The 119848-nt window shown below is 46.7% G+C and overlaps 1 protein-coding gene and 1 pseudogene across 1 annotated transcript; both read right to left on the bottom strand.

The window, feature by feature from the left end:
* Window positions 1-14449: 14449 nt before the first annotated feature.
* On the bottom strand, window positions 14450-101584 carry ANKRD33B (ankyrin repeat domain 33B). The gene is made up of 4 exons (XM_065875329.1): window positions 101219-101584; window positions 55123-55252; window positions 30982-31122; window positions 14450-15282 (listed from the first exon to the last, which is right to left on the bottom strand). Exons 1-4 carry the CDS (start codon window positions 101582-101584, stop codon window positions 14450-14452), a joined length of 1470 nt encoding a protein of 489 aa, XP_065731401.1.
* LOC136121084 (son of sevenless homolog 2-like) lies at window positions 25877-30087 on the bottom strand (annotated as a pseudogene).
* Window positions 101585-119848: the final 18264 nt, after the last annotated feature.

Genomic DNA, 119848 nt, shown 5'->3' with positions numbered 1-119848 from the left:
TATAGAAACTCCACTCCAAACAATTGCAACCTATTTTCCAAAATGGACCGAGTGTGTCTCAAGCTGATTAACCTCAGAGCTATCAGTAAGCGCGGCAGAGCAGGAAGCAGAAGAGGAAAATGAGTCTCTGCAGAGCCAGCGGCTAAGCCTGACTCGGGGGAGGGGAACCTTGCGTGGGTGAAGCTTGCCTTCAGCCCGGGTCTGTGTCCTCATCCTGTATCCCTGTCTCCTAGCATAGCTCCCACTCCCACCCCTCCGCTGCCCCTCCTCAAATCCTTGTTTCTATCTCAGAAGGACTGATGCTAGCTGTGAACTCTTGGGAATGTGGCCATTTCTTTCCCCTGGAACTTACCCATAAGCCCACACTACCTAAATTGTAGACCTGGGAGGCTGACATCCCTCGGTACTGAAAATGTTCAATGACTTGGTTCTACTTTTAGCTTGCACCATGTAGATTACATCACAAGGCATATAAAAAACAAATTTCATGGAACAAAAGTTTGCAAAAGTCACATGCTTTGTCACAAAATTCTCTACCTTGGGTGCCAAGGATGCTGACGCCTCTGTACGTCAGTTGGCTAGCAACTGACAGGTTCAGTCACCTCCCAAAAGCATGATTTGTCAGGGTGCCATTACTAATGGGGGAAGCCGTGTGGGACTACCCAAGTCATTTAGTGTAAATGAGCAGTACTTTCAGCTGGGGGAAGACTCATCTCAATCCCCGTCACCAGTTAACAAGCACCAGATGTATCATATCAGAACCAGAAAGGCTATTAAAGTGTTTGTGGTTCCCGGACCTTCTCAGTCTATCTGAAAACTGGAAACCAGAGTGCTGTGGGTGAACATCCATCCTCACCTAATGGGACCAGTGTGAGAAACCCACATCCTGACAAGTGCCACCTCTCAGCCAAATACACACTAGACCTAAGAAGGGAGATTTTAAGAGTAGAAAGGATCTCTGAACAAAAACAACAATAACCAAAAAAAAAACCCAACCATAAACAAAACCTAAGAAACAGTGTTTGGGGTAACCATAGTGAGCTTTCCATACAGCATAATAAGGGAACCCCCTCAAATTACATATAATGTCACGTCATGTATACTTAACATCTCTTGGCCCACCTTGCCAGTTAAAATAAGTAATAAAGTCCCTCATATATTTATTGTTTGGGTTTCACAGCTAAAGCTTTTTCTGACTTAATACTAATTTTTTTCAACTTAATAGGATAAGTCATTTAACTATCCTCATAAAGGCTCTTAACATATCAAAAGGATCTCCCAGAAAAAGTTTTCCTATGAAACAAAACCAAAGATTATAAATTTGCAGGCACAAAACTGCAACATCTAAGAATGAGAACTGGCGTTAGTTTGATAAACAAGTAGTTTTCAAGGACAATTAGATAACCTGCACATGAGAAGACATGATAAATGGGCATTTACTAATTAACACTTTGTTTAAACTATATAAACTTAACCAGAGTGACTATTTTCATGAATCACAAAAGCATCCAAGTAGACAGATTACCCACAGGAAGAGATTCTGAGCCTAAATCACCATCATCACCACCACCATCACCATCGTCCTCCTCACCTTCACTGCCCCCACCACCACCATCATCATGACCACCACCATCATCATCACCGTTATCATCATAATTCTCACCACTTTCACCACCTCCACCATCACCAACACCACCATCACCATCATCATTACCACCAACATCTTCATATCACCACCGTCATCATCACCATCATCACCACCACTGCCATCCTTCTCACCTGATTGAGCATTTACTATGTACCAGGAACTCATAGCAACTCTACTTTGTAGACATTGTTATTATTGCTATTATACAGATGAGGAAACTAAGGCCTAGCGTGGTAAAAATAATTTATGTAAGTAGTAGATGGCAAAGCTAAGATCCATCTGACACCAACTCCTATGCTTTCCACCACCAATCTTTAAAGACCAGAACACTCCACTGTCATTTCCACACTTAATCCATCCCCCACCCACCTGATTTCCATCGCCACCCTCTGACCACCAGGCCATCTCTGGTGTCCTCTGTCTCCTTACAGAAGAGTTCAGAGGTCCCTCTGCTTACACAGTTCCCATCAACCAGCAAATGTCACCCCAGGTGACAGTAGGGCCCCCAGAGTTGGAGGAACAGTAAGGTGCTCTGGTTGTCAAACCCTGATGGGCACCTCAGAGACGTCTAGGTGCTGTTCTCGGGATGGGTAACCCTAGGAGAAATTTGAAACCCATTCCTCTTGAAGGTCTTCATTGGGCCAGATTAGGAAAGGGTAAATATCTTGAAAGACTAGATTTCATTTTCACTGCATGGAAATCCAGCTCTAAGTTCTCCTCCTGAGGATGGACCTCTTAGCCAGGCTTCACTTATGCTCTGGGGAGAAATCCATTATATATCCTTGGGGCTACCCTTCTTCCTTCTCACCGTGGTTGGAAAGATCTTGACCCAGACAGTCTGGGACACTGTTCTGGGCACTGAGGACACCACAGCAACTAAGTCAAGCACAAGTCATAGAGTCCACTAGACCATGATTGCAGTGTGAGCTGAGATCACCTCTCCACCTGCTCAGAGACCATGTGTGGTCTGAGGCACCTCACCAGAACTGGGGCTCACACAGGGTCTGGGGCTGAAGGGCTCTGGCCTGATTCTCCCTGGGGAGGATACTAGCACTCAGAAGGCCTTTCAAACACACATCTTGCCTCATCCCCACTGCAGGCCATATTATGCTGATCTACCTTCCATAGGGAGTCACTGAGGTTCTTGAGAGACATTCCTGATCACCGGCTGGGCATGGAGGCAGAGAAGAGATGGAGAACCCTTGAGGACTGTCAATCAAGGTCATGAGCACGGAGTCTGTGCTCAGAGTGGCCCCCAGCATCCCTCTGCCCAGGACGGGCACCAAGCAGGGTGTGTAGCATTCACACAGAGACCCATTCTTCTGTAAGGAAATGACTACCCTGCCAGGATCACGAAGAAAACATGTAGCAAAGCCAGGACCAGACCTTTGTCTGTCTGTCTCCAGAGACCCTTCCCCACACAGCTTTGAATATGCCTACTGTCATTTGGTTTAATTAAGCAAGCCGAGCATCTTCTTCCCCGTATGCTTTTCTGGGAGGAGAGACAGGCTGAGTCTGATAAAGCAGAGTATTTTCCACACTGCTGCTTCTACCGAGCCGATTTAGCTCGTTTCCGCTGTCATTTAACGTTCTCCTAAACACCAGTGCCCTCATCAACAGGATCTAATCAGCAGTGTCCCAAGAGGCATCTGGTAGCAGGACAGCTACCATCACCCCCCGCAGCCAGTGGGAAGCAGCTGATGGCCAGTCAGTCCCATGACTCCCGGGCAGATGAAGTGAGGGCCGCACTGCTGCCCCAGGTGTGTTTCAAGCTTCCTCCAGCCCCTGCTCATCTCCCAGGAACAGAGCTCGGGCCCCAGGAACGACCTCCAGAGACGCACAGAGAGCAGCTCAGAAGGCAGCACAGCCCAAACGGGGAGGCCCTCGATACCCTGGATGACCCGTGGATGGAGGCTCAGCCTCAGTCCGCAAGGCTGTCCCGGGGCAGAAACGGAGAGCGAAGTGAGGCTCTTCTCTCTCTGGTCCCGCCTCCGTGGAGTGTAGGGGCTTTGGTGTGGAGGACACTAAGTACATTTGGTGCAGGAACCAGCTGTAACCATACTTTCAGTCTCAGGATGAAAAGGTTTAGCAGGTCATGGGTGTGGCCTCTATAAAGTCAAGGAGATTTCAGAGCCGACAGGAAGCGACTGGGTGGGTGCGGAGATGGGGCGGGGGAAGGGGCAGTGTTCAGAGCTCCACTCACTTACCTGGGAGTCCCACCCATTACGCTAAATGAAGTAAGTCAGAGAAAACCCAATACTGTATAATCTCACTTGTATGAGGAATCTAAGAAAACAAATGAAGAGCAAAAAACCCAGCTCACAGGTACAGAGAACAGACTGGCGGTTGCCAGAGGCAAGACGTGGAGCAGGGTGTGAAACAGGTGAAGGGATCCAAAGCCACAAACTTCCCGTTATAAAATAATAAGTCATGGGATGTAACCGATAGCATGGGGACTATAGTTAATAACCGTGCGCTACGTATTTGAAAGTTGCTAAGGAGAGTAGATCTTAAAAATTCTCATCACAAGGAAAAACATTATAACTATGTGTAGTGATGGATGTGAACTAGACATTGTGGCCATTGTTCTGCGATACCTACAAACAGCAAATCATTCGGTTGTATACCTGAAACCAATATAATGTTTTACGTCCATTATATCTCAATTATTAAAAAAAAAAAAAAAAAAGAGCTGCCTGGGCACATTAGGTCTTCAGTGCCTATTCCACACCAGATGGAAACATCCACCACCTGTGGGATTGGTGCCCAGGCAGATGTCAGCAAGCTTTCTCTGTAAAGGTTCAGACAGTCAGCACTTTAGGCTTTGCGAGCATACGGCCTCTGTTACAGCTCTGTGCCCTGGAGAGTGAAAACCACCATAGACAATATGTCATTGAGTGAACAGGGCTGTGTTTCAATGCAATTGCATTGACAGAAACAGGCAGTGGCTGGATTTGAACCGTGGGCTGTGGGCCCCTGGCCTAGAGGTGGTGGTCAAGGGCACAGCTGAAGGTCGGCAGCCTCTAGCTGGCATTTAAAGCCATGAGCTGTAGAGATGGCCCAGGCAGGGAGGCAGAGAAGGGTCCCCAGGATGGAACCAGCTTCTAGCCCTCAGGGGTAGGGTGGGGCCTGGGTGGGGGGGGGGTGATGGTAATGGCATGACCCCCGTGGTCAGCAAGGTGGGAGCGAGCGTGAGTGTTGGGTGGGAGCCCAGCGGGCGTGCAGAGTTAGGGAGGGTGCACGCCCAGACTCGCAGCGTCTCTGGCTCAGTAGCTTGGCGTGGTGGTGTAGGTGGAATTGTGTCCCCCAAAAGGTTTTACTCTAAGTCCCTGTGAATGTGACCTTATTTGGAAACAGCGTCTTTGCATATGTAATTAAGTTAAAACAAGGCCATACTTGGTTAGGGTGGGCGGGTGCCAATCCAGTGACGGGTGGGCGCTAATCCAATGACTGGTGGCCTTATAAAAAGTGGGAAGTGTGTTGGGCTTCCCTGGTGGCGCAGTGGTTGAGAGTCCGCCTGCCGATGCAGTGGACATGGGTTCGTGCCCCGGTCCGGGAAGATCCCACATGCCGCGGAGCGGCTGGGCCCGTGAGCCATGGCCGCTGAGCCTGCGCGTCCGGAGCCGGTGCTCTGCAACGGGAGAGGCCACAACAGTGAGAGGCCCGTGTACGGTTAAAAAAAAAAAAAAAAAAAAAAAAGTGGGAAGTGTGGACACAGACACACAGAAGGAAGCCGACCATGTGGTGACAGAGGCAGACGGAGGCTGCCACAAGCCAAGGAATGCCAAGGATTGCGGGCAACCACCAGGAGCTGGAAGAGGTGAGGAAACACCCTCCCCTGGAGGCTTCAGAGGGGGCGTGGCTCTGCTGACACAGCGATTTCAAACGTCTGGCCGCCCGAACTGCGAGGGAATACACGTCAGTTGCTTGAAGCCATCCAGGTAATTTGTTACAGCAATCACACGAAACTAATACAGGTTCAGCCTGAGAAGGTGTACTTCTGAAAATTGTCCAAGTGGTGCTGATGCTGCCTGTCCCGGGAACCCCGGCCCTTCAAGCACCATTACTTTATGCAACCGCAGAGGGCCATCTGCCAGCTCAGGGAGAGCACGAGGGTTGCCCAAATCTCTCTAGGGTCACCTGGCCAGAGTCCGGAATTAGGAATGTGTAGAGTTAGAGAACCACAGGCTGGGGCTCAGGACGGGCCCAGCGCCTGCACAGCAGTGGGAGGGAAGGCAGGCAGGGGTGGCTTTTTCGACCCCCAACCTATGACCTTTCACCCTACAGAGGGCATCAGGCACTTCAACCAAGGGAGGCCCATTCCAATGGAGTTTGGTCAGGAAGGACATCGAGTCTGCACCTTTCAATGATCACTCAGGTTAGAAGGTAAAAGCTGGTCCCCCAACCCCCAGGGGCAGGGCGTGAAGGGGCCATGGGATGGCTAAGGGACTCCTTTGCCGGGGAGCAGGGACATTCTGCAACCTTTCTCACTGTAGGGTGACAGCTTCCCCATCACAACCCATGTGCCCAAACCCTCTTGTCTCTGATGGCCCAGAGAGGGGCTTTCCTGGTCCAGCTTCTCCACTCAGCTCTCGGCCCTAATAAAGCTTCTAAGAGCTCGTGAAAAATTGGTGTCATATCCTTGCAGCTACCTGACTTCTTGATTTTGTGTCACGCTTTTGAAATAGCAAGGTGGATTTGAGTGTCATTTATATACTTATCCAGGAAAATGTATTAACATCTTGTTAGGTTTGGGGGTTGAGTGAGAGCAGTAATGAGCTTGGGCGGGATGACCAGGCAGGTGGTGTCGAGTGGGCAGGGTGGCTGCCCCATGCTTGTGATCGCCTGTCCCTGCTGCAGGGGCAGTGGCCCCCTGGCACTGGGAGCTACGGTTGAGCTAACAATTCACCTGAGCAATCTGCACATCGAAGTTGGTTTTGTAGGCAGACTGGGGGTTTTCGGACCACCTTTCACTTCCCTGGCTGGAAACCAGCTAGGTTATCATCAAGGGAGACAGCCGGAGTGACCTGTTGGGAGCCAGTGACCACGTGAAGGGCTGCTTGCAGAAGCCCTCGAGGTCCTCAGGGGGGCAACGCTCTTGAGTGCACGACTGCCCAGCGCAGACGCACTGCTCTTGGGGCCGGGCCGCGGGACGGGAAGAGCATCCGTCCATCTGTGCTCCTCAGAGCTCGACGCAGGTCCAGTCGGGGGAATAAAGACCACCTCCCTCACTTTTCATGTCAGTTCTCAGATTTTCTTTCTTTTTTTGGCCGTGCCTCTTGGACTGCAGGATCTTAGCTCCCCGACCAGGGATCGAACCTGGGCCCCCTGCTGTGGAAGCGCGGAGTCCTAACCACTGGACCAACAGGGACGTCCCTAGTTCTCAGATTTTCTAATAAGGACAGTTCCTTGTATATTACCTTCACATCATTTGTCTTTCACAACAATAAATACAAATAATCTCCAATAACAATCTTGGCCTAGAACAAAACCTTATTTAAAATTTGACATCCTATGTAGGTCCTTAATAATTATGATTCTGGATGAGTAGAATTTAATGACTAAAATTATGGTTTTTAACGTGTCAGACTTCTCAAATGCTGAATAGAACTTCCCAAATAAATAGCCGTTTGTCTTCAGTCCCATCAAAAATTACTGAAAAGATGAATTGTGTATGAATGTCTTTTTAAAAAGTAGCTACAAATCATTAGATAAAACTATAGAAGAAAAATGTTGATTTGGTGTAGGAAAGGCCTTCTTAAATAAGAAATGCAAATATAAACTAAAAAGTTTGGCAAGTTTGACTAAATCAAAATTTAAGACTTACACACGATACCTTAAAGATAAGTGATAAAATGGGAGAAAAAAATGCAGGATGTGTCAAAGAACTGACTCAAAATTTACAGAAAACTCCTATAAATCAGCAAAAATGACACCAAAGGGTAGTTTTTTAAAAATGAGAAACAGATATATATAACAAAATTTTTAAACAGGAAATAAAAATGGTCAAAAGACACATGAAAAGATGCTCTACTTCACCAGTAACTCAGGCAATTAAAACGAGATACAATTTCTTAACCATCGGACTGGCAAACAGCAAGTGTGCTGCAGGGGGAAAGGGGCCTCTTTTGTCCATTGTCGACAGGTGAATATTCAGCAGGGTTTGAAAAGGGCAACACAGCAGTGACTACTGAAAGAAAATTCGTCTTCCCTTCTACCGGCAAGTCCCACTTCTACACGCTTGTCTTAGAGAAACATTCACTTGTGTATACAAATAGGTAAGTCAGATGAAGGCTCTTCATGACTTACAAGCGGTAAGAACTGAAAAGACTGTAACGGTCCATCATGAGGTCATGGTTAAATGTACCACAGTGCAGCTCTCCAGAGGAACACTACACAGCTATCAACAAGAACACTGGGTGAAAACGTATATACCACACTGTACATCACACGAAGGGGAGAAAACAAAAATATATTTCTATGTCAAACAGAGAAAAGACAAATATCATGATATCACTTATATGTGGAACCTAAAAAATATGATACAAATGAACTTATTTACAGAACAGAAATGGACCCACAGACATGGAAGACAAACACGGTTACTAAAGGGGAAGGGGCAAAGGGAGAAATTAGGAGCTTGGGATTAACGGATACACACTACTACATATAAAACAGATGAACAACAAGGACCTACTGTCTAGCACAGGGAACTGTACTCAGTTATCTTGTAATAACCTATAATGGAAAAGAATCTGAAAAAGTATATATATATACTTTATACTGAAAAAGTATATCTGTATCTGAATCACTTTGCTGTACACCTGAAACTAATACAACATTGTAAATCAACTAATAAAAAATAAACTAAATGAAAAAAATTATATTATAAATGTATATATTATATAACATATTATATAATATATATAATAATAATAAATAAATAACAAAACTAAACTTGTTTCTATATACACAGGTAAATAAATCCACAGAAACACAGCTGAAGGATGCCTCCCTACCAGTGGGTACTTCTGAGAAGAGGCAGAATGTAAAGAGATTATTTTAACACGTGCAGAGAGGTATTCACAGATAGCTCATGAATTTAAAAGTCTTACTTTTGAAATGTGAAAAATAAAAGTGTGTCAGATGAAGGAAGTACACATCTATTTCTATCAAAATAAGTAACATTAAAAACACTGGTATCATTGTGTCATTTTCTAATTTACACACACTTAGGTTTATCCAAGTATCACACCGTTGTACCATAAGACTTTATTTCACAAGTGATTTTAAATTCCGTAGCCACAACTTCATGACTCACATCCTTTTTGCTATGTTTTAAACTTTAGATACAGAGTTTGTTAAAAGAGAAGCTAAGAGGGAAAGACACATTCCTTCTGCTGAACAACATATCCTATGCAACTTAAAGATGATTATTAACCTTTTGGGTATCAAGAATTGAAACTGCTGGGGCCACATTTATTTGTAGGTCCCCAAATAGCCCTGAGGTCTAAATAGAAAAATATCTTTTATAAACTGTAACAAAACTCTCACCTCAAAATAAAACACTATGAAATTTACACAACTATATCCTTATTCAACATTTTTACAATATCCGGAAACCTACGGGATTTTTAGAAACGACAATGAAAATAGTTTTACATTCAGAAAACAGAGCTTATACCAACATGACATAACCTGAAACCAGGCACCTGTGCAGAGTCCATACAGTTCTTAAGTCACCCTGGTTAAAAACACACATTCTCAGACACCCGGTACATGTGAGTCAGAACAAGGATTTGAATGAAGAGAATTCCAATGAGATTAGCTTTGCCTGTTTGTTTGAATGGGGTCTGTTATTCAAATTCCTTAGGATGGCCGAGAGGCTCACAGGGCTGCTGGTAACATGGCCAGGTTTATAGCATCCTTTTCTGGTTTTCATCCTGTTTGACAGAGCTGTGAGGTTCCAAACCAGCTTCTAGAACTTCTGCTCAAAAACTGGTGTTAAAGTGCTTCAATGCGACCTCCCAAAATCTCATAAAGCATCAAACCAACACAGGCCACTGCCGTGCCTGCAGCCGCTGGTTTCATTTTGTTTCTCGTCTTCATTTTCTTCAAAAACAATATAAAGGTGTCCCATTATGATGAAATGATTCTCTCAAAAACCAAACTGTTAGTGTTGATTAATTAGAGTACTGATACTTGGGCAGACTTGGGAACATCTCAGTGCCTCCGCAGGGTAAGATGCTGACTCTGTGGCTAGCCTGGTGCCATGGGGTGAATGCCTGGTGGAGCTCCCCAAGCATCCCCTCTGGATTCTGCCCCTCCATGCCAAGGACGCAGCCAAAAGCAGAGCGATGGCCCAGGCCCGGCTACACAACCTCGCCCAGGAGCTCCTACCATCAGAGCACTGCAGGGCTGTGCCTTTCACATGAGCCTTATTTCAGGCTGGGTCAGGGTAAGGAGAGATTTTGCACGCAGCCCTGGCATTCAACTGAGTCCCTCAAAAATGAGCTAAATCAAACCAGGCAGTGGTGGTTTTTTGTTTTTTTCCATTTCTTTAAAATAAAGCAAAAAACCTCCAGAGGAATTGTTTTAGCCTCTTATTTTAAATGTTAATGAAGAAACATGTGAATTCAAGGGCACAGCCGTGAGTAGCTGATTCAAGAGTTACAAGGACGTTTGAAACAAAGTCTAAATGCATGGAGAGGAGAGCAACCAGCGTTTTCAGGAAGAGCTGTTTTGTTGTAAGTTCTTCATGGCAACAGCCCTCCCTCCCGCTGCCATGATTATGTACCCAATGCCAGCTGTTGTCGCAAAGGGGACTTTGTTTTATAAGGATCAGTCGTGATGGGTCTTCTGCCATTCCTTCCCTAGAAGACCACTGTCCAGCAGGCCCAGCTGAAAGGGGCCCAGCATGAGCCTGCCGCCGAGGAAACCGAGGACCAGACGCAGACCAGGGCCCCGAGGGATCCTGTGAGCCGGGCACCCACAGCCAAATGCAGAATCCAAACAGTTACCCACGTGGGACGAAAAGGCTCGCAAGGGAATACTTGGGTAGCGCGTTTGGATTTCCCCAAATACTGTTAAAAAGAAAAAGTGTGTCAGCACTTCATCCTATAAAAGATAGATTGCGACTAGCAGCTTACAATAGTTCCTGATAAATCTTAGCACTGCAGGGAACACCTGCATTGTATCAGGATGGGAACTGAGCGAGCACATGTCTCCAAGTGAACCTGGGGGTAAGCACTGCACCTGACATCCGTCAGGGCTAGAACTCCTTTAGCGGAGCTCAAGTGAATGATGAAAAGACAGTCTTCCGTCTTAATGCAGCGTGGATAAGGGGGGAAATACTGTGATCCTGCCAGAGGCCGCAAGAGTCAAATCGTCCCTACTTCTTAGTCTTAGCTCATTTATTGGCCCCTCAGGGGTGCTTTACTTCATAATAACTCGGTACCCATGGTTCTTCCCTGGAGACAGCAGGCTTTGCATCCACTTCAGGATTGGGGTGTGGCCCACCTCACGGGATTGTTTCACAGCCTCATCTCCACTCAGCAGACTTCCAGAGACCCGGTCGTCCACAGCACGGAAGGAAGCAGACAGAGGCAGCCTGGACTGGCCACGCTGCATCCACAAATCCCACTTTCCAACTGACATCACGAACTCTATCCTCCACTGCAGAATGAGTGAGTAGCAGGGGTGCCCGAAGTTGAGATGACGAACTACTGCAATTTCCGATCCTATTTCTGAGGCATCTAGTGCCACCAGGAGCTCGTGGGGAGGTGCTGCAGAAAAAGTCACGAAGGTCCGTAATGTCACGTGTTGCATTTCTCAAAGGTAGCCAAAGACATGCAAGGTCTCTGAACGACGCAGTCATTCCAGCTTTTCCCTCCCCACTCCCAGCGGTGAGCTTGGCGCTCGACTGGCTGTAGAACACGATTCACATAAGCAGATAGAAAACAGTCACTGTCACACCACACACCCCTGGATCAGATGGGGAGGAAACAGTTGTAGAGGTAAAAGCGATGAATGGTCCATCTGTGTTGTCACAGCCATCTCTACGTACATGAAGGCTGCAATTTTTTTTTTTTAATACAAGGCTTCACATCCACAAGAGGCAACTGAGAGGCACTGAAGTGACTTCACATCCACTCCAAAGCCATTTCAGCTGCCAGAGTCCCGAGTTTCTAATAATCAAGAAATCTCAACACGAGGGGTGATTCCCAGGCATCTCCCCAGAAAACAGCAAAACTGACATTGTCTTAGAAATACTTCTTCTATCTAGTTTAATCATAACTCACTCAGATATTAAAAAGTATTAAAATATACTTCAACTTTTCCCCTAACTGTATTTATATATAAATCCCTGAGAGGGTACCTGTCAAGTTGAAATTCACTATTTACAGTTAACAGACATCAGGAGTGCAAGCAGACACTGGATCTACAGCAGGGCGGTGCTGTCACCTGCCAGGAGAGCAAACCAAGTCTCCCTCCCTAAAGAAAAAAAAGGGGGAAAGTGCGCGGTGGAGGTGGGGGGATTGTGCCAACACTGCACAGAAGCAGCGGGCGGAATCTGCCATTCATTCACTCTTGGGTGTTCGGAGGGCACGACATGATAATTCCACGGGGCACCGTTGATCCCTCAGCATTGCCTTGCTTTTCCGCCCTTTTTAGATCTCAGAGTAGTGGTGCCAGGGATGATCAAGGCATTTAGCTAAATCTGGAGCAGAAAACAGGCAAAACAAAGCAAAAGCAAATAAGGAAAAAAGGAGGCAAAGGGGTCAGCAGGAAATGTATGTGGTGACGGAGCTGGGGGGGGACACTGCTCATCAGTGCCGCATCTGGAGGGGAGGGAGGAGGGCTGAACCCTTGGTGAGAAAAATGCAGCTAACCATTCAAAGCAACGAAAATACATAAACACGAAAATGATCTCAAAGGATATGGATTGGACTGTCAGGGAAACGGGTGTTTCTCTCCACGTCGGGGACCAGCTTTCATCTCATCCAAGGGGACTTGGCCAACCTCAACTCTTAGACACGAAAGTGACCCAACAGCCAACTACATCAGTGATGCTCAAAGTGGGTCCAGACCTCTGTGCCTTTCTTCTTGTGCCCTTCTGGGATGAGAGAGGAACTCACTAAAATCTGACTTTAAGAGCTGTATTATCGTCACACCTGTCTCCCACCAGTCTGGGTGCAGCCTGATGGTCTGTTTATTGAGATTTGGGGGAAGGTGAGTGTGAGATGCTCAACTCTGAAGGATGGGGCAGAAGAGGGAGAGTGGCGCTACCCCGCCCACATAATGAGACAGACACGTGCTCATTACCGCATAGCCAGGGAGCACGATTTCCCCTGCGAATCTAGAGTTATAATAAAGAGCTTCCAAACTGGTCTGTAATATTTTAAATCTATGGCTTCTGAGCAGAATAATATTTAAATAAAGTGCTGTTGGTAGTGCATATGTGAGAGAGACTCTGCAACCCAGATGGCCAGAGATTCATTAGAATTTCTCAGTGCTTTGGAGATAACTCCCTCGGAGAGCTCAGGGCCCGGGGCAAATCACATACATGCTCTGCCGAAGTCCCAACATCTTGGAAATTCTACAAAGTCGTTATAAGGGTAAACTGAAGATCAGGGGCAGTCATCAAAGGAAAAATGAAAGTAATTCCACACCAGGGATTCCTTGGAATTGAGTCAGGAGGCGGAAGCAACCCAGCTCACTCCAGGCAAATTTGCCTAAAACATGTTTGCTTAAGTATTCAATTGTAATCCCTGTTTCTCTAAAAAATTTACGCCTGCCCCCATTTCAGCAGTCTGCAGGACACTGGGTTCCTTATGCTTTTTGCATCTTCTTTACATTTTAAGGATATCTGAATTCAATTTATCCAAGAGCACATAACTTACTTTTGTATTTCTAGTAATAATTTATTAGATTTGACCCTACTTTCTTAAATACTTTTTTCTTAAGTCAATATCTATTTTTGAATATGTTCAAGACTTTGTATACAGTTTATCTAAAATCCCTTGCTTAAAATGAGTTTAGTCCTAGCAATAAATACATGCTTCTCTACGTAGTCTCATACTTTGACAACTGGGTTTTTTCATCATTTTTTAGCACTGGATGGACAAGAGAGCTTAAAAAGTAAGACACAAGGAAATCTGATTCCTCTATCTTACTTGATCCTTTTGCTGTAAAGTAAATGCCTCCATCAGATGGAAAGAAATATTCTGCATCACTTAATCCAGTTAAGAACATGCAGTGCTCACGGGCACCCACGTGAGATGGAAAGGCAAAGACCCAAACAAACAGCAGAAGGGGGGAGAATGCCACAAATTCTGTGTGAAATCATAGAGATATCACAAGTAGTCATTGCTAGAAACGGTACTTTAAACAAAGGGTCTTCAGACAAATGCATTAAAACCATCCTACGTACGAAGAGCCCCATCTTTGTATGGGGCTGGTAAAGTGCTGCACGTTTGACTGTGATTAAAAATACAGAATTATACAGAAAATGCCCTTCTGACAAACTGGTCTTAAAAATTTCTTAACGGAGGTTCTAAAGATCAACTTTTAGGTAAAACGCCCACTAAGTGTACTGACTGCTGGGGGAACTGGTTTTAGGCAAATCGATTAGTGCTATGCCCAATTCACTCTTGGGTGCAGGCTGAACAAACACAAACGTTTTCTCTGGCCGAAGGAGCCTGCGGGCACGGGGACGTGTGGTGCGTAAAAGGCAAGGGCCGGGCGGAGGTTCTGCGTCCTTCCTCCCGCCCACCCCCAGACACCCCCCGTGCCCCCCCGTCACGTCCTTTTCCTCCAGGACGGTGCCCGCTTCTCCTTGTGCGCCGTGGCCAGCCGCTGCTTCTCTGCCTCTTCCGCCTTCCTTCTTTCCTCCTTCGCCTCCTTGTACCGCCACTTGGGGAGCTGCAGGTGGGTGCTGTCCTTGGTGCTGCCCTTCGCCGCGCGCTCGGGCTGGAAGGCGGGCGCGGGCGCCTTGCTGATGCGCACCTTGGGGATGACCACGCCCGGCCGCACGCTGCTCCGCCGCAGCAGCTGCAGGGACAGGAGGCTGGCCTTCCGCGGGGCAGCTGGCAGCTGGGAAGAAGACGTGGAGCTGGCTCTGGGGGCCCCCTCTCTGGAGACCCCCGCGGTCTGGGAGGTCCGGAATCGCTGCTCGGCGCCCTCCGCTTTGTCCCTCTCTTGGGCTCGCGTGTCCGGGTGCCCCCGTGCCGCCAGGATTTCCTGCACCGCCAGCCGCCTTTTCCCCACACAGGGGGGGTTCTCGGGGCACATGGTCTGGCAGACGACGGCCACGGCGGGGCTGTAGAGGCTCGTGGTCATCCTGACCATGTGGTCCAGGGCGCCCCCATCCTCCAGGCGTTGGCGCAAGCGGGAGGTCAGCATGGACCGCACAAACTCGGTGAGCCTCTGCAAGCAGTTCTTGGAGCCCGCAGGCTTCGGACCCGCCTCGGGGGCCAGCGGCAGCTCTGGCTTGTACTTTTCCCCAAACTGCTCTGGGCAGGGTCGCTCCAGCAGCCTCTGGATGACGTGGACCGCTTCGAACCTTCCCGTGTAAGTAGCCCACTCCTGGGACGACATTCCACGGTGAGGGTCCCTGGCGTGGACATCTGCCCCTGAAAACCGCAAAGAAGAAACAGGAATGGGTGGATGCAATAAGACCTCCCTTCCACAGGCAGAAAACGAAAAGACAGTGAAATGGATCAAAGGCGAAACTTCCAAAACCTTCTAACAGACCCTACCCTGGAGCTGGGCCACCTGGATGAACCCACACCTGACCGTCACCTCTTGCGTTTACTATTGTAACACAACCGACCTTTTGTTTTTGCGGTACGCGGGCCTCTCACTGTTGTGGTCTCTCCCGTTGCGGAGCACAGGCTCTGGACACGCAGGCTCAGCGGCCATGGCTCACGGGCCCAGCCACTCCACGGCGTGTGGGATCTTCCCGGACCAGGGCATGAACCCGTGTCCCCTGCATCGGCAGGTGGACTCTCAACCACTGCGCCACCAGGGAAGCCCCACAACCGACCTTTAAGTGTTCCACTTAATGGTTTGTCTTTCCTAAATAAAACCCCCTAAACTCAGCACCTAAATCGTGGAATTTTTTTATAGAAATAAGATTTCATGGCTTTCCAGCAATGGAGACACAATCAGACCACAAAGGTGCTTTGTAACACTTGGCAGATGATACTAGAATGTTCTAAAAATACTAACAGTAACTCACAGGCAAAGCATTCAGTGTCCTATTTATTTATCATCTCCCTTTTTCCTCCAAGATCTCTTGTGGGGACGATTATGGTTCTTATCTTACAGGAAACGTGTGGTCCTTCACTTTTCGTGCTGGTGGTTAGTTGGTCGTGGGTCGTGGGCTTCTCCAGGACAGACGCAGTTTAAGCAAACACTTGAGTCATTTTTGCTTCCTTAACACACATAGTTCTGGCTGGTGGGAGGCATGCATTTAATAAATGTTTGCTACAGAATGGATGGTGGTCCCAGTGGCTGAGGGCACTGCTGGAGACCTCGAAGCTGGTAAGAGAGAAGTGCTCAGACCTGGGTCCTGACCCTCAGCTGCCTGCACTTCCCACCACCCTGCTGGGGGGCTCTTCCTCTGTGACACTTTCCTGTGCCAACAGGGCCAGGGCCTAGTACTCAGGGACTTAATCCAATACTAATCTAGGTGCGCTGTGAAGCTGTTCTGTAGGCGCGGTTAGCATCCACAACTGGTTGACTTTTAAGTCCAGATTACCACCCAAAATGTGGGTGAGCCTCGTCCAAGGTCTTAGGAGCAAAAGTTGAAGTTTCCTGGAGAAGAAAGAATTCAGCCTGAAGACGGCAGCATCCACTCCTGCCCAGGTCTCCAGCCCACTGGCCTGTCCTACAGATTCCAGGCTTACCAAGCCCCTAAATCACGTGAGCCAATTCCCTAAAATAAATCTCTTAATATATATCTCCCATCGGTTCTGTCTTTCTGCAGGACAGAGGCTGCATCTCCTACATCCTCACGGTCTCCCTTACACTGGTCACTTCCTTAATAAATCTCCTCCGTACCAGCCACTGCCCCCTCTTAATACTGCAAAGTTAAACTTCAGCTCAACTTGATAAAATGTTCATAAGTTTCAGCTCGGTAGTAAAACAGAAATTAACCAGGGATTGCTGTTCAATTAATCTTGGGCCAATCTCAGCCAAATGTACAGTTAAAAATCATTCAGCATTTCAAGTCCCATTAGTCATATTTCCACTGGCAAAGCAATGTGGGAAGTAGGGCAGTTATCTAGTCTACCCAGGGACCAGGCCCAGCAGAAGCTTCTGCATTTACATCCCACACAGACCGGGGTGTCCGGCATGCGACGGCTGGTGAATATGAACGAGAGCAGCAGGGGGTCTCAGCGACTTCCCTGCCCCATAGCCCTCAGCGGCCCCATGGCTGAGGCAGACGCAGCTCACCTGAGCTCGCCCGGTAATGCTCTTAATTCTGTGACACGTTAAAGAACATATCAGAAGAGTGGTAATTATTGGGAACTGGAGATCACGATGGAACTCATTAGCTACAGTACAATTTATAAACGGACTCAGATGAAAAGGGGGCAGTATAAATGTCATTGCAAAAAATAGATTGACACATTAAACCTTAATTCGTTGCACGTCACTTAAAAAAGGAGCAAACTGAAAAATTAAAATCTTAATGAACGCTGCTTGAAAGAGACATTTTTCAAATGCTAATGGAAAACTAAAGGAACAGCTGTCAAAAGTTGAGTGCACCTCTTCCTTTTCAAAATCACCTTGGAAAATACAAACACTGTAAAGAACGGAGGCCATTCTGACTGTAATGCAGCTCAAGAATCTGAGCTATGCTATAAATTAGAGATTCACTTCCTTAAGAAAGTACTATTAAGGGTAATATTAAAGGCCTGGGCATAGTCATTAAATCATGAAAGGCAAGTACTGACGATTAGCACGTTATACTTATATCTTTTTAGAAAATACGGAGCACCTCTGACAGGCCAAAGTACCCATCGCCTGCCCCAGAGACGCCCGGCATCCTCATCCTCCCACCCCATGTTGTTTCGCCCAGGGGTCCAGCCGTGCAAAGGCTGGGCTCCTGCCAATGAGTCCATCTGCTGCCACATTAAGTGCTGTGAGCTGTCTATACAGAATCCTCTATTTTATTCAAGGCAGCAACTACTCAGTTCTAGGCAATGCATCATGACTGGTCTATCCCTGAGTTTCAAAACTTGGCCATACTGACATTTGGGGCCAGATGACTATTTGTTCTGGGGATTGTAGGGCTTTTAACAGCATCCCTGTTCTCTGTGCACTAGATGCCAGTAGCATTCCACCAGTTGTGACAACCAAAAATGTCCCCTGGGGGATCACACACATCCCCACCCCATTGAGGATTATGGTTCTGACCTCGATGACCTGCCACGTTGTTCCCCGTTCTCCCAGTCTCCCTTACAGCTGGTCAGTGAGCCCCAAAGAGAAGGCTGCGGCACCCTGATCGAAGGGACCGATGAATCTGAGGCCTGGAGCTCTGGTGACCATCGTGCAATCATGAGGTGACCAGTCAACACACTGGCAGGTGGTTGGGGGGCCGGGTGGAGCTGAGCGGACAAGAGGAAGAAACCTGGCTCTGTGATGTCCTCATGGAGTCCAGGGCCAAGCTCTGCATGGTGACTTCCAGTGAGGTGAGACAGACAGACACTTGCTTTCTTTAAGCCACCGTCAAGTCAGGATTTCTGTTACTGGAAGCAGAAAGCATTCTAAAAGGGACTAAAGGAAAACAATCTACCTTCCGTTGCTCATTCTTAGGACGCTTTCCTCCAACAGTCAAGGCCAGGTATGTGGGACCAGCAGGAGGCAGGCAGAGCCCAGGGTGCGTCACTTCCTTTCCTATTTATCTATAAGCCCCCATCCCCATGTTATCTTATCTATAAGCCCCCATCCCCATGTTATCTACCCTTCAGAGCCCCAATCTGGTCCCCCTCCTGCCGAGAGACCCTGCTGGTCATGTCAGATAGTTAGACATGAGCAGGTCCCTGCCCCATCCTGGACGGGGTCATCTCTCCCTCTCCCATCTGGACACTGGTGATTAGAACATGCCCAGAGAGCCTCCCTTTTGTGGTCAAGGACTGTTAAGTTTCCAGCCTTATCAAGACCAAACAAGATAAAACCACCAGCACAGGTTGGTGCAGGCATACCAAGACCTAAAAGGTGACTCAGTAACCCGGGGTTCATCACGCCGTGTTTGTAATAAATTAGCATTGTGGTTTCTGCATCCATCACCCTTCTGTGGGTTTTGCCCGGGTGCCTGTGGGTAAGCGCCTGCGCAGAAGGAAGAAGTTATATAACCTAAAGCTGTCGATCAGCTTGGCAGTCAAATGATGCAGGACCTGAGGGGCTTTCCACCACTCTGAAAAACCAACCCCAGCCCTACCGCGGGGCTGCTTCCAGTTTCCAAACAACCCCGCGCCCCTTCTCTCTCTCCGGAGTGTACTTTTGCTTTGCTTAATAAAAAGCTCTTGCTACTTAAAACTGCTCTATGTCTCTGGACTGAATTCTTTCTCTTCGAGAGGACGAGAACCGAGGGAAGAGCCTTTTTCCGCCGGTGACAGTCACCACAAGACCACTGTGGACCGGTCCTTACAGGCCTCCTCCTGTGCTGTCTGTGGCCTGTATCTTGGGCACTTGGGGTATATGCAGGACGCAGGGTCACAGGGAAGAGCCCTTGAAGGGGGTGGGGCAGGTGATCCCACCCTACCCTCAGGCATTTCAGTCTCTCAGAGGGTCTCAGCAGGGCTCAAGCCCACAGCCCGCAGGGTAGCCAGCTAATGAGCTCACACTGGTTCATTTTCCAGTCTTCCCAATCTGGCTTCCTTATCCCTGACCAGCTTCCAAGGGTGACTTTCCAGAACAACCACTTGTCCCACGGTTGGCTCTCGTGGGTGCCCAGGCTAAGACAGTGCCCTTGGTGATATGAAATGCCTTATTTTTAGCCCTTTCTCTGCCTAATTACTTGACACTATTCCAACTTAGTCACAGAAAATTCATGTTTTCCTCTATAAACAGAAAGAAACCTCTCTGGTGATATCACATCCTTCGGCTTTCCAGAAACACATAGTCAGGGCTTGCCTAAGACAAAGATGAGCACACGATGTACAGCGGGAGTGCCTCTGCTCTCTGTTCGGTAAACGGGCCTCCTACACCTTCCTTTCCATCTGCTTTGCTGCCCGGAATCCCAGGGAGATTCAAGGCTTCTGTTTGCTTGTTTTTGCTCCGCAAGTGCCGCAGGAGTGACACCAACACCTCAGGTATGAAAGCCAGCTCTCTTAAGCCAGTCTGGAACCTGCCAACCTCCACCGGGTTCTGCTTCTCTTCAGAGATGATCACGGCTTCCCTCATACGGCTTCTAAGAGCATTTATTAAATACACCTGTCACTTGGGGGCATTAATATTCCACTGAATTAACAAGGCTCCGCAACCCTATCCCCAACCCCTGGGATCTCAACAGCAGAGCTGATGTTACTCCTTGGGATGCCAAAAACCAAGGAGCCAATATATCAGCTGTTCAGAACTTGGTTATATATATATATATATATTTTTAATTTATTTATTTAATTTATTTATTCTTGGCTGCGCTGGGTCTTCGTTGCTGTGCGCGGGCTTTCTCTAGTTGCGGCGAGCGGGGGCTACTCTTCGTTGCGGTGCGCGGGCTGCTCCTTGCGATGGCTTCTCTTGTTGGGGAGCACGGGCTCTAGGCGCACGGGCTTCAGTAGTTGTGGTGCGTGGGCTCAGTAGTTGTGACTCGCAGGCTCTAGAGCACAGGCTCAGTAGCTGTGGCCCACGGGCTTAGTTGCTCCGCGGCATGTGGGATCCTCCAGGACCAGGGCTCGAACCCGTGTCCCCTGCATTGGCAGGTGGATTCTTAACCACTGCACCACCAGGGAAGCCCGAGAACTTGGTTATATTTCTATTAAAAGCCTGAGTTCTGGTAATTCTGACACTATTTCGTTCTGCCCAACAAGGTAAGATAAGAGCTGATATGCACCAACAGGTTATGAACTATTGGAAAATCTAAAGTCTAGGGGGACATTCAATTCAATGATTCATTATTTCCAAAAGGAAATAGTTCTTATTGAATATTATGAAACTGCAACTCGGCAATTCAACCCAGGTGCAGAAAGACACTCAGGTTCAGAAGAACACGGCACTTGAAAGAATGAGAATGAGATACACAGTTTTATCCTAACTATTAATATGTAGTAATGCTCGTGCCTTTTGCTTTTAAAATGATCACAGGATGACCTGATTCTGTAAACATCAATCCAAAAGAAATACCCAGATTTTAGGATCTTTACAGGCTTAGTTTTTCTTAATATTGATAAATTCAAACGGAAATAAGAAGACTTTAAAATACTGTTGCAAATTGTTTAAACATTTCAACAAGTGTCCTATTGCTATGTACCAAACCCAGGAAAGGCATTCAATCACGTATTGTTTTTTCTTTTAAAACATACACACTCATCTGTAAGAAGAAAATGTGACCCACTTTCCTGGGAAAAAGTATAAGGTAACTTAGCGGCAATAGTAAAAAAGGAAAATATTCTGTAAGTTAAACAATAAAAGCCTTAGAGGGCAGCTCAAAAGCTCCCTGAAAAAGGTGTCAGATTTTCTTTTCACTTTTCCCTTCATTTCCCATTTACATTAGTTATATCAGTGGTTTTCAACAAGAGGCCACTTTCCCACTAGGGGACGTTTGGCAACGTCTGGAGATATTTTTGATCGTCACAGCTGGGGGGTGCTACAGTCACCTAGTGTGCAGAGGCCAGGGACGCTGCTAAACACCCTACAACCCACAGGACAGCCCGACCACGAAGAATTATCTGGCCCCAAACATCAACAGTGCCAAGATTAAGAAACCTGAGTTACCCTCCATAGAAAGTTTAAGTATCTGATCACAAGGATATTTTCAAAGGGAAAAATATACCATAGTTTTCCATTCATTTAACACATAATAGTGAACACATAAAGTCACCAGTAACAATGACAACCAACAATGACTGATGGCTTCCTCCATGCCAGGCGAGCCCCTGAGAGCTGTGAAGTGTGAACTCAATACACGTCATGACCTCCTGCAGTAACTACTGACATTCACCGAATTTTACAGAAGAAACAGGCCCACAGCAGGAGGTGACTGGCCCTGGGTATAGAGAGGCTGAATGGTGGGGCTGGAATTTGAAACCAGGGGTCCTGATTTCCAGGTTGGTTCTATTGGCCATTCTGCTCTGACCAGGTACAGTTCAGGAACAGAGGCACTAGAGGTCTGCACTCACGTGGATTATTCTAGACTTTGATGGGGTTGTGCTCACGTTGACAGGAACAGGAAAGGTAGGGTATATAAAACCTAAGGCCAAATTTGTTATCCAAATAACTAAGGGAAAAGAAAAAGAAACACATTAGCATTGAACACACTGCCCTCAAGCAGGCCCATCTCTCGCGAGATCTGAAAGGTTCTGTGATCTGTAAATGCCTGAAACCTCTACCAGACTCAGGGAAAAAATGACAGCAAATCCCATGCACGGTCCAGACTGATGAGAAGGCAATTAATCCGAAAACAAGAGGGTTTGTAATTCAAATTAATTCATTGGGGAAAATGCCTCGACTGACATCGAAAGTTTTTGGTTGTAAAAGGGAATTGCTAATTTACACTCAATTATAACTAGATCCAGAAGCAGTAAAAGCAGATGAAGCTCCCCCCAAAAAAAAGCATCCTAATCACCATTAAATCAGGAGGAACCATCCCTCCCTGATGTCACTGATAAACCCTGTGGAAACGGCTATCTCACTTTAAAAAAATGAAACTGTCACTGAGTCAAAAGCACAACCAATGAGATTAATTTTAATTAGGATCTTTTTTAATTCCAAGAAGGTTTTCATCTTCGAAGCCTCTGTCTTCGTTTAGTGAGTTTATTTTTCTTACAGCATCCCCTAAAACACTTCAGCTAAAGCAGGAGAAAAAAACAATCCAAAGTAGGTTTGTAACAAATCCTGTAACCCCAATCTAATCACAAGGAAAAAGACAGATGGGCTCAGGTTGGGGGACCAGTGATCATTGGCCAGTGTCAAGACCAAGTCATGGACAAGGCATGAAGACTGAGCAACCTCTGGGGACCAGAACAGACTGGGGACGTGTGACAACTCAGTGTGGGAGCCTGGCTGGGATGCTGGAACAGAAGGGGCCATCTGTGGAAGAACTGGTGACATCTGGATAAAGTCTGGACTTTAGTGACTTGTACTGTGCAGTTTCTGCCTCTCGGTAAGATGCTAACATGGTCGGGGGAGGGAGGGCGGTGCTGAGTCGGGGCTCTGTGGGTGCTCTCTCTACTACCTCTGTCGCTTTTCCATACACCTAAGATTATCCCCAAATGAAGGTTTATTTACAAAAAGAAGCAAGTTGTCTAAACAGAGCTACTAGCCCAGGCTGATGCCTGGAAGAATTTTAACGTGGTCCTCGAGATACTGAGACTGGAGGGGATGCCGCCTCTCTGGGAGCTCGTAGGGCCAAGCAAGACCGGCTGAACCCAGTGCCAAGAACAAAACCAAAATAAACTAAGATCATGAAATTAAATAATGGCGACAGCAGCATCTCCCCGTGTGAGATGCTCCCTCTGCGCCTGGCCCTGGGTGTGTGCTTCACATACATTTTCTCATTTTATTGCCAGAATAACCCAATGAGGTTGTGCCCTAACAATGATCATTAATTCCATTTTAGAGTGAGGGGGAAAACAACTAGAGATTAGTCACAAGGAATTCAGCTCAGTAATTCCTTAAGTATGTATAGCCCCAGAGTTTACAAAGTGATGTATTTCATCCTCAGGGAGGTGGGGAAGAAGTCATTACTCCCATTTCACAGATGAGGACAGAGAGGCTCAGAGGAGGGGCTTCCCTCAAGATGATGAGGCCAAAAGGGCCAAGGGGAGCCTGCCGTGCTGGCCCAGCCTGAGAACATTCCACTGTGATGCCAGGCAGAAAGAAACTGCCCCACACAGAAACCAAGACCCCTAAAACCGAGTCCCACTCCCGCAATTTATGATGAACCTCTCTACCCAAAACTTTAATCCCTTTCTTGTCCCACTCCTGCTCTCCTCAGGATTGATGCAAATCAAAGAAAAGGGGGGATTGAAACTGAGCAGGACCCTGTGAGGCCTTCCCGGGTGCGAAAGCCCATCTGTGTCCCGTTTCTTGTTTGTAGAAAAAAGGCTTTAGTCTCCTAGGCCTTCCTCGAGTTCCAAAGAGCAGACTCGAGCAGTTAATGACCAGGACAACAGAGTCACAGGACTCCTAGTTCCTCCTGAAGGGATACAGGTGACAATCTGGTGCATATCTTTGAGCTATTCTGCAGAAACTAAGACCCCCTCCCAGTGGCGGATGGTGACTACACTGACCACAAGCACTAGATCCCAGACCGGCTGGAACCCAAAGGTTGATGGTTGAGACTCCTGAAGCATCACCCTGTTACCTCACCACCAGCTGATCAGAAGGTCAACAAGCTGGTCAGGCAACCTTTGACCCTCTCCCCTAACACCATCTTTAAAAACCGTTGCCTAAAAGCCATCGGGAGGTTCGGGTCTTCTGAGCCTAAGCCGCCGGTACTCCTTGCTTGGTGCCCTGCAAATAAACCCTTACTTTGCTGTGAACAACCACCGTCAGAGTATGGCTTTCTGCACTGCAGGCACACGAGCCCTCGCTCAGTTACAACATCATATGACCACGTGACTCCACCCACCAGCAAGCAGACACCTGGGAGGGCTCCTGGGTAGACCCTGCCATCCCTTTGCCCACCTTCAATAGGACCATCTTGCCAGCGTCAAGACCAGAGCACACGTTTGTGAAGAAAAATGCAGGCAGGATGAGGCTAGGGGGTGAGGAAACAGGAGGGCTGGCCTATGGGGTGACCAGTGCTGTGACCTCCCAACCCACCCTGAAAGCAGGAGCTTTTTTTTTTTTTTTCTTTTAAAAATTAAGACTGGGGTGATTTATTAATCTTGTTAGGAACTCTGATACAAAGCACAGTAAAAGGCCACAGACCAGTAAATAAACAATGTGGGTTTTGGCTACTTTACAACTGCTGCTACGGACCTAAGAGGAAAACACGCTTTTTCATCACTTAGAGTGAAGGAGTACAGATGGCAAATAAAAGTTTTTATCACGTCTCTGATTAAAAAGTTTAATAAAGCTTTAAGTGTCTGCTGGTTTAAATATTACCAACCTAAAAAAATACTTTAAAAATTTTTAGTTAACACAAGATTTATAGAGAAAGTTACTTGGTTTTGAAGGCAATGCAGTTGGTTCCTATGCCATAAGAAACTTATCCTCCAGCTTTATGAATTAGTAAAGTAGCAGACCGTACTATAGGCCTTGAGTCACATAAATTTATATAGGTTATTAGCATTATCTTTAAATGTACAATATAAACAAAACTGTACATGTATGGCATATTAACTTTGTTTTCCAAAACAACAGGCAACTCGTTAGCTAAAGACACCACAGTCTGCAAAAAGGCACATCTGTATAAGATATATGCCCTTTTCTCCTCTATGATTGGGTTAGGTAGTCTGTTTACATTTCGACAAAACAATAAACACAGTGCATTCTATTATTTTCGTTCTATTTTTCACTTTTGTCTTCAGCAGCAAATTCTGGCTTTTAAGACATGGCATTAAAGAGTTTAAGAGCAGTGGGTGTTATTCACGATCTTCCGAAATGTAAAAACTGGACGTAAAAACTAGAAGATGGTCCAAGAGGCTTAAAAATCAGTATCACCACACACCCCCTATATGTGTATAAATTCACTGCCTTAAAAAGTCATCTGTTACTCAAATTTGAAAAATTCCACAAATGCACTATCCGCTTTCAGTGCCATCACTGTCACTTTAAACCATATTTTAGCAGAGTCTACAGTGCAAATATAAATTCTTTATACTGGCCTTTGGGCAGCACTGAGGATCCAAGACAAGGCAATGCTACTGAGGATAATGGTAAAGGACTTCTGTACTTTTATTTTTCCAATCTTTAAAAGCTTATTTGATCAGTAGCATTTTTGTAAGAACATTATTTTTTTTTAAGTACTAAAATACTAGGGCTTTTTGGAATAAATTTAAAAAAAAACTGTACAAATACCATTCCAGTGTCAATGACTACACATGGCTAGGGTCATTGAGGAGTTTCTGCATTTTCTAGCAAAGGCAGTCTATACAATGGGGGGTGCAAAAGCTCCCATTTGTAAGTCTTTGGTGGCAGTTTTGGTAGGTGAGGGCTTGAATTCTGCCTTGGTGGAACAGGGGGCGCTTGAGGATGAGCAAGATTATTCTGACTAGAACTGAGCACATAGCGTCGACGCGGTACCCTTGGAGAGGGTGCGCTAGGAGGAGTGTTTGGAGAATTGGGACATGTACTATCGTCTCTGAACCGGTCTGGATCTCTGTGAAGATGTCCCAGTGCAGGTGGCTGAAGAGTAAACAGACAGTTTATAAAGTGTTCTGGAGGCCGAAGGGGAACTGGTGGAGGGGTATCGGGAAGAGGATCTCTCGGCGGCGGCGGTGGTGGACTATGCAGAGGCCCGTCAAATGCACCAGAAGGAGCAGGAACTCTGGGTTTTACCTTTGGAGGAGGAGGCTGTCTTGGCAGAATAGCAGGGGGGTCATCATCAGATTTCATAGTCCCCTTGGAATCTGAAGCATCCTGATCAAATTTTTTTCGAGGAGGAAGTGGAGGGGGAATCAGTGGCCCTTCACTTAGTTTATGTAAACTACCACACGAACTAAAGAAAGACTTTGAATGAGGCAAGAGGACTGGAGCGAAGATGCTATTGCTTCCACAGGAACTGTTGAGATCCACATCTAAAAACACACTAAGGTCTGAAGAAGCAGATACTGGTGGAGGAGATGGTGTATTCGGAGAGGTTGGTGCTGACACCGTTGATTCAAGCTCTGTTTCAGCAATCCGACTAAAGCTTATTTTACGTGGTTCTCTTTCTAATGGTGTTGGATGACCTCGTAAAGTACCTGAGGTAGAGCCATGTCGGCCTGTATTAGGCCTTATTCCAGGAGATTTTAAAGAGAAAGTTGATTTCCTAGGAAATCGAGGTGGCTGTTTGCGGTTTCGGGGTTCAATTTCTAGTGACTTGTTGAACAAATAATGTGTAAACTCGTTTTCAGAAGCATTTCCCATGGGGTTAAGGTTTTCAAAGAACCTCCTCATTTCTGGTTCTATCAGTAAACAGTAAGGCTGATTCTGATATTGACAAATTTCTCCAGTAATTTCAGCTACTTTTTTCCTCTTACTGAAATTGATTAAATCTTTCCCTTTCTTTTTTAAAAAATCATTATTCCCTTCTTCAGTCTTCAGAATATTTGTTAAATATATTCCAAAAAAAGACACACAAGGTGGACTGATTGACTTAAGTTTCATTAGATATTTTTTAAAATGATCTTGACTTAATTCCACAGCTTCATCCAAAATTTTCCTTTTTCTCTCCTCAAGGTATGATCTAGTCTACAGACTCATACTGAATTTACTGCACTGACGATCTCTAATACACCACTGAAATTATTCAAATCTTGAAAAACTTGCAGAATTTCTATAATTCTACTTAGTACTGCCACCCATTCCTCAAAATTTTCTGCTTCCACAATGCACTTTTCAAACCAGAGAGTGAGATTTGTGATGTGGCGAATCATTTTTAATAAATTTGGAGAATTTATTTATCTTCTTTGGTCCATACACTCCCTACAAGTTCAGAAGGTTGAACTTTCCTGTAGAGATCAGATTCCGAAAGTGTCAGCTGATATGCAATTTCTATTGGATGAAGTGTCATGAGATCAAATGTTTCAAACTGTCCTGGTCTGCTGATATGCCATTCAGTTGGTGGAGGTGGACTTTCAAAGGTAATATTATGGCTTATTCCATTTGCCTGAGCTTGTTTCTTCCTCTTGATGATCTTAGCAATTGACTCTACCCATTTCTTCAGAGCTTTCCCTCTTACACTTGAAATGAAGGATTCTAGTCTTTCAAGCAACTCCAAGTCTCTTTCAAAGTCATAAAAATGGTGTTCAACCCTGTGCCGAAACACATTTAAGATCCTAAGTTGTACTGGCTGGACATATTCCTTGCAAAACCTTTTAAGGTCTGCACTGATTGGCTGCTCGCCTTTCTCTACTGCCAATTTATCTGCTTCACTAGGTTCTGGCTCTGGAATTTCAAATCGTGTGATCAGTAAGCTTAGCAATTCCTGTGGTTTACAAAATGAACGATACGTAGCAAGAAAAGTGCGAACAAAATTGGGATCTGCATACATGTGATGTGTTAACCTTTCAATTAATTTCACCACAGTTCCTCCTTTAATAATGGGGATTCCACTTCTACTTTGCAAGTCGTCTTCAAAAACAATGTTTTCCTCAGAGTCTTTTACCACAAAACGATACACTTCAGGACTCGGTAATCGAAGTGGTTGCTCATTTTCTTCCTTCAATAATACTGAATCTAGCATTCGATGTAGAGTACTATGGTAATGAAGAGAAATAAGTGCTGCCATCCGATTATTTTTCTCTTCAGCAAACTTAGCAAATATTATGCTGTTTTCATCTTTGGATACTAATTCAAAAGCATGTTTGCACTCACAAGTATCTTCTTTACCACATATTTGTATTTTCCTCATGACAAATTTTTCTTTTAATAATCTGTATTCTGTACTACTGTATCCTGGAAGGTGTGACTGGCTGTGACTGGGTTTGTGGCTAATCATTAAGCCATCAAAGAGAAAAATATGCCGTTTGTGTTTAGCACGAATTCTCGTCAATGGGCCTTCCATAATAAATTGATTACAACACTGTCCAATATCTTTGCCTTCCCATCCATCTATGTTTTTCTGAATTTCATTCATTTTTTTAATAGCCAGGTGCTTGCTTCTTAATTGATGATTATAAAAAGGCAAACAGGATCCCCAGGTCAGCATCTAGGTGAATACTGCTTGTAAATTCGGTCCATACTACCTTGGAGATTCATGAGAGCAGTAACAGCTTGGTTCAAACATTCTCTGTCTTCATGCTCTTCACTACATGCTTTCAATTGCTTTAACAATTCAAAATAGTGCCAACAATGATACACTGGCACCAGCATAAGGCGTGGAAGGACATAACGAACTGCCTCTTTAAAACCATCAGCAGTGGACTGAAAGTGTAGAGCCACTGCGGGTCTGGCCATTAACTTACTGAAATGCTCATTAAATTTTGGTGAAAGAATATCCTGTGATAATGTTTCATAAGGATCAAATGCTTGTTCCTCTGCCAAATCTTCAAATCAGCTTCCAGCTAAGGGACGAGGGCTGCTTTCATCAGTCATTTCAACTGTGTCTTCAATTAAACCTAGAAGTTTCACGGTCAATTCATGTATTATCTAAAATGTTACTGAAAATCTTTTCAATATCAGAAAGTTTAGACAGCTTTCTGTCAGAAATAAAAGCTTCTCAAAACACTTTTATGATCATATTTAGTTCCCGTAGATACTGTCTTTCTTCTGCAATTTCAGTTCTGACAAGGTCATAGTAGTTTAATTCACCTGAAGAACCAGGTTCATCTTCACAAAGAGAAACCAAGCCTATGTCATCCTGATCCAACATGTCCATCAAAACCTTATCTGCAGGGCTTCCCTGGTGGCGCAGTGGTTGAGAGTCCGCCTGCAGATGCAGGGGACACGGGTTCGTGCCCCGGTCCGGGAAGATCCCACGTGCCGCGGAGCAGCTGGGCCCGTGAGCCACGGCCGCTGGGCCTGCGCGTCCGGAGCCTGTGCTCCGCAACGGGAGACGCCACAACAGTGAGAGGCCCGCGTACCGCAAAAAATAAAAAAAATAAAAAACAACCTTATCTGCACACATTGACACTTTAATGTCCTGTTGGGATATTTCATAATGTCGGATATTAAATACATAATTACCAGCCAATTTCAAAATATGAGCTGAGATATACTCTAGTACAGCCACAATATACAGGGACACATGGTAGTCCACTTTGTACCCTAAAACATCCTTCAGTGAAGGATGGATTTTGTCCACAGGCAGTAAGAGGATTTCTTCGCTTTCGTCTCTCTATGGCAGACTATGCATCAGCAGTAGCCCACTTATCCATTGGGTGAGGAAAGGTCTTTTGAACTCGCTCCTCCACATCTTGAACAGTCCTTGGTTGGGCCATGCATAATTTATTAAGCAGCTGAAAAATCAGCTCTTCAATATAATAGAGAGACTCTTCATTAGCTGAGAGATTGGGATGTACTTGCTCCTGAACCTTCCGCAGGGCCGAGACCAACAGTCCCCGCCATTTCGGACTGTTCTCTTCGCTGACAAACTCGTACGTATGCGGCGCCTGCGGCATGGCCCCGGCGGCAGCGCCTCCGTAGCGGGGGCGGCCCGCGGGCCGAAACAGGCCGGGCCGGTGGCCTGACAGGCAAGGGCGTGGGCCGCCTAGCCTCGCCGGCCGCCTCCTGCCCGGGCCGCGGCTACGGCCGAGTTGGCTCGGAGACGGAGACGGCGCCGGCGGGCGGGCGGGGGCTCCGGGGGCAGCTTCCTCGGCTCCGCGGCGTCGCCTAGTGCAGCGTCCGCAGAGGAAGCGCTGCGTCCCATGAACCCGTGCGGCCTCTTTTCCCCGCGGCGCTGGCCCGCTTCTCAGGCGGCTCCTCCTCCTCTGTCTGGGTTCGCAACCCGGCGGGGGTACAGCTGGCCTCTCCCCTGCTCGGACTCCCGCTACGGACGCGGCAGGCAGAGAGCGGCGGCGGCTTGTCTCCTCATCTCCGCCCTCCCAACCGGCAACACCGCCCTGCCCCGCCCACCCGAGTCACCTCCAGAGGGCCCTGGGGACAGACCGGGCGCGCGCGTCGGGCGAGAGAGCCACACTGGCGCGCACAGTGCTGGCCACCACCACCTTCGCCGCCGCCCCTTCAGCAGCCGCGCACAGGGCCCCAGGGCCGCCGCCAAGCCCCGGGCCCCGGCAAGCGCGGCTCGGCCAGCCCCCTCCGCCCCGCGCTCATTACCCCGTGTAGCTGGAGCAGCCCCGCACGGAGCATGCGCGCCGCGGAGCAGGCCGGAGCTTTTGTTTTTGTTTCAACTCGGATGATGACAGCCATACATCTCAACAAAGAAACGTTTCTTTGATGCATCCACTAGGCTTGGTTTCTATGGGGGGGATTCATCCCTTCAACACATATCTTTAAAGGAGCCAACTCAGCATTTCCCGGGACCCTGGGACTGCATGGGACAGGTGGGGACGTACCTGCTAGCATCAGGGCTCGGATGCACTCCGTTCGGCCCTGCATGGCGGCTTTCATCAGGGCCGTGAACCCAAACACGTTCCTCCTTTCAAGGTCAAGACCAGGGAAATAGTTCAACAAGTAGTTGGTGATGGTGACGTGCCCTGCAAAGAGAAATGCACACATGTATGGACCACACTCCACAAAGAGCGGGCATTCCAGCGGCCTTCCTACACAGACAGAGGGAAACATGGCATGGTCCACCGCTCTGGGGGGTGTGTGTGTGTGTGTGCGTGTGTGTGTGTGTGTGTGTGTGTTTGCCTCTCAGGCCGCAAAAAAATAATTCTCAGGAGTCCAGGAAACGAGAAGACAGAGGGCCCTGCCCCGGCCATGCCGTTGCTGCCTCTGGTTCATTATTCCCTCCTGCCAAGCCACTTGGAAGTTCAGCTGTCCCATCAACCTGTTGAGGAAGGAATGTGGGGAGCAGAGACACTGTGGGGGTGGCGTGGGCACACCCGAGCTGGCCTGACGCAGACGCTGGCTGGTCAGTGGGGAGGCCCCGCATGCTGTCGGCGCCCAGCAGGAGACGCCGATGCAAAACAGAAGATGAACCTCAGAGCCATTTCCCAGAACTCCAGAGCCTCAGGGAGGAGAAAGTCTTCATCTCATCATCATAACAACAGGATATGCCAGTGCACACTGCCACCCTATCACCGCTCAGAAGGCTCTCTCTCTCTCTCTCTCTCTCACACACACACACACTCACACACACACACACACACACACACACACACACACAGAGTCAGGGAACCCAGGGAGTATTGCTACCCAGACCCTTATCCATAAACCCAACCAGGTAAGAATATTCATTTCAGAATATAGATTTCTCCCCTTTATCGTCTCGCACTTCCAAAAAAGGGCCTGATTTTCTGCTCACTCCCAGAGGGTTTTCAAAAAGCCCACGCACTCTTGGATAGCGGTGAATAAGGAGAACATCACGTAACAAGCAGTGTTCCCAGGATACTCCTGGCTCACCCAGAGAAAGATCCTCAAACGACTCTTGTGCCACATAAAGAGCTCTGGGGTCAAATGCCCATGCTGCCCGAAGCCCACTGGCCACATCTATTAAGTCCTCGAGTGAAATGACATGCCACCCTCCCCCCCGACTCTTTAGTTCCTTAGAGCAGGGTGTCAACCTTGGCACTACTGACACCTGGGGCCAGATTATTCTTTGTTGTAGGGCTGTTCTGTGCAGTGTGGGACGGTTAGCACTGGGCTCTACCCACTAGATGCCAGTAGCTACCATAACCCTCCTCCCTCCCAGGTATGACAACCAAAAATGTGTCCAGACGTTGCCAAATATCCCCTATGGGGGCAAAATCACCCCTGTTGAGAGCCACTTCCTAGAGGCTCAGATTTCAGGACCAAGGTGGGAGATGGCGTCCTCTCCTGCTTACCTTCTCCCTGACCCCTGACCCGCCAGCCTGCCTCTTGGTTGCCATTTCCATCCTGGCCCTAATCGTGACGGCTAACACACCTCGGGAGGGTGGGCAGTCTGCAGAAGCTCTCACCTGAGCCTGGATGGAGGGCCTGGGGGCCCAGCCTCCATCCTTACACGCCGAGGACTGGCTCGGAAATCCCGCCGTCATCCCCACCCCATACATGTCCCCCGGAAGCCCCACTGTCAGGGCTGCAGGTGTGACGCCTGGTGGACACTGCACTGCGACTTCTGCTGCTAACTGGGCACCACTAGCTCCTCGCAGGGAGGCCTCTGCACCACGGAGAAGCCAGGACCCCTGAGGCTCCGTCCCCGGCTGCTATCAGGAAGCACAATGGGTGAGACTGGACACATGGCAGAGGAGGTGAGGCCTCCTCCGGAGGGCGGGCAGCCATGGGACACAAGGTGCTCCCGAGATGCAGCCCCCCTTGCCCTGCAGACTGGGAGGCCGAGGGAGCGGAGGCCCCCAGCACAGCAGCGGGGAGACCCGACCCCTCTCCTGCCGCAGCAACGTCTCCTGGGCCTCCTTCCGGGTCCTGCCAGTGCTGTGCACGCCCACCAGTAACTCCTCCCACGGCGGGAGCTCCGTACCCCCCATCACACGCCGACCGAGACAGAGTGCAGGCGGGGACCCAGTTACCCTCCTTGAATGGCACCCAGACACTGCAGGCTGCTGGCCAAGCAACAGTGCATCCTTCTCCTCAACTTCCAAGTTAAAAATGAAACAAGCAACAGAAACTAGAGTGTGGGCTCCTCCAGAAGCAGTGTTTTCCCCTCACCATGGACCTCAGCCCACCTCCTGAGCTCATCGCAAAGATCATGTAGCTATCTGACTTTCTGAGATAAGCACTGACTAATATGATCGTGTCCGGGGGTTAACAAGCCAGAAGCAAATGGGTGGGACCTTCCCGCTCTGTGACTCACAGGTTCCAACCGGCAGCTGACACTTTTTGAGTCATTCACACCACTTTGCTTTCTGCTCTCCTTTACAGAGCACACCCCCCCCCCGCCAGGGGACGATGCTGGCTGTCAGGTGCCCAAAGCAGCTTAACTGCTCTAAACTGTTGGAGCAGGGGCGGGGGAGGAGAGTCCTTTGATCTCAGTTGGGTTTGTCGTCCAGCTAAACACTTCACAGCACCTGTCAGTTAGATTTAACCAGGGTCATAGTGAAACGAATTGCAATTCGTTTGGAGCCGTTTCTTTAAAAACGTGAAAGAGCGTGGCCGCCGTACTTTCAGCACGATGTCCTTTGCACTGACATATCCTAAACACTCTGAACAGGCGGGGAGAGAAAAAACTGACAATCCACAAAACAAACGGCCCATTATACAGACCCGTTCTGCATGTTACGTAGAGATCAGAAAAACCAACGTGCAGTCCACTCGTTCTGACTACTGACTACAGGCTCGAGCTGTCAGTGACCCGTGAAATCACTCTCAGCTCCCCACTGGCTCTCCCAAAATGACAGCACAATACCTGTTATCACGAAACAACCTGGCTCAACTGAAATCAAGGATGGACCCAGTGCTGCTAAGAATGAATAGATATTAACCTTTCTTCTTTATTTATTTATTTTTATTTTATTATTATTATTTGTTTTTTTTGCGGTACGCGGGCCTCTCACTGTTGTGGCCTCTCCCGTTGCGGAGCACAGGCTCTGGACACGCAGGCTCAGCGGCCATGGCTCACGGGCCCAGCCTCTCCGCGGCATGTGGGATCTTCCCAGACTGGGGCACGAACCCGTGTCCCCTGCATCGGCAGGCGGACTCTCAACCACTGCGCCACCAGGGAAGCCCAACCTTTCTTCTTTAAATCATGCCAATTAACCAAAAAGGAGCTTTTTTCTTTTTCTTCAGTAAGATAGATAGATAGATGATAGGAAGAACACAGCCTTCCTTGCATAACAGAATGTGCCCCACATGGAAATCTAGTTTGAGCCTAGTCCAACTTTGACTGTATGGTATAGGATTTGGTTCCTGAAGTCCTCAGAGTGGACTTAACGAGTGGGCTGACCACACAGAGCTAAAGAACGTCCTCCGCTGACCCCATGAGCCTTACCCTGCCTAAGAGAAGGGCTTAAGCGGCCCAGGGAATAAGTTAATTCTTGATGACATAGCTTCAGTGGAGTAACTAAATGGCCATGCAGACAGAGAACTGAGTACTTAAGAGCGCTGGCTCTGAGAACACTCAAATTCAAGCTCCCAGCCTGCCACTTAAAATCTGGGTGAGCCTGGGGAGGTAGGTCAACTTCACTGAGTCTCTGTTTCCACATCTGGAAAATGGGAGATAATATCAACCTCACAACTGTGAACATGACAGGAGATAAGGTGTTGTATAAAAAGGGCCTAACAGACAAATTTCTGGGCAGAAAAACTCCAAAAAACGTATGCACTTGCTCCACTCCCAAGGAGGTGACACATAAGCACCCACTCGTTCTCTTGTGGGCTGTGCACAGAGACTCCCCTCCAAAGAGTAGACTGTGTTGGGGATGGCGGTGGAGCGGTAATCTCACAAGAGAGAAGTGTGGCCGACATGACCTCAGCCTGGTGATCAGGGTCAACGGTCATGTCCAGAGCCTCTGCCGACAGATTCTCTGCCTGGTCAAACTTCACTCAGGCCCCTGAATCTTCTCCCCAGGCCCATCTGTGCCCTTCCTTGTAAAATCTCATTTTAGCAATAACCCTGCTAATAAGTCAGTTTAACGAGAACCACCCTCATCCCCACCATGCTATCTGGTCATTCTTCATCCTCCACCAGCCCCCAGGTGACATCCGATCACCCTGGCCTGTCTTTAGCAAGAATCTTGTTAGGTCGGTTTGGCCGGAATCTCCCTGATGTTCCCTCTTAGTCATTTCCCACCCCAGACCCCCCACCCTGCTCCTTGTCTATAAACACCCACATATCCATGCTGCAGTCGGAGTTGAGCCTACCCTCTCCCCTGGTGCAAAATCCCATTGTGATGGCCCTCATACCTATCGAGATGATTTTTGAATAAAGTCTGTCTGACCATCTCTAACAGGTGTCATTGAATTTTTCTTTAACAAATCCCTTCATATGATGTCACGCAAACGGCACTTTCCTCTGTAGTCCTCCTTTGAAAAACCCGCAACTCCACTCTAATCATGCAAAAAACACCAGACACACACAAACTGAGGGACACTCTACCTGACGAGTGCCTAACAAGCACTCCCCAGACTGTGAAAGTCATAAAGTCTGAGAAACTGTCACAACCAAAAGGAGCATGAGGGGACATGACAACAGAATGTCACATGGGATCCTAGCTGGGATCTTGGAACAGAAAAAGGACATTAGGGAAAAACTGAGGAAGTCTGAATTTAAAAAATGGACTTTAGTTAATAAAAAAAAAATGCATTGAGGAGATTGGTTCAAGATAGCAGAGTACAAGGACATGTGCTCACTCCCTCTGCGGGGGCACCACAGAGGCTCAACAACGGCTCAACAATCATTGACAGGAAGCCACTGGAACTCACCAAAAAAGATCCCCCACATCCAAAGACAAAGGAGAAGCCACAGTGAGATGGTAGGAGGGGCGCAATCACAATAAAATCAAATCCCGTAACCGCTGGGTGGGTGACTCACAGACTGGAGAACACTTATACCACAGAAGTCCTCCCACTGGAGTGAAGGTTCTGAGCCCCACGTCAGGCTTCCCAACCTGGGGGTCTGGAAACGGGAGGAGGAATTTCCAGAGCATCAGACTTTGAAGGCTAGCAGGATTTGACTGCAGGACTTCGACAGGACTGGGGGAAACAGAGGCCCCACTCTTGGAGGGCCCACATAAAATAGTGTGCGCGTCGGGACCCAGGGGAAGGAGAAGTAACCCCAGGGGAGACTGAACCAGACCTACCTGCTAGTGTTGGAGGGTCTCCTGCAGAGGCGAGGGGTGGCTGTGGCTCACCATGGGGACAAGGACACTGGCAGCAGAAGTTCTGGGAAGTACTCCTTGGCGTGAGCCCTCCCAGAGTCCACCATTAGCCCCAACAAAGAGCCGGGTAGGCTCCAGTGCTGAGTCACCTCAGGCCAAACAACCAACAGGGAGGGAACTCAGCCCCACGAATCAGCAGACAAGCAGATTAAAGTTTTACTGAGCTCTGCCCACCAGAGCAACACCCAGCTCTACCCACCACCAGTCCCTCCCATCAGGAAGCTTGCACAAGCCTCTTAGACAGCCTCATCCACCACAGGGCAAATAGCAGAAGCAAGAACAACTACAGTCCTGCAGCCTGTGGAATGAAAACCACATTCACAGAAAGAGAGACAAAATGAAAAGGCAGAGGGCTATGTACAAGATGAAGGAACAAGATATAACCCCAGAAAAACAACTAAATGAAATGGAGATAGGCAACCTTCCAGAAAAAGAAGTCAGAATAATGATAGTGAAAATGATCCAGGACCTCAGAAAAAAAATGGAGGCAAAGATTGAGAAGATGCAAGAAATGTTGAACAAAGACCCACAAGAATTAAAGAACAAACACCTAGAAGAATTAAAGGACAAACAAACACAGATGAATAATACAGTAACTGAAATCAAAAATACACTAGAAGGAATCAATAGCAGAATAACTGAGGCAGAAGAATGGATAACTGACCTGGAAGACAGAATGGTAGAATTCACTGTCACAGAACAGAATAAAGAAAAAAGAAAGAGAAGAAATGAAGACAGCCTAAGAGACCTCTAGGATAACATTAAACACAGTGACATCCGCATTATAGGGGTCCCAGAGGAGAAGACAGAGAGAAAGGACCCGAGAAAACATTTAGAGATTATAGTAGAAAATTTCCCTAACATGGGAAAAGAAACAGCCACTCAAGTACAGGAAGCACAGAGTCCCAGGCAGGATAAACCCAAGGAGAAACATGCTGAGACACATAGCAATCAAACTGACAAAAATTAAAGACAAAGAAAAATTATTAAAAGCAACAAGGGAAAAACAACAAATAACATGCAAGGGAACTCCCATAAGGTTAACAGCTGACTGATTTCTCAACAGAAACTCTACAAGCCAGAAGGGACTGGCACAATATATTTAAAGTGATGAAAGGGAAGAAACTACAACCAAGATCACTCTACCCAGCAAGGATCTCATTCAGATTTGACAGAGAAATCAAAAGCTTTACAGACAAGCAAAAGCTAAGAGAATTCAGCACCACCAAACTAGCTCTACAACAAATGCTAAAGGAACTTCTCTAGGCAGGAAACACAAGAGAAGAAAAAGACCTACAAAAACAAACCCAAAACAATTAAGAAAATGGTAATAGGAACATACATATCGATAATTACCTTAAACGTAAACGGATTAAATGCTTCAACCAAAAGACACAGGCTTGCTGAATGGATATAAAAACAAAACCCATATATATGCTGTCTACAAGACACCCACTTCAAACCTAAGGACACATACAGACTGAAAGTGAGGGGATGGAAAAACACATTCCATGCAAATGGAAATCAAAAGAAAGCTGGAGTAGCAATTCGCATATCAGATAAAATAGACATTAAAATAAAGAATGTTACAAGACACAAGGAAGGACACTACGTAATGATCAAGGGATCAATCCAAGAAGAAGATATAACAATTATAAATACATATGCACCCAACATAGGAGCACCTCAGTACATAAGGCAAATGCTAACAGCTATGAAGGAGGAAATGGACAGTAACACAATAGTGGGGAACTTTAACACCTCACTTGCACCAATGGACAGATCATCCAGACAGAAAATTAATAAGGAAACACAAGCTTTAAATGACACAATAGACCAGATAGATTTAATTGACATTTATAGGACATTCCATCTGAAAACAACAGATTACATTTTCTTCTCAAGTGCACATGGAACATTCTCCAGAATAGATCACATCTTGGGTCACAAATCAAGCCTCAGTAAATTTAAGAAAACTGAAATCATATCAAGCATCTTTTCCCACCACAACTCTATGAGATTAGAAATCAATTACAGGGGGAAAAGAGTAAAAAAAACACAAACACATGGAGGCTAAACAATACGTTACTAAATAACCAAGAGATCACTGAAGAAATCAAAGAGGAAATCAAAAAATACCTAGAGACAAATGACAATGAAAACACGACAATCCAAAACCTCTGGGATGCAGCAAAAGCTGTTCTAAGAAGGAAGTTTATAGCAATACAATCCTATCTCAAGAAACAAGAAAAATTTCAAATAAACAATCTAACCTTACACCTAATGGAACTAGAGAAGGTAGAACAAACAAAACCCAAAGTTAGTAAGAGGAAAGAAACCATAAAGATCAAAGCAGAAATAAATGAAATAGAAACAAAGAAAATAGCAAAGATCATAAAACTAAAACCTGGTTCCTTGAGAAGATAAACAAAATTGATAAACCATTAGCCAGACTCATCAAGAAAAAGAGGGAAAGGACTCAAATCAATAAAATTAGAAATGAAACAGGAGAAGTTACAACAGACACCACACAAATACAAAGCATCCTAAGAGACTACTACAAGCAACTCTATGCCAATAAAATGAACAACCTGGAAGAAATGGACAAATTCTTAGAAAGCTATAACCTGCCAAGACTGAACCAGGATGAAACAGAAAACATGAACAGACCAATCACAAGTAATGAAATTGAACCTGTGGTTAAAAACCTTCCTGCAAACAGAAGTCCAGGACCAGATGGCTTCACAGGTGAATTCTATGAAACATTTAGAGAAGAGCTAACACCCATCCTTCTCAAACTCTTCCAAAAACTTGCAGAGGAAGGAACACTCCCAAACTCATTCTACAAGGCCACCATCACCCTGATACCTAAACCAGACAAAGATACTACAAAAGAAGAAAATTACAGACCAATATCACTGATGAATATAGACTCAAAAATCCTCAACAAAATACTAGCAAGCAGAATCTGACAACACACTAAAAGGATCATACACCATGATCAAGTGGGATTTATCCCAGGGATGCAAGGATTCTTCAATATATGCAAATCAATCAATGTAATATACCATATTAACAAACTGAAGAAGAAAAACCATATGATCATCTCGGTAGATGGAGAAAAAGCTTTTCACAAAATTCAACACTGATTTATGATAAAAACTCTCCAGAAAGTGGGCACAGAGGGAACCTAACTCAGCATAATAAAGGCTATATATGACAAACCCACAGCAAACATCATTCTCAAGGGTGAAAAACTGAAAGCATTTCCTCTAAGATCAGGAACAAGACAAGGATGTCCACTCTCACCACTATTATTCAACATAGTTTTGGAAGTCCTAGCCATGGCAACCAGAGAAGAAAAAGAAATAAAAGGAATACAAATTGGAAAAGAAGAATTAAAGCTGTCACTGTTTGACATGGTACTATACATAGAGAATCCTAATGATGCCACCAGAAAACTACTAGAGCTAATCAATGAATTTGGTAAAGTTGCAGGATACAAAATAATGCACAGAAATCTCTTGCATTCCTATACACTAACAACGAAAGATCAGAAAGAGAAATTAGGGAAAGAAACCCATTCATTATTGCAACAAAAAGAATAAGATACCTAGGAATAAACCTACCTAAGGAGGTAAAAGACCTGTTCTCAGAAAACTTTAAGACACTGATGAAAGAAATCAGAGATGACACAGATGGAGAGATATACCACGTTCTTGGATTGGAAGAATCAATATTGTGAAAATGACTATACTACCCAAAGCAATCTACAGATTCAATACAATCCCTATCAAATTACCAATGGCATTTTTCACAGGACTAGAACAAAGAATTTTACAATTTGTGTAGAAACACAAAAGACCCTGAATAGTCAAAGCAATCTTGAGAAAGAGAAACGGAGCTTGAGAAATCAGGCTCCCAGACTTCAGACTATACTACAAAGCTACAGTCCTCAAAACAGTATGGTACTGGCACAAAAACAGAAATATAGATCAATGGAACAGGATAGAAAGCCCAGAGATAAACCCACGCACCTATGGTCAACTAATCTAACAAAGGAGGCAAGAATATACAATGGAGAAAAGACAGCCTCTTCAATAAGTGGTGCTGGGAAAACTGGACAGCTACATGTAAAAGAATGAAATTAGAACACTCCCTAACACTATACACAAAAAAAACCCCCCTCAAAATGGATTAGAGACCTAAATTTAAGACCAGACACTATAAAACTCTTAGAGGAAAACATAGGAAGAACACACTTTGACATAAATCACAGCAAGATCTTTTTTGACCCACCTCCTAGAATAATGGAAATAAAAACAAAAATAAACAAATGGGACCTAATGAAACTTAAAAGCTTTTGCACAGCAAAGGAAACTATAAACAAGATGAAAAGACAACCCTCAGAATGGGAGAAAATATTTGCAAACCAAGCAATGGACAAAGGATTAATCTCCAAAAAATATAAACAGCTCATGCAGCTCAATATTAAAAAAACAAACAACCCAATCCAAAAATGGGCAGAAGACCTAAATAGACATTTCTCCAAAGAAGACCTACAGATGGCCATGAGGCACATGAAAAGCTGCTCAACATCACTAATTATTAGGAAAATGCAAATCAAAACTACAATGAAGTATCACCTCACACCAGTTAGAATGGGCATCATCAGAAAATCTACAAACAACAGATGCCGGAGAAGGTGTGGAGAAAAGGGAACTGTCTTGCACTGTTGGCAGGAATGTAAATTGATACAGCCACTGTGGAGAACAGTATGGAGGTTCCTCAAAACACTAAAAACAGAACTACCATATGACCCAGCAATCCCACTACTAGGCATATACCCAGAGAAAACCATAATTCCAAATGATACATGCACCCCAATGTTTGTTGCAGCACTATTTACAATAGCCAGGTCATGGAAGCCACCTAAATGCCCATTGACAGATGAATGGGTAAAGGAGATGTGGTACATATATACAATGGAATATTACTCAGCCATAAAAAGGAACGAAATTGGGTCATTTGTAGAGACGTGGATGGACCTAGAGACTGTCATACAGAATGAAGTCAGTCAGAAAGAGAAAAACAAATATCGTATATTAACACATATATGTGGAATCTAGAAGAAAGGTACAGATGAACCGGTTTGCAAGGCAGAAATAGAGACATAGATGTACAGAACAAATGTATGGATACCAAGGGGGGAAGCAGGGGTGGTGGTGGTGGTGTGACGAATTGGGAGATTGGGATTGACATGTATATGCTAATATGTATAAAATAGTTAACTAATTAGAACCTGCTGTATAAAAAAAGTAAAATAAAATTCAAAAAAATGCATCGATATGGGTTTATTTGTTTTGTGCAAGGTATCATCCTAGTGTAAGAGCCTAACGAAAGGGGAAACCAGGTGTGGGGTATACGGAAATTCTCTGCACAATCTTTACAGTTTTTCTGTAATCAAAAGTTCATCTTCTGAAAGGGAGATCTAGGCTAGGGCCACTCGATAAGACTGCAAGGTAGGGACGATGGTTCTTGACTGGCTGCCGGGTGTGGATCCCGTCCACACAGTCCACAAGCCTCACCAGCGGTGGGGGGGGCGGGGTGCTTACCAAGTGGGTGTGCAATGGACAGAGGAGATGGTGGCCAGCCCCCGGGGAGGGCCGGAGGGTAGAGAGGAGTTGTTGACTCAGAGCGAAGTGAATGGACAGGTCTTGGTGATTATTGGGCTGAGCCAAGTAACAGAAAGAGAAAAGTCAAAGATGACTCCTGGTACCACCCCAGCCCCAGGGTTCTGGCTTCGCTTTGGATGGCCAATGGCATTTTCTCTGTAAGTGTACGGGGGATAGAAGTCCATGGTAGCCAAGCTGGACTATCTTTCAAGCTATCTGTGTTACCAAAGAAAAGGAAAGCTCCCTTCAGTTCATTGTCATGGTTTTAAAGAAAAAAGGTTAATATCTATATGTTCTTAGAAGCATCATATCCACTCTTGATTTCCACTGAGCAACAATCCCCCAAACCCCAAGGGGGGAATTTTAAACTTTCCAACTCTTAAGTCACCTACCTCACAGCAAACCCCTCTCCCAGGAGATGACACACCTCCTACTTCATAGAGGGAACTGAAACCACAAGGGAACCCCCTCAAGTTTCCCCCATCACTCCCAAAACTTCCCCACATCCCTCTTAGTGAAAAGGAGGGTGTTTCTTCTCCTATTTAAAGATGCCAATCTCTCCTCCCCTTGCAGTGCTTTAAAGCCATTCCCCATCTACTTCTGGGGAATATATCTGTGCTACAAACTACTTCCTCTTTCTCTTCAACCTCTCCCGCCTTGCATATTCATTCCCACCAGATTGTATTAACAGCCTAAATTCCTCACCTTGCCTTCTGCCACATGGCTTCTAAGTTCTTCTGTCAAGAAGAACATTGGCTCACAGGACATCTACAGGCATGATGCCAACAGAAGCTTGAAACACACTCACTGATGGGACTCCTTCTACACTTGTGCCTCAGCTATCTCCCTAAGAAGAACGTGCCAGGCTGATACAATGGTCCCAGGTAGAGGATGAGAAATGCACGGAGCAGAGCAGACCCGGCTAAATGGTCCGGCTCACCCACAGACACACGAGCAAAGGCAGTCTAGATCAGCCGATCCCCAGCCCATCCGCAGATGCATCAACTATAAACATATTTTAAACTAGAGTTTGGGGGTGGTCATGCAGCAGTAAGCTGGTATATATGCTCAAGGGTCTCCCATCTTAAAATATATATGACTGTCTTAGTCCATTCAAGCTGCTGTAAGAAACTGCCATTGACTGAGTGGGTTAAACAACAAACATTTATTTCTCACAGTTCTGGAGGCTGGGAAGTTCAAGATCAAGATGCCAGCAGATTCAGTGTCTGGTGAGAGCCCGCTTCCTGGTTCATATGGTATCTTCTTGCTGTGTCCTCACATGGAAAAAAGGGTGAGGGAGCTCTCTGGAGTCTCTTGTATTAAAGCACTAACTCTATTCATGAGGGCTACACCCTCATGACCTAATTACCTCCCCAAAGCCCCACCTCCTATTACCATCACTTGGGGATTAGGATTCAACATATTAATTTGGAGGGAAGACATAAACATCCAGTTCATTGCAGTGACCAACAATAATCCCCAGGACCTGTCTTTGTATTCCCGCCACCCACCACCAATCATCTGACTCCTTTTCAGGCCAACTTCCAGAGTCTTCTACTCTCACTCTTGCTACTTATACCCCCCACCAATTCTCCTGAAACCGTCTTCCATCATTCCCCAATGACTGTCTTGTAGCAATATCCAAAGGTTACTAGTCAGTTCCCATCTTACTAGACATCTCTGTAGCATTTACCACTTGCTTGTTCCATCCTTTTGAAACTCTTTCTGCAAATGTCCTGATAGCTCACCCTTCTGCTTTTTCTTCCTCTCTCTCCAGCCACTCAATTTTCTTTGTGAATTCTTCTGTTCTCTGCTTTCTGAAATGCCACTGTTCCTCAGACGTATGACTAAGCCCTCTTCTCATCCCCTACACGCCCCCTTGGTGATCCTATCCCCTCTCATCCTAAAACTTCCAGATCACTTATTGCTAGCTAATCTCTTTTTCTGAGTTTCTTACCTAAATATCTGTCTACTGGATATTTCATCTTGGGCATCCCACCAACAAAGCAAACTCAACACATCAAACCCAAAACATGTTTCTTCCAAACCTGCTCCTCTCACCCACATTCCTTATTCAATGATGAATACCACCAATAACTAACAGAGGTGCCCAAGACAGAAATCTGGGCTTTCTCTTCAGCCCTCCCCTAACCCCTTCCCCATCCAAGTATCATGGAATTCTGCCAAAGCCACCTCTTAAACATCTTCCAAACCTGTCCGTGTTTCTCCATTCCCACTTCTAACCTAGATGAGGGCCACCACATCCTTCCTGGGGTCCACCCCTCTCCCACCTGGACTTCCTGGTCTGATTTCTGCCCCATTCTCCACACTATCAGCAAGAAACTCTTCTGACCAGCACAACTGCTACTTAAAACCCTTCATGGTTTCTACTCTTTAGATGAAGTCTCAACTCTTTAACCAGCTAGCTCCTTTTTTATCTGACCCTGCTCTCTGAAGGCCAGCAGAATATGCCACCTCAAAACATGCAACCTTGACATTTATTTTGAGCTGAAGGCAACTGAGAAGAAGCAATTACAAGAAAAGTTCCCTGTCCTCCCCCATTTGCCTAAAAGCAGGACATACATTTTCTTATTTTATTGCTTTATGTTTCCCCAGTTTTACTGAGATATAATTAACATATATCACTGTGTTAAATTAAGGTGTACAGCATAATGATTTGACTTACATATATTGTGACACATTACCATAGTAAGTTTAGTTAACATCCATCATCTCATATAGGTACCAAAAGGGGGGGGGATGGTTTTTCTTCTTTGTGATGAGAACTCTTCAAAAACTGCTTTCCCTTGTCCTGTCATTTCTCCACAAATGTATTGCTCTTTATGGAAGATGACGTATAAGCCAGAGTTCTAAGCCACTTCCTTGAGTTATTCACTTTTCCCTGGGTGTCCCCCATTTACACATGCATGTTTATAGATGTCTGGTCCTCTCTTGTTAGTCTTTTATTACAGGGGTCTCAGTTGGGAACCCAGAAGGGTAGAGAGAAGGTTATTTTTCCTCCCCTATATCCCCGCTTCATCCTTAGCTCTTGCACCAATGCCCTTCTCCTCGACTCTTTAATCATAACTCTCTTTTTAATTCAGCCGTGTACCACACTTTCTCTAATCTGGTGGCCTTCCCACCAGGCTAGTTCCCCACCTGGTATACTCTTTCTTTGCCTTCTACCCAATTACCTGATGAGCCTTCCCTTCCACTGGAAGCTCTGCCCTGGTCCCCCAAGCCTGGATTAGGCACCTGAACCATCATGCCTCATCTCATGGTCCACATTTCCATGTGGCTGTGGATTCCCACAGCCACCACGCTTGCTCAGAAGTTCAAAACTTCCAACTGACTGCAAGCTCAATAAATATTTAGTAAGTAAAAGGGCAGAAGGATTCCTACTTCTCCCTTGAAAAAATTCACTTATCAAAAAGGTTGCTAATTTTCAAGCCATAACCCACATTAACTAAGATTACATGGCCATCACAATTATTAATTCAACATGTAATTGGGTACCAATGATGGGCTAAACGTCTTGTTTATTCCTTTATTCAAGGAAAGGAAACAGACAATAAACCTGTGCAGACCTAAAAATGGAGTTAGGGCTGTGGTCTGACACCAGGTACTCAAAATACACTTTTCCAAACCAGCCAGTAGAGGGAACTGTTGATTGGAAATATCAGGTCCCAGCAGCACTGAGGAAGAGAACAGATTCTTCGTCCCCATCCAGAGGAGGGGAAAATGCACAAGGGGAGAAGAGGGCAGGCAGCACAGACAGGCTTTCCTCTAGTCTGACCGAGGAGCAGGGCCAGCTGCTGCGAAGGAGGTGGCATTGCTGTGCTCAGTCAGAAAGGCTCCAAAAAACGGAGTTTATGGGAAAAGGCGAGGTGATGCTAGGAAACCTCAGAGACGTGCCAAGTTCTAATGTACTTAAAACAGTAGAAACCGAGTAAAAGGAAAACACTTCAAAAATCCATAAAAATCGCAATGAAGTCAGACTAGAAATCTTGATCGGCTGTAGTGATAATAAGATAAATACAATGAAGAGGCGTTGGCCTGCCTCAGGCCAAGTCATACGTTCTCCTCGGAAGCGGGACACTCCCCAAATCCAGTTCACAATTCAGAACACACACAGGCAGCCTGAGCCTGCCAGCCACTCCTGGGAGCCTCACCGCCACCCTGTCCCCAGCAAACAAGTGACATGAATAATGCCAGGCTGGCTCTCAGTGCATTTCCTCCAAAATCTTAAAGATAAGTTCAAGGAATAACAAGTTTTAAGGATGCACCAGAGGTTACTTGTACTGAACCAGCTTGATATTATCACCAGTTCGGAAGGACCCCTGCAGTTCTCTCACTTCATCTTACTCCTGCTCTTCTGTTCAAGGGGAAGAAGAAACGGAGAAAGTAAACACCTAACGCCATCCCTGGGGCGTGTAATTCATTTCTTTGGTTATATCCTACTTTATACTTTTGTTAGGGGAAGTAAGGTAGAAATTGAAATTACTGGCTGAATGAGATTTAGGGATTATTTGAGGCTTTATTTTCATATATCCTCTCCATGGTAAAGGCCTAGCTTAGATTCAGCTGTATCTTTATTCTGCATAAGGACCTGAGAAGGTGAGACTTCGCAGAGAACACGGCCAGGCAGACCCAGGCATCTGCATCCTCATTTACACTCCCGACTCTCAGACGAGCTACACAGCTGCGATATCAAATAATAGAAACATGTGGTCACTTTACAGTTTTCCTTAACCACACAGATTCTGCGGGGGCCAAAGGTGACTGAGGTCACTCCACCGCCCTGGCCAGCGATTTGTTTTGCCTGGGGCAGGGTGTGTGATGCAACCCTGCCCTGTAACTGAAGCTGTGCTGGAGGCTTCTGGAGATGTTTTCCCGTCTTAGACAGGGATTTGTTCCTCCTTCCTGAAGCCTCCTGTGCTGTAACGTGAAGCCACGCTGCTTGGAGCTGCCAGGCCATCTTGGGACCATGAGGCAAAAGGTCAGGAGCATTTCTGAGAAGCCGGCTCCAGGTCCTTACATCAGGAAGCCATGCAATGAAGCAACCCCCCAACTGTTGCCTTCAGACACATCATGTTGCAAGAGAAGACTGTTTCCTCATCGTTGAAGCTTGTTTTGTTGGGTATTCAGTAGACGGCACCCAAAAGCACCGTAGCAGATCCTAGGCTCCAATAAGAATCAGGGAAACACAAAGAGCAAGCGAAGTCCATTTTGAGTTGACAAACTCTCAACCCTTGGGAACGTGGTGGGAAATATAAATTGGTACAGCTTTTCCTAAAGGCCACTCGGCAGGGGCTACGTAAATGTGCACATTTAAAAGGTGGGCGTCCTTTGATGAAGCGGTTGAGTTCTAAGAATCTATCTGTGCATTTCTTCTCTTTCCTTCTCTGCCCTGTTCTGACCGCCACAGACCACACCTGCCGGGTTCCTTAGCCCTGAAGTCTCAGGTGTGACTGAGCAGGGGCCCGGTGGAAGGAGGGCGGGTATGAGCCCCTGTCCCCTGCCTACCTCCCTCCTCGAGTGGCTCAGGTGTCCCAGGTCCCAGCTCCTGGGGGCAGCCTTCCCGGGCTCTCTCCCTCCCCAGGGCCTGCCCCTGAGCTCTGCTGCCACCTCTACTCACAGCCCCCTTACCCATTCCTCAGCTTAGACTCTGAGCGCACCTGCCGCTCCGCCTGTTTCCGGCCGGGATGCTGACAGGTACACCCTCCTCAGAGATGCGCCCCTCGTCCCCAGCCCGTCAACACAAAGGGCTCCACTCCAGCATGGTCTGAAACAGCCTCATTCAGAAACCCGTGCACACTAGACTTTAAATTTGGGAGACGGGGTTACGTGTGCCCTTGCCCGCCCTGTAGACCCAGCACTTAGCACAGCCCTTGGACATGAAGTGACTGCTGAATAAATATTTGTTTTAAAAGAGGATCTTGTGGGGCTTCCCTGGTGGCACAGTGGCTGAGAGTCCACCTGCTGATGCAGGGGACACGGGTTTGTGCCCCGGTCCGGGAGGATCCCACACGCCGTGGAGCGGCTGGGCCTGTGAGCCATGGCCGCTGAGCCTGCGCGTCCGGAGCCTGTGCTCTGCAACGGGAGAGGCCACAACAGTGAGAGGCCCGCGTACCGCAAAAAAAAGAGGATCTTGTACAGAATGGATTACCGAACTGTCTCAGTTACTGGACTCGGGGGACACGGCCCCGAACACACCATCACTCGGGTGTGCCGCTGTAAGAGGCAGGGAAATCTCGTGTACACAAGTCTACATGGAAAGATCCCCTAGATAGACTGAGTGAAAAAAATTAGAGTCACAGTCTCTACAGAATTACCCCATTCACGGAAATAAAAGGTGCGTGCACACCCTTTGTGCTTAAAAGGAGAGAGAGTTCTGGAAACGTAACCAGCTGGAACGTGGTCAGTCAATGAGAGAATTGGGGAGAGTGAAAAGGGACTTCTTTTTTTTATATAATAATACTTCTGTGGTGATTTTTCACTGTCAGCATGTATTACTAGACATCTTTTGGAATTAAGACATCATCAAATAAATAAAGCTGGTTATGGAACTGGATTAAAACGGGACATCATTTGATTCTATCAGCTGAAAGCCCGAACAGCCTCTCTTTGGTCAAACAGTACATGAAAGTCATGAGCAGATGTTCAGCTGCTTTCCTTTACTCCCCCTTTGATTTAGTGACAGCTCTGTGTCCCTCCGACATCTCACCCAGGTCCATGAACTACCCCTACCCCACCCCACCCCTGGCTCTTATACCCACTGACAGGCACCCTGGGTCATCATTCGGTATAGGAACATGGAAAGCCCCAGTTCTCAGAGTGAGGTCCCCAGACCAGCGGCATCAGCATCACCGGGGAACTCACTGAAAGGCACAGTCTCGAGCCCCACCCCAGACCTACACAATCCAGAACTCCTGGGGTGGGGCCCAGAAATCCGTGTTTTAACCAAATCTGGGTTAAAACATAGATTACCCACCTGTGGGTGACAGCGATCCCGCTTGTAACCGAGCAGGACCCTATGAGGCCTTCACGGGACAGACCACCACCCCCTGTGTCCTCTGCCTTCCTCTTGTTGGTAGAAAAACTTTAGCCTCGGGGTCCTCCCCCGAGTTCCAAAGAACAAATTTAATCAGAGAAGTGAGAAAATGCAGAAACAAAGGAAAACAGGCAAGCAAGACAAATTAATAATGGTTTCGCCATTAAACAAAGTCAAGGCCCTTGAGTTCCTCCTCAAGGGCTACAGACGATAGAATCTGAGCCACGTCCTTTAAGCTATTTTGCAGATACCTAAGTCCCCACCAGGTGGGAGAAGTTAACCGTATGCTACCCACAGGCATGTAGACCCCCAGATGGGTCGGATCCAGAAGGTTGATGATGTTGACTCCCAGTTTCTTCCCACCAGCCAATCAGAAGAGCGTACACGAGCTGATCACACACCCCACAGCCCCTTCCCTCACCCTGTCTTTAAAAACCTCTCCCTGAAGGCCTCTGGGGAGTTCGGGCCTTTTAAGCACTAGCTGCCTGGACTCCTTGCTGGGTGCCTGCAATAAACGCTGCCCTCTCCTCCACCACACCTGGTGTCAGGACACTGGCCTTACTGACTGCGGGCGAGTAGACCCAAGTTTGGTTCAGTAACAAGCTCAAGGCTGTGCTCTCAGAGAGGGAAGCAGCCCCGTGAGGTCACGACCTCCACCTGCGGCAATAAATTAGGGAAAAATCGCTTCCTTACACGGAGGCAATTAAGAGAAAGAAGGACAAGCTTTCTAATTGGACTTCTTCTAAAGTAGTACAAGAACCATACTCCCCCTCCTTCCCCTCCCCCTAAACATTCAATCCTAAAGCTCCGGTGGGCAGAGCCAGGAGGCCTCCCCACCCCCAAAGCCCTGGGTGGGTGTCCCAGGGCTCAGAGCCCCCGTGGAGGGAGCGGGGACCACGCAGAGGTGAGAGTGGTTAAGAAACAGACACTACAGACAGAACTTGGACGAATCAGTCAATAGGCCGAGGATCGTGGAAGCCAGGAAAAAGAGAAAATACGTTACAGTATTTTGTTTCTATAAAAGAAGATGGAAAGGAACTTATCTACGCATCCAGTCGTTAACAATGGTTATTACCTCTAGAAAGTAAAATGGGAAAGAACTAAGAGTGAGGAGGTAAGAGATCTTCACCCTTAAGTTTAATTGCTTTATGTGTTTAACTGCTTACGTGTTGTTTTTTTCCAAACATCGTGTATCGTTTTCTACGATCAGCTTATAAGAACATCAGCAAGGCTGAGTGGAGAAAGCACCCAGGACGGCCACCACGTTGCCAGCCTCCTGCACGATCCGGTCTGGGTCACATCCCCACCCCCCTGCCACGCCCTCACCTCTGGTACCCATATACTTAAACACACCCCAGCCATGTGAGTCCTGCCAACTGCCCTCCAGTCTAACTCTGTCTGGAGGGGAGGCTCCACCAGGGACCACCAGTGCTCTTGAGGTCACAGCAGGAGGGCCATGAACACAGGAGTCTTGTCCCCTGTCGAGTTTCCCGCCCATGACCAAAGCAATAGGGAGAAGCCTTGTCGGTACTAGAAACCACAGAAGGACACCATCCACTGGCCAGAATTCCAGAAAGGAATTTCTGTCAGAGGCAGTGGAGACAGGAGCCAGCTGTAGGGAAGGATGGGGCATTACAGGGTTCTGATTTTGTTTCTGTTTTTAACTTTTAATTTTATATTAGGGCATAGCCGATTATGTTGTGATAGTTTCAGGTGACTCAGCCATACATATACATGTATCCATTCTCTCCCAAACTCCCCTCCCACCCAAGCTACCAGATAACATCGAGCAGAGTTCCCTGTGCTGTACAGTAGGTCCTTGTTGGTTATCCATCTTAAATATAGCAGTGTGTACGTGTCAATCCCAAACTCCCTAACTGTCCCTTCTCCCCACCCTTCCCCCCTGGTAGCTATAAGTTCGTTCTCAAAGTCCATGAGTCTGTGCATTACATGTGTTTGAGTAGACCTGGGGCAACTCCAGCAGTGTCCCAGGGAAAAAGGGGGGCTGCGGGGATGCACAGAGACCCACTGATGCCATTTCCAATGCCCAGGCACATGAGCCAAGCAGGAGACCTGAGGTGCTCCCACGCCCAGCTCCTGCGGCCAGCAGAAACGACACCAGGTAGGGGTGTGTGGTGCTCAACCTTGGCCGGCATAGACCGCTGCCCCACCGCACGCCTGCAGCCCAGGGACGGGAGCCGCCGCTGTGACTGCCCTCAGCCCCACCTGGATTTCTCCCTCTGCACCCCAGGCCTCAGACCCAGAGCCTGGAAAGCACATGCAGCCCTTTCCTTCTCCCTTTGCTGGGCCTCTCTCTAACCCTGAAAGGACCTGTGTCATCTTTGACTTAAATAAACCAGTTCAGGGAAGCACAGGCTCTGCTTAAAGATGAGCGTTATGGACTACACGTTGTATTCCTCCAAATTCCTATGTTGAAGCCCCGAGCCCCCAACGTGACTGTACTTCGAGATGGAGCCTTTGAGCGGGTAACTTAAGGTTAAATGAGGTCAGAAGACTGGTGCCTGATCCAATAGGACTGGTGTCCTCATAAAAGGAGACACCAGAGACCTGGATCTTGCTCTCTCCACCGTACAAGAACACAGCAGGAAGATGTCACATGCTTGCCAGGAACCAAATGGTCCAGCACCTTGACCTTGGACTTCCAGCGTCCAAAACTGTAAGAAATAAATTTCTGTTGTTTAAGCTCCCAATTTATGGTATTTTGGTAATAGCAGCCCAAACGGGCTAAGACATAAGTATTCTCATGAAGAAAAAAATAAATTTAACCCAAAGAATAGCATAAAAACAAACTGATGAAGAAATATGAAGCATTTCCACAGATCCTGGAGTAAAAGATAGAAAAGAAAAAAACAATGATGAGAGAAAGCTGTGACGTGAGGACCTAACCTACACCTAAGAGGGAACCCCAGAAAGCAAAAACAAAGCAAGGCAGATGCAGTGTTCAAAGAGATAACAGATAAGTGTTCCCTGAAGTCAAAATATGCCTAATATAAGTCAAACACAGAGAGCAGGAATGGAAATATACGATAATGACAGTTGGGGGTTTTTTTTGTTGGTGGTGGTTGGTTGGGTTCTTCTCAAGGATAGGGGGCAGGAGATCTTTATACGCTGAGAAACAGGGTATCAACAAAGACAAAAATTAGGCTGGACTCAGACTATTCCTCTGCAACACGAAATTTTTTTTTTAAAAAAAGCAAAAGACAAGTTGTTATTTTCTGAATGAAAACAAAATAAAAACATTTTCAAATAGGCAAGAATTCAGAAAGTGCCTCATGGGTATTAAACAACCACTAATATCCCTACACACATAAAGAGCCCTCGCAAATCAATAAGTAACCTCGCCTTCCTGTACTTTCTCATACTCCGGGATGAGACTCGTGCTCTCGTCCATGCCTTGGCCCTGCTGCTCAGGAACGCCTGGCATCCCTTCTGTATTCCGGCAGGGACTGGAGTCTGACGCTCCACACTTTCCTCCTGCCGTGAAGACCTCTTACTTAGATGGCTCAGCATTTCAAAGGCCTGGGGACCGAGTGGAGGCAACGTTTCTCCGACCACCGCTCCTTTCATGTACACCCCTCTGAGCTGGCGTTCCAAAGGCTGAAAGCCAGCCCAGACCCACCTCTCCCCTACAGCCCACCATCACGACCACCAGAACCTGAGCCTTCTGCCACTCAGCTTCTGCTCCCTCTCTGCTCTCTGAAACAGCCTCTGTGCCCACCAGGATCATCTCGCCCGTCACCACACACCCAGCCTCACGCCACTCAAATGCATTCCCTCGCATTGTATCTAGACTCTTGATGACCTGGTCCCCTGCCTCCTCGTGGGGCCACCCCTCCCCCATCCTAGACACACATGGTCCTTGGCTCTTCCTAAGACATGCCTGGCTCCCTATTGGTCCTGAAGCTCTGTGGTGCATCGGCTGGCATGGCCTCGCTCTGACCTCTGCAATGCCCAGCTCAATGCCCACCCCCTCCACGACCCGTGTCCCAAACCACCAGGCTAGACGGGGTGTTCTCACGCCAAGGCTCTCAGTGCACCCGTTCATCAGAGCCCCATCAGATGGCCATTTAGCTGGACAATTACTCAAGGGCAGCAGTGCCCTTCACTTCACCACCCCTGGTCCCTGCCCAGGTTCTTGGCCAGTGGGGGTAATGAGTGATAAGGTCACGGTCACTGAATGCCTCTCACAATATCCTTTTACTCTTTTGCTGTTCAGGACGTTGTGCACCTGGGCTTTCAAAGTCTGGAGTGCCTCCATGCAGGGAAAGCTTCACGCCCTGACACCTGACGAGGTGGACGTGTGTGAGCACAGCCCTGACACCTGGCTAAGTTTGGGGGGTTTTCTGCCTTAGGCTTCTCGATTGAAAAGCAGGTGAGCACAGACTACTTCCCGTTATGGGGACAAAACTGCAAGATGCTGAGTCTCTGCTTCCCCTGGGCTCCGCAATCAGTCACCCACGCTGGATTAGACACAGGGGCCTGTGATGCAAGACAGGACAGGGAAGTCCCCCTTGGGTGGCAGCGGCAGAAATTCCCTTTCCACAATCAACACGCTGTGTGGTTTGGGGCATTTTCTGCAGCGTCCCGGCCCTGAGTCTGGTTCTCAACAACTCTCAGCAACGGTGACCCACATTCTTTAATAAACAAACGCCTTTTCTTCCTAACTCAGCCAGGAGTAGCTTCTCTGCTGGAAACTGAGAACCTGAGTGATGCAACAGACGTAATCTTGACGGCCAAGAATTTTGAAAGTGGTCTATTACAAACCCGGTTAGTACCATGGTTACAAAGGAAGTGCAGTTCTGAAGGGACAAGCAGAGTTTCATGTTTGTCCCCAAAATGTCCGAGTACAATTCCAGAAGAGGAGAGCTGTGCACAGGGCACTTGGCAATGCTGGCATAAGGACCACCTCTGGAGATGAACATCCCAGGACGAAGTTCACCTACCCTTTACAAGGTGCTCTCACTACCAGCCTCCCCTTGTTACACTGATACACTCTCCGCAAGAAGCCCCTGGTTTCCTTTACATCCCCAAGCCAAGTGCAAGGTTACCTCATAAACATGTCCACTTTTATACATTCACGGTCACTAGTGCCTCTTCCACTCATGAGTTCACCAGCATCTCCCAGATCCCGGGAGCACAGGGTGGGGTGCAGTGCTCTGGGGTAGGGGACGTGGAGCTGGCTTTCTGGTGCAACTTCACGTTCAAAGACTTCGGGCAGTTTCAGAGCTAGCTCTGCCCCACGCTGAGTCCTGCACTAGTGCATAAACTGCACTTGGAACAGACAGCAGACCTGACTCCCTACTAGGTCTATTCCTTTTGCTCTCACCTTTGTGCTCTGTCGCCTGTGCTTAGTCATGCTGGCTCTGCACCTTTTGTAAAAGAATGTTGCCTACAGCCTGAAATATACAGGATAGCTCATTCTCCAGGCCCTGACCTTTAAAGGTGTGACACTTTTCCATCCACGTAGAGATAAAAAGTTGCAAAACAGAAAACAACAACTGTCTTGTTGGAGGTTTATAGGAACATTGTGGCCAGACCTGCTCAGACAGCTGCAAGGACAAAGGATTCTGGCAGGAAGAAGTTTCCAACAACCAGCCACACTCCCTCCCCTTTTAGTATAAAAGAAGCCTGAATTCTAACTCACGGAAGACAGTTCTTTGGGACACTAGTCCACCTGCACCGTCCTCTTGGTCTGCTGGTTTTCTGAATAAAGTCACTGTTCCTCACCCTAACACCTCACCTCTGGGTTGACCGGCCTGTCATGCAGAGAGCAGTATGAGCTTGGACTCAGCAACACACTGTCCCAAACACACAGAGAGAATGTCACCCACCTTCAGCCCTTTCCTTGTCCCTCTTAGCAGTAAAGCACGACCTCTGATCAACTACATCCTTCTGCCGTCAATCTCAGGAGCGAGGTCAAGTGCAGCCCCCAGCACCACTGCCTGGGAGGGAAGAGAAGCTGGGTCTTACCTGCCTGTGCAGCTGTGATTAGGGCCGTGTTGCCCTCGCTGTCCTGCCAGTTGACGTCAACGTGGGGGCAGTCTGCTAAGACCACCACAGTATCCACAAAGCCGTGGTAGCAGGCGACAATGAGGCCGGTCTAGAAATGAAGAGGGAAGCAGGTCAGAGGGGAAGAGCAAGCATCACCACCCAACAGCAGCATGCATCCCCTGCCCTGCTGGGCACGACGGGCAGGAGTGAGGTGAGGACCCAGTCCGGGTGCTCAGCACCAGGTTAGAGCAGCTGGCCATGGTCCATTCGCAGGTGTGTGCTGAGCGCTGCGAAGAGCGAGGTGCTATGCTTGGAAATTCAGGGACAAAGACCCCGCCCTCGGGGTGTTCCATTCTAACGGGAGGAAGAGGCATCAACTACAGACCTAAGATGTAAGTGTGCTATAAAGTAGACTGGATCAGGGCAGTTGTGAGCCCCGGGGCCACGCGGCTCAGTCGGGAACAGGTGCTGGGGCGGGCTCGCTGAGATGGGGCGCTGGGCACAGACCAAGGAGGTGGGGGAAGACGCCAAGGGGACCTGGAGGGGGAGGGGCAGGCAGAAGGCCACGCCTGGCTGCCCAGGGACCAGCCTGGAGGCTGGTGACCACAGGTGGCCTCAGTGGCCAGAGCAGGACTGGAGTTTGCTCTGAGCGAGATGGGGAACGTTTGGGGCAGTCCGCTGTCAATAGTTTGCATCAATTCTGGCTGCTGGGTGGAAAACAGACTCTAAGAGTGGGAGCACGGAGACCAGGTGGGGCGGTGGTGACCCCCTTTCCTGGCACACAGCCCCTAAAACCCTCAGAGTTTGCTTTTTGGATGCTAACGAGATGACTCTTGGTGGCTTCAGGATGGGGGCTGGTCTCTAGGAGAGCTTATTAGAAGGTTAGATCTTTAAGCTCCACTGCCCCTCCCACCCCTACTCCTACCTCTGGGGTGGGGAGGAGAGGGTGGAAAACTGAGTCCAAGGACTAATGGCCAATGATGTAATAGCTGAGCAAATCATACCTACTTGATGAAACCCCCATAACATCCTAAACAAGGGGGTTCAGAAAGCTGCTGGGTTGGTGAACATACAGAGGTGCCAGGAGAGAGCATGGAAGCCCCGCACCCCTCCCCCATGCCTGGTCCCGTGCTTCTCTTTCATCTGGCTGTTCCTGAGTTACAGACCTTATAATAAAGCAGCAGCAGGATGTAAAGCACTTTCCCAAGTTCTGTGAGTCGTTCTAGCAAATTACTGAACCCGAGGGGGGGCTGCGGGAAATCCCAGATTTATAGCCAGTCAGGCAGAAGGTGGCCCGTGGGTCCTGTGACTAGCATCTGAGCTGGGGGCAGTCTTGGGCGACTGAGCCCTTAACCCATGGGGTCCTTGCTGACTCTAGATAGTGTCAGAATTTAATTGAATTTTTAGACACCCTGCTGGTGTCGGAGAACTGGTGTGGAAAAACGACATGGATTTGGTGTCAGAGAAAACCCCAACGCTTGACATCAGGAAAAAGAAAACACCACAGGGTGTTTTTTTCTGCAGATGCTGGACAGGCGATGACAGTGGTCATCATGCACCAGGAAGCAGGACGAGAACCCCACGTGCTGGCACCCTGACCACAGATTTCTAGCCTCCAGAACTGTGAGAAATAAATTTCTGTTGTTAAGCTGCCCATTTCACGGTATTTTGTTATAGCATCCCAAGCTGATTAAGTCACCTTGTCACAAAGGATTCGGTGAGATCCTAAAATTCAACCCAGGGTAAGAATTCAAGATCCAGAGTTAATGATCAAGAGACTCTGAGCCCTGCCAGCTGCACCCACCAGCGCTCGGGGACGCAAACCTTAAGTTTAGGGCAATCCCACAGTGGCCCAGCTCTATTTTTACCAGATTTTTAATAAGAATGTAATTGTTCATGGAATGAGGAGAGGGCATGGGCAACCCCTCACGCTTATCTCAATAAGGCTCCCAGTTGCCCGCCCAATATATTAAATGTCAAATAATAGAATTTTTAAAGTTTTAGAGAATACCATTCATTTTTTAACACTGACATACATACTACAGCAAAGTGAACTGTATAATTCTGTGACTATAGTAAAGGCTATCTAATACCTTCCTGCCTGTGCATTCTTTGAAATAGGTCATTCTATCTACAGAATGAAATGTTTCACAATAATTTAATTTTAAGGAGAAACAAGCATGGAGTCAGCCCAGGCAGGCTCTACTTCTAAGTTTTCAGTATCTCTGATAACCAGAGGTCACTGCCACCAACACCTGCATCCTCCCAGCTAACTTGTCAGCTCACTGCTACATACATGGTCCAGAAAACTTGGGATTCCCCGCATCGTAAATGCTGCAGTCTCACTCTGAGTTTCTTTGGATGACAGTATTTCTCGAATATTCTACAATCATTTCCTGACTTATAAATGAGGCATGTTGTACAAAATGTAGCCACTTCCTTTTTATATAATTCCACAAGGAGCTCATAGTTACTACAGAAAACAAATCCAGAAACATATATTAGAAAAAAAATTTTCAGTCCAGACACACAATCTCACACACACACACACACACACACACACACACACACACACACACACTTTTAAAAAAAATTTTAAACCAAAACACAGGATTATTTCCTATATGTTTGTCAGGAATATACAGCAACATCTACCAATAAAAGTAATTCCGTGTCAACATTTCCAGCGGCTGTGGGGTATCATACATATTGCAGAATCTTAGTTATTTAATGGATCCCTATTCTTGGACTCTGAGATTTTTTTCCTGTTTTTCTCTATTATGAGTCAAACCTGCAATGAAAATTCCTAGAGCTGAGGCTGTGTGCATATCATTTCTTATTTTCTCAGAGGACATTCTTAGAAGCTGTATTTCTGGATTAAAGGAAAGAGTTATTCTGAAAGTTTTTTAACACATATTTCAAACTCACCCTACAGAAACATCTCAAAGGACATCTACTTTCACCAATCCTGCCAACCCAACCATTAGTTACGGATTCCAGGGAATTCCCTGGTGGTCCAGTGCACTTTCACTGCTGAGGGCCCAGATTCAATGCCTGGTCAGGGAAATAAGGTCCTGCAAGCCACGTGGTATAGCCAAAAAAAAAAAGGATTCCGGTTAAAAGGAAGACTTCCCTTTGGCAGGTAATAAATAAAGGGATGCTCTCCGGGGCTCCTGAAGTTCCTGGTTCTTTTGGAATCAGCCTCACCTCCACTTCTTCCTATCCCAATCAAAAGGGGATCTGTTCTAGAACCACAGCCCCTTCCAGCCCCTAAGGTAAGCCTTCCCTAAATGTGAAGTAAGCCCCTTCTGATGGTGGCCTTGGAAATCTTAGCATAACCTTAGGTCAGAAATGAAGATTATCAGGAAAAAAACATAGATAATGCAATTTAAGGACTCAGGACAAAATGGTATTGAACACAGAAGTAGTAGCTCTAGTCTCCACAGAGACTTCCATTACTACTAAAAATCATTACCTTTATTACCTATTTTCTGGGAATCTGTTCCAAACGGCTGACATTTCCTTTTTTTTTTTTTTGCGGTACACGGGCCTCTCACTGTTGTGGCCTCTCCCGTTGCGGAGCACAGGCTCCGGATGCGCAGGCTCAGCGCCCATGGCTCACGGGTCCAGCCGCTCCGTGGCATGCGGGACCCTCCCAGACCGGGGCACGAACCCGTGTCCCCTGCATTGGCAGGCGGACTCCCAACCACTGCGTCACCAGGGAAGCCCTGACATTTCCATTTTTAACACTGGTGTTTAGCTATAACTTAAACTCTGTTTTGGCTGGGTCATCTTGGTGCCCCCGACAGGAAGCTGGGAGGGGAGCTACAATCTTTAGCAACCCCTGACCATGGCCTCCCAAGACCATTCAACAAAGGACCTGTCACAAAGGAAAGTACTGTCCACCCGCCGAATCATCAGAAACCCACTAGCACGTGGTTCCCTGAAGCCACAGACAGCTTATTTTTTAAATTACAAACAAAGCATTCATGAGAACAAAATATTATTATTAAGGGAAAAAAAAAGTAAGGTACCTACAAGTGGAAGCCCCCATTTAGAGGTCAGCTAGAAACTCTAGGCCCTCGAAATACAGCCCTAATTTTCAAAGCCTACATACAGTGGAAAAGTCAGAGCAATGATAACAGAATAAACTTGAGATGTTTCTGCTTCAAAATTGTAAGCATTTGTACATGAAAAACCAAAGATAAACAAACCAAAGCCCTATTCCTTGTAGGAAGAAAGGATGATATAACACTAGGATTCAAACAACATCATTTATTACATTAACAGATTAAAGGGGAGGGTGAAGAAAGAAGATCATCTTCTAAGTGTGTTAAACCTCTCAATACACACACACACAGACACACACACTAGCAAATGCACAGAAACATCTGGAAGGATTGCACCAAAATACTGAATTAGCATCCTCTGTAGAAGAAAGGGGAATAGAGGTCTGTTAGTTTTATGTGTACCCAGATATTTGGTCAAACGTTACTCCAGGTGTTTCTGTGACAGTATTTTTGGGATGATATTAACATTTAAATCAGTAGATGCTGACTAAAGCAGATTACCCTCCATGACGTGCGTGGGCCTCATCCACTCAGTTGAAGGCCTGAACTGAAAAAGAATGACACCCCCCCCCGCCCCCGCAACCAGGAAGGAATTCTCCTGGCAGACTGCCCTTGGACTCAAACTACACCTCTCCCCTGGGTCTCCAGCCTGCCAGCCACCCTGCCGATTTTGGACTCGCCCAAGCTTCCACAATTGTGTGAACCAATTCCTTAAAATAAATGTCTCTATCCCCCTATATACAGAGATACAGATATAAATGGACAGCTATGGATAAATCTCACTAACTAGCTGTATCTCTCTAAGAATCAATATATGTATACATGCATCTATCTAACCATGTATATCTCTATATGTCTATAGATACACACCACACAAACACTCTCTACTGGTTCTAGCTCTCTGGTGACCCCTGATTAATACAGGGTAGTTGGGGAAGGAACACTTCAGAGAACTAATTTCACTTTTCACTCCATTTTGGTACCATTAGAATTCTTTAAAGCAAAGCCATATTCGTGAGGAACTTACACGATTTTACTTCACAATGAAAAACAAGAAAGAAAACACGGTGTTTAACAAGAGTCTCATGAGGAAATACAGTTTTATAACAACAACTGTAAACAACTAAAAAAAAGAACCATCTGCGAAGAGGGGAGGGGGGCAGTGGGCAAAAGAAACAGATTGTGACAAACCAGGGGGACACTGCGGCACCCAGATGCACGTACAAACCCCACAGCCATATGGCACAATAACGGAGTAATTCCCCTGACCATACAGAAGAAACAGGACAGTGTCCATTTCCAACTGTAAGGAAAAACTCTACCATTCATTGTACAACTTTTAGGTTCAGAACCGAGAGTACACTCAGCTACTTGAAAATTGATTTCTATGCCTTTCTCCATAATAATACCACCGACGGGGGCAGGGAAAAGTTTATGTGACTTTATGAAAGAACCTGAGAATTCTGGTCTTCTTAAGCTACACTATGTTTCTAAAAGGTGACCATGCGTCACCGCTACTGTGGGCATAATTTGTTGGGTAAAATGTGTTAGCCATTGTTTCAATAATCTCATTTATGATTGACCACCATGACAAGAAAGTAAAATTCCAGGATGAAAATTTGATCTATGTTGGTTACTGCCAGGTCCCCAGCTCTGAGAACATACCCTAGCTGATATATACTTGTTGAATAAATGAACGAGGACTAGAGCTTTGGTAAAGTTTCTTCCTAGATGGTAAGTGGATCTGAACTTTGCACCATCGCATTCAATGGCGAGGGCATGGCCGGGACCCTCTGGGCAGCAGGCACTGCCCAACCCCAGCCTGGCACGTACACTTACGGGCATCACTCCTGCACATTTGGTGGAAGGCAAAAGAGCCCAGCAACTATCACAGTAACAATGCCTGAACTTGCGGACTTTAAATAATTCTCATCGAAACTATCACTCTGTAAACGTGGCTTTGGTGTTATGTATCTCATAAAACATTTTGCAGGGAGTTCCCTGGTGGTCCAGTGGTTAAGGACTCCACGCTTCCACTGCAGGGGACCCCGGTTCCATCCCTGGTCAGGGAACTAAGATTCCCACAGTGCCGCACAGTGCGGCCAAAGAAAACCCAACAAACAAAACAAACAAACCAATAAAAACACTTCTGCAGATGTGTGTGACAGGACGTTTTACTCTGAGGATTGTTTCCGGGTTCCTTGAGACATGTTTACAACTGGGATAGCTGATGAGGTCAAGGGGCTGCTGGGAGGTAGTCAGCAAAGCCCATAATCTCAGGAGGACTGTTGATGAGCCTGAAAATCTGTCAGACGGACATAATAAAACAGCTACTAGGCTGGCCTTCTAGTACTAAGGCTGCAGCAAAGTTTCCCTCTGTTAACTTTAAAGGTGATGCAAATTAATACCGGGACTTAAGAAAAGGATATTCCACTGGGGGATGAAGATGCGAATCCAGCATGAAAATAAATTATACCATCTGATCACGGCAAATACAATGGTACAATTATACCATTTGGTCACAGTAAGAGGGATGAGGTCCCCATGAGGGACTGGATTCCTGGTTCAGCCTTGCTCTGTGATGCAGACACACAGACCAGCGCAAGACTGACTTGGATTTTCCATTCTGAAAGTCTTTTGAAAACACCTTCCGACCATCTAATTAAGCTGTTCTCCCACTGAGATTCTAAAGGGAAGGGGTATCTTATAAAAGCCTTAATAATTCTATTTTCCCATGACATCAGTTCATTATTTCAATGTATTACAGAAAAAATGGTGGGTAATGAGGCTACAAGCCCAGCTCCACAGGCGGAAATCCTTTCCATGGGCCTAACCTCGAATGATCGTGAGAGAGGGCGCCCCCTGTAAGGTGGAGAATCCTAAAACACGCGGCTTGTGAGGAAGCCCACCGTTGCTGCTCTTCAACATCTCACTGAACTATGAAATGGTGTTGTGAAACCCTTCCCGGCTGAGTCAGGGTTGTCGAATGAACCCAACAGCAAAGCCCAAACAGCAGACTTCCCCTCTGCAGTGTCTCCCCAGGCATTCAGATTTGCATGCAATTTACATGCTATGACATCTATTTCCCTTTGAACACACACAAGACTCTTGGAGGTGTGATTTTTAGTATCTTCAGCTGGATTACTCTCTGCACTATGCCATTAGAAGTTCAGAGGGTGAAGGGCATGTCCAGGTCTGGTGCGGAGCGGTTGGGCCTGGGGGTGACCACTTGGCCAGCAGGCAGGTCCCGAGGGGGTCATCGCACTGCAGGGTGTGGCCAAGCACCTCTCAGCAGACAGCTCACAGCGAGGAACCCCACGGAGCGTCCCATGTACACCTTGTGCAGTAAACACTTACCATGGGCTGAGCTGTGCCAGGGCCCATGTCGACACTGGGGAACCAAACAGAACCAGGCACAACACCTAATCACCGGCTGGCACCAGATACTACCGACCCCGCGGCGCACTTCAGCAAGTGCGCAGGCGTGTTCATCGTGGAAAAAAAAAAATCCAATACTGAAAAAAACTAAAACAGAAAGTAATACAACAAACACCCATGTCTCATCGGCTACAGTAACAAAAGCTAATATTTTGTCATAATTTCTTCAAACTTCTGTCCAAAGTCAACATTCCAGAAGTAATTCCCTTATGTACCTTTCTCCCCAGAAGCAACCACTATTTGGTGCTGATGGGTTAACCTTCCTGATTTTGCTTTTGATTTTTTACTCTGCATGCATACACCTATACACAATACATAAAACGTAAAGTACTATTTTGTATTTTAAGTATTTATGGAAAATAGTATTTCCACGTACATGTGAGCCTGCAACTTGAATTATTCAGTGCTGGATGGGTGATCTTTCCACATCGTGACTAGTATAGTACCTCCAGAGGTGGGTCCCTCACTAGTCATTTATCCCTTAAACTTACGGACACTTAAGTTGCTTCCAAATTCCCCCAATTGTAAATATGGAGCCCTGGAATGAAAACTTTGATCTGTATCTCCTGATGCACCTAGGCTAGGGCAACCTTGGAATCCGTGCCTAGGTCAGAGTTTCTGGACCACAGAACTATTTTCCTTTGGGGGCCTTTGATAGCTCTTGAGTTTGAGTGGCGGTCCCCTGTAACGTGAGACGTTTAGCTGCATCCCTGGCCTCTACTCACTAAAGGCCAGTAGTATCCCTCACTCTCATTTATGACGACCAAAAATGTCTCCAGACATTGCCAAATGTCCCCTGGGGGGCAAAATCGCCTCTCTGGTGAGAACCCCTGTGATAAGTGGACTAGCTGTGGGTAGAACATGTACCAAAATGCTCTCCAAAGTGACTGCAACTACCTAAACGCCCCCTTCAGTGTGTGAAAGTTACAATTCTCTTCTTTCTCATCAATACCCAGTACTGTGAGTAAACAGCGACTTTTCAACCTTCACCAACTGCATGCGTATACGTTGTTATTGTGTTTTTGACTTGCATTCTCCTGACTAGCAGTCAGATTGCAGATCTAATCAATATGTGTATTGGCCATCTTCAGTGAATAATTTATGTCCTCTGCCCAATTCCTATTGGCTTCTTTTTCTTATTGATCAGCCTGAGTTCTTTATATATTTGCGGTCAGCACTAACCAACAGAAATATAACGGGAACCACAAATGTAAGCCACATAGTTAAAACTTTCTGGTGGCCATGTTAAGAAAAGTAAAAAGAAATGGGTGAAATTTATTTTAATAATGTAATATTTTATTTAACCCAACATGGCCAAAATATTATGATTTTAACATGTAATCGACATTACAATTTTTCATGAGACATTAATGAAACAATAGGTCCTAAGAAGATGCCCTAAGACGTGCTTAAATTGCCAGGAATAGGTTTTTGTCGCCTAGAAAGGGGCAAAGGGAACTGCTGTGGAGAGTTGTTGCCTCAATAATGTCAAGCTATAAATAATAAATGAACTCAGAGTCTAGCAGCAAAATAAATAGCGGGAAGCTCACCACCTCGTGTGTTCTGCTGTCCTGAGTAAGCCTTAGGATCCTTCCAAAATGTCATTATGGACATTCTCCATTCTCTTTTCACCTGTGCTATTGTTGGCATGTAGAGGGTGCATACCCACCCAAGTATGTGATGGGCCAGGAAGGAGCCGGTGAAGGCACGCAACAAAAACTAGATACACAACAAAAACACAAGGACAACTGGTTGTGGTCATAACTAACTGTTCCCACATTATCTACTCCTCCCGCCACGTGGTAGAATTGCGTTTATCACTCCTTTTGGACCTCCGACTGGACTCTCTGATCGGCTGGTGAAATGCAAGCAAAATGGCATGTGTCAGTTCCAGGCACAAGTTTTAAGGAACAGTGCAGGACCTGACACGTTCCCTTTTCTTTTTCTGCCTTGACTCTCCCTGAAGCTGAGAGCCAGAATGTCTCAGGAGCCTTGGTGTGTGCAGGCACAGAGCCCAGAGCCCCACCATCACCTCCAGCCAACCTTCAAGAGCGTGAATGAACAAGAAGCAGGATTTGGTTATTTTAAACGCCAGAGATTTGGGGCTGTATGTTATCACAGTTAACATACCCTATCCAAACATAACTTATTATATAATATGCATAGTAGTGTACATTTATAAATATGTCAATAGTTACTCTTTATTTTTTCCTTGGAAAGAACTGTTCTTTAAGATTATGTCTTTGCTACTTGATTGGGCATAAAACTTACTTTCCTTTGTAAAAATGACAGGGATAGGAACTTTAGGGTTATCTTTTTAATTTCCCTCTTAGCTTGAAAAATAAAAATTTGGTAACCATGTCATGCCACATATTCCAAAAACATCTTACACGAGGCCAGTCCACCAACCGGGGAACCACTGTTCCATGGGTACCATTTAGTGCCTGAGCGTGGTGCCACCCAGGGCTTCTGAACTAAGTCCCTATGGTTGGGTTCTCCCCAGAGCCATCCCTTGTCCCTACCCCTACCTCAGTTTCCTTGCCTCCAAGCCTCTGCAGGTCGTGCAGGCACCTCTGCCTGGGGTGCCCTTCCTCCCACCCTCCAGCCCCCATCACCCAGCCTGCCTGTCGCACGTCCGATTCTCCTCCACATCTTGGTTCACCCCTTTTCTACCCATCTTCTGATGCTCTCATTGGGCTTTCCTGCACACTCCATTCCTCACTGGGAAGTAAGCTCCAAGTGGAGAAAGACCACATCTTTTTAACTTTTCCCCAGTGCCCCATGTCTGCAAGACACTCAATAAGCATTTACTGAATGAATGAAACGCCCCTGAGATGTGTCAGAACCTCCCACCTCGAGCAAGTACTCAACTTACTCTCAACCGAGGTGCTGACACACGATGACATGAGCTCCGGGCTTTTTATCTTACTTCCACCTTCAAGTAAGGAAATGACCTGAGGTCCCAAGAAAACCTCAAAGAAGACAGTTGCCTTTAGTGTGGTAAGTATCGCTCTAAGCTGGTGCTTTTGATTTGGGACTGAATAATAATAGGCATGAAAACAACAGCTACATTCAAAGAAAATGAAAGCCGTTGGAAGGATTCATTTTAGGGACATCAAAAGTACATCAAGGGATCTGTACCTGCAAAAGCCTGAAAACAACCCAAATATACTATACATGGAGATGACGGGCTAATGAAACACACACTCTATGTGGCACTATGTCACCCCCAATAGGAATGAGGCTAAAATTCATGAGCTGATGTGGAAAGATCTTCACAGGGTAGCATTAAGTAAAAATAATAATAACCACAGGTCAGAACAGTGTACATTCAGCCTTTCGTATCCACGGGTTCCACATCCTTGGATTCAACCAACTGCGGATGGAAAATATTTGGGAAAAAATTCCAGAAAGTTCCAAAAGGAAAACCTGAATTGCTGTGTTCTGGCAACTATTTACATAGCATTTACGTTGACTTAGATATTATACATAATCTAGAGATGATTTAAAGTATATAGGAGGGGGACTTCCCTGGTGGGGCAGTGGTTAAGAATCCGCCTGCCAATGCAGGGGACACGGGTTCGAGCCCTGGTCCAGGAAGATCCCACATGCCGCGGAGCAACTAAGCCCGTGCGCCACAATTACTGAGCCTGTGCTCTAGAGCCCGCGAGCCTCAACTACTGAGCCCGTGTGCCACAACTACTGGAGCCCAGGTGGCTAGAGCCCGTGCTCCACAACAAGAGAAGCCACCACAGTGAGAAGCCCGCGTGCCACAATGAAGAGTAGCCCCCGGTCGCTGCAACTAGAGAAAGCCCGCGCTCAGCAACGATGACCCAACGCAGCCATAAGTAAATTAATTAATTAAAAAAAAATAAAGTACATAGGAGGATTGTGTAGGTTCTATGCAAATACTACATGATTTCATATAAGGGACTTGAGCATCCATGGATTTTGGTATGGGGGGGGCGGTCCTGAAACCAGTACCCCTCGGATACCAAGGGACAACTGTGTATGATATGACCTCTTTTAGTGTGAACTTCTAAAATGTGTGCATGGCTCTTGCAATGGCACTGTTCATAAAAGATCTTTTATTTTTCTGAAAGAGGATATAAGAAATTTAACTGGCCACCTTCAATCCACAAACTGTGAGAGAGGAGCCTTCAAAGTTGTATTATGTATTTGGGATCTGTTTCAACGTCCTTTCGAGGCACTCACTTATTTTCATTATACAAATAAAGTAATATTGGCAGTGAGGTTACAGGGGATATTTAATTTTTATTCATGCTTTCCTACTTTAAATAAAGAGATGCCTAATAAACTGTTTTAAATAAAGAAATAAACATTACTAAAGATAAAACATATACAATTCTATCAGCAGAATTCTTTCAGCAGCAGGGCTTATCTTTAGATTAGAAGTAGAATAAATTCAAGGTTGTCATAATTCAAAATAATTTCCCTATGGATTAAATTTTGCATAAAATGTGAATTTTACTATCACTAGATTTATAATCTTAGATTGTTAGTGATTTTAGGAAACTACTTTGTTCAACTATAGTCTCTTTTCAAATCCAGTTTTTTATACACACACACACCCACACACACACACACACACACACACACACACATCTCCAAATACTTCTAATTCTAATTCATTTATATACTCCTAATGCAAAGGGTATATATCTCAGAAGATTGTCTAATTTTCCCAATAATGACTGTGAGTTTCAGATAGTCCCCTTACAAGTATTCAGTGCTGGAAAACCACACCTGTTAACTAACAGCTGACCTGAAGGCAGGTCAATTGTCATCAATAATAACACGTTCCTCTCACCATTTATTTACTTAATCTTTTTGAAGTCAGCCTTGGAATTTTTACAATGGATACACAAAGCTCAACAGAGACCATTGAAGAGAGAGAACAGTTGGAAGAGCAAAATGTAGAAAACCAAATGGAGCAGAAACCACCCTCCCCGATGAGAACGAGCTCCACGGGGTGTGCTGCCCTAGCACCTATCCACACACCAGCGGCCTGGTCTTCCAACCCTAGTCAAGCCTTCAGCTCATACAGCCCCAGCCAACATCTGACAGCAACCTCACGTAGAGACCTTGGGTCAAAACTGCCCAGCCAAGCTGCCCCTGAACTCCTGAGCCTCGGGAACTGTGAGTGAAAATAAATGCTAATTGTTCTTTTAAGCCACTATATTTGGGGGTGATGCCATGCCGCATTAGATAAGTTAATACAAACACCAACAAGTCCCAAGGATAGACTATCCAAAATCCAGTCACAGTCTTCTGAAGCCCACAGGTACTGAGACAAGTTATTTATTTATTTATTTATTTAACATCTTTACTGGAGTATAATTGCTTTACAATGGTGTGTTAGTTTCTGCTGTATAACAAAGTGAATCAGTTATACATATACATATGTTCCCATATGTCTTCCTTCCTGCGTCTCCCTCCCTCCCACCCCTCCAGGTGGTCACAAAGCACCGAGCTGATCTCCTTGTGCTATGCGGCTGCTTCCCACTAGCTATCTGTTTTACGTTTGGTAGTGTATATATGTCCATGCCACTGTCTCACTTTGTCCCAGCTTACCCTGCCCCCTCCCCATATCCTCAAGTCCATTCTCTAGCTGGTCTGCGACAATTTATGTTAATAAATTCATCCTGAGAACTGGATCCTTGGATTCAGGTTGAATATAAGCTTATATAAAGAAATACATAATTAAATAAAATGTACTAGTATTTCATTAATACTCAGCCATTGAAGAGCTACTACTAGATATTATGCTAGTTACAAGAGAGATATAATTAATGCTACAAAGCAGCTAAGGAAACTTTCCTTTTGGGCTTAAATCAAGACTCATTACATTCTCAGAAGATGTGAGAACAATGCTATTTTTTCCTTCTTTCAAAAATGTTCTCCTTTTGAAATTTAAAAAAGTTAAAGAACATGTTTTTATTATATAATCTTATATGTTATCAAACATTAGTAAAAATGAGGTATATAAAGAATCTGAGTCATGAGGAAAGGCTTAACTTAAAAAATGAAAAATATATATACTTAAACTAGCCTGCAAAATTCTGCATCAACAATGCATGAAAAAAAAAAAACTAGCAAGAAATGCACCAAGATTTCAGTAGAGATTGATTCTGGCTGATGACATATAGGTGACATCTTTTTCTTTATACTTTTCTGTAGTAAAAAGTCCCATTTTTCCTGTCATGAACTTACTTCTATTCAATAATCAGAAAATTTTAAATTTTCAAGGAAGCAAAGTTCTGATAAAGCTTCGCAATCTCCTGCTCGCAGTAAATGGCAAGTTCACAGGCTGGGAGGAAACAGTACAAACAAGAGGAAGCTTCTTATCCCCTTCCGGAAAGAAATGGGGAGGGTTTAAATAAGTTGACCGTCCAGCAAGCAATCAATAAATGAAAAACAAATTGGACGTTTCAGGATCTGTAGATTATGATCAGCTTTATGAATTTCTTACAAAAACCCTCCATAAAGTTTCAGGAAAGAAATCCAAGTTGTCTATTCTGTTGGCCTCAAAGAATTGAAACCCTTGTTGATGTTGAACTTACTCCAAGTGCTTCTCACCCCAAAGCTCCCATCCAGCTGCTCTGCCGTAGACTCTCAGACAACGGTACGTTCTACTCGTGATAATAAAACTCTACAACTGTTTTTTCAAGGCCACTTCTTCCTCAGATATTAGGTCTGTAATGCACAGGTACTGGGTTGGGTCACACAGAAGGTGGCATCACTTAGTACAATCCAATCCAATCGATGGAGGATAAACAACCTGGGTAATTATTCCCCCAAACCATCTACCTACTGTGTTCTGATTGGTTCGGGGCCGACCCTGGCCACTCAAAGTGGGGGTTGCTGGACCAGCAGTAAGCAGCATCGCCTGGGAGCTTGTTAGGAATGCAGACCCTTGGGCCCCAGCCCAGACCTAGTGAATCAGAGCCTACATTTTCACAAGCCCACAGCTGGTCTATAGGACATAAAGTATGAGGGCCCCTGGGGCACAGGCTGGGGCTCTCCGATGGACGGTGATGGTTGCTATCACCACGCCTGGGAGCCTAGGGTACAGACTTCTCGGGCACATCTTCCGGGATCTCAGAAACAGAGCTCAGCTTGCTTTTCCTGTTAATTTTAGTTTTGATTGGTTTTCCTTTTCACGGGGAGGTGTGTCCACTTTCTTGTCATGCCCAGTTCCTGTCATACATGTATCAGATTTTCACCTGGTCCTGGCCCAGGTGCCAAAAGTACCCTCTCAAATGCCCCATGAGCGGTCTTGTTTGCCACCTGTTCCCTGATCCCTCACCCTGAGTCACCCCTGGTCTCACCAGTGTGAATCGCATCCTCTTGTCTGGGCTGGGATGGAGAAGTCACAGAGATAATGTGAGATAGCAAGATTTTGTGGTTTGTAATTTGCCTTACAGATTGACTCTTAGCCCTACAATGTATGTAACAGAACAAACGCGATGGAAAGCAGGGTCCCAGGGGAGGGGGGTGGCACTGCTTCCAGAACTGCCTCTCCCCCAACCGAGCATTCGGTCTCCATCCAACAAGCTGGTACAGATGGTCCACAGGTACCTGCGCTGGGTGTTGAGAAGACAAAGATGAACTTTGGAATCAGACAGTCCTACCCCTTAGGACATTCAGCCCGAGGAAAGAGACAGGAAAGTCAACAGTGATGACAAGCCTTCCCGCAGGGGACAGAGGACAGAGGACTGGAAACAGGTCCAGGCTGGGGGAAGGCACCCACCCAGCTGGGCCTGGTCAGACAAACAAAGGCAGGAATCCCAGGGTGCCAGGGAGGACGGCGACGGTGGTCCAAGTGTCAGACAAGCAAAGGCTGGGAGCTGAGAGCTCCTGGGGAATTGGGGAAGTTACAAGTAGATTCACCTGGCTGCCCACACAGGAGGGGAAGATAGCTCACGAAGTCCTAAGGGTTGACATGGGCTAAGAAGTCTGAATTGCACCTGAAAATAATGGAGAACCACTCAAGGTCTTAAGCGAGATGTGTCATGAGCAGACTTTCCTTCTAAAATGCTGCTTCTCAGGTGAGAGGAGAGGTGGAAGGGGGGAGCCTCCCCATTTTCTTCTTTCTATTTCCAAAATAGTCATTAAATATGTGCCCTCCCCACTCGCCTTTTTAAACTGATTTGGCAACTCCTTTGTGATTTAAGATGTAATTGAAACTGACATCTGTCTGTCTGACTCATGGCTGTCAGGGCGGACAGCTTCAACAGAACATTCTGGGCTTAGGGATGTCTGTGCTTCAGGTGTTCCTTAATGTCTTGCAACTTGATTTTCTCTTTAATGTAAAAATTTTAATTATAACCTTTCCAAATGTGAAGGTTCTTGATACCATTAGTCATCAGGGAGATGCAAGTTAAACCCACACTGAGATACACCCACCAAAATGACTAAAATTAAAAAGACTGACAATACCCAATGCTGGTGATGGTTCGGGGCTCCCCGCAGGTGGGAGTGTAAAGTGGAACAACCATATTGGAAAACTGGCAGTTTCTAATAAAACATACCACACGCCTACCTTACGATCCAGCAATTCCACTCACAGGTATATTCCCAAGACAGATAAAGTCTATATCCACATACAGGTGTGTACAAGGATGTTTAGGGAAGCTTTAAATTGCAAACAACCCAAATATTCGACATCAAGAGACCGGATAAGCAAACTCTGCTATATTCAAACTTAGAAATACCACTCAGCAACCAAAAAGAACAAAATCCTGATACAGGCAACAATACAAACAGATCTCAAACTCATTACATGGAACAAAATAAGCCAGACACAAAAAAGTACATGCTATTTGATTCCATTTAATGAAATCCAATGATGGACAAAATTGATCTATGGTGATAAAAAAACAAAAAAACAGTGAAGGGGATTACTATAGGTGAGAAATTTCTAGGGTAATGGAAACATCATATATATTGATCTGGGTGATATTTATATGTTTATATTCACCTGTCAAAATTCATTGAGCCGTACCCTTAAGAGTTATGCATTTCTCCGTGTGTAAACTGTATCTCATAAAACACAACTTCACCAAAGATGTACAAATGGCCAAAACCACCATGAGATACCACTTTACATCCTAGAAGCCTACTAGGATGGCTACAATTAAAAATAAAACAACAACAAACAGAAAATAACAAGTGTTATTTCTCCACAGGGAAAGCCGTGGAGAAATTGGAACCCTTGGGCACTGCCGATAGGAATGTAAAATAGTGCAGCCACTGTGGAAAACAGCTTGGTCATTACTCAGAGAGCTAAACATAGAATTATCATATGACCCAGCAATTCCACTCCTAGGTGTACACCCAAAGGAATTTAAAGCAGGGGCTCAAACGGATATTTGTACACCTGTGCTCGTGGCAACATTATTCACAATAGCCAAAAGTCAGAAACAACCCAAGTGTCCACTAACAGATGAATGGATAAACGGCACATCCATATAATGGACTATTATTCCTTTAAATTAAGTAATGAAATTCTGAAACATGCCACAACACGGATGAACCTTGAAGACATTATGCTAAGCGAAAGAAGCCAGACATGAAAGACGAATATTGTATGAGTCCATTTGTGTGAAATATCTAGATTAGGCAAATTCATAAAGACAAAAAGTAGATTAGAGGCTACCAAAACTAGGGGGAGGAGGGCATCGGGAGTTCCTGCTTAATGGTTATAGAGTTTCTGCTTGGGGTGATAACCAAATTTTGGAAATAGACAGCAGTGACGATTGCACAAGATCGTGAATGTAATTCATGCCACTGAATTGTAAGTGGGTTACAATGGTTAAAACAGGGATTTTACGTTGTATACTTTACACATGAAACTAGTTCACGGTGATAGAAATCTGAAGGGTGGGGCCTGGGGAGAAAGACTAAGAAGAAATTTAACCATGGTGATAAAAATGCTTTTTATCTTGAGCTGGGGGATGATTACGCAAGTGCATGAATTTGTCAAAAAATCATCCAGGTGTCCATTTAGAATCTATTATGCGCTTTATGTATGCAAATTGTACCTCACTAAACAGCTATGACCACAAAATATGGTTAAAAAGCAATAAGGCATTGATAGCGCTGGGAAGGGTGTGGCGAAGGAAAAGCAGGGCCAGAGATGGGAAACCAATTACAAGCGTCCTCTCAGTCCCCCAGGTAGACATGGCTCCACTGAGTAAGGTGAGGGCCTCGGGAGGCTGAGAGGGAAGCCGACCCCGAACTCACGAGGCAGAATAGATGCATGGATGTGGGAGGGGACGAAAGGACAGGGGAATGGCTTCTGACTTGGGGGCCTAAGAAAATGTCAGTCATCTGCCAAGCAAAGAAACACGGCAAGAAAATCCAGGGCTCTTGGTAAACTAATGAAGGCCCAGAAATCTGCGGCCAACTAAAAGAAGCATCACAGGGACACACAAGATACATTCAACTTGAATCAGAGGTTCACAGTAGAAAGTATAATTTCCAAGGGTACTGGTGCATATGAAGTCGTTTTGTTGGCGTGTTTCAATTTGTTTTCTTCTGCCCAGGAACAAGTGGCCTGACTTATGCCAAAAACAATGTGTTCCCCAGGTACATGCGAAATAGGATCACCGCAGACTCTCCCATGAGTCAGTGAACACAGTTCCTTTTGTACCGAGGCACAGATCTCGGGACCCTCCTCCCCTGCCCTGGCAGCCTCCACCCCCTCCGTCCTCGTTTCATACCTCATACCTGCCCGTCCGGTAAGAAGGGGGAAAAATGAACAATGGGCAGATTTCCAGCGTCATAATCATCCGGATGGCGGAAGCTAGAAAAAACGGGACAAAACATCTACTGGGGGTACAGGGACGAGCCCAGGAAGGCGGCATCGCAGGCAGTGATGAACCTCTGAGGATCCCTTCCACCTGCGGAGGCGCCCGTCAGGACGCCCCCACCCTTGGTCCATCCTGCCTCCCAGAGCCCTCTCCTGAGACATATCCTTCCCCTCAGGCATCCGAGCCATGACCTCTCTCCCTCACCTACTCACTAACCGCCTGTCCTGGGACGAATTGTGTCCCCCCGAAAAGATATACCCAAGTATACCCAAGAGATACCAAGTATATCACAGGTCCCAAGTATATCCCCTGGGACCTGCAAATGTGACCTCATTTGGAAATAGAGTCTTTGCAGATGGAATTAGATTAAGAATCTTGAGATGAGATCATTCTGGAGATTTGAGACACAGACACACAGAGGAGAGAGGCCATGTGAAGATGGCCAGAGATAGGAGTGATGCAGCTAAAGGCCAAGAATGCCTGGGGCCATCAGAGGCTGGAAGAGGCGAGGAAGGATCCTCCCCTAGAGTCTTCGGAGGGAGCACGCACCTGCTGGCACCTTGATTCTGGATTTCTAGCCTTCGGATCTGGGAGACGATGAATTTCTGTTGTTTAAAGCACCCAATTTGCGGTAAGTTGTTACGACAGCCCTAGGAAACTGACACATCGATGCTCCAGCACCACAATCACCCTGCATCCTCGGAGCACCTCTTCCACCTGACCTTCCCCCTCCTCTCCCGCTCAGGATGACACCTGTGGGTCCAGCCTCACCCACCTGCAATGGCAGCAAGAAGCCCCCATCAGATCACCTGCCTCACTCTCCTCCACCCTCTACACTCCTGTGTTCGCCCAGCTCAAAAAAGTCAATTCCTGGGCTTCCCTGGTGGCGCAGTGGTTGAGAGTCCGCCTGCCGATGCAGGGGACGCGGATTCGTGTCCCGGTCCGGGAGGATCCCACGTGCCGCGGAGCGGCTGGGCCCGTGAGCCATGGCCGCTGAGCCTGCGCGTCCGGAGCCTGTGCTCCGCAACGGGAGAGGCCACAGCAGTGAGAGGCCCGCGTACCACAAAAAAAAAAGTCAGTTCCTGCAAATCCCTGGTTACCCTCAGGAAGAAAAGCCCAGGTTGGCCCCTGCCCCCATCCCCAGCCTGAAAGGGCACCATGAATGTCGGAGACACCTTTGTGGTAGAAGCAAGTATTGTTTGGTGCATTTGCAAAAAAAAAGACCCAACCATGCTGTGCAGTAAAATGCGCAAAGTGCCTGGTAATTTGCTCAGTGTTTTTATTCCTCCAGCCACTGGTAACCTCAACTTTCAATAAACGGAAAAATGTGGCTGATTAGGGAAATGAACAGAACGAAAACTCTGTAAATAGAGCCCTGTGACATGAAGGTCGTTCCTTCAAAGTGGCTGAATGCAAAGAGAACAAACCACCTGGGCCACTGGCACCATCAAAGTGCATCATCCCACATCGACAGCAGGGAGACCCCAGGCCTGCCTGAGCTTACGGTTCTCTGGAACACGAGTTCTGAGCAGAGCCCGTCAGCTTTCAGCCCACTCACTACACCAAGTTCCTAATTCCCAACTAAGGAGAATTTTACATTCACAAGAATTATTTACCCACGGGAAGATGGTGCCCTGGCATGGAACACACCTGTAAGTCACAGACTAATGAACAGCGAACACTGATGCTCCCCTGATGCCTCTAATTCATTCTGGTTTCCGGTCTCTTACTTAAGAGTGACATGTGCCTTGGGTCCTTCCAAAATCAGCATGTAAGTTGATCAAATGCTCCAAACACACACCCTCAACATTTTGTCGCTGCTGTTGCAACAGACTTTATTTTTTTAGAACAGTTTTAGGGAATTCCCTGGCGGTCCAATGGTTAGGACTCCGTGCTCTCACTGCCAAGGGCCCGGGTTCCATCTCTGGTCAGGGAACTAAAATCCCACAGACCATGCTGCACGGCCAAAAAAATAAAAATAGAGCAGTTTTAGGTTCACAGCAAAACCGGATGGAAGGTGCAAAGATTTCCCTGTCTGTAATGTTTGGTTTTTGTTTGGTTGTTTTTTTAAATAAATTTATTTATTTTATTTATTCATTTTTAAATGCACTGGGTCTTCGCTGCTGCATGTGGGCTCCCTCCAGTTGCAGAGAGCAGGGGCTACTCTTCATTGTGGTGCGCGGGCCTCCCGTTGCGGTACCTTCTCCTGCTGCAGAGCACGGGCTCTAGGTGCGCGGGCTCAGTAGTCGTGGCTCACAGGGCCCAGCTGCTCCGAGGCATGTGGGGTCCTCCCAGACCAGGGCTCGAACCCATGTCCCCTGCATCGGCAGGCAGACTCTCAACCACTGTGCCACCAGGGAAGCGCTCCCTGGCTATAAAGTTTTGATACCTGAAATGATGTTCAGAGCAAAGGAAGTCCTATGCTACATTCAAATTTCAACAGTGCAGCTATAAAAGCTAAGATTAGCCTTTTATTTATATTATTATTTTTTTTAAGAGTGTAACAGGTTAACACTAAAGCTTTACAAAAAAGAAATGAAAAAGAAATATAGAGTAAATACGTGTCGTAGTTTAAAATGGGGGATTGCATAGAAAAGGAAAGGTGGTCTGAGCACACTCAATTCTTCAGTTAACAAGAGTTTCATTGTTATAATAGTAATATAAATGTCACTTGTTTCCAACTGTTAGAATCAACCAACAGATAAAATCGAGGTGTACATAAGCTTAATTACAGATTAAAGGGAAAAAATGTCATTAATCTTGTCAGTAAAAAGATAAGGAGGGCACAACAAGAGGTGATGGGAGCAGAGGAGGCAGGGAAAGGCCAGGAATGTCCTTCCCTAAAGGAGAAATCCAGAAGTACTGACTAGAGCGGATGGAAAGGAAATGAAGGGTGAAATAAAATACATGTGTAGGTGCCTGACGATTAGCTTTTGTGATCTGTAATGTAAGTGCCTGACATTAAGCTTTTGACTGCTGAGGCATCCACTTCAAAGACACCCATCTCGAATAAACACATTGCCAGCTATTCGACTACAGAAAGAGGCAGGCGGCCCCCGCACATAATGTTCCTCTTTTTAGAAACCTCCAGGTGATCTAGATAGCTGTGGACAGACAGCTTCCCTTCCTGCACTCGAACTCCCACTCTTTCGTTTTAAATTCACCCATAAAGAGTGAACCCTAGGCCCTCACCCTGCCAATAAAGGCAGAACCCCAGGTGTTCGTTTTCCCTCTCTCTCTCCCCCCACACCCCGACGACCCTCACCCCCTCTGCTGTGTGGCCCCAAGCATGCCGTGTGCCCTACAGGTCCTGAAAGTAATAAAACTTGTTCTTTCAAAGTTTGCTGCTGATTGTGGCTGACGTGTGTCTTACAGTCCTACTAAGAACCACAAGGGCTGGTCCAGGCATGACCCTGGCTCTGGTGGGGAAATGTCTGTGGAGGCTGTCACAGGTAGAGTGGGCCCAGGTGAGTGCCCCAGGCGGGCCTAGCCTACAGCATCACTGTCAATAGGCTGAGAACACACAAAGCAACAAGGCATTAGAACCATAAATATGAAGAATTCTGGGTGGGTGTGTCTGATTGGAGAGATGGGGAGATAGAAGAGTGCAATTCAACAAAATCTCCATCTGTCACTGCAGGGAGTCAATGGTATTCTCCCAAACGGATAAATCAATATGCCCATTATGAACAAGTTGTACATCAGCAGGGAGTGGCTGCCAGAAGAAATGGAAGTGGGGGTGGTTATCAGTTCTGGGAAGCAGACAGGACAGGGAACGGTCTGGGGTGAGTAGCTGAGGCTGTTCATACAAGACTATCTGTAAGAGCCTCTTTTCTACCATGTACGTGCGTGACTTTAACTGAAAAGGAGGAAGATGTTCAAAGGTACAAACGTCCAGTTATGAAATAAATGAGCTGTGAGGATGTAATGTACAGCATGGTTACTATAGTTAACAATACGGTATTTTATATTTGAAAGTTGCTACGAGAGAAGATGTTAAACATTATCATCAGAAGGAAAAAAATATGTGCTAATGGGTGGTGATGGATGTTACCTGGACTTGTGGTGGTCATTTCACAAGACAGTGGGCCCTTGGTATCCCCAGGGAATCGGTTCCAAGACACCCACGGATACTAAAATCAGCAGACTCTCAAGTCCCTTATATAAAAATGGCATGGTATTTGCACATCACCCACACACATTGTCCTATATACTTTAAATCATCTCTAGATTCCTTATAATACCTAATACAACGTAAATGCTATGTTAATAGCTATAAATACAATGTAAATGCTATGCTAATAGCTATAAATACAATGTAAATGCTATGGAAACAGCTATAAATACACCGTAAATGCTATGTTAATAGCTATAAATACAACGTAAATGCTATGTTAATAGCTATAAATACAATGTAAATGCTATGGAAACAGCTATAAATACACCGTAAATGCTATGTTAATAGCTATAAATACAACGTAAATGCTATGTTAATAGCTATAAATACAACGTAAATGCTATGTTAATAGCTATAAATACAACGTAAATGCTATGTTAATAGCTATAAATACAATGTAAATGCTATGGAAATAGTTGCCAGCTGGCAACAAGTTCAAGTTTTGCTTTTGGGAACTTTCCAGAATTTGTTTTTCCAAATATTTTTGATCTATGGATGCAGATCTGCAGGTGCTGAACCCGTGGATACAGAAGGGCGACTGTATATACAAATATGTAATCATTATCTTGTACACCTGAAACTAATATAATGTTATATGTCAATTATACCTCAGTTTTTTAAAAATGGGAAGAGGAGAGCAAAATACTAAGAAGGATAAAAAAGGTATATTAAATGGGAAAAAATTAAGCAAATAAGACCCTTGTCATTAAAGGTCAAGGTGTGTTTAAAGAAGAATCTGGAAAACAGATGGGTTAATTAACCAACATTGTTGAAAAGTTGACAATTATGCAGGAAAAATACACACACACACACACACACACACACATTCCATATATCAAAATACAGATCAAAGAAAATTAAGAGCAAAAATAAATATATACATACATATTTACATCCTAAAACAGTTAACTGATCATGAGACAAGGAAGGGTTTCAATAGCGTGATAACAATGAATAAAAGAACAAATAAAAATTTTACTGTACATGAAAACATAATTTCCATTTATATAAAAAATCATAAGCAAAATTAAAAGGACATTTAAAAGCAGCAACCAAAATTAATGACATATACAGGATTATTTAAGTAATCATAGAAATATATTAAATATCAGTGTAAATATACTGAGTACAATATTTTAAATGGACAAATAACAGAAAAATCACTAGTAAACAAATTAAAATAGTAATGAGACACCACATACCTAACAAAAAAGATGGTACTTCAGATATTCACAGAAGATGGATTACTCAGTTAACGGTGCTGGACAAATGCCCTAGCCATTTGGGAAACAAGAAGGTTGGATCTTTACCTCACGTTTTATGCCAAAATGAATCATTAAATAACATACAACCGTAAAAATGCTGCAAGAAAAGTTAGATAACTATTAAATTTGCTTTAAAAAAGCATTTCAAAGCATGATAGCAAAGCCAGAAACCATAAAGAAAAGGACAGATAAATCTGACTAAACAAAAATCTATTCCTTCTCAGCAAACTAGTATAAAAAAAGTAAAATGGCAAATGATAGGAACTTCCCCATTCAGCTATGAAAAACCAGCTTTGATTGATCCATTCTCCCACTGAGAACAGTGAGTAAGACTGAACCATTTGTTTTTAAATCTATTTGGAGGCGTCAGACTTCCCAGACAACCAGGACTTGAGGGCCCAATGTCCAAGAAAGAAGGTGAATGCCCTGAGATAAGCTGCCACTCTCATCCCTTTTCCCATCATGGTATTTGCTGATTCATAAAGGCTAAGAGACTGAGAAACCAAGCAGAGAGCAGCAGCAATGATCAGAGGCCTCAGGCAGAGTCAACCACAGTCTCAAGGGTTAGGGAGACAGAGTGGGAGTTCATGCCTCGCCAAGGGTGACAGGCCTGCTGAACACCCCACGTTTTCTGTGGGAAGCCCAAAGGGCTAGGCCCACAAGTAAGGCAAGCCAGAGACAGGACAGACCTTACCAAGACCTATGTAGCCTACTATCATCTGCCCCACTCTGGCTGCCAGAAGCAAATTAAATCTTCTCTGGTGAAAGACAACACTATCTAGAACTACTTCAATTTTTCATATACAGTGTCTATCATTAAAAACAACAAATTACCAGAGATATCAGGAGAAAGGACCAAGAGAAAAACAGACAGACAATAGAAAACATCTCCAGGAGACACAGATACTGAAGGTATGAGACCATAATTCACATGTAATGACAAAAGGAGAATTTTAGCAGAGAACTGAAATCTAAAGAAGAATCAAAAGTTTTAGAAATAAAGTATATAATAACTAAAACTAAGAATTTTAAAAGGAATTAAGAAGCAGATTAAGCTAAAGAGAGAATTAGTAAACTGGAAGATGAGTTGACCAAAAATGCCCAGACAGGGAAAAAAAGGATGGAAAAGATAGGGGGAAAAAAAACCCGTAAGAGATACATGGAGCATGGTAGAAAGGTCTAATATATGGGAATGTGGTGTCATAGAATGGGTGGGGGGCGGGAAAGAATGAGACAAAACAATATTTGACAAGATTGTGGCAAAGAATCTTCCCAAACTGACAAAAGATATCAAGCCAAAAATTCAAGAAATTCTATAAACCCCAAATAAGATTTAAAAAATACATGCCGGGGCTTCCCTGGTGGTGCAGTGGTTGAGAGTCTGCCTGCCGATGCAGGGGACGCGGGTTCATGCCCCGGTCCGGGAAGATCCCACATGCCGCGGAGCGGCTGGGCCCGTGAGCCATGGCCGCTGAGCCTGCGCGTCCGGAGCCTGTGCTCCGCAACGGGAGAGGCCACCACAGTGAGAGGCCCACGTACCGCCAAAAATAAAAATAAAAATAAATACATGCCAACTTGAAAAACAATGTGGAACATGTGCTAGACAAAGAATAATATCTTAAGCATATTTTTTAAGTTCTTAGAACTCAGGAAGAAAAGACAGATTAACCCAAAAAAAAAAAAAAAGAGAGCAAGGGATATGAAGAAGTAAATCAAAGAAAGAAGAAAGCTAAACGGCTAGTAAACATGTTATAGGAAACATGTTTTAACCTCACTAGTCATCAAAGACACACACGTTAAAGTGAGTCATCATTTTTTGACCATGAGTTAGAAAAGATTAAAAAGAGTTAAAATAACTAGCTTTGGCAAAGTGGAAGGAAAGGCACTCTCTTATCGTGCTGGTGAGCGCAAGCAGGTTCACTCTTCCTAAAGGGCGATTTGTTACCATGTGTTATAGCCAGTCAGGATAAGCAGGTCATGTGGCAGTAACAAGCAACCCCCAAATTTCAATGGCTATGACAAAAGCCTACTTTCCCACATGACATGTCCACTATAAGTGGGCTGCAGCTCTTTCCCATGTTGTTTTCTCTCTACCTGGGATGTCACGAGTTTCATCACTGAGGGAAAAGAGGGTACGGCAGATCATATGCTGGGTCTTAAAAATCATGAGTAAAGCTACTCACAAGTCACTTCTCACACTGAATCTGCCAGAGCAAGAGGCCCAGCCAAACATGCTGCTACAGAGAGAGAAGTCTACCGCTCCAGGGAGAGGCAGAAGTCTTTGTGACAGTAACCGGACCCACCACGTGGATCCACACTCAAGACCCAACAATTCCTTAAAAATAATTACATCAGTGTGCAAAGATATATGCAAATTGCTGTAGTGCTCATAAATGACAAACTCGAAATAACCTCAATGTCCATCAGGAAGTCAAAAGTTTAAAAAAATGAAAATATCCAAAATACAGAATAGATTGCAGTAATTAAAAATAATGATGTGTACGTGCAGAAATGGAAACATTGCCTCAATAAGTTGCTAAGGAAAAAAGTAGATTACATGTGGCGTAAGAAAGGACATTTAACTATCTCTAGATCAGCGATTTTCATATTTGGCATTTTACCTATCTATGTTATCTGAATATTTACAATAAGCATGTATGATTTTTAATGTTGCAAAGACCAATAAGCCATTTCAACATTTTTAATAATTAATGTGCTACATGATGAGGATACAGCAAAACAGGCAGTTTTATTGCCTGCTGGTGGAAGGAGAAATTAGTACAATCTTCCTAGAAAGTAAAATGGCCTTTAAAAGGCTCATACTCGTAAAGCTAATATACGTTCTAAGAATTGATCTGAAAAGGAATGCTCCAAGTGCCAATAAAAGATATACTAAGACATCCATTCATCAGAGCATTATTCACAGAGCAAAATCTCAGAAACAACCAAAATGCCCAAAAATGATCAACTAAACTATGATGTGTACAGAAATGGGTTTTGAAAAAAATCAAGATCCTAAAGCACTTTTAATATAGAAATGAGCTCAGAGTATGCTTATAAGTGAAAAAAGCAGGATCTGAAATTGTATTTATAAGATAAACTTTAGAGATAGATAAACAGATGAACAGATCATACCAAATGTTAACTTCATTATCTCCAGGTACTGGTCACTTGTTTTTATTTTCTCCTTTGTACTTTTTTTTTTTCCATTTTCCACACCTAAATATTTCTATTGGAAGCAGAAAGAAATATCTAATAAATATTACTGTTAAATGTCAGAGTAAAGGAGCAAGGATCAGAGGGTGGTGTGATCATTCATTCATGGCAAAAAATCAAGCTCTATCCAGAAGGAGTTTCACAAATCACTAACATCAGAAACGTCTGCCCAATGAAACCTTCGTGTACCCCAACTTCATTGCCCCTTGAAATTCAGCAAGCAAAAGGGTCTCCCAACCTCTTAGCCAAGCACATACTGCTGTTGAGAGCCAGAAAACACATGATAATGACCAGAGAAATGTAAATGTAGTGGAAAAGGCTCACATTTGCACTGGAAAAATCTTTTCCCGTTTGAATCAGCTCTGACTACAGGAGACCAACAGTAATTTCCTCAATTACGCATTAAGAGAGCACAGACACACACACACACACAAAAGAGAGCACACCAAAAAATTAAGCATGAAAAGACCAGACAAGAACCATTCTGTTCGTCTAATGTTGTAATGAACTAGATGGAAAATAGAGATAAGAAAACATTATACACATATGTAAACACACACACACAAACACACTGAATTACAGGAACCCATACACATGGTGTTTTCACAGTGTATCAGATTCAAACAATGACTTCTAACCAGGTAAAGACCCCCTGGCTCTTTCTCCTTCCTGTAGAGTTGCATGATTTCCTACTATCACATAATGGATAAAAGAAATACAGCCGACCCTCTAACACCATGGGTCTGAACTGTACAGGTCCACTTACACATGTACTTTTTTCAATAAATATAGTATGTATTTTCATTTTACAGATCTTGAAATCAACTAAGTGTGAGGGAAAGTTTCTGTCCGATTAGAGATCACAACATATGAATGCAAAACAACTAGGGTTTGAGTCCAGACTGTCCAAACTGTTTCTGCTTCCTGCCCTTGGGTGAGTCACTTATCAATTCCTTTGTTTTTCAGACAGAGATGGCAGTTGTGTGGGTTTTCCACCGCACAGGAGGGTGGAGCCGCTAATCCCCCATTGTTCAACGGTCAACTGTGCTACTCAGTGTGGCACTGAGCTCATGGAGGAACCCTCAAGACCATGTTGCCGTTTGTCGGTTCCTTGAGCACGGGGCCCCAGGCCTTGTAGCTCTCTGGGCCTCCAGGCTCCTGCCCAGGGCCTGGCATGCGGAAGGCATCATCCCTGGGCACTGAGAAGGCACCAGGGAAGATCTGGAAAGGGTGGAGGATGGATGGGTGCCTCCACGCAGGTGAGGAAGGATGTGGGAGGGGCCTAGCAGGGCTCAGAGGTGCCGTCCTGAATCTCTGACCCCAGAACCTCGCATCTCTCTGTTTGATGCATGCCCCATGTGGTGTCCTCAAACCCGGGTGGAAACCCGTCAAACCCCACGGCCCAGCACCTCCTCTTCCGACCGGGCACCCAGCACACCTCTCAGACAGACAGGCCTCTGGGCAGCCAGGCCACGGGCGAACAGGGGAAGCCACAAGCCCCCAGGAAGTGTTTTTTGGTTTTAGGGGTTTTTCTCGGGGTTTCCTTTCATAAGAGGGAAGCCTCGTGCTCCACAGACTCACATAATCACATTCTTAAATTTCCTGTTCAAGAAATGATCCCCCAGACTTGAAGTCAGATCTAAAAAGCCAAAGCTTGGGACTTGGCTGGCGGTCCAGTGGTAAAGACACTGCACTTCCACTGTAAGGAGCGCAGGTTCAATCCCTGGTCCGGGAACTAAGATCCTGCATGCTGTGCGGCGCGGCCAAAAAACATAAATAAACAAACAAACAAACAAATAATAAAAAGCAAAGCTTAAGGACACCGGATGACAAGCCCCAAAACAGATCTGTCACTCTAAGGACAGTGTTTGGGGAGCTCAGTTTCAAATGCCATGTGCATCCGTGAAATAGTTGATGATCTAATTACATGAATATTGAAAAGGCATCAGTCCAGTTAGGTATGATGCAAGAGGCAAGCTCACCACACCAATCCTAAAAAATTTCTGGCCTGGAACACTCCGTCCTCCTGAAAGAGCACCAGATCTCCGTGAGACATTACTAAAACTTTCACATCCGAGTGGAAGTGGGTCTTTTTTCTTCTGCTCTAACTGGTTGCCCAAGTCTGTCTCTTGAGTAGTATCACGAGACCACTGCTCCTGCCGGCTCCCCCACACTTCACTCTCCACTAGCCCCTCTGGCCTCCTGGCTGTTCCAGAACATTCCATGTCCTCCACCTCACAGCCTTTGTTCTTGATGCTCCATCTGCCTGGACCAATCTTCCTGTACAACCATGCAGGGAGACTCTCCCCTCCACAGTGTCTTTACTCAAAGTTTCTCTCCTCAGGGAGAATTTCAGCATCCACCCATCACTGCATAACCCATGCCCTGCCTGGTCTACCTCTCCTCCTCCCCAAAAGCATGTGAGCCCCATCTGAATGGGAATTTCCCCCTTTGCTCAGCGCTCTGTTCCCTAGAACAGTGCCTGGTGCAGGGTACACACTTTTTTGTGATATTTCTTTTTAAAGGAGGAACTGCTGCACAGCATTTGATAGTTTTCCTGGTAGAATGCACCGCACACCATCTTGCTAGGCATGAAATGGTCATCTCTGGCTCCTCATAAGCTTCATTATCTATTAAATGTCCACTGAGCATGTAGTGGCCGCCCCCAAGGTCCTCCTGGGTCTGGATAAAGATGGAGTGATCATCGTGAAAGGCAGACTCTGAAATTTGGAGTGGATGTGTCATGCCTCCTGGGGCTAACCTCCTCGTATTACATTTTTAAAAGCACAACTTGTCCAATTACGAGTATTTTTCAAAAGGAAAATACAGTCAAATGTTAAGATTCTAACCAGAAATACTCCAAATAAGAAACTGAGGAGTGTTTACAAGTGCTGGCAATTCTAATCATAGGTTTCTCTCATTTTGTGGACTCGGAGGAGCTGGTGGATATAATTTTCTGCTAAGCCATGTGAATTCTTTCACTTTAAAAAACACCTGACCACACTTTCACTGAGAAGAGGGAGGAGAGAGCAACCAGGCTTGACAAATACTCTAGATCCTTCTACAACCTCGGGAATTTCTCCATGTAAAAGGCACTCTTGTCCACAACTCAAACAATTTTGCTGCCTTTATTCTCTATTTCAGTAATTTTCAAGCAGGGAGTGGTGTTGCTCCCCCCACCCACTCAGGGACGTTTGGCAATGTCTGGGGACATTTTTGGTTGTCACACTGGGGCAGGGCGGGTGTGCTACTGGCATGCAGTGGGTGGAGGCCAGGGCAGCTGCTCAACATCCTACAATGCACGGGAAAGCTCCCACAACAAAGAATTATTCAGCCCCAAATGTCAGCAGTGCCAAGGTTGAGAAGTCTCAACACAATAAAGGCCAATTATAGCAAGCCCACTGCTAACATCATAATCAATGGGGCAAAACTGAAAGTCTTTCCTCTAACTTCTGATACAAGGCAAGGATGACCACTCTCACCATATCTATTCAACACAGTACTGGAAGTACTAGCCAGAGCTATCAGACAAGAAAAAGAAATAAAAGGCATCCAAATAAGAAAGGAAGAAGTAAAATTATCTGTTTGCAAATGGTATGATCCTATATAGAGAAAACCCTAAAGACTCCACCAAAAAAAAACTGTTAGAATAAACAAGTCCAGTAAAGTTGCAGGATACAAAATCTACACGCAAAAATCAACTGCATTTCTTTACACCAACCAAGATCTATCCAAAGAAGGACATCAAGAAAACAATCCCATTTATGATGGTGTCAAAAAGAATAAAATGCCTAGGAATAAATTTAACCAAGGGGGTGAAGATCTTTACACTGAAAACTATAAAACATTGGCGAAAGAAACTGAAGAAGACACAAATAAATGGAAAGATATAGAAGAATTAATATTGTTAAAATGTCCATGCTATCCAAAGAGGTATACAGATTCAACACAATCCCTATCAAAATTCTAATGGCATTTTTCACAGAAATAGGAAAAAGAATCCTAAAATCCATATGGAACCACAAAAGACCCCAACTAGCCAAAGCAATCTTGAGAAAGAAGAACAAAGTTGAAAGCATCACACTTCCTGATTTCAAATTATATTACAAAGCTATAGTAATCAAAACAGTATAGTATTGGCACAAAAACAGACACATGGAACAATGGAACAGAAGAGAGAGCCCAGAAATAAACCCAACCATGTATGGTCAACTAATTTTAGACAAAGACACCAAGAATACACAATGGAAAAAGGATAATCTCTTCAGTAAATGGTATTGGAAAAACTGTATCCATTTGCAAAAGAATGAAATTGGACCCTTATCTTACACCAACCACAAAAATCAACTCAAAATGATTAATGGCTTAAATGTAAGACCCCAAACTATCTGTTTAAGTATTTTCAAATCAAGGTTATATAACTGGCAGAAAGACAATTTTAGCCCAATTTTATCCAATAAGCAGATACAAATCACCTACTATGTGCAGCAAACTCTGTTTGACTGAAGAGAACACAAGCTGAATGAATGATCCTGAGGACTTTCCCTCAGGGAGCTCATCAAGCTCAGAGACAGCAATCATCAACAAACAGTTATAAAACAAAGCAGAAAGAAAGGAGTTTCATAAACAAATTGCAAATTGTGATGAGATTCCAAAGTCAGAGAGGGGCACAGGAGTTCATGGGGAAGGTGACACTGCCTTGCAGTAGAGAGAAGGGAACGATGTGTGTTTCCCAGGGAGAATAAGGATCTACCATGGCTGTGGGGACAGAAAGTCACCCACTTCTGTGACACAAAAGGAAACCATGGAAAATCAGGCAGGCATTTGAAACACTATTGTCAGGGGCCTTCAAGGAAGGGCTTCTGAAGATGATGCTGTTGTAACACGAGCCACACAAATGAAAATAAATCCAGTAGTCACACAACAGACCGCAAAGTGGTGAGATGCAGTGGGGAGACTGGAGAGGAGGTACCACATTTGTTAAAGTGAGATGTCTCAAAGCCTCAAGCTAGAGAGGTGGTGAGACTCCAGTGAAAAGTGGGGACCATCACTGGAGACTGTGCAGTGCTTAGAACACGACTGGAAATGGGAGCTGAGCGAGGCTGGGTCACCTCCAGGGTTGCAAATATGAGCAGCCACAGCATGGGGTAATCAGAGTCAGCTACATAATTTGTAGCCTCAGTGCCAAGTGAAAACAGGGGACCCGAGGTTCAAAGTCATTAAGAATGTCAAGACAGCAACAGCAGAGCAGCACACCAAACACAGGCCCTCTCACACACAGAGCGCTGGAGCTGCACAGGTTACATCCCCACAAAGTCTTGGCAACAGAAACGGTGCCCCAAAGTTGGGGCTGGGGCGTTGGGATGACTTCACAGAATAGTACAAGATGCTGGGAGGTTGGCGGGAGAAACCCTGCAGTTGATCTTGAATGCAAGTGTGACTCTTAGGAGAGCAGTCGAGGGCTGAGAGCTGGCATCAGCTGTACAAGCCCGGGGGGCTCTGCCAAGCAAGTGAGATTCCCAAGAAATACGCGAGTCAGCCTTCTGCAGAGACAGAACCAACAGGGGATACAGACACTTAAGGAACTGGCTCACACGATGGTGGGGTTGGCAGGCTGGAAACTCAGGCAGGAGCTGATGCCGCTGTCTGGAGGCAGAATTCCTTCTTCCCAAGAAACCTGCTTTTGCTCTTAAGGCCTTCAACTGATTGGATGAGGCCCACCCAGACTGTCTGTGGTCATCTTGAGTTCAAGTCAACTGACTGTGGCTGTTAACCACATGCACAGAATACTTTCATGGCACTAGTCTGGTTGAATAACCAGGTGTTATAGCTTAACCAAGCTGACACTTAAAAATAGCCACCACAGGGAGTAAAGAGAGAAGCGGGTTAAGAAAGCCTCAGGGCAAAGAAGTGGCAACCAGAAGGCCCAGGGGAAACTGGAAGTGGGCAATGTGTGGGAGACCTATGGAGTCCCAGGAAGTGGCTTCTGGAGGCATGATCCCAGCTGCAGGGAGTGGATGCTTTCACCCCCAGTCAGGCCACGGTCAAGATCATGCAGACAACAGTGCCCTAAATGCTGGGGGGGAGGGGAGGCAGGCAGCCCTGCCACGGCCATGAGCAGGTCCAAGGGGTGGGCTGGGAGGGAAGAAATCAGAGATCAAGAGGGTGAGGCCGGGATCCAGGAAGGGACGCTTTCACAACCCCCAACGATGAAGCTGAAGACTGAGCTGCAGGGGCAGCCAGAGAAGGTGCCGGAACAGAGCGAGCTGGGGCAGGAGAGCCCCCCAGCCCCCGGGTCAAGGCTGGGCACCGGGCAGGCACCCGCCAGCCCCGCACACCCTTGGCCTTGGGAAGCAGAGAACTTCAGGAGCCTGCAGACAAGTGAGTCTTGGGCTTGTTTGGAGTTTGTGCGTGTGTGTTCTTTTTTATGACAGAAGAGATCCAAAGATGTAAGACGGGAAAGAGAGGGAAGAGGCCGTGAGAGGCGGCGGTGGACAGTGGCCGGGTCAGGGGCAAGTGGGGACCAAGCCCACTGGGGGAGGGGTTTGCACTCAGAGGGGCAGGGACGGCGGTGACAGTCCATCCACGGCCTTCACTGGGCACTTCCCACGTCTCCTGCCCCGAAAACCCGGACAAGGGCAAAGCCAGGCTGGCCCTCCATCGTCTCTTCAAAATATTTAGACGGCCAGGCCGTGCCCAGGTGGAGAGAGCCTCCTAGGCAGAGCTGGCAGAAACATTAAACAGAAGATGGAAATGCAGTCGAGCAGTGGTACCCAATGTGCGCGTGAGAATCCCCTGGGAGGTTGTTGAACAGAGTGCTGACCTGTTCAACAGAGTTCCCGAGTCACGAGGCCCCAGGTGCCACCGACACTGCTGAACGGAGGCCACACTTTGAGGACCTCAGCAACAGGTCAGCAAGCCCAAGTAGAGGTGAACAAAAGGACAGCTCGGCCCAAGGCTCACCGTGAAATGGTTCAAGTTTGGGGCTTTGCATACTTTGTAAAAAATGTAATTTTTTATCATACACCGTAATTTATAGGAAACTTACAGTTAAGACCCTGAAGGCAGAACCCACACACGTCACCCTGTCTGGCAGGCACCTCTTGTGGAGAAGGGCGTTGTATTCCTTTGCTGAGAAAACTGTCAAGATATGTTGGCATATAGTTCATCTTTCATAAAAACCCTTTTATAAGTAATGTAAACAAAGAAAGGAGCTAGCGGTTGCTTAGGGCTGGAGGGAATGGGGAATAGAGGAGTGACAGCCGAAGGGTACAAGTTTTCTTTCTGAGGTGATGAAAATGTCCTAAAATGGACTGCAGTGATGCCTGCCCGTATCCGTGAATATACTAAAAAAATCACTTAATTGTACGGTTTTAAATGGGTGAATTGTATAGTATGTGAATTATATATCAATACTGCTTTTTTAAAAACAATCCATTTTCTTCACTTTCCTTTTTAGATTATTTCCTTTTATTTGGCATTTTGGGGATTTCCCATCACTTAGAACTTCAAAGGCTCTGTTTTCTTTGAGAATCTTTTTTTTTTTTCTATTTCTAAGCATCTTGTGACTACTTAATTTTCAATGATTTCATTTTATTCATCTGAACTTTTGTTTTAAATCACAGAATAGCAGGATTCCCTATTTTTAGATATGGAGATTCTCTTTATGTAAACCCATCCAATTTTCCACATAGGGACTCTGGAATTTTCTGAATGAAAGTCATACACATAGCAAATTTTGAAAAATTATGTACCTCTTCTCCAAGTGGAAAGACACTTTAAATGCTTTTTTTTTTTTTTTTTTACTGATTCCTTCAGTAGTTGATGTGTTTTGCTCTCGAATGAATGTTTGTGTCCCCCCGAAATTCATATGCTGAAATCCTAACCCCCAGGTGTGATGGTCCTAGGAGATGGGGCCTTTGGGAGGTGATTAGGTCATGAGGGTGGATGACTGTCCCTACAGAGACCCCACAGACCTCCTTCCCCTGCTCTGTCCGGTGAGGACACAGACAGAAGACGGCCATCTACGAACCAGGAATATCGGGCCCTCACCAGACACCGAATCCGCAGGGCCCTGACCTTTGACTTCGGCCTCCAGAACTGTGAGAAATAAATGTCTGATTTTCATAAGCCCCCTGGTCTGTGGTATACTGTCACAGCAGCCCAAATGGACTAAAACCTGTTTTAATACTCGACGTTCAGGAATATCCACTTCTTTGAAAAACAAGTCTTTTTTCTTCTTACTTTGACTTTTTTCTAAAGTATGCATGCTATTGATAAGGACAGACAGACTCCACGCATTTGCTAAAACACTTATGCTGAAATCAAGCCATTTGCAGACTGACAGATGGAACTTGCCAGGTGCAAACAGAATGTTGAGGAGTTTTCAGTTATTTTCAAAGGCCCCTCAACCAAATTAACCTTAGGTTATTTAAAAAAAAAACAATGTAACAGTATCTTAAGTATTCTTGGACCCAACAGTATTATTAGCAGAATCATTGTAACTCACTGCCTTTCACAAACGAAACGAGTTAACTCCATACACTTGTACCTCATTCTAAACAAACCCAAAGGATTTAGATTTGTTTACACCGAACAACATTTTTAAATAATTATTTCTATCAGAAACAAATTCACCAGAGATTCCCTGGTGCATTTTAAGTAGCTGAATTTCTTAGAAAAATGTATTTATTCTACTTTTCATGTATGGCAGTGGAGACTTAACCCCGCTCCAGGCCCTCTCGCCATGCCCCACCCCGCGCCCCCCGATCAAGGGCTCTGCTGTCTCCCAAAAGCCTCCCAAGATAATGTCTCCCTTGGGAGACAGCTCTGTCCTGTGATCAAAGAACCCAGTCTAAGCGATTGCATTTAGGCAAAAGCTTCCCTCCCAGTGGGTGTGCCCCAGATACCATAGCTTAATGCAGCAGCTTTCCTCCAAAGTAGGGTTTCCAGATTCCGCTAAAGGAGGAATTCTGCATTCAGTGGGCCTTTCAGCTTCTCTGAGGTGACACTGTGTGTGGCCCCAACACGGGAGTAGCTTTCCTAGGTAGGTGACCAACCACCCCAGCTGGCCAGGGGCACAGGGGTTTCCCAGGATGTGGGACTTTCTGTGCCAACATGAGAAAATCCTGGGCAGACCAGAGCAAGTTGATCCCTCTGTAGAGCCAGTGGATGCCTCCCACCATATGGGGACCCATAGCAGCCGCTTGTTCACGGCAGGACATCACAGCACATGGAGGTTGAGCCTGGGGACCTCAAAAGAGGAGGAACGTGTAGGTGACAAGACACACCTGAGTCACTCTTTCCCCTGCTCTGCAGTGTCTCCTGTGTCCCTTTTCACTGTGGATGAACTGGCTCCCCAAAGCACTGGATCATCTGAAGCACGACGGTCAGCAGGGAGAAGCGTCGTCAGGTGACACAAGGACTGCTCAGCCCCAGCTGGCCATCGGGCCATCCCGGCGCCGCTGTACATGGAATTCACTTCCTAGAAACCCACCCATTTCCTATGACCAAGGAAAGGAGGCCTGACTCACAGCTCCGCGAAACCTTCCCGGCAGCTGTGTCACCACTGCTATTTTTAGCGCACGACTACTGTGTTTTCCAAATACAAGAGCTGGAAGGTCTAGAAGGCAGCGATGCAGCCTGGCCCTCCTGATCGGAGTGGGCAGGGCCAGCCCCTTGGGGATGCCTGTCTTGACAAAGTGGAGGAGAAGCAGAAATGGAAGGAAACTTTGGGGACCCATAGCAGCTGCTTGCTCACGGCAGGACATCACGACGGAATCAGGCCCTGAAAGTCCCGGGATGCACGAGGGCTCCCATCCGGAGCTCTGCCCTAACTTGAACTCACGGGAAATGCTGAAGAAAGGACAAGGGCTCGTGACCGTCCCTGGCACAATGGTTATCTCTGCCCTGCTTGGGGTGCTCTGCTACCTCGTTGGTCATCAGTCTGGAGCCCGCTCATTCACCTCCAAGCCTCTGCCTCCCCGCACCCGCAATCACAGGTGCTCCCCAGATGTGCCCAGATGTGGCCCCAGCCCCTGCCCTGCCCCTCCGCCCGCTCCCGCCCTGCTTCACCTGCACCCATGGCTCCAATTGCCACTTTCCTTGCGGTATGAACACGTAACAGGAGATCGACCCTCTTAACTAATGTTTACATTTACAAAGGGGTCCTTACCAAGCGGACACACCATTTTCTCGACCACTCCTCTTTGGCTAGACGTTTCATGTGCTCCCATCTCTTCCCTTGGCTGAAATTGAAACAGCAGGACTGGAAACGCATCTTGAGGTTAACTCACCCATAGAAACAACAGCTGCACTCACTAGGCGCCCATGATGTGGTACCCACTGTACGTGCAAGTCACTTTTTTAGGCCCTAGAACCTCTGTGAGGTGTTGTTAGCCTCGTAAAAAGCATCCCCGTTTTCTAGATGGGGATCTAGAGGAAATTGAGGATGGAAAGATCATGTGATTTGTCCAGGATCACGTGACCAACCTAAGCCTGCTATCTTTGGCCACCACACTTGTTTTCTACTCTCAGAATAAAGTTCTAGAGCTCTTCCAACAAGCGTACATACCAATCACCAAGACCAGCTTAAAGTGAGCGTCGATTCTGGTTCTGTATGTCTAGGGAGGACCTGGGATCCTGCATTTGGGAAAAACGCCCAGAGGAAGCCATGCTGCTAACTCGTTTTACCACACTCGAGTAGCAGTAGTTCAAACACCCAATATTCCCAGTTGGTCCCACTTCCGCCGTACTAACCAGCTCTGATCCTGCTTTAGTTTCCAAAATCCAGTGTATTCGTGCGATAGGGCTGCAGATTAAAGGTAAGCATGCCTTCCTTCATTTTTACTAAACTTTTGATTTTGAAATAGTGATAGACTGGCAGGAAGTTGCCCCCTTGGGCGTTCTTCCCCAATACCAGCACCTTGCATAACTACAGTACAAGAACATCATGAAATGGCCGTGGCTGAAATCCACAGAGCTTGTTCAGGTGTCCCCAGTCACGTGTGTGTGTGTGTGTGTGTGTGTGTGTGTGTGTGTGGGCGGGGGGGGTTCTCTGCCATTTTAACCCTCGTGCAGCTCCCCATAACCACTACCAACACAATCTAGAAGCAGGCCTGTCCCGGTTAGAGTACCACCCACTCCTCTCCCCAAAGCTCTAACCTCAGCAACCTCTAATCTGTTCTCCATCCCTCCAACTGCATTACTTTGCGAAGGTTACATAAACGGAACCGTACAGCATATAATCCTTAGAGATGGACTCTTTTTCACTCAGCCTAATTTCTCCATCTTCCTTTATTTTTAAACTGACTTCACGTGTCTTCCCTTGTTCCGGAAGATGTACTACTGTGAATTTAACACCCTTTACTGGGCAGGCACTGCCCCTGAGCAGGGCTCGTGCCTCTTCGGCAGCCTCATCTCCACACCCCCCTCTGCTGGATGTCCCTCACCAGGGGTGGCCTCTAACCCAAGAGTCAGTTAAGTTTCAGAAACAGAAGCCAGAGGGAAATGCTTGGTTCTCCGCCGTATCACATGCCTACTTTGGGCGTGAACTTCCTCGGAGCTGATGTAGATGTGCCTTTGTAAGCATACATTGCTTTTCCGTTACTTTGAAATTGCTCTCAAATCCCACCACTCTAATCCAATTTTGCCACCAAGCCAACTGTCGCTCGGGATTTCATGTCTACCCGAATTTCTGTGTCTCTGACTTAGAAGAAATAAATAAGTAAATGCCACCTTCAACTGTCTTTCAAATTCAGGAACACCATTAAAAACAGTCGCTATTCTTTTTGTACACACACACTGAGTGACATCAAGGATTCTTAACATCCTACTTCATCATAAAATCCGACCTCATAAGAACACACACACACACACAGAGCCATATAAACACCTTCATTCGACCAGCTGTCTAAAAGAATTACTTCCCAACCATCTGGAATGAAGCCTATTTCCTTTGTTCACATATTTTAACAACTTCTCTACATCCTTCTTATTTCCTTTAATTAAAGGGAATTACATATTGTTTTACATATGGAACTGTTTTGAGTTAATTTGGAGAAATCATAAAATGTCACATGGTTATGATTTAGAATTACTGGCCCAGTAGGCTGTAAAGCCAGTCTCAAGAAATTTCAAAATATCATGCAGACCATAGTCTCTGAATCAAGTTTTAAAAATTACTTTAGGGACTTCCCTGGTGGCGCAGTGGTTAAGAATCTGCGGGCCATTGCAGGCAACACGGGTTCGATCCCTGGTCCAGGAAGATCCCACATGCCACGGAGCAACTAAGCCCGTGCGCCACAGCTACTGAGCCTGCGCTCTAGGGCCCATGAGCCACAACTACTGAGCCCACGCGCCACAACTACTGAAGCCGGCGCGCCTAGAGCCCGTGCTCCGCAACAAGAGATGCCACCACAATGAGTAGCCCGTGCACCGCAATGAAGAGTGGCCCCCGCTCGCCGCAACTAGAGAAAGCCCACGTGCAGAAATGAAGACCCAACACAGCCAAAATAAATAAATAAATATTTTAATAAAGCTTAACAATATGTATTTTAAAAATGTAAACACCATTCTAAATAACTTCTAGGTCAGAAAAAGAGGAAATCATAACGTAAATGAGAACACAACAATAATAAAATATTACATATCAAAACTTGTGGGGAAAAAAAATGGAAGTGATACTTTGAAAGTTACATGTAGAACAAACCTGAAGGAAGGAATAAAAAGAAAAGCAGAAATTGATGAAATAGTGAGGAAGGAAACAGATCCAGAACAAAAGTTGATTCTCTGAAAAAACTAATAAAATATTTTTGACAATATGTCACAAAAGAGAAACAGCATAAATTCAAAAATGTAGAAAAACAGGATATAATAATGTTATAGCAGAGATTAAAAAGAGAACTCTGTAAAAACTTCATACTATTAACCTTTAAAACTCAGGGGAAAAAAAAATGGAACAGTTTCCTAGAAAAATAGAGGTTACCATAGTGGATTCAGGAAGAAAGAGAAAATCTGAACAATTCTATAACCATTAGTTACCGACCTAAAGGTCTGACTGGAGGAATTGAACTTACAATTAGCTAAATAACATTTAAAGCTTTTCCTAAACTGTAGCCGTATCTACTAGAAGTTGTCATTCAAAATAGCTTTGAATAATAGCTCACATATTATATTGATATGAATGTTAGATGAATAAATGAGGTTCCAAAAGGGTCCCTAAGCTCTCTTATTGTTTTAGATTTTTATAACACCTGCCTTAGTCTCCTTTACAAGCATAGGGTGGAAAAGAAATCAAATGTTCAAAATCACCCAAACCACCTCACAGAATTTCTAGGTAGCCCATTCCTCATGGGCAGCCAGGAGGTAAAGGGGGGAAGCTCAGAAGCCCCTTGGAGAGGCCCATGGGGGATCAAAAGAAGGATCATGAATAGCTTCTGGGTCATTCTAGAACCCAGCTCCCCTGATACATCTAGCTGCCCTCTTCTCTGAGCCCCACTTTCTTCTACTACAAAATGATGGGAACCACTAGCCTCTAAACTCCATTCCAGCTTCAAAACCCCCTGACAATGGTCCTCCTAGGTTCCTGAAACCTTCATACACACACACACCCCAAAAGCAGCATTAAATCCTATAACCCTTTCCATCAAAATTAAAACCGGCCTTCAGGGGCTGACGCTTGTTGATGCTGAATGATTAGGACATGGGAGGGTCTTGATATCCTCTTCTTGGGCACCTATCTGAAATGTCTTTCAATAAAAATAAATTTTAGGTAAACAGAAATGCTTAGGGTTAGTGAATAGCATTCATTACAAACAAAAGCAAATTCACACTTAGAGGGTAAACCTGGGCTTGGCTTTGTAACTTCCTTCAGCAGAATTGACGCTGAACCTTATTTGCTCTGCTTGCTTCCTGGGAGCCCTGCCCCTGCCGCGGAGAACAAGCCTGGGCCAGCCTGCTGGAGGACAAGAAATCACATGCAGCAGAGACCAGCCACCCCAGCCAAGACCTTCCCAGTCCTGCCATCTGCAGCCAACCCCAGCTAAAAGCAAATCCAGCTGAGACTGGCTGAGCTGGGCCACCCTTAGCAAAATGTGACCGGTGTATACACCCATGAGGTTTCACAGTTATTTGTTATGCAGCATTGTTGTGGCCATAGATAACTGATACACTTACATGAAGAACACATGGGACAATATATGATACTACAGTGATGGATAAGCATCATTACGCATTGTCCAAACCCACAGAATGTCCAACACTAACGGTGAACCCTAATGTAAGCTGTGGACTTTGGCTATTAGGATGTGTCAGCGTAGGTTCATCAGTTCTAACAAATGTACCACTCTGACGGAGGATGTTGACAATGGGGGCACGGGGCAGGATGTGCCTGGGGGGCTGGGTAGGGGGTATATGGGAAACCTCTGTGCCCTCCTCTCAATTTTGCTGTGAACTTCAAACTGCTCTTTAAAAAACTGTGTCCTTTTTTTAAAAAAAATGAAAAAAACAAAACAAATGAGCCTCTCAACTGCTTCTGGGCCCAGAGCGGCCATCTCGGTCAGTGGAGAAAGGAAGAGGCCAACACCTGTCAGCCTGCCCGATCCAAGCCCAGGCTTTCCCAGGCTCACTCCAGCTTCCCTGGTCTGGCCCCCTGGGCTCCCAGTCTAATCTGCTTATTCTCCCTTCTCACCCCCCTTCCCACACTTCAGAATGTTCAGCTAACACACTAACATACTGATACATCCCTCAACAGCAAAGCCAGGCTCCTTCTCTGCTGGATGACCCTCGACAGACGTATGGAGGCCTGAGGCCAGAATTCACTTTCAGTACCAACTAGCCAGTTCTAAGCGCATGCAAGCCCATGAATACTGAGGCCTGGTAAATGCAGAAGCGGGTGTGAGTTCAAACTTGATTCTCATTTTAGGGAAAGGTGATTCCAAAGTTTATAAATCTTACTATGGCATTCAAAAAACCAACAAAAACAGAAATAAAACATTTCTCACGTATATGTCAAGTTAAAGGTCCCAGTCACTGCTACAAATCTATGAAACATTTAAGCCCCCCAGGAGCAAAGGGAGACACCCTCATACTGGGTCTGCAGTGTGGGCCTTCCTGAGCCATAGAGCAAATGGCTGGAGAGGCCTTCAAAAGACTTCAGCAAGAGGCCCTGGAATTTAAACATGCACGAGAAGAATTATATCAAGAAAGGAGTGGGAATTCCCTGGCGGTCCAGTGGTTAGGACTCCACGCTTCCACTGCCGGGGGCCAGGGCTCAATCCCTGGTCGGGAAACTAAAATCCTGCAAGCCTCGGGGCATGGCCAAAAATCAATAAATAAAAATAAATTAAAAATTAAAAAGAAAAGAGAGGAGTACAATATTTTAAATTTAGCATAATTGGGCCTAATTTGGTTCAAGAGCAGCTGCCTGACATTCAAACTGCCGTTCTGTAACAGTGAACACAGCACAGACACTTCCTTTGGTTTCAGTACTGTCTGCAGAGCTGTCAGGGCTGTAAGGCTGAACCTTGAGAGAGAAGTGAAGAATTAAGAAGAAGTGTGGTAGCTTCCATTGCCCCAGTGTCAGTGGGAACAAAACACGCATAAATGTACGAGACAGCAGAGCACACTTTGAATATTGCTGAAGAATTGTTTGACAGATATTTACAGGTTGCATGTTCAATTGCGCCATCCTTTTAGAGCAATAAATATTTTAGAAGACTGTACTGAGCCACGCCCGAAATTCTACAAACCTCAGGAGCCAGGAAAGAACACACCTTAAAACAAACATGATCCTTAGTTACTCCAACCAAATGAAACCTCTGTCAGCTCAGGAAAATTCTCTTCTTAACTGACCAGAGATAAACAGCTCAACAAAAACACCGCCCCCCCCAAAAAAACATTTAGAGACATTTTTCTTCTGCGAAGCTGCTGCCGGCAGCACCTGTAATTCTATAGTTAATGCAATTACCTCGCTCCTCCAGCAAAAGCTCTTGGGCTCTCTGTAAGCTTTTTTACTGCTACTAATCATAGACCAGTCCCAAAGGGCTCCTGCCTCAGGGCCTTTGCACATGCTGTGCCCTCTGTCTGGAGTGCTCTTCCCGAGTTATCTTCTCTACATTTTTACTTGAATGTCACGTGTCCTCTCAGATGACCACCCTACCTATATACAATTTCAGCCCTTAGTCTCTGAACACCTGGATTGTGCTCCCCAGCTCCCAGTGCCACTGGCTTAGCTAGGCATGGGAGGAAAGGTCTCCCTGAGGAGATGCCCTTAAGACCAGAACCTGAAGGCAGTGAGTGAATGAGTCGAATGGCCATCTGGGGAGGCACACCACAGCCCCAAGGCCAGACCCTGGCACGCTGAAACCACATTGTGTCCTGATTTCCTGTTTCTTAGCCGGCTGCTCCAGGCCAGCCTCTCATCAGCTAGCCCCGGGAAGCCTCTCGGGCTTTAGCACCCACATCATCCTGCACTGCAACCAACCACACGGCACTTGCCACCACCCCCTTCGTTCCATCTGTCTGGCTAGAATGCCTTCCCACCACCATCTCCAAAAGGCTCCCCTTGCTGGGCTTCCAGAATTGTCCTCAGCTCCCTGCTTCCAAGACATTTGCTCTGCATCATTATAGGGTCCCTCTCACATCCTGCCTTTGGCAATAAGCACTGAGTACTATTACTATCTAAGCACTGGGTACTGTTACTCTGAGTTCTTCCTCAACTAAAAGGCAGAGACTGTTTGATTCACCTTGGAGTCTCCTGCAGCGCCAAACGGTGCTTTGCACACAGTAGGTCTGCAATAACCACTCATTTTCCCATTTGCTACAGGGTCACGTTTTGGACCTTGAGACACTTTATTCTTTCAAAGTGTTTCAGAATAGACAGAGGCTGTTTGATAATAGCATCAAGAAGCCACTGGGAAGAACAGAAGCTCTCGCCTCACGCCTTCAAAGCCCAGAACCCAGGACGCTCTCCTTCTGATCAGAAGATAAAAGAACTGGGGGTCTTGCTGTTGGTGGGCCGAGTGCCATTTCTCCATCCAGATTTGGTGGGGAGCAGAAAGGAGACTCAAAGCAGAAAAACAAAGGGAGGCTCTTTCATCAAGGGCAAAAGCAGAGAGAAAAAGAGCTTTGCCTGGCCGAAGGAAAAAAGATAAAAAGCTGGAGGATGGCTCTTCCGAGCAAGGAGAAGGTAGGTGAGTGAAAAACAGGACAAGACAGTAAACACGGCCATGTCAGAGTGCTGTGTGTTAGGGCATCTCATGCTCACAACCCCGGGAGGTTGGAACTGCTGTCAGCCCTACATCACAACGGGTAAACTGAGGCAGAGGGGTACTCAGAAGATGGAGCCAGCCTCCTCTGACTCTGCACTGAGGGAGGGGCTTTCAAAGTGGCCCAGAAACTCAAGCCCCTTGGGGATGGTTTACGCTGTTCTCAGTGGTCTCCAATGCAGCTGTTTTCCAACTTTTATTTTTTGGCCCCAAAGGAAAAAACAAAGCCCAGCCCAGTGGAGCCTCAGAGTGGGGGCTGAGTGAGCCAGACCCACCCCTGCCCACTGGAGACCCCAGGCTGCCTGAAACCCGGGAGAGACCTACCCCACCCGTGTTCTTCCTGATGCTTAGCGGGCCTCCTTTAAAGCAGCCCTGGGTACCTGCTTCAGCAAAGTGAGGTCTCACATAAGCATCTGTTTGTGAAAAGCCACCTCAGTAAAAGTGAAAGCAGAGCCAGCAGAAACAGCACCCACTGCCTGGCCACCAGAGGGAGGGCTGAGGTGCAGTCATTGCCGGGTGTCCCAGCGCCACCAGGGTGATCTGCCCACGAAGACCCCAGGTTAGCTCCCCCAGCCCTAGGGGCCTCAGGGCCGGCACCACCTGACACATCACACCAAGTGCAGAACCTTCCCCAAGTTCAAATGCTGTGTCAAGTTAGACCATACGTGGAGCAGCAGAAAATGACCCTCCCCGGGGCTCCTGTCTGCCTAAGGGCTCCTGTCTGCCTAAACCGGGCCCAGACCACAGTCGGGGGCGAACCAGCCGGCCCCCTGAGATAAACCAAAGGCACAGGGTCCCACCAGTTCCCAAGGAAATGCACATCTTTCTTATCAGGCGTGGGCTCCCGAGCAAAAGCACTTTCCCTCCCGATCTGTGCCAAGCTGAGGCTGCGGATCCCCCGGGGACCGGGGAATGTGACAATCAGGTGAGATCTCTGCCACTAGGCACACAGCACAGACCACGGGCACTTGGCCACCGTGGGCACCCTTTGGTTTTCCCCTCCAGCTGCTTTGGTGGGTTGTGTTGTGAGAGCCAGTTCCTCTCAAGCCAACTTTTTCTAAGTGTTTCTCATCGTCTCTGAGTCTCGCCCTGACTGATGCGTACCCCGTGCCTCTCCCCGCCTCCACGCCCGCCTGCCTTACCTACTGGGCGCGCGCCCCTCCGCGGCCCTCCCCGGGGCCTGGCTCTCCGCGGTGACCGTGCAGACAGCCAAGTCAGACATCACGCTGGCAGGTCACCGCGTGGGTCACCAGGAGCGGCCGGGCGTGGGAGGGGGGAGGGGTACGGGTAAGCAGCGGGTCCCAGAGGAAACTCCGAACCCGGGGGGCAGGAACAAGCCGATCCGCGCTCGGGCGTGGAAGGGAAAGTGCAGGGGCAGCGCGAGGGCCGAGGACTGGGGACAAGTGGGGCTCTGGGCAGAAGGGCTCTCCCCGGCAGGCGAGCAAGGATGACGGTCAGAGGGGACTGAGGGTGAAGGGAACCGGCGAGAGGCTTCCAACCCGGATCCCGGCGCGGGCCCCAGGCAGGAGTAAGAGGACTCCGGGGGCGGGAAACGAGAGGGGGCTGCGGTGAGCACGCCGGGACTAGCGTTGGCCCCCGCGGCGCTGTGACCTCAGGCAGATCAATCGTGCCGCCCCACCCCCAGCCCGGGATGGGCAGGCCACCCAGGGCTCCACACGTGCCCCACGCCCAGAGAGCGAGGAAAAGGGTTCACCGCGGGCGCTGGACAGAGTCAGGAGCCGGGTGGCGCGGGCAATAGGAGGTACGCGGAGGGCACCCGAAACCTGCGGGGACGCCCGCTTACCCGGCCGTTGCGGTCGGTCTCCTGCACCTCCTCGGCGCTGGGCCCCCGCCGCACCAGCGCCCTCAGCAGCCCCACATCGTTGGCGCAGGCGGCGCGCAGGAGGGTCGCCGCCTCCGGGACGGCCTCCGGGACGGCCTCCGGGACGCTCTCCGCGCTCACGGAGCTGTACTCCTCCTCGCCTCCAAAAGGGTAGAAGGAGTCGTCCGAGGCGATGCTGCGGGTGTCGGGCAGACTCGAGAAGTCCTCGTACTCCTCGAAGTCAGCTGGGTCCTCCCCGGCCTGCGCGTCCCGGGGTGGGGACGGCGACTGCGGGGACACGCGGCGCGCCCCGCCGCCCTCCGGCCCGGGCCCGGCCAGCAGCACCATGCTGGCGGCCGGGTCGCGGGCCGGGGGCCGGGGAGCTGGCCAGGAGCCGGGGACGCGGGGCGCGCACCGAGGTCACCGCCTCTTGTCTCTGGTGGCCCCAGAAAAGCAATGCTCTGCGCGCCCCAGCTCGGCGGAAACGCGCGCCCGGCGGCTGCGCTCCAGGACTCCCGTCGCTGGAGGCTGAAGAAAGCCCCTAAGGAGTGGGCGGAGCCGCGGGGGCTTTCTGAGCGCGGCCGGCTGGCTGGGGGTGGGGTGGGGGGCGGGGACCCGGCGGGGCGGCCGCGCAGGAGGAGGCGCGCGCCCCGGGTCCCGAGCCCGCAGGCCCGATCCTGGCAAAAGTTAAGAGCGAAGCAGCTGCTCCTCGGCCCCGCGGGGACAGCGCACCCGGCTGCTTTGCCGGGGAGCGGAGAAATGCACGCGCGGGAGAACCAGAAGCAATAACTACAGAACCCGAACGCCCTTGTGGCGGGCGGCCCCGCCCCTCCCCTCCGGCGGCCCGGGGGATGAGGGCGAAGGTAGGGGTCGGAGGACGCCGCGGGCTGAGCCTGCCCTGGCGTCGGGAACGCCCAGATCCCCGAGGCCCGGAGCCGCCCAGGGCGTCAGGCCTCCGGGCTGGGGTGGGGGAAGTTTCTCAGCGTCCGAGGCTCGGAGCCCGTTTTTGCATCTTCCCAGGAGTCTGGGCTCCGGGGCCAACTTCACTCTCGGCTTCAGACCCGGGCATCCCCGGGGCGCACTGGGCACGGAGGACAAGTGGATGCGTGGGAGGTGGTGTCCACCCCGGTGCCCCTCTGAACTGGGAGCTCCGTGCTGCCACGGGGTTGTCCCAACCCGAGGCGGGGCGTGGGGCGCGGGGGAAGGATTCGCGGAGTCCCCAGGTCACTCAGAACCCGGACCAGCTGTCGCTTTCAGGTTACTCCTAGAAGAGCGTCCCTGGGCAGGTGTCCAGGAGCCTCTGGGGGTAACATTTGGGTGGGAAAGGGCGGCTCCAGGCCAGAAGGGTTCCCTCCTCCTTCACCCCTGGCCAATGTCACCGTGCCCTGGATCTGCGGAGTCGAAACGGATTAACTGCGTGAAGCCGAGACGGGGCGCTGACCTCGCAGCTGGCCGCCAAACCCAGAGAGCAGGCCTGCAGGCGACGGCCGTGGTTCCATCCCCGGACTCTCCCTGGCCGGCGCTTGGCCTCTCCCCGTCGGTCCCGGTGCAGGGGTTGAGGATTAGCTGCGGGGAGCCCCTGACCTCCTGGAGGAGGATGCACCGTGGGCCAAATCCTCGTTGGAAAGTCTTTGCGTGGAGGCGCGGTGTGAGGGCGCGCCGAGCCTGGGTAGGCGGTGTTGCATCTTTGACAGAAAGCATCGCAGATCCAGGGGAGGATGCGGAGACCACAAGGCAAACACCACCTCTTTCTCTCTGTCCCCTCTCCCTCCTTTCCTTCTTTTCTTTCCACCGCTCTTAACAGCGTGCCTGCCGGGTGCCAGCGCGTGAGAGACGCTCGGGGTGCAAAGGTGAAGCAAACCGGGCCGCCGCAGGCACTGGGGACAAACTAGAAGACCCCAGGCCCCGGGCGGGCAAGCTGAGGGCCACAGTGGGGAACGCGGTCAGAAATACCCGGGGTGGGCGGTGGAGGCCAGAGTGAAGTTTGAACTGCCTGCCGAAGGCCGCTTGATCTGAGCCCCTGGCGTTACCCTTAGCTGGGCCGCAACTGCGGTGGTGATCGCGCCGGCCTCCAGTGTCCTCGGGACCGGCTAACGTGGCTTCCTGAGGCAGGGAGGGCCGCGGCCGGAGGACAGCAACTTCTCGTGAAGACAGTTGGACGCCTCAGCGAGCCCTGAGCCAGAAGTGAATTTGCGTGCACTGGCCTCCTTCTGTAGTCCGGGGCTTTCTCTCCGAAGCCCAAAATACCCCAGATCGTTGTTTGCTTTTTACCTTTTCCTGTAACTACCCGTATTTACGCACATTCCCACTTGGAATTTCCCCCTTTCAAAGTTGATGGCTGTTTTGGTGTTTCCAGAGGCCTGTTAAATGAAGTCAGGGGATTTACAAGTTGAAGTGACCAACACCCCCTCACCCCCAAGGTGGGTTGGGTTTGCTGGCCCTCTTTTTCCCCCAGCCAGTGCAGGGTACCGTGTGGTATTAAAGAAAGAACCCCAGTGGCCTGTGACAGGGTCCCGGCAGAGTTGGGGCAGTGGCCTTCCTGGCTGCAGTCCTGGAGTGGAGCACAGGGCACCCTCTTCTGGAGTGGGCAGCACCTAGGTCCTCATCCCTGGTCACTTAGCAACAAAATTCAAGCTCTATTTTTAGAGTTCACCACTTCCTCCTTTCCTTCCTCAGAAATTTGGGTGCAAATAGCACTAAATGGTTTAGCCTTTAAAGGTAAACTTCTGAAACAGCCTGCTCCAAATAAGGGCTCGTCATTTGTGAGTGATCATTTGTGAGTGATCGGACTCCAAATGTAAACTGATTATTTTCTCTTTCAAAAATGCACCCCTTGGGGCTTCCCTGGTGGCGCAGTGGTTGAGAATCCGCCTGCCAATGCAGAGGACACGGGTTCATCCCTGGTCCGGGAAGACCCCACATGCCGCGGAGCAACTAAGCCCTTGTGCCACAGCTACTGAGCCTGCGCTCTAGAACCTATGAGCCACAACTACTGAGCCCGCATGCCACAAATACTGAAGCCCGCGTGTGCGCCACAATGAGAAGCCACTGCAATGAGAAGCCCGTGCACCACAGCAAAGAGAAGCCCCCGCTCGCCACAACTAGAGAAAGCCCGTGCGCAGCAACGAAGGCCCAACGCACCCAAAAATAAATAAATAAATAAAATTTTTTCTAATGCACCCCTTTTACCACAAAGACAAGAGATTCTCAGTGTTGTAAAAGAACATAAAATTAGGCATTTAGATTTTTTTGTAAAGCCAACGTTGCATATTATATGTACAAAATCTACATAAGAAGGTGAAAGTAGCTTATCAAAACTGCCAACACACTCAGGATAACTCTTTTTTTTTTAGAATAACTCTTAAATGAGTAACATTGTGCAAAACTGTATTTTATCCAGAACTGTTCAATTTCAATGAACTATTTTAATTTATGATTTTTTAAGTGTTGTATATGTATGGCAATTAAGCAACCTATATTGATTTAGTTGAATACTTTGAGCCATTAAAAAAAAGATTCACTACTTTATAGTTCTCAAAGAGACCACCTAACTGTAACACCTGTAACACCAGGAAGATCTTTCAAAATTACAAGCAGTGTATTTAAAGCTTGAAAACCAAATGCACCTGTAATGGCCTCCTCCCACAAATATGTTTAGAAGGCAAAGTGCTGGGGGGGCGGGATGGGGGACCTAACGGTGGAGCAAACTCAAACCCTCCCCACTGCTCACCAGATAACACCCCACCCCTGGATCCAATGGCAGAGTGATTTTAAACACTTCACATTGTCTGGAATTTAGCACACAAATGACTGTTAGCTTTCATTATTATTAAATTTAAAGTATCCATTTGACTTATCATATAAACTGCTCTGCAGGAGCTGCTTCTCCAAATGTGTTGCTCTATTTGCCGGAGAAGTAGCTCACGTGAGGTGAATGAGTAATGCTTTTTATTTTTTCTTTTGCAAGGCAGTGTAGCTGGGGATAAAGAGCAGATTGTGATATCAGACAGAACTGTCTTCCAATTCCGTCTCCTCCACTGCTGAGTTGCAGCCATAATAGTTCTAAATTTTGACTATTACTGGGTATACCAGTGTGTATTTGACCAATTTCCTAGTCTTGATATTTAGGACGTTCCCAGCATTTTTCTTACTGTATCTGTAAAGAAAAAAAATGTTGCTTGCCATTCCAGTTCTACAAAAATCAAGTCATAAGCCACTGCAGTCACCCACTGACAGGGAAATTCAGGATGGGGTGGGGGGGAAGAGGAAGCATTCTGTTCTTCGGATACCTGCCCCTAGATAGTTAAAATACACATCTAAAGAAAAATTGCAATGATCCCAGATTCTTGCACCTTCCCATACAGAGAAAAGCACTAAAATCGTTAATTTTAGGAGGCTGTTCTTTGTGATTAGCGGTGATCTTTTGATGTTCGACTCCATTTTCTTTTCCAGCAAAAAATTCGTATATATTCAGTCTCCACCCTTACCTCTTTCAAAGCAGTACCTTGGAGCTATCTGAGAGGCTGTTTCCCAGACTGTAGTCCTCAGTAAGATCCCCAAATAAAACTTCACTTGCAACTTTTATGTTGTGTGTTTTTATTTCAGTCAACACATCCAAATGCATCCTTACTTGGTATTTTCTTGAGAGAACCTCCCACATCAGGTGACTTGAGCATCTTAAACTTCAATATTTTCTTAACTGCTGTGTTCAAAATGGTAACCCAAAGTCTAGACTACTGGGAAAAAAATTCAAGAAATGTATAAAAACTGTTCTCAAGGAAAGAGACATGACTCAATGGAGAGCCATACCATGATCTTAGATGGGAAATCTCGAATGAAAAGAAAATTGTTACTGAACAAAGTTCATGTGCCCAGCACAGAGTGAGGCCAAGTAAACCGAAATGTCCGAGTTTGGAGCAGAGAGAGGTTTACGGCAGGGCCAAGCAAGGAGAACAGGTGGCACATACTCCAAAAACCTGAACTGCCTGATGGTTTTGGGGGAAAAGTTTGTATAGGCAAAATTTGGGGTGAGGGCTGAAGGGTATGTGACTTTCTCTGATCAGCTGGTGGTGAGGTAACAGAGCAGTTATCCAGGAATCTTGTGCTCAGCCTGAAGTTGCCATCCTGCGCCTAGGTGAGGGCCTTGTTCTGCAGAAAAACTCAGAGGTGTTGCTACATATATTCCTTGAGGAGTTCCTAGGACCCTGCTCCAAAGCTGCACTGTTTTTTCTTGACGGCTCCTCCTTTGTTTCTGCATCCCCTCCCTTCCCTAATTAGCAACTGTCCGAACCCGCCCTTTGGGACTCAGGGAAGGTCAAGGAGGCTGAATGAAGCCTATTTCCTACAAACAAGAAATGGGGGACACAGAAAGGATTTGTGCCTGGGAGCCTCACAGGGTCCTGCTTGGTTTCAGAACCTGCTGTTCTCCTACTGTTCTAGAAACCACCAAATTCCAATGGAAATTCATGGACTGGGGGTGGTGTAGACACAACCAAATTAAAGCAGATCTCATGAGATAATACACATCTAATAATTTCCTTTGTTGTTCTTTAAGCTTCCAGAGCTGGTTTCCATAACAGCAACTAAAAGCACTTTAATTCTGCAAAAATAAATAAATAAAGCATATTTGAATCAACAACAGGGGTGAGGGATAAAAGAGGAGTTTGGGGGCTTCCCTGGTGGCGCAGTGGTTGAGAGTCCGCCTGCCAATGCAGGGGACGCGGGTTCGTGCCCCGGTCCGGGAAGATCCCACATGCCGCGGAGCGGCTGGGCCCGTGAGCCATGGCCGCTGGGCCTGCGCGTCCGGAGCCTGTGCTCCGCGGCGGGAGAGGCCACAGCATTGAGAGGCCCGCGTAACGCAAAAAAAAAAAAAAAAAAAAAAAAAAGAGGAGTTTGGGACTAACATATACACACTACTATACATAAAATAGATAACCAACAAGGACCTACTGTATAGCACAGGGAACTCTGCTCAACATTTTGTAATAACCTATGAGGGAAAAGAATCTGAAAAAGAATAGATATATATGTATGTATAACTGAATCACTTTGCTGTACACCTGAAACTAACACAATACCGTAAATCAACTGTACTTCAATTTAAAAAAATAAAAATAAACAAAACAACAAAAAACGCCAAATGGGGGAAAAAATTAACTGTAGGAAAAACATTCATTGTGCCACCTGTGACAAGTTGTTGATGGCTGGAATATAGGGAGATTGCCTGCAAATCAAGAAGAAAGCACTGGGCGTATCTATCCGTTAACCCTGGTGAGTGACAATATAGCTTGCCAAAATGAAAAGGCCTGTTTCTTGCTTTGGGTGGTGATGCTGAAAGCTGGGCCTCTGTGCACCGGTGCCGAATCAGATCTCAGAGATAGAATTTTGGGTGAAAGGAGGATACATCGGGCTCCTGCCCCGAAAAAACTATGTGTCCCAACCCAGAAGGACTTGATGAGGAGTTTGATAGCAAAGGTTCAAGGGTGGGGTTGCTGATAAGATTAAGGTGTGTACAGGGCCTGCACTCCTCTAATTACCTGGTCTCAGGTAATCTTCTTGATGAGCTTCTCTGGTTCTTTTCATGTAGCCTCAGTTGGTTTCTTGGCTTCTCTTCCCTTGATTAGCACCTGTTGAGTCTGCCCTTTGGAACTCACGGAAGGTCACGGAGGTTGGGGGTCTGTTCCCTCTAAATGAGAAAATGGGGGACAGAAAGAATTCCGTACGCAGGAACCCCACAGGGTCCTGCTCGGTTACAGTGGCTGTGGACGAGGGCACCCCAGGCAGGCTTAGGGTCTAGACTGAGTGATGGCTGCAGTTAAAAGCAAAGAAAACTAGCTCAGTGCCTGGGGTTGGTGTCAAGGAAGAAAATGGGGGCTTGGGGAGACCCTACGCTTGAAGGCTGAGACGCTCTACTTTCTTGCTCTCACCTTCCTCTTATAAATCATCTTCAAGGATGGAGTTCAGAGAAGCTCATCACCTCCTGAAGTTGGCAGCAGGCTCCTCCAGTTCTCCCCCTGCTCACGTGAGAAGTAGAAGTGCATGGGGGATGGGACTTTTCTTAGTCACTCTTCTTTAAAAAAACAGTTTAAGCAAACCAAACTTTTTTGGTTGGGAATTTTTGCAAATTTCCTTGAGTTTTTTGTAGTAAATAGAAGTAAATTAAAAGCGGCCTGAAGTCCATTTACAGAATGGCTGGGCCAGATTACCCTTCTGACCTACTTAAAAATACAAGAAAAAGTCTCCTGTGTATTTCTGGGTCTCCCTGTTAAAGAGATTAGCAGGTCTTTGGTGCTAACTCGATTCAGTGGACAGCTACGAGATCCCTGCTATTGTAATCTGGACTGGCGTAAACATTTAAGAACTTCATTTTCTTTTAGGAAGGATTTCTGCCTTTGTGGTTAAATATTTGGAAGAAGTATATGCATGTGTGCACCTAACTGGCAGTTCTTCTGCCTCTTTCCTGTTCTTGATGGGAGTTAGCGATAAAAGGGTATCACTAGGGAAGCCATGTTTACTCCAAGGACAAAAGGCCTTGGATCCTCATCTGAATAAAAGTGGTTGGATTTTTAAGGCCAATTTAGGAAGTCATATGTGATGTGAAAAGCTATTAAAGGACCTACTGAACAGAAGGCTTCTCCACGACCCACCCTTGCCTCCCACCCTGGTACAGGGCAAGCACTCTTTTTCCCCATCACCGCCCCTTTGTTCATGCACCTGTAATAGTTCCTATTACCCTGTTTTCCAAAAAATGTTTGCAAAACTATTTTCCTTCTCATAAACTGAGAATTCACCAAATTCAAGAACCAGGTCTTATTGGTTTTGGGTTTTTTTTTTTTTTTTAATTGAGGTATAGTTGATTTACAGTGTTGTGTTAATTTCTACTGTACTACAAAGTGATTCAGTTATACATATATATATATACATATATATATACATTATTTTTCATTTTCTTTTCCATTATGGTTTATCACAGGATATTGAATATAGCTCCCTGTGCTCTACAGCAGGACCTTGTTGTTTATTATTAATTTATTTAATCTCCAGCATCTAAGAGGGCGTCTCAGCATCTTGATTGATGCTCAGTAGATCTCTATTAAATGAAAGAGAAGATACGGCATCCTAAACCAGGGCCCAGATGTCTGTCAGGACCTTCTGAGTTTAGACAAGATCAAGCACAGATCAGGAAACTGAATTTTCTTTAGCCACTTGTACATCTAAGTCTTTGGATCTTCAGGAATTAAAAACAAACAAAAGAAAAGAAAAAAAAAACAACACATTATCAAAGGTAGGAAGACATAGGACCCTGGGGATGTCTGCATTCTGTACCAGCTTCTGACCATCAGCGGCTCCCTATAAAGCCGGATTAATATCTTGCCACGTGTAACAACCAATCAGACTGCTGGGGGCACACACTAAGGAGACTCGGGTCTCAACCAGTGCTGGTGGTCCTGCTTCTAGAGGGGCATCTCGTGAAACAGGACGGATGGGGCGACATGCACGGCTCTGAGCCTGGACCCACGTGTCTTTAGGGCAGGGCTTTCAGGCCCCATCGCTCTCCCTGAGCAGAAATTCAGTAATCACAGCAAAGACTAAATCAGAATTTTAAAATTACTATGATGAATCATTCAGTTTGGCTTACACCTATTCTTGGCCTAATTCTCTTGGCTGGATTTCACGCCAAAATGTTCTCAGGGGGTCAAAGCTAAGGGCAGAGAGAATTTGGGCTGAACGTGCCGTGCATGATGAGAGGTTCACTGGGCAAATATTTTAAAAATGAAGTAAAAATTAATTCCCTGCCATATAGGTTTACTAGTACTGTTGTAACAAAACATCACAACGTGGGTGGCTTAAACACTCGGAATGTGTTCTCTCACAATTCAGGAGGCTAGAGACCTGAGATCAAGGTGTCAGCAGGGTTAGTTTCTCTGAGATCAAGGTGTCAGCAGGGTTAGTTTCTTTTGAGGCTGAGAGAAAGGATCTGGTCCGTGCTCTTTCCCCTGTCTTCTGTTGATTTGCTGGATATCTTTGGCTTTCTTTGGCTTGTAGAAGCATCACCCCATGTCTACCTCCCTCTGTGTGTGTCTCTGTATCCAAATCTCCCCTTGTTTTTAGGACACCAGTCATACTGGATTAGGGCCCATCCTAATGACCTCATCTTAACTAATTACATCTGCCACAACAATATTTTTAAGTAAGGTCACATTCTGAGGTTCTGGGGGATTAGGACTTCAACATATGAATTTTAGGGGTACACATTTCAATCCATAACCCCTGCCCTTGGAGGGCTTCCATTCTATTGGGAATACAAATACATGAAATGCACTGCATGTGAAATAGTATTACGTGCCAAGAAACAAAGATAAAGTAGGGACAGAGAATGGGAAGGATTCTGAGGTTAGAGTTTTAGTTGAGGGGGCTAGAGAAGGTCCCGCTGAGGAAGGGGCTTTGGAGCTAAGACTTAAAGGAAGTGGGGGAGTGAGCCATGCAGGTGGTGGGGTCCCCATGCATCCCTGTCTCCTGTCTGCATATCCCTCCCCTCGGGGAGGGTCCTGTGATCCCTGTCCTACCTGCACCAGGAGCTTGAGCCTCGTCCTCTCCCTGCCCCAATCCCGGCTCCAGCAATTTGGACTCCCCAGGGTGCTGGACCCGCCACCCTATCCTTCCTTCAGTCCCCACGGTGGCCTCAGATCTTCCCCGACTTCCCCCAAGCCTAAGCCACGACCCTCCTCCAAAGCTCTCACCTCCTGCTCTACAGAGAAACGGGAGCAATCTCTTCCAGACGGAGCGCCCCAGACCCCCCTCTCCCAGCTAAGATTTATCTTCATCCCTGACCTTTGTGACTTCTCAGTTGGAAAAGACCTCTCCCCTACAGCTAAACCTGGAGCCTTCCTCCCTGGGGATTCTGGATACTACCACCAACCAACCCCCCACGGTCCTCATGTCATCCTGTGGCAGCTGTCCTCTGCAATCCACAACCCTGCTCAGCTCTGCATCTTAAACCAGACTCTGCTCCTTCCCCCAACCCTTCTCCACCCACCTCAGTCCCACCTGCCTCACCATCCCAGCCAAACCTTCTGCAAGAAAGATCTCCTTCAACAAGCTCCACTTTCCATCTTTTATTTACTCATTAAAAATATATATATATAATGTTTCTTTGCAAATTGCAAAAGTAGTATGTGCTTTTTGGAAACACTCCGCGCCTCCACCCCCAACACTCTGAGTGTATAAAGTAAAGACGTCTCCCGTCTCTGTTCTCCCTGTTACTATTTGAATCACTGTCATGTGCTTCTGCCCCTCCTCTCCTTTCCCAAGGGTCCTGCAGGAGCTTCTTTTCTTTTAAATTCAATGGACATTCCCAGCCTCACCCAAATCTGACGTCAGCACGAGCCCCATACTCTGCCTGAACAGTGACCATCTACAGCAGACACAGACGCCGTCACTTGGACTCACGCTGGCTGCTCGCACGGTAGTCGCCCAGCTCTCCAGTCCAAAGCTGGGAAGTGAGAAGCCTCCCCCGCACCATATTCCAAAGCCCCTGTCCTTCCTGAGGCTCCAGGAACGGGAAGGAGGTGGGAGTTTTGCCCATGTGGGACTGCCGAGGGGCAAGGCTCAAGGGGTGTGAACCAGATTGTGAATTTCAAGAACAGAGAGCTGTCCAGCTGTATCCTAAAGCAGCACATGGCCCGGACGACGCTCAGGAAACGTTCCTGATTGAGTAAATAAAAGATGTCTGAGCAATCCCAGCTTTCTTGAGATCCTAAACCTAAAGCAACTCACTCACCCTTGCCCAACCTGGAGTATCCTACCCAACCCGGAAGACATTAGCTCGTCAATTCCAAAGACAAACAACCCCGGGTACAAAGATTGTGGGATCTACACCCACCTCTTACCACATTAACTGTGGTGAGCCCACAGTTATGACTTTTTTTTGACATATTTTTACACTTGACTACGACTGCCTCTGGTCCCATGGTATAGATTGTCTCGAGAATTCACCAGAACATTTTGGCATTTTATCCTTGGACCAGAAATATCCCCAGTTTACGACAATAAAAATCCCCCAATTCTGTTCTTCCCTCTCCTAATCGGCAGTTATTCAGTCACCTGGTTTCTGGAGGAAGCAGATGCACAGCCAGCATCTCAATTTGCACATTGTACCACAGATTCCTCCACAGAATCCTCCCTGCTGGTGACTCACGCCCACATTCCCCGCAGCAGCAGTTGGCTTCTGAGTCCCCCTTACCAGACGGCAAGGCTGCTTTAGGGATCAGCTCCCCTTTGAGACCTGGTTTCTGGTTTCTTCTCTGTTAGCACAGACCTCTCTCTTCCCCTCCCACCCCTCACAAACATTCTCCTTGACAGAATTTCTTAAGTAAGCATTGATGGAATGGGTGGAACAGAAAACGTCTCAGCACGGGTCTGCTCTGCAAGCTTGCACTTGCTCCCGACGATGAGATGCCTGTACCTGCCCGTGTGCTCACGACACACGCAGCTAGGGTCCCCTGACAGCTACCAACCGCTGGGGCTGTAGATGGCTCAGATTGGAAGGGCTGAACAATGTCACAAAGAGAGAAGGACCTTAATAAAGTTCTCAAATTTATTATTTTTTTGGCAGGGGGAGGTACCAAATTACTTTATTTGAAGGAATGGTATAAGAAAGGAACTTAAGAAGATGTTTTGGTGCAACTTCTAGAAAAGGTAAAGGTAACCCCAGCATGCATGCACTTCCTTGGTGACCAGGACGTCACCCCTGTGGCTATGGAAGCCAGCCTGAGGCTTAGCTCTTGTCGTTACTGTCTCCCAGGATGCGCTTGTCAAAGTGGCAGTCTGCTGGCCAGAGTTGGGACCCCCATCTTGCACAAGTTCGTTATGTGGTTGCCCAGTTCTTTGATGGATTTCACCTGCTCATTCAGGTCATGAGTCTCAATGAAGTCACCCAAATGGGGGTCATTTTGTGAGTGGCCAGTTTGTGCGGTTCTGGTAATAACAGATTCATGCTTTCATCCACGTAAAATGCACACCCTGGCAGATTCAGCCTGTTCTCCCAGGCGTCATGGCCCGGTTTCTTGATCTCCTCAAGGAAGATTCGGCCACCTCGTTGGTTCTGCAACTTCATCGGTTTCTCACTCTCCTCACGAGATCAGTGAAGAAAAGACTTTGCAAAGTTCTTCGAAGCAACATCACCGGGTCAAGGTCGTCAAGGCACGGGTAGGTCGAGGCACAGAGTTCCAGGTTGATCTGGAGGTTGATGGCTGCCCAGAGTCCTGCTGGCTTTGCCGGGGGGATGCAGGTGTCCTGGAGGTGGCAGCAAGGCCTGGGGGGTCTGAGGGCCCGAGGAGCTGGTGGTAGAGATCTGGCTCTGAGGGGCCCGCTGGGGTTGGGGAGGAGGGCCAGATGCTCCAAGCACTACTGAAGAAGGACACCATGGCAAATCTCTCTCAGACTGTCTTGGATTCCAATAGTGGAGCCCAGTGGATACTTGTCTCGAGGGGAGCAGCCCGACCAGAGTCTTTGTGACCCCAGCCAGAGGCAGAGTAGACAGACAGTGGCTGCCTTGCCAGTTGATTGAATGTGCAGGCATTAGACCCGGAATAATGTAAAGAAGTCAATACTTCATCTCACTTCAACCTCAGTGGAGCCTTACCGTGAGTGTGTCTGGGTGCTGGGTGCACTAAAGGGAACCTGGCTCCTTTGTGTCTTGTAGGCTGACGGGCTCTGGTTGTCCCCGCACTCCCTGCCCCAAACCCTCCAGTCTCAACCAGAAGAGCTTTGGCGCTGAACTGGCGGAAACACACGTACCGTAGAGGACAGAGATCACAGCAGTTTTGACTTAATGCTTCTCTTGCTCTCTATTGTGGATGACTTTTCACTGCTCATCATGTCAATCCCCACTCTCTCTTTGAGTCCCAGTTCTTGGACCCAGATTGCCCTTCACTAGATTGTCAGAGGAATGAAACCAAATCGCTCTCCATCTGGAGAATCTCAGATATTCTAGCCTTTGAAGATGTCTGAACTATATCAGTCTATTTTTTAATTTATTTTTATTTTTGGCTCCACCGTGCAGCTTGTGGGATCTTAGTTCCCCAACCAGGGATTGAACCCATGACCCCTGCAGTGAAAGCGCGGAGTCCTAACCACTGGACCACCAGGGAAGTCCCCAGTCTATGTTTAAAAATGTTTTCCCTAAAATCTCCCAAATTTCTCGAACTGAACTTCGTTTCTGTTTGTCCCACACCAGTCCGCCTCGGGCTCTTTGCTCTGGGCATCCTATCAGTGCCCCTGTCCCACCTCCTGTCTTTATGTCTCTGACTCTCCAGACTTCAGGTGTGCTCACTGGGACACTGTTGATGAAGCATCCACTGAATCCCACCACATGACCTGGGATCCCTCTTGGCAGCAGGAAATAGGGCTGTACCCACACAACCGAAAATCAAAACGTGTCCCTCGCCGCAGCCAATGTGTGCTCGGGTCTCAGAGTTCTCAAATGAAGCGGGATCACTTCTAGTAACATTTACTTCCACTAGTTCTGCCGTGGGGTCATCTGTGAACACTTGCCCCTCAGCAGAATCAGACACTAGAGAGTAGAGTTAAAATTTTGTGTAAATGACCCTTGACACTGAGATGGTAGAATTCTACACATCGAGTGGAATTCATTTTCTGCGAATCTGGGAGAGACTGCCTTTGTTTTGTTCTAGCTGCGGACCCTCTGGTGGCCTCATTTCCCACCCCGCCTCTAACCCGACTCTTAGTGCCTCGCTTGACCTTGTTGCTAGGCCTTGCCACGTCCCAGAACCCTCCAACCCCTTCTTCGATCACTCAGCTCCACACCCTCGTTCCTGCTCTTTCTTCTTTCCCTGTTGCAGGTTAATTCTACAAGGTCTCACCTAAATTCTTCTCATATCAGACTCTGCCTCCAGAACTTACCCTTGACTTTCCACCACCCACAACAAGAGAACCCCTTCCCTGGGGTCACGCCTACCACCCCCCTGCTGGAACATCCCCGAGACTGTTGAGTACCGTACCCACCAGGGGTCCTGACAATGTGGGTGTGGTCTGCACACTGAGTGGGGGCCAGTCTTCGAGCCCCTCAACAATTCTGTGTGCATTCTTGGTTCTTGCCACTCTAGACACTCGCCACTTTTTCCCCGGCTTGGTCTTACCAGGCACCCTGACTCTCCAGCGTCAGTGGTCCACAAAGCTTTTCACTCCGGGCTCATCTTCCCTGGGCAATCTCACCTTCTCCCTGGCTTTCTCCCATACACAGGGCTCCTGAGGTAAGCTTTACAAACACACAGAGCCTGATGTACTCTGGGTAGCACCTCCTGGAGGTCCCTTAGGCGTCTTAGGAGTCTTCCTGGGCCAGACTGAACTCACATTCTTCTCCCACAAATTGGCTCTCCTTCTGCCCTTCTTATGTTTAGTGACACCACCACCTGCCCAGAAACCCAAGCCAGAGCCTCAGTCGTCCTCCTGACTTCCAGACCTCCCCTAGCATTGCTTGTTTTCCCCACCCCTCTCTCTGTGTCCCCTGCCACATCAGATGTCTCCTCAGGACGCCTGTCTGGGGTTTTAGGTCCATATCCCCAGCCTGGTACTGTCCATTGCACCTGGGGGCACATGGCATGGTTGTTAAGTCGAGATTTGGCACATCAGCGTTCAAAATCCTACTTAGCATCAACCCTGTGACTCGGTAATTCCACTCCTGGTTACGTACCCAGCACAAATGTGTACATACTTCCAATGCGACAGAGACTGGGCTCTTCACGGTAGCTTCCTTCATCACGGGAAAGAGGAGGAAGGAGGAGAATGAGGCGAGAAACAAAACTACAAGGACTAGAAGGAAACAAATGTTCACCAACAGGAGACTGGATACATTGGTTGTGGCGTATTCACCCAGTGGAACACTGTACTGCAGTGAACATGGGTGAATATCACCGACGTGATGCTGGCCAAAAGAAGGCAAACGCAAAAAAGAGCACATGCCATATGATTCCATTTATAGAAAGCTTAAAATCAGGCAAAACTAAGCTCTGTTGTATGAAATGTGGATAGTGTTTACCTTTGGGGAGGGGGCGTAGTGGCTGGGAAGGGTACAGAGAGGTGTTTAGGGCCCTTGGAATGTCATGTCCTACTTGTGATCCTGAGAGGTGGCTGCACAGATGGGTTCACTTTGAGATAATTCATCAATCTATACACTTAGGGTTTTTCCAAATGTATGCTATACCTCAATAAATTTTCTAAAAGCTCAGCTCTTTTTGGCTTGGGCAAGTTATTTAAACGCTGTAGGGCTAAATATCCCCCTCTACAGCTGGTAACACCTCCCTTACAAGGTTGTAAGAGATGATTGAGAAAAGCAATACATGGGAAAGGTTTAACATGGAAAGTGCAACTGAATGAGCCCTGCATTAATAGCTAATATCCTATGATTAGCACTCAGTAAAGGTTTGTGAGAGGAAGGATAAACCCAGAGCCCCAGCTCTCTCCCCACCCCAGAAATTCCTTTTATCCCTGTAGCTGGAGGCTGTCCCCCTACAGAAGGCCTCCTAGGAACCCTCTGGGGTAGAGCCCACCCTCCTCTAGCCCCCCGCTGAGAATGGAATTCCTGCTTCCACCCCACTCTGTGGTGTGAGGAGGGCCTCTCCCAGCTCCAGATCTTCTGGGGATCTGGAATTCAGGACTGTTTCTAGTACTACTCATGGTTCAGGCATTTCTCTTTGGCTTGGAAGCTTAACCATTACTCATATCATTGCTTACCCCCAACTCCCCACGGCCAGATCAGCGATGGCGGGGACGCTCGCTCTGTGTGTCCCTTGGACCTACTGCTGCTCCTTTTAACCCCAAAATAACACCGAGGTGAAGAATGTGCCCAGTAGCTACCAATCCCCAAGAAGCCCACTAGAAATAAACATTGTTCCAGCCTTGTTAGGGGGACATTATTAACGCCCTACGTAAGGAAGCAATGAGCTTCCCTTGGCAAGTAGGATAGTCTTTCAGCTACTGTTTAACCTCTTTGGGCTTCAGTTTCTCTGTCTGTAAAGATGGGAATAGTAATAGCACCTTCTTCATAGTTTTGTTAATGAGGAGTAAATGAGTTAATTTGTGTAAAATGCTTAAAACAGTACCTGGCACATAATAAGCTTTACATATGTTAGTACTGGGATTACTGTTGTTCTTTAGAACACAAGCACATGGCTCCTCCAGTTTAACTGTCCTGAAGGGAGAGCTGTGGTCTTCCTCTGCTCCAAATACCTCCAGTTATACCAGATTCCAGAAGAAGGAATTGGAGAAGCAGAGTGGAGCTCACAGAGGGTACCAGCCACCTGAGACCCAGGTATAATTAGGGAAGATTGAAAATGGAAGCAGTGAAAGATGGTCAACAGATTAGGCAGGGATGTCATTGCCATACTCTCCAAACCTCCAGTGCCATCAGGTGCCACAAAATCGAGGTGGACCCACCTTGGGCCATCTCTTTTACTGAGCCCAAGCTATACTGCTCGCTGCACAACAGGCCAGTAAACCGGGAGACAAGTCGTTGGGGCGAGGAATAGTGACTTTATTCGGAAGGCTAGGAACCAAGAAGATGGTGGACTTATGTCCCAAAGAACCATCTCCCCTGAGTTAGAACTCAGGCTTCTTTTATACTAAAAGGGGAGGGAACAAAGTCAAACATTTCTTGGTTCTGGTCAGCCCTCAGAGGGGATGTGTTCATTTCTTCCTTCCTGCAGTCATTCACAGGTGGGCCTGGTCATGTCGTTTCCCGTGAGCTAAACGAAGGTATTTTAGCTTAACACTCATTACCTGGGAGTCAGGGTTCCCAGAGATGGGCCATTATGTATAACTTAAGCTTACAGGTAATATCCCCTTAGTGATTAACTTGTAATAGAATACAAAGGTTCTTCCCAGGAATTCCCTGGTGGTCCAGTGGTTAGGACTCCATGCTTTCACTGCCGAAGGCGTGGGTTCAATCCTTGGTTGGGGAACTAAGATCCCACAAGCTGCGTCGAGCAGCCAATAAAACCCCCAAAATCCAAAGGTTTTTCCCTATTACATCTCCAGGGAGCCCATGGCCACCACCCAGCATCCCAGCATCTGTGGCAGCAGTGTCACCTTCTTTAAGCAGTTCCCTCTTTAACACAACCCTAGTTGCCCTTCCACAGCTGTGCAGTGGGACACAGTCACCTCCAGTCTGCCTGCCTTCTCTCCTTGTGGCCCAGGACAGGAGCACACAAATAACATGGAAAACCTTACAGAGTTCTGCAACCACAGACCTGATCTGGAGTTACCAGCTCCCTTCAACCGTGAGACCCGGAAGGCCCACTGAATTCCTACTCTTGGCTTTTAGTGGGGTACGTTGGTCTCCTAGAACCTTCCTCCACCGCCCTGCCAATCCCTTCCCGGGGCAGACCTCATCTCTCCCTCCAGAGGGGCTGCTTCCCAACCCTGAAGATGGAAAAGCCACCCAAGGTACAACCACCGATATTCCCCAGTCTCTAGTGAGTATTTACATCTTTGAAACCTTCCAGACCCCAAATCCACCTCTCTGGCTCCAACCATAAATATATTTAGACCAAATCACCTCCCAAAGAGGTAAACAGAAAAATGTATAAATAAGAACAATTCTAAACAAACTGCCCATTTCCCCCAAAATAACAATTTGAAAATAAAAATAACGTATCTGAAAACTTCCTCAATTTATAAAAGCTGATTTGCTAACTATCTACACATTGCTATGCCATAGGACGCAATTGTAAATTTAAAAAAAGAAGCAGATTTAGACGTTTTGTGAATTCGGAGGCAAAAGAAGAAGAATCTGGGAAAAGTAGGATCAGAATCTCAGTTACATTCTTTGAAATCAGGCTGAATATTGGTGAAAATGGGTCAACAAGCACTGTCTTTTTAAAAGGTGGGAGTTCAGTGGGAAAAGGGGATCAGCTTCTCCCAGTTGCAATTCACAAGGGAGCCGCTGAGGACAGGGCCTTTGGATGGCGCAAGTGAGTTGGATTCAGGAGGAAGCATTGGTATCAGGTGCTCGGGCTCCAGGTGAGGGCTCCACCCACTTGGGATGAAGGACAGAGAACCTGAGGAGACGTCTCCGGGAGGCTGGAGCAGGTGCTGAGTGGAAGATAGAGGGGGTTCAAGGCACCCTTGACCTACTTCAGCCTTTGGCTCAGGGCTAGAGTAGGGTCCATGGAAGGGGAAGGGAATTCCCTTGTGCTTTCTTTTTCCTCCTCTTTTCACTGTTAAAAAGTAGTTTTTTTTAGAAAGGTAAAATCATGACTCTCACATACATATAAAAATAAATGCTTGTTAAAGATTTTATTCAACAAATGAAGGAATCAGGCACACATGCCAATCTGTTTAAAAGAGAGTCCAAAGAGCAGACCCACTTACAGATCAGGAATATTTAAATGAACGTGCAGATGAAGGAAACACTGGTTGTTCCAGGTGCCGGGAGAGAGAGAAGGCAATTACACCTCTCCTGAACAGGACAGACTGTGCATGTCTACAAACATGAATCCTTTGCATTGCTATTACTTACTGTACCTGGTTGAATAACGCCCACCGAAAATTCACATCCATCCGAGAACCTGTGAATGGGACCTTATTTGGAAA

The sequence above is a fragment of the Phocoena phocoena genome, chromosome 3 (assembly GCF_963924675.1).
Source record: "Phocoena phocoena chromosome 3, mPhoPho1.1, whole genome shotgun sequence".
NCBI classification, from domain to species: domain Eukaryota; kingdom Metazoa; phylum Chordata; class Mammalia; order Artiodactyla; family Phocoenidae; genus Phocoena; species Phocoena phocoena.
Note: the sequence above shows the minus strand (reverse complement) of the source record. Positions and strands in the feature narration are given on the sequence as shown.

Bases quoted from the DNA above. Each gene is read 5' to 3' on its own strand.
- ANKRD33B (XM_065875329.1), bottom strand. From the start codon at position 101,584: ATGGTGCTGCTGGCCGGGCCCGGGCCGGAGGGCGGCGGGGCGCGCCGC. The intron at 55,253-101,218 runs GTAAGCGGGCGT...CTTCATTTCTAG, and splicing joins AGACCGACCGCAACGGCCGG to ACCGGCCTCATTGTCGCCTG. The intron at 15,283-30,981 runs GTACGTCCCCAC...TGCGGTTTTCAG, and splicing joins CCGAGCCCTGATGCTAGCAG to GGGCAGATGTCCACGCCAGG.